Below are 143759 nucleotides of genomic sequence, written 5' to 3'. Positions count from 1 at the left end.
TGAGACTCCACGTTGGGTCAGATGGTGTTTATAAAAACACTGGGGAGGGTGGAGAGAGTACAGAAGGAATGCTGCTCGCAGAGAAGATACATGTTTTAGACTCATTAAGACTCTGAATTGTAAGGCTCTATGAAAAGATCTAATAAACCTACCTAAAGAGCAGATAAAACTGTTGAAAAATGCAAAGTGGAGCGTGCTGGAAAGAAGTAAATTGGAGTCTTTGTAAATGCTGTCACATCCTGTAATGAAATTGTAAGCATTCAACAGAAAGGCCCAGTTATCACAAAACTGGGTGAAGCCAACAGTATGGCATATATGAACAATGGATTAACTCTGCTGCTTTCCTTAGGAGAGAGAAAATGCTGTATTTATCTGTCATCAGGTATATACTAAAAGTTGTGTGTGTCTCTTGCTCAGTGCAAATCATCATTAAAGGAAACAAACTAAAACATTAGTAAGCCAAAGGGTGGAATAGAGTATTTAAGGTATGTTAATGCTATCAAAAAGTCAAGTGGGACAGTGTATCCCTTGTGGTGATCCTAAGACATCTCCAAAAAGATTTAAGCAAAGAATGAAAAATGAAAATTGAAGAATCAAAATACACAATTATAGAAATCATTGGAAGCAGAAGAAGGCTTTGGTAGGGGAATCATCAATAGGGCCACCTCAATTAGTGGAGAGATTAATAAGATATGACATGAACAAATGTAGTGATTAGCACAGAGAAGTCAAACCATGTCCTTTCGTTTATTGCTTCACATTTTAAAGCAACATGTTTTAAAATCAGTACATTAAAAAGCATTTTCTGTGCAATGCATAATTAAGATATGTTGTATAAATATGGTACTGCTGATGCTGAGAAATTGGCCTTGAAAAGGATGTAACTTAAAAAACCCAAACTATACTGGGTGGTAAACTTCTATAGGATCAGATTTTTTCAAATACATTGTGACATAAAGCAATAATTAATAAATGTTTAAAACAAACTTACTATTCAGGCAGGTCCTTTCATAGATATTAATTGCAGGGTTGCTTGATTCTAGGGACAGTTTTTGAGGAGAGGCACTGTTTCACAGGTATGATGTGGTGTTGGTGATGTCCTTCTGGGTCTGCCATATATTAGTATTTTGTAGTGGCCAGTGCTCACTTCACTGCTATTTTGAGCTACAGAAGAAAAGCAGTGCAGTGAATCATTAGATGAAAATTAGTGCTGAAGCAGGGGCACAGATGCAGATAGTATTAAATAAACTTCCTGTATTCATTGGGTTCTTTTTGTCTCGTTGCACTAAAAGTCAACATTTGAACTCTGGTCAAACGGTTAGTGGAAAAGTTTTGGACACGTTATAGGTCAGTATTATCTGCTTGGGCCACCTTACAAAATCAGCCTACCTCGAAATACCGAACAAGAGACTTGGGTTTCTTGTTGCTTAGATGAGAACTGGAGTGCCCCTACCTGACCTTTGACGGAACTTAAGAAACTTTATCATGTACTTTATGGCTTTAGCAGACCTGTTTGTAGTTTGACTAGTGCTCAAAACCTATACTGCAGCACATTAAGTTTAAAACTATTTTCATATTTATGTGCAAAAGTTTGTTAAATTTTAAAAATCATTGGGCTTGCAAGTTGTTCGAAACCCACATCTGTGTTTATGTCTTGCCAACAGGACCTCAGTTTTCCTTGGTTTTGAGATCTGTTTCCTCTTTCTGTTCTTACCTCTCCAAAATCTTGTGTCCCTTCAGTCCTGAACAGCAATTCCTACTCCTCTTGGCTTTTCTCCCTGAAAGGTGACCCAGTGCCCATCTGTATGATCATGGGGCTGACCATCACTTCACGTGTCTTCTGAGAGGCGAAATGTTTAATCCACACATCTCTTTAAGGCAATAAGCGAGCAGAGCATTAAATTAGCGCTAAGATCTTTGCCAGAACTGATTTAAGTAAGAGGAACGTAGTGTATTATGTGTTTGGAATTTAGGCCAAGTGGGCAGGACATGGAGGTTAATGCTGTTTTGCAGCTAACTCTGGTGTAAGTGCGAAGCAGGCAATGTATGCTTGGGAAAGTTACATGCCTGTTTGCCTAGAGCATGCAGCAGCAAAGACTAAACCTACTCCTAACATTTAGTTTGGTGCTCAGTTAGTTTCTTGATATCCTTTTTAGATTTTTTTTTTCTTTTTGGACTTAAACACCAAAATTCAGATCATAATTGAAATTTTAAAATTGGGAGAAATTTTTTCCTGGAGATTTATTGTGCTTTTGTGCTATCTCACACTGGCTCAATTGTAGTGATTCCCAAGGTTTAATACTCATTTTTAAGCATCCTAGATAATAAAATCAGGTAAGAACAGCAGCTTTTTGTTTATAGTCAGTTCCCTGTGCTGGAGCTCTTCTCAAAACTATGAATACTCTTGTATTTGGTTAAATAGTTTGAGCACTTCACAATCTGCCCAACATCTCCTTACATTTAGGCTGCTCTGAACACAGGCTGAGACATGGAGTAGAAGAAACAGGCTGGGGCAGGTGGGAGCAGAAAGCAGCTTTCCTTGGGCTGTGTTGTTATGCCGTGATTCTAGGTATTTACATTATGACTTACATGGAGTTCAGACCTGGGGACCCCTTTCCTTTGCCCTCAGCCCTGTCCCTGAGAATATACTAAGGTGCCATGTTTTCTTTAAGGAGCTCACAACTCGAATAGATTTAACAGAACAAACAAACAAAAAAAGCAAGGAAATATAAATCAGAATTTAAATAACTTGCCCAAGGTCAACTAGCAACTCAGTGGCAAAGCCCCAAATGAAGCCCGGGACCTCTGGCTCAAGCATGGTGCCATGTCCCAATGTCTGTTTCTTTCCATAAAAAGCTGGTTTTCCATTAAATTTTACTGCTGGAAGATGAGTTATGGGTGTTACCCTCTGATTTCCATTTTGATCGTTCTTCGTGTTGCTAACTGTCCTGTACAAGCAAGCTTGAACTGTGAATCAGCTGAAATTACTGAAAACACTGTTAATGTGCCAGTATTTCTTTAAAAGTTGACCTGTAGATATAAACTGTGCCTTGCACATGTCACACTATGCTAGAGATCGTTGGATTTTGCTAAGATACACAGATAGTAAAATGCTGGAAAATTGCTGATCAGTAATAGTGAATAGTTTAAAAAGAGCAGGGCATGAATATCTTCCCATAAAATATTCATTGAAAAAGCTCGAATAATGAAAATAATGCTTAAAAGAAAAGACTGTTAGTAGATAATTAATTAAGAAAAAAGTAAATTGGTCTTAAATTGTTTGCTATGGATAGTTAGCCCATTTAATAAGAATTATCATCTTCCAGGCAAATGGCAGATAACTAGTAAATAGGTTTTTCCTGGGAACTGGCTAGAGGGGAGAGCAGCTCTCCACACATCTAAGTTTTAGTCACTTATCATTTTGAAGTCAGTTCAGAGCTTCTGGCAGTTTATGTAATCTTAAGCCATTCTTCCCACTTTTGTTACAGAATTCTCAATCAGGTGGAGTCCTTTTTAGTTACATCGCTGCTTATTTCATTAAGAAGGAAATAAGATTTTAGTAACAAGGTGTGCCTTTGGCTTTGAGTTATCATCGTGAGAGAGCAGTTAGGTTTTGTCTTCATCACAAAACGTACGCTTTTAAAACACTGCTGTTAAGAATCACCTCAAATAGCATGACGTTGGCCATGACTTTTCAGGCTTTTTTTTCCACATTTTACTGCTGATAATCTCTGTGTAGCTGCCCCACGTGCCCAAGAGAGAAGAGCCCCGGAATGTTTCAAGGGGCAGAGGTGGCACTGGAGCCCCCATTTAGAGCTCTGCTGGGGAAGGACCAAGCCTCTGTCAGTGGATGACTTTTTTCACACTGCAGTGTCTTTTGGCAGAAGTACCTGGCAGACCATACTATGAAACTAAATCCCCCTCTTTGTTTTTCAGTGTTGTTCAATAGCTCAGTGGGAGAAATAAGGTATAGTGTGGAGAAACCTAGGGATTTAGGGAAAGCATATGCTTCATGTCATGCTCTATGGGACCAGATTCTGGTATCCCATTGGCTTTATCCTGGCCTGGTTCCAGCTACTGCTGGGAAGTTAACATTAACTGTACTCTAGTATTTAGTAAAATGTAAATTAGGTTTTCTCTTTAAGCACTGTGTGTGTACCTAGCAAATAGTAAATAGGATTAGAAGACAACAAATTAACCAACAATAATAACACGTTAGCCATCTTCTCCCTTCAGCTATCTTATTTCCTGCTGTCTTTCCTATGGGATTACAGGTATTCATCTGGTCAAATACTGTCCTGGTATGTTCCTACAAGGATTCCCACTGAGTTCAATGTGACTTGCTCATGTCTAGCTCTGAGTGTAGTACAGTGTATTCCCAGGTTAGGAGAGTGCCAAGAAATTATCTACAGGAGGCAAAAGTACAGTAAAGAGGAGGGGAGAAGTGTTTTGTTCATGTTTTCTTTTTTTTTTTTTTTAAATAGGTGAGAAATGACTATGACAAAAATTCTGCTCTAACTCATGAATGCAACCCAACACCTGAATAACTGAAACCAGATTTTGCCCCAATTACTGGAAAGTAATTCTTCTCCTGTCTTTATGACCTGTATTTCTCTTAATAGGAAGCTTCAACTTCATAAAAAGAAATAAAATTCAGCCCTAACTCAAAAGTAAGTTGATAGGGGGAAATGTTTTAACTTTAAAAAATACACACCCCACTCGGTGAACCTTTGAGACCTGCAAATGTTTAAAAAGGAAAAAAAAAAAAACACAGCAGCTGCAATTTGAAAAACAACACTCTGATGCTAAAAATAAGTAATTTTAATCATCAGTACCTCATAGCTTATTTGCAGATAGTTGTACACTCTGAGAAGAAAAAAAAAAAAACCCTGTAATAGGCCTTAGGTCAGCTGCATTGATTTAATGCATTACTTAGGCTGCCAGAGCAGAGGTAGAATCTCCTCGCACTGCATTAGGAGCGCCTCAAGCCTCCGTGACTCCTTTTGATCAAATCTCTGTGAAAGATGAGTGTCATGCCCTCTTCAAGCCAGCTGTGAGGGGACTGCCCTGCGACTGGAGGAGCACGCTGGAGCACACCACTCCGGGGCAGCGAGGTGAGAGCTGGCTGCAGAGGTGAGAGGCAGACACAACTTCGTACTGTAGGTCTGGAGAACACCAAGGGGGAGGATCTTATTTCACTCCCCTGTGCACAGCCTGAGCATACATCAGACCTTGAGGTGCTCAGAGTCAGACAAGAGTAAAGAGGCGTGTGATGGTTCTGCCTTAGTACTTGTACAGGCAGGAGTGTTTCCAGTACTTCTTTGTACAACTCACTGAGGGAATGGGAAACTGTTTTATAGCTCTGGAAACATAAGCACAGTAAGAATGTCTGAGGTAAGGAAAGTTCTTTGCAGTTCTGTATGAATGTGTATTTTCACTGTGCAACTTTTACTTGTGGTTATGGACTGTGGAGATATAAAAAAATTTTGCAATGGTGTTGTTTTGGGTAATGAACAATGGAGATGAGAGCTGTAGGGAGCTGTGCTCTCCATTTCTTAATTACAAAAAGATACTGTGGAAGTAGAAAACTAGTTTATGTAAAAAATCCTGTTTTTCTTTCTGCTGTGCACTGTAAACAACTGTATGACTTTTCTGTTCTACAGTAAGTAATGCAGAATTGCAGTCTGATTATAATAAGCAGAGCCATCACTTGTGTAATTGTTTTCCAATTGAAGTAGTAGCATGTAAATCATAAATACTTGACAATGTTTAATTGTACAAGTCCTCAATATACATTAATAGCAATAAAATCCGTGATTTGTGACTCAGATGTGTTCTGAGTCAAGTGCTTTAAGCAGATACATTATCATTATCATGACGTATAAATGCACTGGAGAGCAGACAACAATGTAATTTCACTACGAAGTTCTTTAGAAATTACCACTAAAGTGGAGTCTAATGTATGCCCTTTGTATACAGTTTATTGTTGACTATTTAGCATCCAGCAAATAAGGCCAGTAATTTTTTTCTTAGGATCAATCTGTTTGTATTTGGGGGGGGGAACCACGGACGGGGGGGATGGACACGACACAATTGAGGGGGGGAATGAGTGAGTGTGTATATGGGGGGTGTCTGGTTTTTTAAATCTGTTGCACTAATTAATAGATTAACTGTATCAGAATACAAAACGCTTATTTAATTTATTTTGATTTTTTTTCTCATCACATAGAAAAATAATAATGATTTAATTGTCAGCTCATACATAATGAGGTTTTGTTAGATGTGTTTAAGATGCAGCATTTTACTTTCTGGTTTATTAATTGGCCAAATACTTCTAGTCCTCTGTGTTACGAATCCTTGGTTTAAAAATGAGGAGAGGGCAGATCGCTAACCCAGGGGAGGACTTCTGGTACACACAGGCAGTGGTTTATCCGTCTGTAAAATCCTGTGGATAAAAAGTGACACCATTTCTCTTTTCCCTCCTCTTTCTTTTTTTTTTTTTTTTTTTTTAGTGTTTTTCAGTTTGAGTAACCTGGGAGCCAGGCAACATTCTGATATTTTGGGGATGTGGGAGAGAAAAAAATGAAATAAAGTGGTTTTGTTTTAATTTAAAACAAACCATTGTTTGAAAGGCATTTAGCAGTCAATTTTCACATCTGATCCGAAGTTGGAGTTTATTGTGCTCGTTTAGTTGAGATTGTTGTTCAAGTGATTTCTATATAAATTTTTGTAATTCATGTAACTACTTGGCTTCTTGAACCTCGGGAGCTGATTGTTTGTCTTATCTTTTGGTGAGCTAACTCTGCGTTATGTTGCAAAACCTTGAGGCATGTTGTGTTTCTTCGTGTTCTTGCAGTCTGCAAGTGAAGTCAGCTTCATTAGTTTCATGATGGCACATCAGTGCATGGCTGGTGTTGCCGCTTCCTTCAAGCTACTCCCGGAGCATGATCTGGGCTGCCTTGGTTTGGATAAGCTTGTAAGGATTTGTCAGCCAGATGTGACAAGATTGTCAAGAGGCAAGTAAAGAAGGAGATCTGATATTAATCAGTGCATAGCTTGGAGCCAAACTTTCTCAAATGCAGTGTAGTAACATGTTCTTCTCATTTACTGCTTCTCTTTGTGGCTATAGAACTGCCACTGTCTGAGTTTGACGGTTAAAAGGGATGCCAGCTAATAGTCTTTAATTGTAAGGATACAATTCTAGGTGGGAAAAGATCATATGATTCTATTTTTAACAGCCTTTTGGAAAATACAGTCCTGTTTACTGCAGTTTGCTGAAAAATATGCAAGCTGTGTTAGACAAGAGTCTCTATTTCTGTACTTTGGTTTTAAAATACTGAAACTGTGGCTCAGCTCTCAGTGCTGGAGGAGTGGGAGGTGGGGAGCCTCACTCCACTACAGGTCATGGTGCAAAGTAGGACTAGCATTATTTTTAACTACTAACAACAGTGCGTGTAGGTTTTCTTTTGTTCTAGTGATTAGAAAAATATACACTAAAGAATACATTTCTAAGTGCTTCTTCTACAGAAAAGGGAAGAAATACGGACTTTCAAAGAACGTATCATGTATATTCCATCAGATCTATTTACCATTATGTATATAATGCTAGGAAGTTTTCTTTATAATCAGTATAATTGTGCATTTCTGTTTGAATTAAACTCTAGAGTTTTTAGTAGTTTGCAGCTTAATCAGACTTTAACAATAGGTGAACATATAAAAAGTAACCTTATGTTATGAAAAATACATTTTTGTTATACTTAATATATGGATTTTTGTTTGCTAGTTTTTTAAAAAGTAATTGTTCTGTTTATTCTTTGAACTATTGTACCATATACAACATATTCAGAACCCTAAAAATAATGGTATCTGCAAACATATTCAAACCTGCAGGAGATCTCAATCTTCACAGAAACAGGAAAAATTATTACAAATGTTGGGCCACTTCATGGGCTTTACTGCAGCTGAGATGAAACTCTGCATACTTAGGCTGCAGCAAGGTTTGGCGTTTTGATACCAAATTACTTGACTTCCAGCTTCTGTGCCTGTTCATTGATGTTGTTAAAAAATCTGTTCATACAGCATTGAGCATGTCATTCCATTTCCAATCAAACAAGGCAGTGATTTATTCTGATTTCAGTAATAAAGTCTGCATTGTGATAATATTAAATACACCTCTGATAAGAACAAAAGTAATCTAATTTTATTTTAGAGTTTTTCTACCTATACATGTGTTAAAAGTACTTTTTGTGTGATTTGGCATTTAGTAAACATTTTACATACGGATTTGAGCTAAAATTTAGGTATGGATCTCGAATTCATTATTCCAGCAAATCATCCACCAAATGCAGGGAAGAAAAACTATTGTTTTGGCCCTTTGGGTCATCTCTTGCCCTTCCTGGCTTCAGTGGTGCAGGAACACTCACAGTTCCTATGTGCTGGGCAGCCAGCAGTTTTTGTCCTAGCAGATGCTACAGCTTAAGTTTTACAGCAAGTGTAATCACCTTTCTGCTTTTTAGTTTTTATTTCATAGCATTGTGTTGCTAATCACTATCTAAAAAATCTTCTTAGGGACTGAAATTTCAATATTCAGACTCAAAAAAAAAAAATTGTTGAAGGAATGAGGAAAACTGACAATTTCTAAAAGACTTCAGTCATTTTAGAATAAAGAACAATGACATTTTCATTCCACGCTTTAAAACCATGGTAGGATTGTTTATTTAAACACGGAGGAAAAAAAAAAAGGCAAAATGGAAACTTTTGACTTCAAATTTCAAATATAGGTGATTATCAGTGAGAAGTTGGTATTTTTTCATTTGAAAGTAGCTGATGTCTGAAAGTCAATTAAAAATTTACTCATCTGTGTTCAATAAAAAGGAATACTAAGTTTTAAATTGTGAAATTACCAATGGAGCTACGCTGTTGCATAAAATATTGCGTAAGTGTAGCACCATAGATAGTATCATGCGTATATGTACCAATGCTGTTTGGGTTTAAAATTTATGAAATTGCATTAAATGAAATTGTGTAACGCTAAATATTTCAGAGAGCTGTTATTTTTCTTTTATTCTTTAATCTGTGTCTTTGCTCTGTAATAGGAAAAAAGGAAAAAATTTAAGCATGCATATTTTATGGCTTTAAGAGTTAAGCAGCGGTGTGAGGAGCTGAAAAAGTTAGAATTGTCTTTGAAACATTAACTCACCCACATTGCACGTATAACATTTTGTAAACTAGGTAAAGAGTTAAAAACATATTTTAAAGGGCTTGCAGTTGATTTATGCTAATATTCTGCGTTTCTCTTATACTTGGTGCATTTGTGTTTATAACAGTTTCTTGCTAATGTAGAGCTTGGACTTAAATATTTAATTAAACTTCAATTCATGGATAGGTCTGTAGTTTCAGAATTTAACGTGGTGTGCATAGCATGTCAATACGGATAAATAGTTATGTGCACACTTTATTTGCTAGATTAAATAGCGTCTAGTGCTTTACCATGAGAAATTTCACACCATTTCTATCCAGTGACTTATCTTTACCCCTAAAGCCTGAGCAGTTTTTGTCATCAGTATGCAGCAATCTGTTACTCATTTTTGAAAAGCACTAATAAGAACGATTTTTCCTGTAAATTTATTAAAAAGGGAAGCTACTTCAATGTCTTGTGATAGACACTGCTTAATACTCAGCAAAATGTTTCTGACCTACGCACGCTGGGGCAGGTATACCCCAGGAACTGTAGCATTGTAGTCTGTTTCAGAATCAGAAGTAAATAACAACTAAAAGATAATGATAATGTGACATGTTTCATTCCTCAATTTGTATTTCTTGTTTTCTTTTCCAAACCAAACGGCAGAAGAGGATCTAAATACATTCCAGAGTTTGACCAAGCTGTCTGTCAGCACACACCTGTTGTTAACAAGTGAGATTAATTGCGGCGTAAGCCAGTGTATCTACAAGCACGTTGCTGAACAACAAAATTAAGTTTTACTGTCCAGTGCTTTTTGTTTAAAGAGTAGCAGTCTGAGTGTGTGTGCTCACACACACACACCACGCACATTCTTTTCTCTTTATAATTATTTTGACAGTGCCATTAACAAGAGTTGCCCTAAGGGGCCCTTTAGGGTAAGTGACATGCATGAGGAGTGATTTTCATCCCACAAGTTATGCTGTGATTAAAGTTTGGCATTGTAGCGTTTTGCCTTTCTCAGAAAGAGCTCCCTTCTGCTTCCTCGCCCAGCTGCATTGCCCGAGACTGCCCAGTGCTCCTGGCTGCCCAGAGCTGCCGCTGAGCCTGAACTGGCTCTAGGGTTGTGAGTCTGTAGTTTGTTTAGTCTTTTATCTCAGCTTCTCACTCTCAGGACCGTTCTCAGTTAGAAAAACTTTTTAACCAAGCGGCGGCATGGTCCATAATTCAGTAGCCAGCTAAAACTGTCTTTTAAATCCACAAGCATGGTTCATTTGACAGGGTGGTGCCATCGTGTGAAGGTATTATCTAATTTCAATTCCATCTTAACCGAGCTTTTTCACTCCCCCCTCACTTTTTTTCTGTTTTTGAGGATGTTTTAGTCAATTATTACAAGGACAATTAAACATTTTCATTTCAAGGTGCTCAACTGCACCCACAAGAGAGAGATTTTATCAAATTCTAGGGCAAAATTGTCTCTGTTCAGCCCCACTGAGGGAGAGGGTAATGGGGTAATGCAACTTACTGCAGGATCTGGGTTGTAAATACTCTGTTTACATGTATTTTCAGGCTGTGGCTGTTTAAAAGGAGGTCAGGTTTTGGTATCTGACCCCAAATAAACAATATGAATATATACATAAGGATCCAGATAATTAATGGGATGTATTCTGTGGTCTTATCTAGAAAATGTATTCAACTTGTGGCCTTTGTGTTCTTTTAGGAGTAAAAATCATAACATGATTTCCCCACAGAGAAGGGATAAGTAGGAGTTGAGTGGTATCAGCACCAGCCAAAATTTTCAGCACAGTAGTTGTTGATTTAACTCCTAAATCCATGTTTTGGCCTCTGAAACAAAAGCTTTTTGTCTGGGTTTTCCAAAGCGTCTTGCACCTCCTGAGCTTCGTAGGAGCATACATGGTTGGTGTGTATGAAAACCAGCCCAGTTTTTGAGGAGCCGTCAGGGATTTAGGAACTGAGTTGTGAGTGTAACTTCATGTCCAGTGGCACTGTAAAAGGCAAGTTGTGGCCCATCTCCATCTTTCCCATCTCTCTCCTAGTTGGTTTCTTAAGCAGGAGACAAGAATTTTGCTAAATTATTTTACTAATAAGCAGTTTGTCAAATGAATCATCTAAATCATCATCATTTAAACATGTCTGTTAATGGAGAAGGTTGGAGCTATTTGGCCAGTGCTGTTTACTCTGTCACATCCCTGTGCAACTTTTCTCTACTTAATTAAAAGCTGAAAATGAGGAAGATACCAGACTGTTTTTTGGATACAACAGACTGTAAGGCTTGTTTGCTTCTCATGAAATATGTTTGTTTCTACTTACTGTGTTTATTAAATAACTGTATTAATGACAGCTGTTACAAAAAAGGTTTCTTACAAAGTAAGGTAAGACTGTGGAACTAGTGTGTGCAGCATTCAGTCTGATATAATTAGAAATCTCATAAGGACCTCTTCCTTGTTTTAATAATTTTAAGTAATTATTTATTTTAGTCCTAAGTATTTTTAAACTTCAGTATAGAAACAGCAGAACTTGCCACAACCAAATGTACTTGAGTAGGCATAAATGTACATGAATGGAAATCTCTTTGTTTCAAGGGCTGAGGTTGTTAAGGCAGGCAGTGTACCTATACTGTTGGTGGTGCGTAACAGTACAGCTTTGACTTCAGCCGTACCTGAGAACCTTAAACAGCTGACAGAAGATAACACAATACTGAGCTGAACATGTGCAAGTTGTAGCTTGGGCCAAGTCTACTTTGTGCAGAGAAACTCCCAAACAGGCCTTGCCATCGGACCTGTGCACATGTAAGTGCGTTTCGGTGCACTGTTGCTTGGTGTCTCCCTTTACCCTGTTCCCTGTGTGTCCTCCCAGCTCTACTTACAGGGAGTGAAGGGTTTCCATATTCTGTCCATCCTCCAGGCATCCTGTTTCCTCTTTGAAGTGAGCATGTCAGGAAGAAGAAAATGGCCCAGAGCCTTTCCTTGAAGATGCTGCAGGGGCCCTCCTAATTTTCTCTACAGGCAGATGGAATTCATAGCCTTACTAAACTTGGAATACATTGAAACTTCCAAGGAACAATAGAGATATAAGATGCCTAATCTAAACTCTAACAGATATAATACCTGCATGCAGTTTAGACTTGATTGTTGGGCTATGTCTTCAGCAAGTACTCACACCATTTGGAGTAGCCCAACGCCTTTTGTGATTGTACTTGGAATATACTGGAATATATTTTAGTTCCAGTAAACTGCAGGGAGCTCAACAGGGTATCAAAAACTGAAGTCTGTGTTTAGGAAGAACATGTACAAGGGCTAAATATGTACTATAAAGTGGTCAGGGTGGATACAGATGTATGTGGGACAGATGAAAAAAACAAATATTATTAGTGTGATACAGATAGGCACATTTGGGTTGTGGTACACTGCAAGTAAGGTGGGCAAAATGTAAATTGAGAACTTGTTTTAAATCATGATAAAACTGACAGACAGTGTTATTTATATAAGTGGAATATATCCCTAGAGGAAGTGTCAAAAGTTGCCTGACAAAAAAATGGACAAAGCAAAGCTTTGCTTATTGTATGATGTGGAAAAGTACAGCATTGGCAGAGATGCTTAAGATAAGGGTTTTTTAATTTGTCTCTGCTTTCAGTGGCTGTTCAAATGATTCAAATGCAGAAGTAATCAAATATAACTAGGTGATGAAAAAGGAAGCCTTATTTAAGCTTTGCAACGGCAAGAAACCCCACGGATAACAGTAAAAACAGGAAAGAACACAAATTTAACAGGAAGGCAACTTCTCACTCATATAATTACTGTTTCATTTACTGAAAGATGCACATAGATTTGGATTTGGCCTTTGATTTAGCTGTGGACTGTACTTTTAAGAGATGGTAAATGTATCCATCCCTTTACTTCCCTAGCAAAACTTTTCCAAGGTTCAAGCAAGAAAATATTTCCTAATAATCAGACATATGTCCCATGTTTAGTTTTATTTCTACAAACCAAAAAGAGACCTTAATTTCCGTGGATTATTCTTAATATGTGAGAAAATTGTTACCTGTACTCTAGGAAGTAAAAAGGCTTTCATGTTTTAGCTGATTGACAGCGAAAAAAAATAATCCTAATGCTTTACAAATTGATCTTCTTCTCCCGTTATAAATCTTGTCTGTTCTTCTGCAAGTGTTCTTACCGTGGAGCCACTGCAAATCTATTCTGCAGAAATGGGACATATCCCAGTTCTTTCCTATAGGATATGTGCTCACCAGAGCACGTGTCTTAGAGGGTTTCGTATATTCAGTGGGATTACTTTTTCTGGGAAATGAAGGTGAGATGGCCATAGGAGATACGGCTTGCTGCTAGAAGCCCTCAATAAAGGACATGAAAAGTGGTATATGTTATATCTCATCTAATGAAAGTTTCTCTCACGCATTTCTTTCATGTAACTCCTATTTCTTCTTCAAACTTGCATTTTAAACTGATAGGAATTTCTAATCCCTGCTTGGAAAAGATGTTCCTGTAACATGGCATTGGTGACACCATTTTGTCAGTAATCCTTATAGCAGAGCAGCAAAGCTCTCATGCTCTTCATGTGATGGCAGTAGCTTAAAAAAAAAAAAAAAGGCAGATTCTAAAGTGAGGGGTAGCTTTGTGCAAAGAAGACAAGGGGGTTTTTTTGTATGCCAGAAACAACTGAGGGTGCTGACCCGTGCATTACTGACATTAAATGCTACCAGGGTAAACTGGGATTTGCTCTTCCATTTTCCCGGTGTCTGTACTTGCAGCTCCCACTGCATGCAGAGATCCAGCCCGGCTTTCTAGCATGAGCAGAGATCTCTAATTCGGTCCTGACAGGGTCTTCAATATTTACTTACTTTTTAATTTATTTCCGAAGCCAAAGTGCTGTCAGACCAGAATCCACTTAACACTGAATGAGCTTTGATAGAGTTACACCACTCTTCTCTTGCTGCATGTTTTTAAACCTGCTGTTAGTATGTTGCAAGTGAGCATAGGTCCCCAAAGGCTTTAGGAGAGCATAGATGATCTCAAACTGGCTTTATGAAATGAAGCCTGATCGTATACCCAGAATCAGAATGAACCTGTCCCATTAGCTTAGGCTTTTGTTTAGCTGTGAAGGCTGTGTTTGGGTTGCAAAGGAAACGTTCAGTAACTTTTGAAGCATAATCAAAGTCACATTGATATCTGGCAGAAAAGATGTCAGCGGTCATGACTTTCAGGCAAAAGTTTTTTTCAGTCATTAGTTGTTGGATATTTTTCAGTGGACAGTTTAATGGTTAATCTGTCGCTCTTGTAATGAGGAATCATTTGTATTATAAAACCAGTGTTCACATTTCCACAGTCATGCTGGGAAAACCACAGAAAATTTTGATCAGAATTTTCAACTCTATTTTTGAAAAAATGAAGAAAGTGCTACTGATAATGCATTTGGAAAGATCCATTTGTGATGGAGAGAGTGACTGGAAAGCAATAACAAAATCCTTGATGATAGCATAAGATTTATTTTTTTAAACATCTGCCTTATGTTTCTGGAAAATGAAACTAAATAATATACCTAAAAGAAAGAATTGCACTTAAAAAAATTTCCACTTTAATTTCCATCTACATTTCCAATACTTTAATTAAAATTTTGAAGCTTTACATTTATGCAATGTAGAAAGTTATTGTTCTGTAGAATGAAATTGTGTGTACATTCCACTTGTTGGGAAAATAAAACTCATTAAAAGACTTACAGTACCTTAGAATAGGCGTATTAAGGATAGTAGGATTAACAGCCAACAGACAAGCATATTAATCTTGTGAAATTTTGCTAAGTTTCTCTTCATTAAACTCTGATGTAAATTAATTTGAGAGATAATAAACGTGCATCTTTGACAAGTGCCTTTTTAAGCTAAACAATGAATGAAGATTTAGAATTGTGACTCACTGATTATTTTAAAAGTTACTTTTGCCATGTTATATATTCTCTGTGACTATTAATGCCAACGTTGCTAGACAAAATTTAAGAGGCACAGACTCTAACAAGCACAAATGAAGGCAAATGCTATCAACCTGAAAATCACACTTGTTTCTTCTCAGGGGTTCTTGCAACTAATTTTTTAAGTCAGCGGCAGATCCCTGATTTGAGGGCATACCTTTGATATGTTAGCAGGATGCAAGCTAACTACATCTAAGACTGGTGTCCAGAAGCAGTAATGTATTGACTTGAGAGGGGGATCAATTCCATATTTAGAATAGAAAGGAAACTCTACTCCCTTTCTAATAGCCATTTTCATATATGTAAAACAAAATGCCCTCCTTTTACTTTCTGATTTTTTGCATGAGCAATCTTCTACACATACAGAAAGACAAAATAAATACATGTTCCATATAGAAGAAAGATCTTGCACTAAGCTATGAAATGCAAAATCTTGTGCGGTGTATCTTTCTTGTCTTAAGTACACAAATTAAGAAGAAAAAATAATTTTAAAGGTCAGTGGTTTGTGGAACATATCCAAAGGAAAAGGAATGAAAAAAATTTTGAAATCTCAATTAACTTATCATCATGACAGCTTTTTTCATTGTGCATATTTCTGTTACTTCTTGCAGAAAAAGGAAGTGCTCTTTTGTAATTTTGTCTGCAAGGACTGCAGAAGATGCATTCATGGAATGCACTATAGTTTACCAAACCTAGCAGGGTCACCTGTGGAAGGGGCTCAGTCTGTGCAAGTCACAGAATATTGTTTATGTACATAGGTAGAAGACTTGAATTATTGCTTGATATCTGTGAGAGAAGTTAATCAGCAGCCAACTACACCTTTTTTCCCAACCTTTCCGTAAGAAATTTATGGCTTTTTATTGTTATATGAAAGTATTTTAGCATCTAGGTGAAAATATATCCTCCATTAAAGTGAAACAATTCACACTGTGTAGGGTATCGATGTGTATTTTATGACTTTATGGAGAGCACAGAGCTTTTCTCAAAAATTCTGTATTTTGCAATAGCTCCTTTAAAAGATTAAAGCCAAAGTGATTCAGAGATTTCAATAGCCTTGTTGCCACTTGTTCCAATCCTTCAAATACAGATGAATCTCAGCATCAAGTCACTGCAGTTTGAAGATGTGCATGTAAGGTAACTCCTTGATAAACCAGCTACTGAGATTTTAAAATCCTGGTCCAAGTCCTGTCATGTGAAGCACTAGGCATCCAAATGTCCTGCACGTGCTTGTTTGTAGTAAACTGTTGGATGTAGTGTCCTCTTCTGCCCTGAGTGAGTCATATTCTTCAAGCCTAAAGAAGTGCCTATTGCAAACCCCAGTGAAACTACCTTCTCTCATTTCCTTTTCATTTTGAACATCTCCTGTGTCCATCTTTCTTAGTCTGATTGTCCAAAAAAACTTGCTGCTTTGTATGTTTTCCAAAAGTGCCAATGTGGGGATGTCTGCATTGAAAAGACAATACTTTTTTCATCAAGTCTTGTCTTGCTTTTCTATGGGTATTAATACAAAAGTGGAAGTCCCATTTTTGCACAAGACCCTAGGAGCAGGAGTAGCAGCCAGCAGTGACCTCATAACTTTGCCTTATTTCATATTTGCCTCTCTGTACTTTAAAACATTTTGTTTTAAAACCAGAAAAATGCAGACATGCTACAATTGCGTAATCAAACTTTTTTTTTTAATATTCCAGTGCAGACTTTCTGCACATTAATTTCTTCACTTTTCCTCCCTTAATAAATATTCCATTTATGCAAGAACTATTCTCAGTATGAGGTCTAAGCAATGCAGAATCCTGCAAATGCTTTGTTCTATAGCAATCCCTATGGAGCTTTAACTAGGATCTCAAAGTTGTCTGTCTGCCTTCTGCAGTAGATGGGCACATACAGAAGTAAGCATATATTCCAGGAAGCAAGTTTGTATTGCCCTGTTGAGTAGGAATACTAATTTGATTTGCATTGTAGATTACCTTGGTGAGAGTGAAGTGATGCACAAATTGAACTGTGCAACTGGTTACTAGCTGTTTGTGTGCTCTATTTTGCCTGCTATCTTTCAAGTTTTTCCCTTACAAAATGTGACCACAATTTTCTTTGAAGAGTTGGAGTACTTTTTGGTGAGCTTTGTAACTGAGAAGTGTTGGTGAACTCTTGTATCTTTGACAGGATACATATGTTCTGTGTGGATACTGCTGTATGTAAGGGATGGCATCTATGCAGAGCTAATGCATTGCTCGCTAGAACTTCCTATATCGCAGTATGGAGTTCCAGCAAAACTTGAGGAGACTGGGATTTTCATCTGTATGTCTCTTTTTTTTTTTTTTTTTTTTTTTTTTTCCCAAACCTTCCTGAAAAAAGTGATCTTACATGAAGATCATAGCTTAGGTGAATGCGCAACAACACTTTATTATTGTTATAAAGATACTTCAGCCTAAATAAATCCATGGAAGTGTTGCTACATAAGTCATTAAATATTTTGCTTTCATAACATTCTAGTGTCCTAGCTGGTGACTGATCCTCTTTAAAGCAGAGGTAGTCTTGCTTAACTCAGGTTTTCCCTGGATTACTTACACTGCACATTGATAGGTATGTGCTGGTATGTTAACTCTGTCTTCATATGGATTTTATGGGTGTCATGTATATGTATTATCTGCACACTCTAGATAGTGCTTATATATTACCTATCATCCTTTATATTGATTTCCAGGCTATCCGATGCACTCTTGTGAACTGTAGTTGTCAGTGTTTCAAACCTGGGAAAATAAATCAACGACAATGTGACCAATGCCGGCATGGATGGGTAGCACATGGTAATATTTTTTCTTTCAATCTATATAAAACCTTTTAGGATCTTCCTCATTATAGCATGCTTTTTGTGTCACCCCTCACCCCCCCACACACCCAGATGTTAGTTAAATTCAATTTTACCTATCTCTTGTGACTCAAGTTTATTTCTATTTTGTGATTTTTATTTTCAGCCCTGAGCAAATTAAGGATTCCCAACCTCTACCCATCAAGCCAGGTAGAAATAGTTCAGTCCAATGTTGTCTTTGACATTAGTAGCCTCATGTTGTATGGAACCCAAGCCATTCCTGTGCGCCTTAAAATTCTGCTAGATCGGCTTTTCAGTGTTCTGAAGCAGGAAGAGGTGATACAGATTCTCCATGCTCTGGATTGGACACTACAGGATTATATACGTGGATATGTGCTACAGGTATTTAGAGGGGCTTTTTTAATATAAATACGATAACTAAGTAATATTTCATAATGTTGTCTAGCTTAATCTTATCAGTGGTCCACAATGCATTAGCAGTGACCTGAAAGGCAGACTTTGCAAGCTTAGTGGCAGAAAAGAAAGGGTGGATTTTTTGGTCATTGCTCTCTTTAGTCAGATGTAACTGAAATCTTGCTACTTTGCTCAAATCAATCAACAAAGGTAAGCCAAGATAAAAAGAAAAAGTTGCTGGGAATGTATCAAAGTAAAGGCTTCAGGATTTGCTCCGGCATTATTTAAACAGTGAGTTTACTTTTATGCAGCAGAATAATATCTTGGCAAATAAACTTGCCATCATTTTAAACACCAGGGACAATATTCATCTCTGGTGTAGTGCTACTGACCTTACTGGAGCTACATCAAGGATAAATTTGGCCCTATGTGCTTACACTGATGTTACTCCTTGCTACTGTGGAAGTTACCTTTTATGTAGAGTAACATTATGATCTTACATTATGACATGAATCAATATTTAATGGTCTTGATAATCTTGCTTTTTAGTGTTAGGATTAAAAATATGGAATCAATTACCTTGAACTTCTACCACATGAAAAATTTATAATGTTACGTTCTTCATCATCTTAGAAACTCTTACATGCACTGTGAAAAATCTCAGTAGGCCATCAAATACATGTTCTGTGATAAAATATTTATTGTAGTTATTGGGAAAAGTTAGGCATAGCTAGAGTTTGAAAGAACTCCAACACTCTAGTGTAATTACAGCTGTGCTCTGTGAACACTGGCAATAGATCAATACAGGTTCATTTGTTCTCTGATCTTACTTGCTTGGAAGATTATTAAACTTGCAATGAAAGAATACTTGACTTAAATGAGGAGCTAAATCTTGGTCTGATTGCTCCATCTCTGCTGTCTGTACTGACATGATGCTAACTGTTGTTCAAATGACGTGACTTAATTTTTGTGGAAAAATATAGTTTAAAATACTACTGTCAGTTCAGAAAGAAATAATATCACCAATGTAGTAAAATTTGGAAGAAACTACCACAGAATTGGTATTAATCTCTCATTAAATAGAATGATTTTATCATTTTGCTAGAGAAGAATTTTTAGTCCCTGAAAAAATGAGATCTGGGGAGAGAGGTTTTTTGTTTGCCTTAACTAATGTCTGACTCATTTAAATATTTTTGGCTTTAGGATGCTTCAGGAAAGGTGCTGGATCACTGGAGCATAATGACCACTGAGGAAGAACTGGCTACTTTGCAGCAGTTTCTTCGTTTCGGAGAAACTAAGTCCATTGTAGAGTTGATGGCAATTCAAGAAAAAGAAGGGCAATCAATTATAATACCACCACCAACTGCCAATTTGGATATTAGGGCATTCATTGAGAGCTGCAATCAACACAGTCCTAATTTTTCTGCTTCCTTGGACAAAATGAGTCCCACCAACATTCATCCCTTTGAGAATATTGTAAATAACATGGCTTTCATGCTGCCGTTCCAGTTTTTCAGTCCAGTGCCTCCACCTTTGATAGGTTCACCACCAGAAAGACATTTGATTGACCAAGGTCAAGACCATAGCAATGAAACTAAACAAGATGTTCAGATACCATTTTCTGAGAGCAGCTTCTTAACTTCTAGTTCTGCACCATTTCAAGTTGAAAATGAGAGCATAAATGGTCCAGATGTCACCACTAAAACAGAAGATGATGCCCTTTTAAGTGATTCCAGTTCACATAATACAGCAGCAAAGCTTGAAATGACAGCACTATCTCCAGAAAACAAAATGAAATCTGTTGAAAAAAATGGCGCTGGGCCAAGGAAAGGGCGTGTTTTCTGCACTGCATGTGAAAAGACGTTTTATGACAAAGGTACTTTGAAAATACATTACAATGCCGTTCATCTGAAGATAAAGCACAAATGCACAATTGAGGGCTGCAATATGGTGTTTAGCTCTTTGCGTAGTCGAAATCGTCACAGTGCAAATCCTAACCCCAGACTCCATATGCCAATGAATAGAAATAACAGGGATAAAGATCTAAGAAATGGTTTGACCCTTGCTGGATCTGGAGATAGTAAAAGGACAGAATTTACAATTTTAACTCCGGATAGCAGAACTATTACCAGCTATGCCAGCTCTTGTACAGATTCAAAGGGTCAGGCTGGATTTCCCAGTATTGGACAGAATGGTGTCCTCTTTCCAAACCTGAAGACAGTGCAGCCTGTTCTTCCTTTTTATCGTAGTCCAGTCACACCAGCTGAGCTTGCTAATACTCCAGGTACTCTTCCTTCTCTGCCTCTTGTTTCTTCCTCGATACCAGAGCAGCTTGTTTCAAATGAATTGCCATTTGACATGCTACCCAAGAAGAAATCACGTAAATCAAGTATGCCTATTAAGATAGAGAAAGAAGCTGTTGAGACACGTAATGAAAGTAGTGATGTTGCCAGTTCAGAAGATGATACACGTCTGCAAGTGGTAAGCGATGGAGAGCTTGAGACCTGTGAGCGTAAGATAGAGAAGCGGGTGACCGACAGGGTGGAAAAGCACCCCCATTCAGGTAATTCATGGAAATCTGTCTCTGGGGTAGAGGGCCCAAAGTATTTTGAATCTGTCTTTGCGCCAAATAACAAATACATCAAGGATATCTCTGAGAATGAATTGCATCACTGTGAGAAAGAGGTTAAACCAGAAGAAAACCAACCATTAAAAATAGTTTCCCATGAGATTATGTATGAAGATCCAGAACACCACCACAATGATGTTATAAAACCAATGACTGAACCCCCCATGTATATTAAAGAGCAGTCAAAGCGCAGGATTCCTAAAAATGACTGCCCTGAATTGCAACACCACTTGCTGACCGGGGGCTTTTTCAGCACTTTGTCAAACAGGGGTGCTGCCATTCCTTGTTTTGAAGACTCTAAAGATATGGATCATGTCAGTCAACATGCACTAGGGATTCAGAAGGAAGAAAGCCGCTTTCATTGTGACATCTGTAAGAAGACTTTTAAAAACCCTTACAGTGTAAAAATGCATTTTAAAAATGTACATCTCAAAGAAATGCATATTTGCACAGTTGAGGGCTGTAATGCTGCTTTCCCTTCTCGTAGAAGTCGAGACAGGTAAGAAAATTATAAACAAAATTGTATTTATTTTACCATCACAATGGAGCCTAATTTGAAATTAAAATGAGTGTTTGAGGAATGGAGCCTGCAAAGATTTTCTGTGTATCCTCGTATAACAGGTACGATAACTTATCAGAACATTCATGAAATGAAAATCCATTGAAAGAAACATTTCCTTTCCACTAGACTACGAGGTATTAAATAAAGCCATGAAAATTTCATAACTGATAAAGACTGCAATAGTTGAAAGAATACTTTAGAACATAAAGGGAAAGCCACAAGGGTATGAATTCAGCAGTTTTCCAGTAGATGCATGTGTGGACTTATATGTTTAATATGTACTTTCATGTGTGTTTTAATGTATACAGTGTTCTTTAATGAAAAAGCAATGAGATCAATTCAGGAAATCTTCGCTTGCCCTTGTCCTTGCTTTACTCAAGGACTTTGAACAGACTGGTGAGAAAAAGCCTGTAAGAAAAGCAAGATTACTCTATGTCAGTACAAAACTAACATTACACAGTGCTAGTTGAACTAACACTTATCTGGTGTGTATCCACATTGGTAGTGCTTTTATGTGAGATTACTTACTAATTCCTAAACTACATCATGAGCTTGATTCGGTGTACTGTTAGCTGCAGTATTGTGTTGCTGTAAATCATTTTATTTCAACCTATTATGCACATAGGCTGAGAAACAAGAACTGAAGCTTTATTGTTGACCATCAGTTATGTATCTGAATTGATAAGTGATGGATAACAAACCTGTTAAAGTGCGACTAAGCGTTGTAAGTTTTCTAACTCTCTTGTAACGGTGTTACAACAGCTTTTGGCTGCAAGAAGCATGTCTGGATAGTGGTTCAGAGTGACACAAGGTTTAGATTGTCTGTAATCTGCTAGGAGTACTGGAGCCAGCTGATGCAGTCCAGAGAGAGGATGAGCCAGTCTCCGAGGACTGGTCGCTGCATCTGAGATGCACAGATTCATCTGCTGCTGGCAGGGCTTCATACCCTGATCTGCTGCCTGCATCTTCCCAGATGTGAATTCCTCTCCACTGTAATTATGATATGGGCCACAGGAAAGAAGGCCAGCAGTAAGATCTGCATTCACATGCCACAAATTCCTTCCCACACCAATATATTCAGTTAAGTTTTAACATAGGTGCTTTTGGAAGATGGTTTATTTAAAAAAAAAAAAAAAAGCAGCCAACTCACAAGAAAGTTCACCAGCTTTGTGCAAAACCCTAGTTATTTGAAACAACTTTGCAGAAGTTTCTAGACTTTAACATAGAGTGCTGTGACTGCAACTGCAAAATATTTCTGTGCCCTTTTGAACAGTTCATGGTTTGGCTTAAACCATGATGGCAAGGGGAAAAATGAATTTTTTCCCTATCTTCCAGGCTCTGGCTAGAAGGTTCAGTTTATTGGAAGTGCCCAGTGAACTGATTGGTAGTATTCAATGAGAAGCAGTGATTTCGTATGTTTTGGTGGTTTTAAACTGAATCCAGAGATGCCCATTCGAAAACTGCAAGTTGCGTAAAATGCAATATTCCTTTCTTCAAGGAAATGCTGTCAAGGAAAAGCTCTGTACTGATGTGTACAGCTGCATCTTGGCACCTGGTTACAGTTACTTGAGAACATCAATGTTTTTTGCAGACTCAGGTGTCACTCCTTTCCTGCTTTGTCCGTTGGTAAAGAATCTTGTTTCTTCCCCCCTCAGTCCATTCTCTGATCTCAGTTCAGTATACAGGTTTCTTTTTAGTCTGTCTCCCAACTCTTTTAGGCCCAGCACTAGATCTAGTGGAGAGAATCTGAAACATTGATTTCTGTAGAGTTATTTCTTACATATGCCAACGCGAGCAAGTTCAAATATGTAGTCACATGTGTAAATCATCTGTGTGCACTCCCAGTGTGGCAGTTGGTCAAATTAGAATTATACCGTTCATGCATGCTACTAAATATTGATTTTTTTTTCTTTGTTAATTTTCATTATGAAACAGCTGTTAAGTGAGGCGAAACACTTTCTTGCTAAGCTTGTCTTTGTTCTTCTAGACATAGTTCAAACCTAAATCTTCATCATAAGCTTCTGACTAAAGATACACTGGAATTCAACAACCATTTCAATGCAACATACCTCTTGAAAGACATGGCTAAGGAGTTTTGTCAAGATGTCTCTTTAAAACAACATGTTGGACATACTTCTGTAATCTTCAAAGGAATGAACAGAACAGGCAGCTTGGTTTTTCCAATGAGCAAAATTAGAGAACCCTGTTCTGAGAATTATGGATATGATCCATTGAATGATGGAGCTGTTCTGGATCTAAGCACTACTTCCAGCATTAAATCTGAGAGCAGTGCTCATTCTTCTTGGGATTCTGACGGAGGAAGTGAAATATGCACCATGCCCTTGGATGATAGTGATGAAAGCTGTGAAGGACCCAGCCTAATGCCCGGTGATGAACTCTACCAAGACTGTACTTTAATTGAGAAAGCTAATCAAAACTTTACAAATTTACCTTCCAGTTTGCCAATAACTTGTCATATATGTCAAAAAACTTACAGTAATAAAGGAACTTTCAGGGCTCATTACAAAACTGTTCATCTCCGCCAGCTCCACAAATGCAAAGTCCCAGGTTGCAATACAATGTTTTCGTCTGTTCGCAGTCGGAACAGGCACAGCCAAAACCCTAATCTGCACAAAAGTCTGACTGGGTCACCAACTCACCTACAGTAAGATCATGCTGATCTTAACTTATTTCTGCTAAGAATTAATCATTTCAATTAAGGAATGTGTTAACATTAGTTTTATTTAAACTCATTTGGCTTCTAGCCCATTCAACAACCACGGTCAAATTCTTTTCTCCTGTGTGTGCTCTTCGGCAGTTTCATTTAGCAAAGCTTGGTGCTATAGTTTTTGTGCAATTATTTGGTTTGATGTTAAATAGCTAAAGCTTCTGTAAAGAAAAGAAAGCATCTTAGAAATGGGGGAAATATGCAGACAGTAACTAAAGTATTTCTGATACCTGTGAAGTATTACTTGCCAACAGTAGGAGCTTCAAATGAGAACCATCATCCCTTGTGTTTACATGTTAAATAAGTTGTTGTGTCGTTTAAGAAATGAGTAATGATTGGGTTGAGAGTTTTGGGGCTACCATTTTGTTCCTGAGACCATAGTCTGAAGCAGACTTGCAGTGTTAGTTAAACGTGGTATTTGCAGTTTACTATATATATCCCAAAATCCAAAAGATAAAATACAAATTTGGGAAGGCTTTGTATACAGTCCAAATTTTCTGAAAATCCTCCAGTCCGTGCTTTTAAGTTGTCATTTCACTTGAATAAAGACTGCAGTATTTTGGCTTTCTTAGAATTTAATACCATTTGCTTTGCAAAAGAAGGGGCTACCTAACTTGGCAGGGTTGCCTGAATAAATCTGAGACATTCTGATAAATTGTAATGATAGAAAGAATGAATAGATAAAGCTACAATTCTAAGCCACAGCAAATGCATCCATAAAATAGGGAGAAAAAGTAAACCCTTCAATTTAAAATGCACTTTTTGAGTTCCACTTTCAGGAAGAGAAAAGGTTTTGTTAAAAATGGGGAAGGGGGGGGGGGGGGGAAAGGAAAAAAGCCCCCAGCCAAATATCCAAACTGCTTTAAGAGTTTGAAGGTACAATTCGGAGCCTTTGAGAGACGGAGATAAAATGGATGCAGTAGATATCTTTCATGATTCAGCAGTTATTCTCTCAGTGGTGGGGGAAAAAACCATGTTGATCTTTGTAACAATAGAAGAATGCTTATTCACACCTTTTTTTTTTTTTTTGAGAACATTGTTCAATATCTGTTAAAATGTTTAATATCTTTGTACTTGTCCCTGTAATTAACAGTATTCTGCATTATGTTCTATGCACTTAAGAAGACTGGTCTTGCATTGTATTTAAAAAACACTTTAATATTTAATTTGTAGTCACACCATACAAATGCTCTGTGTGTACTTGTGGTGCATTTTCTTTGACTGAATCATTTCCAAAAAGAAAAGGAAAAAAGCAAGTCTTACAGTACCTTTTTTTTTGTTACTTTAATTCACCAGTTGAAATCTGTTGATCAGTTCTAGTATGCAAGCATGATATTGACAGCACAATCTGTACATATTATACCAAAGCGCTTACAGTATTGTGGTTTCTAGAACTAGTCTAGTATTCCAGTATAACTGGATCTTAGTCTTCATTCATTTTTGTGACTGAATAAAAATAGACTGAATTTCTGGATTTCATATGTATGTAGAAAGAATAGTACAATGCTATTGCCATATGTCTTGATGTTTAACTTATTCTAAAAAATACTATGGTATTGTAACCATTTCATATTGTATAAAAGAAACAAAAGTGGACTGAATATTTCACAAATTCTTTCGAAAACTGGCTTGTGTGTGAGTATGGGTTATGCAAGGAAAAAACATGACACAGTTGTAAATGTTTGTGCTTACTAGAAATGGTTTCCATGCATTGTGTAAAGTAATCTTCTATTTTTTTAATTTACAGTAGGTTTATGTGATATTTAAAATAATCCATTTGTGCTTGAAGCTGTCAGGAAAAATTATTAGCCTGGGGAAAGTTGTGCCATTGCTTTGAGTTTTTCGGTTGGGGGGAGGTTGGTGTTCTGGGTTTTCTGGGGGGAGTTGGGTGGTGTTTGGTTTTTTGGTTTTTTTAAATGGGAACTCATATCAGTGGAGATCATGGTTTGAAAGCTAAGGGCACAATCATAGGAGACACCATTGCTCCCAGCCTTTTGGTAGATAAATCAATGATTTGTTATCCAGCTATTTCAAGCTCTTTTTTTTTTTTTTTAATATATATATATATATAAACCTATTTGTTTAATCCTAAATGGTGTTTTTTTGAAACAAAGTGTGATGTAAACTAATGCTGTAATGCCCATTAATTTAGCTTTCACTGTGTCCAAAAAGGAAACACATTTGTATACCCTAATAATTTTGTATGTGTTAATAAAAACAAATAATAATGCCTCTGGTTGATTCAGAAAAGTAGGCTTTTGTGATCAAAAATACCACTATTCTTGATTTTTATTTAAAAAAAAATAGATTCCATCTGTGGAGAGCACTGTTTTGACAGTGGTACTAACTTACTCCATAATAAGGAAGTGTCATTATTTTAACGAGCCATTAGAAATAATGTAATAAATGTTGCCAGATATTTTATTGATTTTTTTTTTTTTTTTCTTTGTGCAGTTGGCAAGGGTAGAGATTAGTTTAAATGTTATCAGCTAAACAGAAAGTAAATATCTCATCATTGAGAATTCAGCTGAAAGATGTTTTGGACCCAGTTGATACTTTATGTTTGGAAAGATTTTTTGGTTATTTCTCCAAACTCTGGACCGAATGGGAGATTTGTCAGAATAGGCTAAGCCCTTAGTACCCCTAGTGCAGCATATGTATCTCATGAAGCATTTGTGTAGCTCCCTCCTCCTAATGACCACAATGTGGCTGGACCAAGCCTTAACATCTCCTGTTAGTTTTAAATACGTGTGATGCTTATAGCAGCCTGTATCACATATTCAGCACAGATGTTGAAGGAAGTAACCTCACTTCAGAATAGTAGTACCATTATTTTTTGAGCTTTTCAGAGTCAGTCTGGAAAGCTGAAGCAGCTTCCGCTGACTGAGGCTCAGTTCCAGAGATGTTTACATCTGCGATGCTACAAGTATGTACAGTTGGAGGCTCAAATCTTTACATGAGATTTGAACTGGGCCTGGATGTGCCCACCCTTGCTACCCAAGTATGTTGCTCCATTTTTTTTATTTGTATCTTTTTTTTTTTTCCTTAGAAAACAAGAGCCTCAAAAACTAGATCCTGTCATCTTTCTGTGACTCCAAAGGAGAAGGCACAGATGCACACTGCGGGGTAGCCACTCTGTACGTTTGAACATCCGATTTCTCAGAATACAGGTATTTTGAATAGTTCTTAGTAGCAAGCCTATATTGCTCTGCAGCAATGAGTGTCCTAGTGCTTACAGGAGTATTTGCAGAAATCCATTTTGGATGGAGTGTAAGGGATCTGTTTTTATAGCTCCAGTTTTCTCAGTACTTTGAAAAGAACTGTGGCAAAACCAGAGGCTATTGTTTCTGATGAATCTTTAGTGAAGTTATGCACTGTAAAACCCAGCAAAGTGGAGAAACAAGTTCTGAAAATACCTGTCTGATGCCCTGCATTGAATAGCGATGCCTAAAAAACGGCTAAACTACTTGGACTTAGTCCAGAGATTTTTAAAGAGGATGCCAGGTCCTCCTTGAAAAGGGTTCACAAGCAGCTTCTGATTAATCAGCAAGCACAGGTTTAAGAAATGCAGCTAAACTAAAAACACCTTTAGAGTTTGAGATACAGCCCATAAGGATTCCATTCAGCCTGCAAGTGAGCATTAATTTCCAAACTGAAATGAGAGTTTGACTCTGAATTGGGAAGGAGACAACAGTGCAATAAGAGAAGGAAGGTTGGATCAAAGAGGTTTTGGAGAGAAAGCTAGGCTACAGGCTTTGTTCAGAGCAGCATTTACTGCCAGTCCCCCCCATCTGAGGGGAGGGCAAGACAGTATAGAAAAGGTAAGGGTTGAAGTTGGATTAAGCATGCATAGCATGATCCAGACAGTTTTGAATTACTTGGAACGGTTTTGGAAAACTTTTGAACAGTTTGGCTAGTGAGATGTCCACGTAACCTCAGCAAGCATGTTTCTGAAGGTACCCTGGCTTTTAATTTCCCCTTGCCTTCACCCCCGGCTCTCCATGCCTTTTGGCACTCCTTGGATTAAGTGAAGTTGCTAACTTGCAAATGTACTGTTGAAACATCACCCTGTTAAGTTCTAGCCCTGTCAGCTCCGTTCACTGTGAGCACCCTTCAGCTTTCATGTGTGTTCTGTAAGTGGGTAAAGGAAAAGTAACACTGTGAAGTGACAGTCCCTCTCTGGTGAGCACTACATCTGATTCTGCACCGGTTTAGAGCTTTGCAGAAGCACCTGTAGCCCTTTGTATTGTGTCTCTCTAGCTCCTGTCCTAAACTGGTAAAACTGACTGTGAATTACTGCCATTGTTGCCTGCAGAGGCATGTGTTTAATAAAAGCAGAGAAGTTGCTTTTAAACTCCTGAGTGCAGTACTAAGAGTTTGTCAAACTTGTGCTTGCCAAAGTCTCTAGCAAAACTCTTCATTAGTTTGAACTAGGACTGCCATGTATCAGCATCCTTCTACAATTTTTTGAAACTTTTTTTTTTTTCTTTTCAATAAATTAAGGCCAATCCAAACATGTCTTAAGTGTGAGCTGATTCTTTGCTTCAGTCTTTTAAATCTTTGGTCACTAACCTTCCCGTTCTGTAATTTCCGCTCATTCAGTGCAGCGATTTCCATAATGTGTCCCCTTATTATAGTTATCATTAGTTCCCACCTCTACCACTCTTTAGAAACTTACATATTTAAATAGAGGCAATCATTGAAGACTCTACGCTTAGCAGGTAGTTGCAAGTCTGAGCAACTGTCAGGATTGGATTGTGAAAATGAGTTACCACTTTCTGGGAAAACATGTTGATCTGCTGCTTGAAAAGAGGTCCTAGAAGCACTAGAAGAAGCTCAAGCCTTGCCTGTTATATGATGATACAAGTGAGAGCAGTCTGTACTTTTGAAGCTTCCCTGTTGACTTTTTGAGGTTTGAGTCAGACTTGAAGTTTCTTAACATGTGTAACACATTTCCTACTCATCCCCTGTCTGCATATCTCCTACCACAGATGAGCATTTCTCAACTCTAGAAGCCCAGCCTGCCCTTCTCATTGAAGCCTAAAGCCACAAACCCAGCTATCAGTGAGGTGACTGTCAACAATGCACTGAACCATCCTGGATTTTTTTCACCTCTTCTTTGCATCCATTCAAGTTCAGAAACAGCTAGTCCTAACATTTGTTCAGTCACAATTAATAAACTGCAGTGGCTTCCTCATTTTTAAAAAAAGAGTTGCAAGTAACACATTAAGGTCTGTACTGAGTAACACACTGCAGTAGATCTGAGCAGACAAAAAGATTTCAATCTCTCATCCAACTTCTCATTTTAATTCCAAAATATTTTTTTAATTATAGTCATTATACAAGCCATTTTCTAAAAAATATTTATCTTATCTGAATCTGCTGATTTATAAGAATGACAGTATATATTTGCACACCATGCATAGGTAATTTATGCACACATATATCAATACATAGTATAATTGCATATGCATATGGCTGCATATTCATGTTAAACCTAATTCCACTCTCATTTATGGTAATGTAAGTTGGGAGTAATTTCAATTAATTCAGTAGAACAGGGCATATAATACTGGAGTCATGTCTCAACAAGGACTGTCAGTTACATGTGTGAGTATCTAGGCTTGTGTTGGCTGCTTGTACTGCTTTGTAATTGCTGGTTTACTGAAGCAGGTCAAAATATAATAATTTGAAAGAACAAATATGTTTTACTAATTTCTATGACCCCATCTCCACTATAAATGACGAGTTTGCAGTCATATTTCTACATGACCAGTGTAACAATTGTGCTATGAAAAGTGCCATCTCTGCTGGTAAGATGGCACGAGACAGATCCTGTGAAGATACAAAACACTAACTCTGAATGAGCTCTGCCAGTTTAGGCAAGTTCAAAATCTGTACAGATATACCTTACGATATTCAGACAGTCTCCAGCCAAAAAAAAATCTCAGAAAGAACAAAATGTGTGAGTGTATGGCGTATAGAGATGTGGAAGAACCGGGAGCAGCCAGAGTGACTTCAGAGGAGACGCTAGGAAAACAACATAACTTACTGGAGAGGAGACACGTTATTGCTGCTCTGGGAAGCCGACATCTGCACCTCTGTGTGGGATGATATAAACCTTACGTTGGATTCCTGAGCACAGAGAGGCCATGTGCAAGTGAGGGGTATACAGAGGCTTCTCAGGCTACAAACAGCTTGAATAGAGCGTGCTCCAAACTAACAACTTGCCTAATACTATCATATGCACGATAATGCAGGGCTTATTAATAATAATCTACAGAAATGAGAGCTTAACTTTTCAGAAAGTCAGTGTGCAGAGCTTCCAGCCTTCACTGATATCCTGTAGACTGTGAGTCTCTCTGCCTTCACTCATTTGAGTGAAATCATCTATGTAGCTTGCTTTCCCAGCACTCTGCCTCCCCCTGCTTTAGCAAAAAATCGTGTCTTTACCCTCAGTATACAAAGGATGGAGTAGTTAGAGCTTCTGCTGCGCCCATCCTTACCCTTCATCTATTCTTCATCTCCTTTGTTTTCGGGGGGGGTGGGTGGGGAGGGGGGCATCTGAGCTTCTTTCACTGCTGTGGAGTTGGACAAAAATCTCCAGGCTCCTTTTGCTTTTTCTCAGCTTTGTCTTGCACAAAGAAGAATGAAGAGCAGTAGCTGGGAATCAAACTGGGGGGCTGTAATTTAGAAAGCCACCACAGGGTGGTTCCAAAGGGTGAAGGAGTGCCTGGAGCACATAGTTACTAATGCAAGTGAGATTTGTGTACTTTTGTGTGTTACCACCATTCACAGAGAACGAATCTTTTATGAGGGGTTCCTTCTTTTTTATTTTTTAATGGCAGAATTATTTATGGCAGAAAGGCAAAGTCTTACTTTATTGAAAAAAACAGTAGGAACTGAATGGAGGAGAACCCATTTTTGAAGCTATGTGTGCATGAACATCCACTGCTAGTGAGTGGGTGATGATGTTGTGGGAGATGAAGCAGGAATGAAGAAAGATCTGCATGTTAAAGATGAAAGGAAAAATTTCTGTATTCTCTAATTCACTTTCTCTGTTCCTACTTTTTTTCCTTTTGCATTTGATAAAGGTACTCTCCCTTTTCTTTCCTGTATTCTGTCACGATAGAAGAAAAAACTTTTAAGGGGCAGTTGGGAAGGAGTCTCAATTTCTCACCCATATCTTTGCATCACTCTTTATGGTAAAGAATGGGGGTTTTCCCCTCACTAGGACCATGCAGTTCAGCTGTAAAAAATAATAATTAAAAAAAAAAAAGCAGTGCCTTCTCTCACCTTGAGCTGCCAACGCTGCATTACACACTCTTTGCTCTCTTGCTAGTGCCCTTGAGCAGATGTAATGTGAGTCTGGTACGTGCTCTGAGGATGCATTCTTCACGTGGAGGAGGGGAAGGGCTATCTACAGGTAACTGAGCTGGTTTGGAGCTCAGGAGACCTGCATGGAAACTCCAGCCATAACTCTTTAACTTTCTGTTTAATTTTAAGCAGAGCTCTGCAAAGGTATTTTACGCCTCGGTCAGAATAGTAGTGTCTGACCTTATAAGAAAAGTGTGAGAGTAACTGTGCTAATAAAGGCTTGGATGTATGCTGTGATACTGCAGAATATGTAAGAATATGGTTCTATAAAATCCTTATTGTGTCCCTGTGGAAGGTAGTTTTTGGATATTATACTCCCCCACCCTTTATTTTTAAAAAATCTTCAGTATTCATAAACAGTCGCTTCCTCCATCACCAGTCTTTTTGTTTATAGCAAAAGGGCAATAAAAAGTAAATTACTGTGTTTTCAGACCTAAAAGAGCCCCAGCCACTGTTTGATGTCAACTCCCATCCCCTCTCTATTACCCTTCTGTGTGACTGAAAGAAATCAATTTGTTGTTAAACTGGCATTTATTTTGTTTTACATGTCAGGCTATTATTTTGCAGGGAATGGGTGACGGGGGGGGGGGGGGGGGGGGGGGATATTTTGTGAGTCTGGCCTGTGAGGACCTGTTCAGCATGGGTATATACTGCTGCACTCTTCTGGATGGAATTAGAACTGGCCAGACCAGCCGTTTCATTGCTAACAACGGGAGGTGATTCTGGTTCCGCCACATGGTAGATGCCTGTGTAAAATCCACACAGGCGTGCTTTAGAAAAATAAGATCTAAGTTTTCTTTTCTCTTGTTTCAAGAGGTTCCTAGCAGTAATATCCCAGGCAATGCCTAACTTGACGTAGATTCCTTATAACACGCTGTATTTTGTCTTATGAAGCCTGTTGGTCATTGTAACAGACCAAGATCATGATGTGTGCAGCATAAACCAACTGTTACTGCTTCAAACTTTGAGATAATAAATACACATGATCCCGTTAAGTAATGGAAATATATCAAGTGTTGCACATCTGGTTTCAGGGATGCATATAACCTAGACAAAAACAATAGTCAAACAGGGAAAGTAGAATAATTTCCAGGTCAGTAATAATAACTGTTCACACAACACTCAGGGGAAATCAAGCATGCGTATTTGCATTTGGATACGTACTGCAAACTCAAGAAGTCTGCATACTCTTCTATAAAAGCATGCCAAAGTTTCTTTGAAAAGTTGTGTTTTTCATCACATTAATTACATGTTGGATATGGGTAGAAGACCACCATTGTGACATTACATCAACAGCTTTTGCACTAATATAAATACCACAAGGAATCCTGCAAACTAAAGTGAGCACACTCTACCCCAGAAATCTCTGCAGAACATGATTTAGCAGAGCAGACCAGAAATATCACCCTACTTGGCACCCTGCTCCTGAAATTTAGAATACCTCATGGAGAGTGAAGCTTTTTTAGAAAGAGAAAGGATATCTCTCTGATTTCCAAGTTTGCCTTTTGTCGTTATAATTTCTATCTTTATATTAAATCACAGTTCTTTCTTAGATGTATTTCTCCTGTGCTTTAACATGGATGTAAGTGGAAAACTAATACAGTCCCTTTGAAAATCCCAAAATTACACAAATTCTGTGAACAGCAAAGAGTGTGCCCCTTTCCTAACTTAACATCAAAGGAGAGTCTCAGGGCCTTTCAAATGAAGATAAAAATGTTTAATTCTGTGTATAGAAAATACTTTCAAGTGAAACGTACATTGGAAAGAGAAAGCTCCCTCCCCAGTGCTTTGGCCTTGCAGCCTCTAAAGTCCCAGGACTGAGTCACAAGTCAAATTTGAACGCTTTGTTTGTTGTTGTTCTTCTCTAAAATAATTATATGCTGCCACGTTAGTGGAAGCAGGTTACTGCATGGAAGAAATAGCTTGGGGTAGTTGGACATTCGAGACAGTTGTGTATGCTTTATAGAAGCTATGTCTAAGCTGGAGGATAGTCCAAGTTCCTGGATCTGGGTGCATGACTCTGTGTCCATCCTGGTGCGAGAGTCAACTCACAGCCTCCTCATGTCTTAAGAACTAGTGCCCTGAGGCATACAAGGGCATGCACCTAGGGTTATTTTCATTGCAAACTGCATAGCTTAAAATGTGTCAGAATACTGTAGTTGGGTTGGGTGTGCTTTGAGGGTTTTTCTGCATAAAGCGGTGATTGACTTCTTCATCCCACTTTTTCAATCAAGGGTCCTGGCACCAAGTGTTGCACTCTGCATAGTAGCTATATGGCTTCATTGCACCAATGCAAAACTTCAGAAATATAATTTGATTAAATGAAGGGAATAAACAAATGTACTTTCATTCTCAGTCCTGAGAATTCTTACAGAATCTAAAGCTAAGTGGGAATTAGAAATGTGAGAAAAGCGACCCAAGCATAGAGAAATCAGTGCCATTGGCATGTTGCAGTAGATGTGGTTTGGGAACGCTCAGATATTCAGCATTGTATTCCTCCATCCAGCCCAAACTGTAATACATTATAGTTCCAAGTGTTAATATTCTGTTTTTATCTGTTGTTTACTGTGTGAAAACCAAGCCCAGTGTTGCATCCTTACTCAAGGACTATGTTATGAGATCTTTCTTATGTGGACTGTGATATAAGGAAAGATTATTCACATGATCAAAACATGGCCTTCCTACATATTTCCTTGGGTCTTTTGCCCTGAGACAGTGACTCTCATTTTTAAAGTGCCAATTTTGAGTAGCAGTACACAGCAGAAGTATGTTATTTTTTAATTTTTAAAAATGAATACTGTCCGCACAACTTTATCATGCATGTAATTGACAGTGGCTGTTGGAATTACAGTATTTAATATGTTGAAAATCTTGAATTCACACCTACAGGTAACTGAATAGCACTCAGGTTTGTAAAACAGCCAAATAATGGCAGTATTATGCCAAGTATTTGACCGGTGGAATACGTACGAGTTCTCTTCTGCAAGTATTGAAATATTGCTGAGATCTTAATGTTCGTGGCTTTAAAAAATGAGAGTAAAGAATTGTAATCTCATGACTTGCGCCTTTCTCTGCATTGTTCAGCAATGTTTTTTCTGTTGTTGAACACTTTTTCTGTTGTTTGTTGTGCTGTGTTACAAGCTGGACCGCATTCCAAGTTTAAAAGTGAGGATCCTGTATAATTTCTACTTCTGTCTTCTGTTATTCCTAGATTCTGCTCTCACATAATAAATGTATATTTCTGCTGAAGTCAATATGTAGGAGGAATTTATTTTTTTTTTCAAGCCAGGGGTAAGCTTTCTCCATAGAAGGACACCTTTAAATGCCATAGCAGGTGTAAAGCAGAAGGATAGATGGGGGAAAATGTGTGGTAAGATGGCTCTGAACCTCTCTGCTAGAATTTTTCTACAGAGAGCACATGCCAAGAAAAAAAGACCCACAAACCTTCTTTCCTGGTTGGACTATTCATCACCTTCTGCTGGGCTCATGGTCCATTCTTGCTCTATTTTCATAGAAAACTGAAAGGCCTTGAAATTTGGAGTGGTAAGAAAGGAGGGCCCTAACTCATTTAGAGACCTAAACAACAACAGAAAGTTCCTCAGTCTCTCAGCTTCTTTCATGTGAAGTGACCATAAGGCCACTTTTGGACACAAAACAGGGCCATTGCGTCTTCTCTCTTCTTTTTCTATTGCTCATCTTTTCTTCATACTTTTCTTCTGCATTCTGGTCCCTCATATGGATCAAAATCCAGTTAATAGTCGAGCTCAAGGCAGACCTTTAATCTGCGTTACTCTAGTGAGCTATAAATCAGATAGACTCATTTGTGACTTTCTTCAGGTGCAAAACATGGTAAATGTGCTGTTGAACTTGTAGCCTTGCCATTCATCTCATTTCTTCCTAATGTAAGCTTTTTGAATGGGCTTGGTCTGAAGATCTTGGCTCATGGAAACATTTTGAGACAGTATAGAATGCTTATGGAAAACTAAGAGAAAAGCAGTAAGGAGGAGGGATATGGTCGATTAAACTTACTGTTCCAGACCACAGTGATACTTGTGTGGTAGCTGCAGAGCTTCAGAGGTGTGAATGAAACACTCTTTGTCATTCTTGGGATAAAGGAGAACATTGCTGTCCTTGGCTTTTGAGACAGGGAAGGATAGTCTCCTCAGATGTAGTCTTTGATATTGTTATGACTTTCAGGTAATTTTCAGAGGTTCTGAACATCCATAGCTCCAAATTAAATCTTTGTGTTGTTCCCAGACAATCCTGCCTCCCATTGTAGCTTAATGCAGGGTCTTTTGGTTATAAGATTATCCAACAGGGTAGAAGGAGGAGGGAGTTTTATCTACAATGTCATCCAGATTTGCAGCAGCTATGTGGGAGGAAAGCATCTAACTTCAAAGTATTAGAACTGGAATTGTACCCTGATACCCAGAAGTTAAGCAGGTCTGCCTCTCATCTCCCTGTTATCATAATCACAATACATTTTTTCAGCTAAATGCAAGGTAGCAGGATAGGTCAGATTATGGTGAGTTCCCCAAAAAGTCAACATACCATCTTAAATCAGAGACAATACTGACAAAATAAGGATCAGCTTTAGCTGGAATGCAAGTATTTGCCGGGAAGAAGGGAGTGAAGCATGAATCAAATTCTACCCAGAGTTTGCAAATCAAAGAACTACTGAGTTGCAAGTGAGTTTTTTCAAAGGATTGCAAGAATATCTACTAGAGTACCAAGGGACTTCTGTCTTACGGTGATTTATAAGCAGAAGACAGGTGCAGGCATTGATTTGACTAAAACATTCAGTTTGAGACACAGTGGAACTTTTTGCTGTTTGATTAAAATTCCTTGTGCTAAACCACAAGCAGTTCTTTGTCCCAAAGGCCTTGCTGTAGCAGGGGACACTGAGCAAGTGAGCACGTTATCACTCTGTTCATTCAACACATACACCTTCTGCTGGCTGTGCATGGATAGGAGGGATCGAGTCAAAGCTGAACAAAGAATTATGGTGCTGCTGGAATTCGGCCTGCAATCACATCCATATAGTGCCACCTTAACTCCAGTATGATTGTGCGCCGGAATAAATTGTGCTCCTGTGCTAAGGTAAGGTGTAGGTCTTGTGCTGTATGCTGCAAAGAGCGTAATACCTGTTCTCATTTTGCAATTGTTTGTGGTGTTTTAAGGCTGAATTTGTTTTCAGTATTGTTCTCATTACTGTACATGCAGCTTCCAGTACTGCCTCAATGCCCCAACTTGCAATATTTTGTGGAAATGAAGTGAGAGCATGTATGTAGAGTTTACCGTCTAATAATGCTAGATTTTATGACATGAGTAAGAGCTATTAAGAAATTGGTTTGTGATTCTTCATTCTCCACAAAACCTACTGCTGTGAGTCACCCCACTGAGATTGGTAGGATCAGACCTTGCATATGCTCCAGTGGTATGTGCCCAGTGGTCTTCTTTTTACAGAAGCTGGTCGTGGTGACACAGATGTGCTGGACTGGTCACTGGCCTTGTTTCAATTTCAAATATGGACCTGTGATTTCTGGAAAGATGGAGATGAAGACAATGGGCACCTTTCACATCCCAGTTGAAAGACTATGTCAGGGTATGTTTATCAAGAAGCTTTCAGGGTGGACAGCCATTAGCAATATTTTGTTGCTGTACCACAGTTTTTGTAATGTTTACACACAAGAAGGTGTTGCAATTGTACTGTGAGCGGGGGAAATCATGGTGATTCTGCTGAAAGACTCTCACGTCACACTGTTCTCTGCCATAACAAAATGTACACACCAGCAAATGGCTTGGCACAGAGGAGACTAAAGTTCTTTCCTGAGGTGAGGGAAGGGAACTTGCCCCACCCTGATTGATATTGTTTGAGCTTCAAAAGAGCCTCTGTTTGAGACTTCTTGAAGTTTCTTGGTAAATTGAGATGCTGCACAGAGCAATTAGAGACCAGACCTAAAAGTAGAAATGTTTAATCCTTACTTTTAGCAACCTGCATTTTATGAGTGCATCCCACTCAGTGAAGTAGATTAGTAAATAAAATTAAAGACAGGGAAATGTAGGCATAAAAATAAATCATTTTCTCATAAGCAGACGGTATGCTTGTATTAGAGCCAGATGAGAAGCAAAGAGATTATAGCCTGAAAGCTAAATGTCTCTTGAAGCAGTTTCCCTTGACCGTAGTCAGATCTCTATTTTGGGGTAAGAGTACACTCTGAAAAGAAAGAAGTTTCGTTTCTTTACTTGAAATGACCTTGTCTGTTTTGCATCCAGAAGTGTGATATTTACAGTTTAAAAATTTTCTGATGGATTTAACAACGAGGGGCTCTTAATTCTTAATTTTTTAAAAACATGTCAGTTTTGGTAGATAGGCTACATGTGCTTTGCAAACCTCAACAATTATTTAAAATAACTTACATAAAGAAACCTTTCCTGAGAATCGCTGTGTGTATGTAATAGATGGGCTTTACCTGCCCTGTGATGATGATTTCTCAGGCACTCAGATTCATGAAGTCCTAGCTTTGTTTCTTAATCCTGTGAAGGAACAAAGCCTAATGATTTTTGAACCCTGCGTGTATAAGCAGTACAGCCAAACTTTAATTATTAGTAGGCAGAGACCTCTGCTGGAAATTGTTCAGTACTTCAGGGAAATACAGATTTCTATTCACACTTAGAACAAAGCTTGGAAAACCCTCCTGGTGAGAAACGTCAGAGGCTGGGGAAGGACTACATTAATGGCAGCATAGATATTCTTTATGTGGCTCTTCTCTCTGTCTTTTCTGTGAGAGCTGAATGGGTCTCTTTAAAGAAAATAATTGATCTAACTTGGATCTGTACACGAGTACAACAATGGTAACACTTTTGGACTGCCTCTGGGAAGAAACAGTCCGTTTGGCCCAGCAGTGGCTTGGCAGACAGCAGTATGTCTGTGGGACTGGCAACAGCCATGTGGGGAATGCACCTTGGGCTAATGCAGGGGACCCCAGGGAGGAGAGAAAGCCCAGCTGGATGAGTCCTGGCAAGTACACCATGGTAGTAGCACAAGCATGTAGCTTCAGAGAGAGCCATTTACTGCATCAAAAATGATCAGCAAAATGCTCAAGCCACGATCCCTGTGCTAGTCTGTCCTGCAGAAGCTTCCTCACTGATAGTTTCTTTTATTAATAGTTGCAGTGCTTTTGTACATGATGCTCCAGTATGCTGCCAGTTTCTAATCTCAGAGAAGGTTGTGTAAAGCTAAAGCAGGAATTGACCCAATAATTGTTCTCAGTAGGCTGCAAAACTTGGTAGCTGTCAGGAGCATTGGCTTCCCATGCCTGTAAAGGAAACTGGGTTTGCTCTGGGACAGCACCAGAAACAGCAAGCTGCCAAAGCTCCTGAGATTCAACGAGTGTCTGCCAGGCAAATTTTGAAGAGTCCCAAGTTTCTGTCCTGACAATAGGATTCAATCTCAAAAATAAAAGAACGCTTCTCATGGAAATCGCAACTCGTAAGCATGTGCTGTTATTTTCTCCCCAAATCCATAAAAAGTCACAACAAAATGTCTAGAAGTATCTGGATTCTCTGGAGTTGATCAATCAGTTTGTTGGTCTAGCATGGTAGGTACAAACAGTACAATCAATGCAATTTGGAGTAAATGATGCTATAAAATTGCCCTCATGCAAAGTTTACTAGTTAATGGAAAGATTCCTAGTGACTACAAGTTTTTGATTGTGCTCAGACAGAACATCTCCACCAGCTACATAATACACATATGTAGTAGATGGCATTTTAACAGTTTCCCTAGCCATTTAGCCAACTGCAGCTTTCCCTGCTTTAAAATAAGCAGAGTGTAGCTGGTGGCCATGTGTACAAGGAATGGTAGTGAAGTGTTCAGTGTGAGTGACAGTCTGACAGGCCTCTTGGAGGGGTTGGGATATTAACTTTTAAACTAAAGCTTCCCAGTGGACTTTGCATTTTTCTTAGAAAAAAATGACAGAACTTTCTTGGTTCATCCTCAGACCAAACCCCAGTTTAGAAATCCTAGCTTTGTACTATTTTATGGTTCTGTCTGCTAATGTTTCTTTCACTTAATTTTCATACAAACACCCTCCTGCTCCTATTGACCCAAACAGCCAATACTGAATACTTGTGGACGAGTTCGGTTCACACGCATCTCTTTATTTGAAAGGATATCCAGAGTCACAGATTTTTTGGTTAAAGAAGAAATCAGATAATCTTGGTTTAAAGTTCTTTCATCCAGCACCTCGCCCCAAAGTCCAGGCTCTATACAGAACCACTCTTACAAGTTCCTTCTCAGTGAGTGTTCACGTTCTGCCTCTTATTTGGTCCTGTCTCTTTTCCTTTGACAAACCACTTGTCACACCAATCCTAGATATATCTTAGGAATTCCTGGGCTGCTAGGCTTTTGATTTTTAGAAGAAACCATGTGTCTTACAACATTTGTCTTACACAAAGAGCCCACTGACCTACCCATTTCAGTGATGTTTAAGAGGCAGAGGATTCTCTGATACCTCCTTCCTAACACATTGTTTGACTCTTCTTTGATCTATGCTAACAACATAATTTTTCTGTGGTAAATAGAGTATGTAGCTTTGGAATATTTAAAATATACAGAATATATTGCCTTAAATACAGAGCTGCATTCATACAGATTAGCTTCCCTGACACGCCAGAACAAATCACTCAAATATATTTTACATTATTTACTACCGATCATAAATAAAATTCACATTGTGATAACCCCTGCTATGATATTGGGCCTGCATGTTGTTCATTTCTCCAGGTGTTGGCAGTTTTCATAACCTGTCTATCTAGTTTTTGTGACAAACATTTGTCACAGACGTAGGCTCTACTGGGCTAGGTAGCAGACATGTGCAGAGCAAAGAGAAAGTTTTTTCTATCCACTCCACCATAACATTTCCAAACACTGTGCCTGAACTTAGGTTTTTTTGTTGCTTATCCCTGTGAGCGTGCCAATCTGTGTTGACATTTTAGGTTACTTAAGCACTCTGGTGTCCATTTTAGCGTGGAAGGAGAAAAATTAATAAGGTGTTCCGAGTGCTGGGCTTCCATGTCATCCTTGAAAATACTCAAAAAGGTCTGGTAATCCAAACTGAAAATAATTTGAACAGTTTTTGATAGAAATTGGCAGTACAAACAATGTTCATAAAGAAACAGATGGACAGCTGAGGATAGTCAGTACAAAGCTGCAAACTGACTCCATTATTTCACAGAGGATCAAACATTAGGCAAGAGTTTACCTACATTATTGTGCTCAACTCTGATGAAATAACTGAGATTGTAGCTGGAAGGAACTGTAAGCCATCGAATCCTTTAAAATGCCTGTTGTTTTTATTAGTATTTTTACCTGTTAGTCACATCATTAGCATTGTAAGGAAAGCAAGAATCGTAGTACATGTATTTCTGAAAGCCAGCTAATTTTAGAGAAAGCCAACGTTATCTTCTTTTTACACTACAAATAAGATAATTAGAAATACAACAGAAAGCAAGAGTGTTTAGAAAGTCTGCTTTGGAAGCCACTTTAAAAGAATTTGTGTGTTATAAATGATCACAGAAATTAATATGAAAAAATGCATAGATGAATTTTGAAATTGTAGAGGTTTTGGCAAGCGAGAAGCCCTTTTCTTAGAGTGTCATCTGTTTTTACTTTTACACTAAAACAGCCCTGCAGTATCCTTTTAGATAGTGCAGGAGCCCCCAGCAGGGCCTCCCTGACTTCTAGTGGAAAACCTACCAAAATGTAGAAAAAAAGCTTTCCTTCTAACTAGCAAGAGCCATGTGTCAAAGAGTGCATGTGTGTATGCTATAATATAGAATCGAGTTGTGTGATTTGTATAGATTTCACAGATTAGAAGTGAAACCAGTTTTGTCACCATATTGATACCTTCTCGTAGATGGAGAATTCAGACCAACCAGAAAACAAAAGCCCAGCATTGGGACTAATCAGCCTTAAAGATGGAATAAATTAACATTCTAAAAGCAAATCCATCCCCAGCAGATTTGTTAACCAAGAAAAGGAAGGCTCCACTGAATCCAGTAGAGATTCAGCTGTTGACATTGCACAGGCATATTCTGATGCATGGTGACACAATGTTAAGAGAAAACATCTTCAGTCTTTTGAAGTAAGAATCTTTAGTTTGTCTCTGTAGGGTTTTTCATATGGAAGTGTCTCTACCACAACATTCATTCTCCTCATTCATTTATTCTTGGAGTTTTTTGTGGGACATCTGAGTGATTCAGTCAGTCTATGGGTAGACAGTAACAATAAAGCTCCAGGCCTTAGGAGCATCACAACATAACGCAGATTCCCATCGATTGCAGTAATGACAACTGTACATGTTCTGACTTGGCTTCTGCTCATTACTGTAGCAGCATCTCTGAATGCTACTGCCCATTCAGTGGAAGACTGGAGCCCAGCATGCTGCATGGGGGGGCAGCAGCCTTTGACATGTCTGGCAATGAACTACATGCCATGAATCTGGAGACAAGCATTTAGGTGCTCAAAGCCCTAGTTTTGAAGTGTTTGAAGCACAAGCTTCAAATAAAGGAGCTTCACTATGAAAAACGAGAGAAATGGAGAATTTATCCTTAATCCAAACCAGAGTGGTTACTGACAGAAGAAGGACACTGAGAGGATCAAAGCTGTCACCTAAAAGAATGTGGTAGTTAAAAAAGAGTGTGCAGCAGTATCCTCATTCCTACAGATGCTTCCCTCTCTGCAAAATGCTGAGAGACACTGCACGTAAACATTTTTATTATCATGTCACATGATGGTGCTGCACTGACGGTGATAGATTTCCTGGCAAATGTTTGTGTAGAAAGGCAAACATATGGCAGAGTGATCTACTATGAGACGGCACTTTGGACCTCCGCCCAGCCCGTCAGGGATTCTCAGGATCAGTAAGAACCAGTAGGTTCATTATAGTCTGTGTGTCTGTGTGTCTGTGTGTGTGTGAGAGACAACGAGTTCCTATTCAATGAAATAAAGGAATGTGTATATAACATTCCTGATGTCTGAAGGTTTACATCAGCTTCGTGTGTGTATACTTCACTGAATATAATTTTATGGGATATGTGTATGCAGTTTAACATTTAGTATAAATTTAATCTTCCAGTTTTTCATTAGTCTGTAGGTGTGTAGAACTATATAGTATTTTGAAGACTGAAATTCTGTCTGGAAAACTCAAATGCAGAATCTTGCTGGTCGTGCAAGTGGGCAGTCAGAATTAATGGGAGTTTTACACTCAGCTGGCTTGCATGAGTCTGCTTCCTTTCATTGCTTTGTGCAGCAGAGGACTGGGTACACCAGGTACATATTGGCCAAATTATTCCTTGTATTGGTGTCAGTAAAGTTGCACCAAGCGCATTTGGCCTCCTGACCTTTGTTACAAGTATTGTAGGCTACATATTTGCTGAGAAATTAATTCATCCCTTGAATTTGTATACCTGTTGTCGCTTTATTAACTTTGGGAAATGAACACAAAATGGAAGGATCTTTTGCCGGTTCATTTAAAGTCCCATTGCTGAAACAAAAAGACAAACAAATTGCACAGTCTATATAATGGCCAGTACCACATGTAAAACAGCTTATGGTTTTCAGTTATGGAATAACCTGCTGTTACTGGTTTATATTACTGCTCTGAATCGCGATTGTTCATATCCCTCGTTAACAATGTTAATTCTGCATTATGTGGATATTTCTGATATCCGAGTAAATAGTTTATACTGGTTTGAATCCTTCTATATTGGATGCTGAAGTCTACATGCTATAGTTCCCTCAGCTACTACTGTAAAGTAAAAACTACCCTGGAAGGCAGAGGAGGACACTGCATGGGAAAGCAAACTGCAGTTCATTTCAGTGTCATGCCATTGCTGTCTGAGACTTGTCCTTCATACAGATGTATGGAAAAGTGGATCTTTTCCTGTTGGCAGGGTCCAAAATGACACATGGGTCCAAAGCTAGGCTTGCGGGGCAGCACAATTTAACTCAAGGTCTGTGGTGCCTAACCAGACATACCAATTCGTGCCTTTCTGCTACTCTGATAGCCGTGCTCCAGAAATTCAGTGTTGATCACCGGAGGACAACAAGCAGCTGGGAATGTTTCTCCTCTTTGGGCACCATGAGCCACATGGCAACAAAGACTGAGTTTCATCTTCATAGGGCCAGTATCTGCCCAGTACAGCAAGCTGCCAGACCCCATGAAGTTGCAGAGAGAGGATGCAATACAAGCAGTTAATACAGGCATTACATGAATGGACAAAAGATCCAGCTATCACTTTCGGTCCCAAAGTTCCTGCTCGTCTCTAGAGAGGCAATATGCCCTTTGAAAGTTTCAGTGGGAGGTTTGCCTGAGTAAGACAGGGGCATCATGTCCAGTGGGAGTAAGAGTCTATAAATACCTGTCTATTGTAAGACTATCATTGCCAATTCTGTTTGGCTGCTTCATCTCATAATATTCTCTTTGACTTTCTTAATACTAACCAGCCTAAATATTTTATGTTTGTCTTCCAGCAATATACTAAGCCCCTTGCTGCTACTCAGTGAAGACAGGTATCATTTTTCTGTTTATTCTGAAACACTGTAGTTCTCTGAACTACAGTGGCAAGGTTTGAACTAGTGTTTAAATAAGATGGCATCCACTTAAACATAAGTGACAGCTAAAGAAAAAAATAAACAAGTGGCCAGAAACAAGCCATTGCCTTACCAAGTCACTATGTTCTAATTAAACAGTATTGTTGTCACTTCTCTAGAAATATGTATGTTTTTCTGGCTTATGATAATTTCTCTGCAATGTGTATTATTTTGTAATATTTATATTGTTGTTGTATCTTACTGAGATTTTACATTTTAGCAACTTCGTTTCTCAGTGATAGGAATCAGGAACAACTTGACTGTATCCCAAGTAGATAATGTGGCATAAACAGTAGCAGAAACAGATCCTTTGACTTCTAAGAGACCTAGTGCATATTGGCTGTTTGCTAGCAAGTGCAGTGGCCCTGATTTTTTATTATTCTATTTATTATTTATAAACATATAACTTTCCAAACTCAGAAGAAGAAAAGCATGCCTTCTTTGAAGAGGGCAGTGTTGAGGAAAACAAAGTCCGACTATAGGGAAAAGGATACATTATACAACAAAGGGATCACTGAAACGCAAGGCAAGGTAATGTTAATTACAAGTTATAATCTTAATTGTTACTAAACATGCTAACTTCCTTTCCTCCTCCACATCCTACTCATGACCTTTTCTTCTCATCCTATATACCACTTTAATTCCAGGCTGTTTATATTCCTATGCTAACCCTTGCTCATTAGAGATGTGGTAGACCTAATCAACTGTCCTGGGTGTCTGGAAGGGATGGAGTTTTGAGGAAGGAATTCAAAAGAAAGGAGGCTGTGATTCTTGAGAAGCAGGATATGAAGGACATGTCACAAGCAGGGAGTATAGGCTGGAGATCTCTGAGAGACAAATAGGTGAGCAGGATATTAAGTTTGGCATGGTTAATGGGGAAACAATCGACATGTGGCTGCCACATGACAAGATGTAAGTAGGAAGGGGCAGTCTTGCAGGCCATCACAAGAAACATGATCTGGAGGTAGTGGGTATGTGGAATGTGTGAAGAAATGTGCTTTTAAGAAGTTCTCACGGGAGCCAGCTGGAACCAGTTCTTACGTTGCACAGGGTGGTGTGCTGATCTTTCAGAGTACACCAGAAGGCTTAAGTGATAGCATTTCGGACCAAGTGTGGTGGTGGTGGATTTGGCAGCTTCAGTCCCTCCCTTCCAGCTTCCCTTTACTCCCTGGAGAGGAAAGGAACAACTGCCCAGAGAGCTGGGTCCTTCTTTGTTGGGAATAAGGGAGAGAAAATAACTTGCCTCATTTTCTGTCTGGCCAGTGATGACTTACTTCTCCTGCAGCCCATCAGGCACAGAATCATCCATATCCATTTCCACAAGCACTATCCTCATGCCCATTTTCATTCTGGCACCCATCATGGTCATCACCCTCAGCATCGCCACAGCCACACAGCCTGAGAACTCTCCTCAGTGCCTTCAACCCCAGTAATATCTCAGTCCTTGCCCCCACATCCCCTTGAGCACTAGTATCATCCAGGAGTCAGGGGGATGAGGCAGCAGGTCTGGGCAGGATGAGGGTGGGAAGGTGAGAAAAAATGCACTGGTTTTGGCTGGGTTAGAGTTCATTTTCTTCACAGTAGCTTATATGGTGCTATGTTTTGGATTTGTGCCCAAACAGTGTTGATAACACAGGGATGTTTTTGATATTGCTGAATGGTGCTCCTGCAGTATCAGGGTCTTTTCTGTTTCTCATGCTGCCCTGCTCGCGAGGAGGCTGGGGTGCACAAGAACCTGGGAGGGGACACAGCTGGGACAGCTGACCTCAACTGACCGAAGGAATATTCCATACCATATGGCATCATGCTCAGCAATAAAAACTGATGGAAGAAGGAGGAAGGGGGGACATGTGAGTTATGGCATTTGTTTTCCCAAGTAACCACTATGGTGATGAAGCCCTGCTTTCCTGGAGATGGCTAAACATCTGCCTGCCGATGGGAAGTGGTGAATGGGTTTGTTATTTTGCTTTGCTTCACACGCAGCTTTTGCTTTTCCCATTAAACTGTCTTTATCTCAACCCACAAGTTTTCACTTTTACCCTTACAATTCTCTTCTCCATCCCACTGCGGGGGAAGAGTGAGCCGGTGGCTGTGTGGGACTTCACCGCCGCCTACTGGGATTAACGCACAGCAAAGAAGTAGCAGGATGCTCAGGCCAGTGAAGCCAATGTGTAAAGCACAGGTATGGCAGGAAGGAGATGTTTCCAAGTGACTCTTGAGCAAAGCAAAGTGATTATAAAGAATTGCCATGTCCTCAAAGGCACTGCTTCACATAGACTGGAGAAAGAGCGTATGTGGATGGGAGAGGGCAAGAAAGATGTGTACTGGTCATTTCACAGAGAAGAAAAATGCCTATGGAAAAAGAAGGATAGGAAGATCTGGATATGACCTAGGTAGAAGAGGTGGAGGGAGATGAGGATAAGACTCATTTTGTAGATTTGAGTCACTGAGAGTTTGGTGATGTTGGCCATGGGAATAGGGAAAGACGATCTGAAGAAAGCTTCAGAGGTGACATCATGGGAAAAATGCTGAGTTTTTCTACTGATTTCAGCAGAGTTGGTATGACATTCCAGTCATTTAGTTTGGATTCTGTTAAACTCTTGTTGATGCCAAGCTATCCAGGAAGAAACTCACAACTGAATTATTAATTCCTTGTTTTTCTTGTGTCAACACCTATGCATCCCACTGCCTTAACAACAGATGAGATTCAGAGCTTGGGTTCTGGAGCTGTGAATTCTACAGCAATAGGTACATCCCAGAATCAAACTGCTGCTCCCAAGAGGGGGTTTATGGTACAAAACAGCCACAATCCCAAGAAGTTGCGTGCTAGCCACATTATTTCTTTCTGTTCCCCAGCTTCTGTCACTGTCATTCAGGTGACACAAAAGTAAAGTTACAAAGCTCCTTAAATAAAGATGCTGTGTTGTCCATGTTGGGATGTAATTATTCATTAAGTCACATTCCAAAAGGCACTTTGATGGATGTACCAGAGGGCATGTGAGAGAAATCCTTTTCTCCAGTATTTATGAGGGGAAACTACGACGGGGTAAGTGCCATGATTCTGGCATTGAATTTATTGTTCCTGTCAACTCTCAACATATTTCTCACCCAATAAATCTCTGAGGCTTTAGATGACACATTTAAAATATTTCTCCAGAGCAGAAACGTCTGTTGCAGGTTTTCTTTCCTAGGTATTATGGCTTTATAGCTTTAGAGACGGAGTTTCTCACCTGGCCATTTGAAGAGGCATTTTATAGATTAGTAAATCAAATGGAGATGAGAAGTCATTAGTTTCATCGTAATGACGTCTCTACCAAACACTTAAAATTATGGGAACAGCAAAGTAGACTGTGCAACTTATGACCAACAAGATAATCTTTATATCACATGTAATGTTTACTGCATATTAATGGAAATACTAGATTTTGATGCGTGTTTCTCAACCAATGGCTGCTAAAGCATCTCACATGCCACAAGGGAAAATTCGAAGAACAGTGAAGTTGCAAAGTCAGGTAGTCAAATGTTGGGAAATACTTGGGCTCATGTTGCTGGTACAACTTTGTTTCTTCTTGGGCAGTTTGTGATGCAATCTTCAATAATCTCTTTCTGGGTTGGTTGGTTTGTTTTTCCCCCATAGAAAATCTCAGGCTGGTTACCACTTAGGGACCCTAGAAGGTCATAGAGTCCAATACCTTTGAATGCAGTGTCAAGATTTCCACATAAAATGATGAGTTAACTGGCAACATAGTTATGGATTATTTGTCTTTGTATGGAGAAGTTACCGGCAGAGAATGACACATACTGGGCAACAGAGTTTTCTTAGATAATGTGTGGGTTTTCTTGATGTATTCTAAGATACTCTGAAATCTCTGTCTTCTTACACTCGTGGCTGCTTTTACCTCCGTCTCCTAATCCCTTTCTGCTTTTCTCACATCCTTCCCGGGCTTTAGCCCCTGCTGCCCTTCCAGCTTTTCCCAGTTCTCTCTCTGCGTGCAGGTCTGGTCACTGCACCCTGTCTACTGTCTAGGTACTCGTAGGGAGACAGCCATTTTTTTCTCTCATAAGCTTTGCTTCCACAGTCCTCTCCAGTCATGAGCTGAATCACATTCACTTTAGCCTAGAGCATGTTTGGTCCAGACAGAACATCTGAGACTTGTTTATCAACCCCTGTTGAGCACGTATGAATGCTTTTCAGTCTCTTGCAACTTGGCTACGTTTATATGGTACCTGGCGATTTGGTAATTTTACAATTATTTCTTCTGCTGTTATTGTCAGAAGAGTTTTGGTATTTATCCACAAAATTATCATGGAAAATTTCAATTCTGATGGTTAAATTATGAAAAATATACAAGCAACAGAAAACAAAGGTTCGAATTGGAAATTGTGAAGCAGCATTGACTGTAGGCATCTTTTGTCTGCTGTAGCTTTAGCTGAAATGCCTGTAGAGAACAAGGAATGGCAGCAATGCATACTTGCTAATAACATTTCCATCCCATACAAACCTTTCCAGCTAACAGTGGAGAGCTCCCAAGCAGAGAGGAAGTTAATTTTAACTGAAGTGCTCCGATCTTTTATGCCTCTAGGATACACATTCACACCTCTGCAACATGTAAAGCGATCACCTTAAAGATTGTCTTATTTAATATGATTAGGAGATTGCTCCAGTGTACAACATAAGAAGATTCATGAAACTGAGTATAGATAACTTGCTCTGGTTATGATACACACCCTTCTCCCTTCTAAGCTTATTACAGAGAAGGCTCGAGATTCCCTGGTGAGCTTCTTATCTTCAGTAATTAAGAATATCCTAATGGGCATAGTAAGTGCCTTTCTGTGCATGTTGGGATGGACATATAACATCATGGCCTCTTTCTGTCTGACATGAAGTAGCTCTGTGATTTCAGACAGTACTCTCAGACATGTCTTGCACAGGGGAATGGCTCAGTTGTGACTCAGAACAATTTCCTATTAAAATATTTAACAGACAAGCACTAGCTTACTGTGGACATAGGCAAAATACTAATCATCATAATCATTGCTGACACATTTTTACATACAGGAAAAGGAAATGCAGCAGAAAAGAAAATTATATCAGCTATAGATAGATAAGTAAAAAGAAGTAATTTTATTTCAGTATCTTACTGTAAAGTTGATTATACAAGTGGCCATGCTGCAGAGTATTTATAGTTTTATCTCAGAAGGGATTTGAGTGGGGAAAGCAAAAATTGTAAGGTGGCCAGGGACAGAATTTCAGAGGCAAATACAATAATCACTGTGGGTTCGACAGACACAGTATAGGCAGCATCTCACAAAATGACAAGTGCAAGACAGCAGCATGAGTAGGGTCATGCAAACAAGACAGCACACAAACGTCCCAATATATGTGTACAAAACCATGATCACAGAGTATTTCATGCAAAACTTCTCTAAGTTTAAAAATTTATTCATTACTTTGGAGCATGCTTTTGAAATTAGGCCTTTTGTGTCCACATGCTCTTTTCTTAAAGATTGATCCACACTTTTGAATTAATGGAATTCTTCCTCTATGAAAATTCTCAACCAGGAATGTAGCTGGTTTTCTCCTTATATGACTGGGGGAGGGAAATTATCAGGACTGGCTTAAAGCTTCTCAGTAGTTTAAGAACAATTTTTCCTGGGAATTATTTGGAAAGAAAAATTCAGTGGTGTTGTAGTAGCTTCAAAACAGTGACCTCAGACACTATCTGTCCTGGGTGACTCACAGTTTCACTACAGACCACACTCCTGGCCCTGCCACCTCACTGCACGGTCCTGCTGGGCCTCTGCCTTTATGCCCTTCCCCTGCTCATACCTGTAGATACCACCCTGCTCTGGAAATATAACACCTGTCTGGCAGCATGAGAAGTGAGAAGGAACTTGGTCTTAATCATTTGGGAGAGCTTGGGGGGAAGGAGAGCCATCCCTGCTGTATGTCTCCCTTGCTCAGTAAGGATATGGTGTTGCTGCCTCTGTGATCTGCTGTCTTTGTGCCCAGAGCAGACTCAGCTGTTGACTTCTGTGGACTTAGGACCTGGCCTATGTACATGTAGCACGTATATTACCAAGCTTCTGCACCCCTCCATTCACAGTTATGAGCTGAAACTGCTCTTGAAGTGTTTGGAAGAAACTCTCTTCACTCTTCTTTCCCACTTCTGTGTAGAAGGGGTAGATGAACTTCCCTTTGTAACAGAAGGAACAGAATACAGGTGACAGCAGGAGATCTCAGGCTTTGTATGCTGTGATGAGTGGCTGACTGGGTTATATACACTAAGGAAATCCTTTGCTGTTTGTGCTGAGGTGGTTTTCTGTGCTGTAGACGTGTGGAACATGTGATTTGGTTTTTCATTTATCACCAGGGAAATTTGCTTTTTTTCTTCCCCATCCTCTCCCAGCATCTTAACCATGGCTTAATGGAAGAACTGTCTGCAAAGTGTGTTTAAGGGTTTTCAGCTGGCCAAACCTGAGTGGAGTTCTTACCTTGGCAACTCATTTATCCTTTGTGGCCTACACACGAGAGAAAAAGAGCTGCATCCTTGCATGTCCACAGGATGAGTTTTCTTTGGTGTGTGATTATCTTCGCTGCAGACTATAAACATTATTCATTCATTGCATTCTCCGCAGACACCCATGCTGGGACAAAAGCAAGTAAGAAAGTGGACATTTCAATGAGATGTTTCAGTTCAGTATCTAGTCACTTTGAATTTTGCTACTTTGACATTAGGAATGCATTGTTGCATGGATGTGTATATAATGTGTACAGTTTCCTTTTGGAATAAATTAGCATACATCCTGCTTCTTTCTGATTTAAGGTAACTAAATAAGTTTCTAGAAAGAGCTATTCATATCTGAGATGAAAAGCAAGTAATGTGGGGGAAAAAAAAAAAAAAAAGCAGCTCCACCTCTTAGTAAGTATTCTGGAGATAAGGCTGGTTTGGGGAGATAATAGAGGTATAGGAGGTAAGGCACAGCACAAGCGATTATTCTGGACAGACTCAAACCAGAGTCCACAGCTCCGATATTCAGAGCTTTTATATTACATTTTCTTGAAGGGAATTTAAACTAAAATGAGGTATCAATTTAAAAGGATGCAAAATCCTATCTGATGTGAAAGTGAAAGTGAGCTGTTTGGCCACATGTCTATACTGAAGGTGGCTGTGTTGGCAACCCTGTCACTGATCTCTGTACTTCAGGAACAGATGACAGCATTGAGCACAGTGCAGGCTAATCATCTAAATGTTTATCCAGCTTCTTGGATTTTTTTTTTTTCATTGTTAGTCTGCTACTGATACCTGAGCTAATGATTTTACAGCAGTGCTCCCCCAGCAGAGAAGTGCTTATCCTATTTTATGATCCAGAGTGACAAACTTCATTGACTCATGTACTATCAACAGCAGCATTTGGGTACCAGAACCACATCTGGGGACACCATAAACAGTAAGAGTTTTCTTGGTCCCGTTCCAGCCCAGGAACAGGTGCTAGAAGCAGCGTTTCCTTCTCTGCCATTACCAGCCTTTACAGACTGGTAGTGCTCTCCCCAAAATGTGACCCTGCAGTCTTTGGCCACCTATTTCCTCATTCATCACTGGGAACTGCCTGTGGCCAGGTGCTTTCCTTGGGACTCAGAGATGCGCCCAGCCAGAGCCATCTCCCTAAACCCAGAGGGGTAGTTGCCATCTTGCATGTGGGAATGGTTGGGGAACCCACTGATACAGTCTCAGCCAAACCTGCAGAAAAACCTTTCCTGAACTTTTCCATCTGTGGCCCAGCTTGCAGGTGCCTTCCTAGTTTTGCTCCTCTAGACAATACTTCAGTATAATAAATGTCAAGAATAATTGATTTCTGACCATTACAACGTAACTGGTAACATTACAGTAAAATCAGCAATATCTGGGCTTTGGATTTGTGAGTTCTCAGTGCCTCCCCTCCACGGAGGTGCACGTTTGTAAAAACTGGCCTCATCTGGCAAGAGCCAGGTCCCAAACACCCTCTGAAAGGAAGCCCCTGTTGTGAATTTAAGCAGCTCCCAGGTCCAGGTCTTTGTGCCTCGGGGTGGGAGGCTTGAGAGGGAAGGCGGAGGTTGGCAGCAGGGAAGAGCCCGGGTACAAAAATCAGGAAAACCCTGTGCCGAGGGGTCAGGCCTTTGGCCAGGGCCCTGCTTGGGGCCGGCGTTTGGCTGCCCGGGGAGGGCCGGGGTGAAGGCGGGGGTCTGCGGGCAGCCTGGCGCAGCGCAGGCCTGGTGACAGGCTGTGTGTGCACCCGCGGCGCGGGGGGGCCGAGGCGCCCCGAGGAGCCGACCCGTGCTGGGGCCTGTGGGCCTCCACGGCAAGGGGGGACAGGCCACCCCCCCCAGGCCCCTGGGCTGCGAGCCTCTGGCCGGGGGAACGGGGGGCCCCGCTGCAAAAATCAGCCGAGCTCGGCCGGCTTCTCCTCGTCGCCCAGCCTCCATGTCGGGCGCGCATAAAGAACCATGTCATGCTTCAGCTGGGAAGGACGGGCCGGGAGGGACTGGAGCCGCTCTCTGCTCTCCTATTTTCATAGAAACCGATCTGTGTACCTAGAAAATAACAGGAAGGGAAAGCGCGGGGGGGAGGCGCGGGCGGGGGGGGGGATAAGAAGATCCTGTTTTCGGTCGCTGCCCGAGGAGTAATTCGGAGGAGACGGCTCCATATTCCCGGGGCCGCGGCGGCTGCGGCGGGGATGGAGCGGGCGGCGCGGGCGGCGTAGCCAGCTCGCACGGGGGGGCCGCGGGCAGCGCCGCGCCCGCCCGCCGCCGCGGGGTGAGGGCTCCCCGGCCGCCCCCGCCCGGCCAGGCGCCCCGCCGCCAGCCGGCTCCCTGGCACCGGGGGCTGCTGGGGTTGTGTCCAAGGCCTCCCCCTCCCCCGCGTACACACTCACACAGACACACACACTCACACTCACTCACACACACACACACACACACACACACACACCCCATCTCCTCCTGCCGCCGCCGCCGCCGCCGCCGCCGGAGAGATCGGGGATTGCCCGCGGCCCGGCCCCGCTCCCGGCTGCGCCCCGTGCCCGGGCGCATCGCACCCCGCGGGGGCTCGCCCGGCTGCCCCCGGGGCGGCGTGTGCGGGGCGAGGGGTGTGGGAGGGCGGGGGGACACACGGCGGCTCCCGCGGCGGCTCCCGATGGCTCGTCCGCGGCCCCGAGAATACAAGGCTGGAGACCTGGTGTTCGCCAAAATGAAGGGGTACCCGCACTGGCCGGCCCGGGTGAGTACCGCGGCGGGGGCGCCCGGCCCCGGCCCCGCGCCGCCGCCCCCCTCGCCCCTCCAGCCGGGCGGGCAGCGGCCGGGCCGCGGCCAACCTCCGCCGGAGGCCCCGGCCCCGGGCCCGCCGGCCGGGGGGCCGCGGTGCGCGCCCACCCCGTTATTATTGTGCATCTTTTCTTTGATCTGCAGATTTCTCCCCGGCCCCCCGGGAGGAGGAGGAGGAGGAGGAGGAGGAGGAGGGAGGGGGGCGAGCGCGGGCTGTACCTGGGTTGTTATCGCGGGGAGGAGGCTTGGGGAGCCGGCAGCCCTGCCTGCGTGACAACGATGCTGTTTATTATACGCCCTCCCTCGCCCCGGCCCCCCGGCTCCCCCGCGGGGCAGAGGGGCCCCCACCTCCCCCCCGGCCGGCGCCCGGGGCAGGGCAGGGCAGGGCAGCGCGGGGCGGCCGCCTCCCCCGGGCCCAGCGCGGCCCAGGGCCCGGGCAGGGGGACAAGGCTTCGGGCCGGGCCTGGGGCACCCGCGTGGGGAAGGGGCACGGCCTGGGCATGTGGGGAGGGGGCGAGGCCCGGCGGCCCGCAGGGGGAAGGGGCCGAGGCCCGGAGCGAGGCTGCGGTTGTCCCCCGGGTGGCGGGGGCCGGGAGACCCGGCGGCTCGGGCGCCGGTGGCAGCGGGCGGCGCGGCTGGGTGCGGAGAGGTTGGGTGAGGTGAGCGGGGCCCGGCCTCCAGGTGCGGCGGGGTCTGTGCGGGGTGCTGGCATCCCTGCTGCTCGGCGGCCACCCCTCCCGACGCGGGCGGTTCGGGCGCTGGGCCTCCCGCTTTATTTTGGCATACTGGGTTGACTTTCTTTCCATAGTCCTTTTGTCATTTTTTGTTTTATGCTGCCATGATAGAACTGAGGTGGAAAGGCATGGTGGGCATTTGGCACTCAGATAAGCGCCCCGTTGTATTTAAACATCCATTTTTGGTGCCGCTACAATAAGGTGGATCAGAGCTTTCCCTGGGGCATCTGGCACCATGGCACACCGACAAGGCCTGTCCCTTCCCTCCTTTTTGCCCACTGTTGTCTAAACTCACTGTGGAACACGTGTTGCGTGAACTCACTGGCAGGCATCAAATACCGAGAGTCTGCCTTTACTTGTCTTCTCCAACCTTACCGGGACGATTGGGTCGTGCTTCATGCTGTCATTTTCTAGTCAAGGAAAGTTGCTGGTCTTTATAGACGGTAAAGAGCATGAAGATAATGAAGTGGTGGATGTGACATGCAGGAAAACAGAGATGGGCAGGATAAAGATGGACTGACATTTAGCATTACCCTTGACAGGAGAGCCCTGGAAGAGTGCAAGTGGTGGAAAGGCGTCCTGAGTATAACTGAGGAAGCAGAAGTGGTGTTGAACAGCAGACACTATACAAGGAGGGAAGGCCAACACCACAGGCTTAAGCAAAGGTTGCTGAAGAAAGATTAGTGAGAGGGTGCTAAATATCTAGAAGCATGTAAATAAGGTGGTTCATTCAGTTATTTTGCTAGAGCAGGCTGAAATTAGCATGCAAAAGGCCAAACTTAATCAACACTGGGTTGCGGTTTTATTATTCTATCATTATACAGGTTGGTGGATATACTACCTAAAAAATGGCAATTTATGTCAGCAGAACAGCATGAGCCACTGAAAATTGACTTCTTTCCTACCTCTGTCATGGTTTAATTTAGTGTGAAAATTTTAATGTGAACAGTTGAGACCATTACCACGTTGAAGCATGTTAATCCCTTTCCTTTGTAAAACTCCCATTTGTTTACCCAGAAACAGAACTAGGCCTTTTGTTTTAATGGCACTTTCTTTGCTTTAAAAAATCATTATATGCTATGCAGCTGGTCATAGCCTTTGACTGGGTGTATAAATAGGTATCTGAATGGCAATAATCTCCAACAGAGTACATCTTCACTAGGAAAAAATAGGTGTGCTGTTAACATGACTTATTTCCTTTGTGCAGACTAACAGGATGTAAAGTTCACGTGAAGCCAAAGTAGTCTCTAGTTTTAACATGATTTAGCAAGCAGAGTTGGAAACTGTTAGAGAGCCCAGCGTCTACCGTTGGGTAGGAAGAGAGCAGTCGGGCTAGGGGAGCATTAGTACTGGGTTTTAGTTCACCTGGGAGTCAGGATGCACAGAATGTGCTCCTGTAACATGTGAGGCAGTTACATACAACTTCAAGTTCGGTCAAGCTGATGTCTGCCTAAACCTAGCGTATTACTCATGAAAAATACAGTTCATGCCATCTTCACTAGGGCTTGTCTTCATCTTGGTTGCCAAGTTTTGCCTGATGCACATTTCCTTAAGTGAAGTAAAAACCTAGTGAGGACACTAGTCTTTCTTTTGTTTTCCAGAAAACTTTATTATGTACAAATAAGAAAAGGAAATATTTCAGTTGATAATGCAACTCAGATACTCTGATTAACTGAATGCCTTTTATCCAAAGGATTCTCTTGTTTCCAGATCCTTGAGTGTTTGCTACCTACTTCTTTATTCATTATGCAATTAATGTATTTGGTCTTTCTATTCTTATGTAAAAACTTATATATTTCATGCTAATATACTAGCTTAATAATAGGAGTAACGATACATTTAAATGGCAGTGTTATTACCCCTACCAAATGGTGTTTTGCATCTCTGAGACCTTTGGCATGAATTTCCTGCCTAGGGACAAACTTCTTAAACTGTGTTTAACAAACCTGAGAAGTGTTAAAGCAGGACAGAAGGACTCTGCCTACCCTTTAATGAAACACACAGACATAACCGACCTGGCTCAGAGTCAACCATATATTTTTGTGTGCATGGGTAGTGTGATAAAGAAAATCTAACTCGGATCCCAGAAGCAGTCCAGCTGCAGTAGTGCAGATCTGCATCTAGCTCAATTACTCCTGCCTCTCCTTAGGTGTAATGCTTGTGGGCTCAGCCAGCTCCCTGTGGCACAGCACTGCAGACGTACCCAGTGTAGGCAGCAGTCTCTGGTCCTAGACCAGTAGCTTTACACCCCCCTCTCTTTGAAGACATGTTGATCTAGAGATCAGCGAGGATAACACTGGCAAGCCTGGCTTAACATCACTGTGAGTAAAGAGAGAGAAAATGTGAAGAAAGTGGCCAGGTAGAAATGGTACACCCGGGGACCATTGAAAAATTCTGTCTAATAATTGATGGTGTGTTATAGCAGTCAAACTGCATTTAAAATTTCTTTGTGGATTGGTCTAGAATTAATTTGGAAAGGACCAAACTTGCCACACGTAGCCAAAATGGTAATGACCAGTAAATTTGATCTTTACATACCCTGTTAAAATAGAATTGGTGAATAAAACCACTCTCTTCAAAAGTTGCTTCTGGATACTTGATGTCTGAAAGATGGCACTTAGGTCTTATTATCTGGAAAGGCCGCTTTGCATTTTTGTATCACATTTTCTTGGGCAAAGTCAAAATTTCCTTTAGCTTAACTGGAGGATGATGAATAGATTTAGGGTTTAGGCCCCAGGAATTGTACTGGAGCTTAGTAATAACAGTAGATAAAATACTGGCAGCAGTTTGGTTTAACATGGTTTTTATGTTAGCCTGTGATGTCTTTTGTCTTCAGATGCTCATCAAAAATGCACAATAAAATGAACTGGTCAGGTCATCAGTCGCTGTGATCCAACAAATAAGTAATTGTGTATCCAGGGTGCATGCAAAAATTAGAGGGAAGATGCTGTTGTGGTTAAAATCTAGGAAATAAGGATTCAATTCATTCTACATTTCATGAGTGGGCTTTGCCTTTGAAGCACTAAATCCTGCTGTGTCTTAGTTCCCTGTTTGTAAGAGACAATTAACAACACTTTTCCCTTTTAAAAGGGGTTGTGGAGACAAAATCACTAACATTTACGAGTCGCTTGGCTACTGCCATGATAGGCGCTGTATTAGCACACATAGACAGAAAAATCTCTTTCTTCAGAGACCCTAGTTTATCTGGATAGATGTCCTGGTTTATTGAGAAACTGCCCCTTGAATAGTCACTCAGATGAGATAAAAGGGAAAAACTAGTGGTAGATTCAGAAAGATCAATAATGGTGTTTGTTTTATGAGTGACCCTGAAGAAACAATAAGCACTTAGTTGCTGAAATTAGCTGCTGATTTAAAAATAGGAAGGAAGCTGTTAATGCAACTGTAGAGAGCGGAGGAAAAAGTCTGGAATGACCTCAATAAAATAAGAGCGTGCCCAAGTAAATGTCTGATGCCATTACTGAACAGAAATCTAGGATCATACAGCTGGGGAGACAAGAAGTATATTTGGGTAAACACAAGTAGTTTGTGTAGGGATGTTAAATTTGATTTGGGACAATACAGAAGAGATCCAAGCAGGTAGGACAATGTGTTGTAGTGTAAAACACATGGATGTTTAGAGCTGCTTAGAACATTTTGTGTTGAGAGAACACAGCCTTTGAAGTGAGGGTGCTACACTATTACAAAGGTGTTATTGACTGTTTTGTGAAGGTGAATTTCCTGTTTTCTGGACTCGTGTTTGTCTTGTCCAGTTTCTTTATTGCTGCTCTGAACACCTACTTGAACACCAAATTTGCTAGTTAGCAGATAATCCTCATATGTGAATATCACTATTAAAAAGCAACTGCCAATAGCAATGGCAAAAGAGTATTTGGGGCACTTTAATGTATTAGAGTTGTAAATGGGTATGAATTTTCAGTATATTGCTTAGAGTAATACATAGTAAATGCTGTCATTTTAATGGGAACTAGTGTCTGTGGCGGGCTGAGCACCATAAATGTGATGATTGCATGATAGTTTTTAGCTGAGAGCATTTTTTCAGTATTGTTGACTGTGTTCCCCATCCAGCAAGGCGTGAATGTAAGGCATCTTAAAGTATGAACTAAAATAATCCAAGGGAAGGGCTTAAAGGTAAGCTTATTCTTAAAGACTTTGTTAAACTAGAGCCTAAAAAGACGAGGCTAATAATACTATACTATTGTAGTGTAATGTAATATTAGAGACTATATAAAAAAAATTGCTACTGCAGAGTGACAGAATTACAGAAGACTTTCAGTATCGGTTAAAAAAAAAAATTAAAATGTATTTTGGAATGTATTTTGGACACCTCTACACAGACATTTTAGTAAATAAACTTCTCTCTTCCAGTTCAGTGAGGTATGGCTGGAGCTAGTAGGTTGATTGTGGTGAAGCTCTCAGTGTAGGACCAAGGCCTATGTTCTGACATAGTTTGGTAAAATACAAGACACTTAACCAGGAACAACTTTGTTCAGTTATAATTGCAAATATGACAGCTTGGAAATATCAAACTCTCAAACACATCATAGAAGAATGATTCTACATTTTAAGTGTTTGATATTTAAAACAGACCATTTGTTTTCTTATTAGTGTAAGGATAAGGGAAGGTAGGTTTTCCCTGGCAGGGTTTATCTTTTTTGGCAAAGAATGACAGACAAAAATCAGATTAGATCCAGAAAACTTCAAAGGGTCCATCAGAAATAGACAACAGATCTTTCTCTGTGTTTTTCTGCCAAAACCCAGCCTAAAGTGTTTTGAGCTTTTCTCCTTGGCCATTTGGGACCTGTCCAGTCCTTCACCATGTGCTCTTCTCCTTTTCCCCCTTTTGGTTGCTCTGGTTTATGACCTCACTTCTGCCGTGTTACTAAATATGAGTCTCCTGTGACTTCTCCAACTCAGAGCTTCTTCTGTCTCTCTCTCTCTCTCTTTAATTATGTACCTCGCTCATACATCACTCCTCAGAGATCTGCAGGCAGCTTTTCATGGCAGGTCTCTGTTTGTTCCTTTCTGAGATGAGACATGATTTGCTGATCACTGCAAAGATCTGTCTTAACCGAGGCACTAATGGTGAAGTCACGGCTTCTTCAGGCAGCACTCCCATGACTTCTGCTGGGATGCATCTAACAAGAGCACATGTAAGGCAGTGAATCCTTTATGGAATTGGTTTTTGCTTTCCATCCCTTCTGCACCAGGTTGACATATGTTGCTTAGATAGCATTTAAACTTTTATTTGCAGATATCTGGTCATATTTAGAGTAGGTGTGAGTGCCTTTTCAGTGACTTCATCAGCTCATTGAGTACTGTTTCCTTCATTTCCTAAAACAAAAATAACAAGGAGTGAAGTGTGAATTCTCCTAGTGTTTGGAAAGTGGGGAACCTCAGCAGCTGATGGTCTTTATCCATGCTCCTGCATTTTGCTTTAAGTGTGACTTAAAACCAGATTTCATCTGAGGATTGTAGCATAAAATGGAGTAGATTTTACACATAAAGTTGAACCATAGCTTAGGGTAAAACCTTTCCAGTTGCTCTTGTTTAGCAAACAAATCATTTTGGGGCCAAGATGTTCTATGTTGGTAGCATGGCAGCAATATTTGGGAGAACTTCTGTAAAATTCAGTTCTTTAAATCTCTCTGGTGTTTTGTTTTTTTTTTTTTTCTTTAATTAGTTTAAATAACTAGCCCCAAATGTGCAAGTCTGATCTTTTTGTGTAAATGACAATAGATGAATACATTTTCTCCTGCAGTGTCATGATTTTAAGTCCAAATGAAGCTAACCCAGAATGAAGACAGTTGTCTCAGAAGTTTTGAAGCAAAAAACAGTTGAAGATTTTCGTACCCGTACTGTACAGGCTTTTTGTTAGATACCTTTCCTCGGCATTTTGAAGCCACTGAATAATTTTCATCAACAAATCTCATGGAAGTCATTGAATATCTGTTTTGTTTGGAAGAAGGGTGCTCCTTTCAGTGAAATCTATAGCCTGTCGAGTCCATCTGTATGTTCTTACTGCAAAAAGTTATAAGAAATGTTTTACATTAATTGACAGAGCTCTTCTTTTTATTACTGTGTAAAGAACCTTTTAGGACCCCCAACTGGAATTAATTTTTTGTAAGCGTAGACAGCTTACAAAACGAAGGCTGCGTTTTCAGTTTTAACTCTTCATTTCCTGATTTCCCATTCATAATAATGCATTAACGAGTCTTCCTGCAGTTAGGATAATAAAAATCTTGTAAGCAAGTGATTGCTGACAGTAAGTATATACAATTGTCATTTGAGGGTAGATGAAAGGATTTCTTAATAATACTGGAAAAGTGATGACAATGTAGAGAGCTTGGACATTTTAGAAATGGTGATGTCTGAGCAGTAAAGACCTTTCCACTGTGTGCTTGAGAGGCATAAGGGAGAATGAGTCTGCCTGAGGCCTCTCAGTAATACTGTAATTTGAGTGATAAATATAGCAACAAACACGGGAAGGTAGCCTGTATGGAGCAGGCAGGAAGAGGTTATGGAGCCAGATTTTTAAAGGTGTTAGGAATTAGCTGAACATCAGTACTTCTCTGTATCTTTAGGTGTCTTGGTACTATTCAGGTCTTCCCCTGCATCATCCGTATCTCTGATCTCTACATACCGTATGTATACACATACCTATTCTGTGCATAGGTATACATACTCCCATAGAAAAGATAGATCCCTAAAACTAGGTGTAGCACATTGCCATGGTAGCACATCACTTGACTCTGGACTCCAGTAGAGGCAACATCAACAGAGAAGGGCCCAGCAGTTTGGCTGAAGCACAATAGGAGCAACTAGAATGAACAGTTACTTGAAAGATGCCAAGAAATATTTGGCAAACAAGTATCGTGAAGTAAAGCTTCTAACACTTAAAGAAGGAAACAGATCCTTGCTTCCTCCTCTTGGGAAGGTCTCTGCATTACTGACTTTGCACATCTGAGGTTGTTTCGTTCATTTGTGTAACAGCCAGATAGAGAAATTGGAAATAAACTGCAGATTCATTTCCAGTTTTCCTTTCTTCTACTCAGACTGTTTGGCATGGCAGTCTTGAAAATACTTACTTTTACCTGAAGGGTATATGAGGCCTGGCTTTGGGATTGGTTTTGTTTGGTTTTTTTGTTTATATTAGTTTTTAGTTCTAGAAAGCAACAGGAAGGTAAGAAATCTGAGGAAATACATACAGCATCTTAAGCCAATCTTAATGAACTTCCCATGTTACGATGTGGTTCCTATTGCCCCGTTCTGAAGTTCCCCATCCTTTAGATGGTCTCAGGTCAACCTAAATATTATCCTTGGCATCACTGCTGCTCCAGAAAGGCACATAATGTTCTTGAATTTCGGAGGGATTCAATCTCTGGCTCCTGGCCTTTTGTAAGGCCCTGCTAAAATCTGAAAATGCCGTCAGAGTCAACATAAAGAGAGGAAGATGACTGTGCTCTGGGTAGCACAAAGCCCATTGTTAGAAAGGACAGGTGTCCATAGACTTTGGTCTCTGTCTTCGAAAAGTACATTTAAATATCTTTCAGTTTTCCATTAGCAGACTGAAAGGATAATTAGCATACATCTGTAGCCCCGAAAATGCAAACTGGAAACAACTGTTTATTTTGCCTTGCAGCAATGTGTAAAAAACCTAGAGAGAGGCTGTTTGCCAGCTCTAGTTTGGCTGCTTGAATATAAGACATCATGTAACAAAAGAGGAAAAACAGGGCAAGGAGTATCATACACCAAAGAATTTCTTTAAGACCATCAGTTAACAAAGCATCCTAAACACAGCAGAGTCAGTAGGGCCAGGGAGGAAGGAAAAATTTCAGACTGTAGGGACCCTACAGGTATCACTGTGGTGTCACCGATGTCAACTAGGAAACAGTGTGTCAGCCTTTAAAGTCAGTAACTTTGTACTCCTTGGGCTTGGAAAGCCACCTACCTGTGGAGCCACTTACAACACAGAAAGTAAAACCACACTGAGGCCAGGAGTAGAAGAAACTTTAAGTCTGGGAGAGCTCGAGACACAATTGCACAATAATGCAAGCCATTTCTGGGAATCAATCCTGTATCAGACTGGATTACTAAATGTGCTAAATATAAGTACATACTGAAATTTCATAATAATGTAGGGAGTGACCTTACAGAGATATGTAGCATCAGTCTGGGGATGGAATCCAGGTGGAAGAAGCAGGAAAGTTCAGATAGAGGATCAAATGCTGTAGATGCAAAGAACAATTCCGGAGTTGCTGTCCTTTCCTGGATATGTTTAAGCATTTTACATAGCAAGTCATTGGATACAAGCAGCTCTTTTGATAGTTTTTCTTTGCTCCACAAATCTTAGATTTTACAGAGCCTCCATGAAAGGGATACTGTGAACCCCTTCTTTTAATTCCTGGAGGACGGAATCCATCTTTCTCATCTGGAATCTACTCCACATGAAGAAAGCAAGAATCCAGGTCTCTCTTCCTGGCTGCTTACCCTAGTCCCTAGCCTATTGCTTGGTAACTAGGAGGCAGTTCCTCCAGCTCCTCCTTCACATATCCTTTGGGAAAACTTTAGATGTAGGGTACTTAGAGGTCACCTTTTCTATGGCACATATCAGTATCTTCCCGTTGCAGTAGCTGTGGGGTAGGGGAGAAGGGAGGAAGGCACTGATGGAGTGACGTTTAGACTAGCATGTCCTGTGGGTTGGCTGTCCTCACAAAGCAATGTGATGATGCCAAAAAGCAGAGCACTGCTTCAAAAGGACGTTTGTGTCCTTCTTTCTCTCGAGTTTTGCCTTTCTCTTTCCTATTGCTTCTGCAGAGACCACCCAAGCACAATGACTGAGGGGGGCTCCAGCAGGCATGGGGAGGGGTGTGATTTGCACCCCATAGCAGAAGCGAGGCCGTCCATGCATGGCTTGCCTTCCTTCTTTGGGATAGAATTTATTATTCATCACCGTATGTAGATCAATCCCTCTGGCCCCACTGATTGCTTTTCGGTGTGTGCATTGACATAAACACCTGTGTATTTTTCTTTAGCTTCCTTCAACTTGTTACCAGCCTGTACGGCGATGTCCCTGCACGGGGCCAAAATAATTTTCCTGGGCGCGGTCGTGCCACGTGAGGGTTGTCTGCCAGCTCTCTGGCAGGGTGTGTGTTTGCATGTGGGGATTTCTGCATATTGCCTTGACCTTTGCAGCACATTGGTTGTTCAAACGTAACTTGTGGTCCACTTTTGGCTTCCTGTAGTATTGCTGCTTCCAGCTTTCTCTCTCTTACGTTGCCAATCCTTTTTCCCAGATGTGTTAGCTTTTTCCTTTTGCAAACTAAATTTCAGTTTCCTTGCAGCTCGTATTTCTCACAGACCCAGGACTCAGTCAGTGTGAGTCAGTTGTCATATTGGTTTTACCATCACTGGGTGTAGTGAAGTGACTGCATCTTTATACATACATACATACATATAAGCATAAGAGACTATCTTTGTCTTAATATTTGCAAAGGTTCCCAGCTTGCCATCCCAGATGCCTCTTCCAGAACATGGAAGAAGGTGTTAAGCGAGGGAGATCCTGGCAAGGAATACACCTAGGCAAGGCATCTTATCCCAGGCACTATGCCCTACTGTAGTGGCATCTTTTGTCATCTTTTTCTTAAACTAATTGGTTGCTAGTTGGTTTTCAGCCCAGATGTCACTGTTTCCATCTGAGCCAGTGTAAATTTGTATTTCTGTGAGGATTTCTTCAGACACTATTATCTGGAATCCAATTAGGTAGCGTTCATTCAGGATTAATCACATGTGGAAGTGTTTGCAGAATCGAGGTTCCTGTGTTCTTAGCAGCGTACTATTGCCACTGTTTCATTCTCCTCCAACAGGCACAGGCTTGGGCGTTTCCATGTGTTCTGGGAGTAGCCCTGCACAGATCCGCTGCAGGGCTGGAGGCTTGCTGTCCTGGTTGTTATGGAATAGAGGAAGGAAGATGATACCTATCCCATTAGTTTGCAGTTTGCTCTCTAAAGACCGTGCCCCAAAGGCAGCAAATGAGTTTGACTGCATAAAGTTCCCTTGATTCAATAAAACTGCTTACATGTGTGCTGCCGTGCCTGAAGAAACATAAAGTAGGACCACAGCCTAAGGGAGAAGGCAGACATTCATCTTAAAAAAGAAAAAAATAAAAGATGACATTCCTTACTGCAGTGCCTCTCCAAATACCAGGGCTTTTGAAAGATATTAGTGGTGCAGCAAACTCAACAGATAATTCTTTTCGTATGGTGTCTGGACCAGGTGACTCGCATATGTTCACATATTCAGGTACCCCTTTTGCTGCTTTTTATCAGGAGTTCTTTGTCAAAACCTTCCTCTTGTGCAAACTTTGTTTTTCTTTGTCACAGTGTTTCTATCACAGCTTTTAGGAGAAGGTAGCATAAAGTTATGAAGCCTTGTGGTTATAATTTTAATGTCTGCAAAGACAGTAATAAACTTGTTCTATCTGTTAATATTTTTTCTTTGCATTTATTTGAGAGACTCTGCTTTGGAGCTTTTTATTGTTGTTAAGGGAGTGGGTCAGTTTTCTGAGCAGGTTTTTTTTGATTTGGTACTTCTGGTAAAATTACAAGAATTCCTTGTTAAAAGATGAAAACAGATTAGAGAAGACACATTTGTCAGACGTGGCTCTTCAGCATTAAAATGCTGTGAATGTTTTCTCCTTATCTTTTGGAAGATGTTTTATGCCATCTCCTGCCTTACAAATGAATGGATTCACCTGCGTATATAATTGCCATGTTATTGTGCTGGATGGAATCTGATCATACAAAGACAATGGCTTTGTTTATGCTGCCAAACTGTATGCCCAGCTGTGCTTGCAGGATCAGCCTCTGGCTGTTAAGTTTCTAGAAGCCCATAATAGTAAAGATTTTAGTGGCAATATGTTAAGAAGAAACACTAGCTTCTCTAGCAAATTGGGTGCAAGGGGAACAAATTTTTAATGAGAAGCTTATACTTTTGCTGAAGCATTTGCTGCCAGGAGAAGGTATTAGTTTACTTGTTTATCAAATGTCAGCAATACAGTTGACCTGGTATAAAAGAAGGGGTGTCAGGGTTGGCCCAAGGCAGGTTTATGGAAAAGGACACCATCATGAGTGCTACATGTGAGACTGAATTGGGGACCTTGACAATTAAACGCAGAGTGAGCTGAAACTCTTTGGTTGTGGAGCTTGGTTTGGACACATCACGTGTCATCACCGGTATGCTAAAAAGTAAAAGCAAGTGCTACTCGGAATTAAAATTTTGAATACTGACTGAAAGGCTTTTGGTTGGATTTTGTTGACTCACAGGAAGTGTATATAAACACTGTATCTGTCATATGAAGTGTATATAAACACTGTATCTGGATCTCAGGATGAATTTGTGCAGTGTTCCCTAATGCCCCTCCTAGTTCCAGATACGTGTCTCACTAACCAAGTTCTCTTTTATGTGTAATTGTCTTTTCCCAGTTATTTGCACAATATGAGTCAGAATAATATGCTGTTTCTGTACAGCTGCTTTTTAAAACAAAATAGTAACCTGCTTTAAAAACTGTTTTTTTACTGAGCTGCCAAGGGAGAATGCTAAGCTCCCATGCTTAGTATGGATGCCATTCCTGATTCAGAGGTAAAGAGTGGTTTTAAAATTTAATATTAATGTATGCGGGAAAACAGCTATTACAGTTCCACACGTCTAATTTGTCCCTTGACAGCCTGTATCCTTTTAAAATCATCATTCCTTCAAAATTAATCTTCCAATTACCTCTCCAAGTCTGGTATAGAAATGAGAGAGAGTGATGTCCAAAAGCTCTTGGTCTCTTTTAGAGAAGGAAAGTTGGAGGAAATTAGAGACTTTTGGGAGAAAGCAGATTCTCAGGTGAACTTTGTGACTTTTGTAACATAACATACCTGCAGCAGAGGCACTAGGTTTTGTAGATAACTGGTGTTCATGGAAACACCGTATTCTGAAGGGTTACTCGAACGTACCACAGAATACACATACCTCATACACATGTTCAAGTTAACTCACCAGACAGAAAGGAAGGATATTCTAAAGTAACTCTTAATAATACAAGTAGATATATACATGTGAGTGTGCATGTATAGACAACTTCAAGTCCATGTTAATCCATGTACATTAAGAGAGTACTCACGTGCTTAAAACTCATATTTAGTGTTTCTGATGTAAAATATATTTTTTAGAATAATGGGCATGCAACCGTAGCAAGTCTGGTCACTACCATATTGATATATTCATCTTGTCTCTGACATTAATGCCACTTACATCTCTCAAAATACATCTTTTTGTCATTCATGTTTTTATTATTTCATTTGAGTAATTTTTTTCTAACATGATTTAAGTTCGTAGGTCTGCATGTACATAAGGGGTTGCTTCGTATATTTGTATATAGTTTTATTCTTGTAAAGTGCTGCTGGAGATTTTATTTTATTGAGGAAAATGTTCATTTTCATAAATCAGGTTGTTAATCTTTTAGGGACTATCTAAGTAAATTTCAGCAACATTACATTTTTGGTCAAAACTAAATTAAAACTCTCATTCTGAGGTTTTGGAAGCAGAAAACCAGGCAGGTGGGGAGGAGTATGACTTGGCTTGGGAAAACTCGTTCCTGAGTCTCTTTAGGCAGACAGATTAAAATTCCTAAGAGTTTAACCTAGATTGAGGGACTTTGCAAAGAAGGTATTTGACACCGTAATGACAGCTCCTGGAAATCTGAGTAGAGATTGAAAGCAAACCCAGTAAAAATACAAAGTTGGATCCAAGTGCTGCACAGAGGCCACTGTGACTCCACAAATCTCTTTTCATTCCATGGTTTTTGCAACCCAGTCAAGACAGGCAAAAGTTCCATTTTAGCAAAATAGTCTGCTGGTTTAATTGGTTGTTTTGTACCATAGATGGTGGCTAAGGCTGCGGGAGTAATGGAAACAATTATTTACAGACAGTTGTTGGGTTTATCGCGACCCTAGGCTTTCTACAGATGCTGAGCTCTTCTGCAGGTACAAATTCGCAGTTTGTCAGCAGAGTAAACAGGAAAACCTGCCTTTGAAAAATTGTTGCACGTCACTCCATTTCATTGGCTTTGCAGTTAGGTTTCACTGCTTCTCACTCCCCCCAGATTGTGTACACGGTGTTGTTGTATGTGTTATTTTGCATCACAACAAAATAATTGGCCTGTGTGGCAGTGATGCTTGGTGATTATACTTACCCCACAGACCCAGAAGCTGGACTAAGGGCTCTCCTCTGCTGGAAAGTCCCAGTCCACTGTCTTCACGTGAGCCCCCCGAGTGCTGTGACTTGGTGCTCAGAGCGAGCCTGTGCTTCCTCAGTCCTCACGCCAGCACGTAGGGTCTGTTCAGGGACCTCCACCGTACTCACTGCCTGCAGAAGATCCCTGCTCATCTGGCTTCTGTGCTGTGTGCGCAGCTCAGCTGGTGCAGCCTGCCTGTGCCCGCAAGAAGGTGGGTAGGAAATAGGTAAATTAGTTTATGATACTGTGAAACAGTTTATGTTTTGAAAAAGTTGCTTAAATCCTGCAAATAGGTCTTCTCGTGTGAGCACATACACTCAGGTGTTTAAGAGCATGAGTCTTTGTGGTCCGTTGGGTCCACAGAGAGCAACATAATGAAGACAAATCCATGCTTAGCTGTGTCTCCATTCCCTCTGGAGGACTAGTCAGGAAACTCATGTAGTCTCATCTCCACTGCTACACCCAAACCTCAGAGGGTTGCAGGACACTAAAAATGTCGTGTGCTTCTAAGGGACAAAGATGATGTGTTCTTTTCCCATGTAACAGTAAGCATTTTTTCTATGCAGGCACTTGTTTTGTGAAAAGGAGTGCTTCACTCCCCTGATACTATACTCCTTAGCTGCAACTGATGGTAACAAAACAGGTCACAGAGGAGACAAGCAGGAAGGTTTTCTGTACCCAAAGGCCCAGATGATAGTTGCAACCTCCAGAGAGGGTCAAGCTTGAATCCTCCCTAGCAGGAGCCTGCGGGCTGCAGCAAGGGAAGCAGATTGTTCCCTTCTTTGTCTCCAAGATGTTTGTGTCCACCCTTATGCAAACTGGAGGTTTGCATTCTGGGACCTGCAGTCTCCATTGATCACATTTCTTTACTCAAAACAATTTTAGCCACAAGCTGTAACGCCAGCAGCGTTTAGTGTACTTTCTGGGAAGCTGGACCAAAAATTGCACAAGGATGCTCAATATTCTTCAGCCTGGAAATATTATGCCAATCCATTTTTTTAACTGACTTTTTGGGGAAGTAAATTACATTGGAAAAGAAATAGTAAATTAATCCAGCCAAGTCTAGGAGACTGCAATCTTCCAGAAGGTTGCTTACCTTTTGGCTTTAAGTGTGCCAACATGAGTGTAAGGACTAGCAATACTTATTTTAATAAAAGCTTGAACAGTGGAATATGGAGCTTTGGATATGTGGAACAGATGAGCCTCGAGTATAAAATTTGGTGGTGTGTATTTGACCAAATGTCAACGCTCTAGGCAGGCTGCATCTGATTGAAAAGGTTTTGATAAAGTTGACTGGCCAAAAAATTCTATCTCATGAATATTACATTTTTCCTTAAAAACAAACCAAATCAATGAAATAGTAAAATTCTAGTGTAAATATTAGAAGGCCAAAGAATATTCCTCGGTCTAATGAATTCTCCCACATCTGATCAGGACATGACAACCATTCATCCACTCTTCCTAGCAGATGCGATATGGAAGGTGGCAGGGTTTACCTGAGCACTTGGGGGGGGGCAGATGATATGACTTTTCAAGTCCCTTTGGCTTCAGAGAAGAGAGTGACAGGAGAGAAATATGGTGTTTGTGAATGTGCAGTCCCTAAAAATTCTCATCTGTTGATGTCTTGACTGGTTAATTAGTTTTCATTTGCCATATATCTTCCAAACACATTTTTGTATGTGCATTTCTTGCAGACTTTTACGTTTCAAGACAAAAATATTTGTAGTAAGATGATAAAGATTTTGTCATCAGAAACTGCTTTCATTTGGTGTTAGTGGGCTCGCTGTGGTTTGCTCAGGTGGATGTACATTGCAAACAGTATTTTGATCTCTGAAGAATAATTCAGACAAAGGAGAATCAAGCTCCACTGTGCTTAAAGGGAAGAAGAGTAAATACAGAATGCCTCAGAGCTGGAAATAGTTGTTGAAAATGAACAACCTCTCCCCACCCATCCACAAATAAAAAGTAATTTTCTGAGCCATGAAACTTAAGAAGTTTATTTTTCTCTGTCTTGCCTTTATGTGAATTCCCCACTGCCTGATGTTTTGGTTGAGCCTGCACTGCAAGCTGTCTGTCAGCATATGGACTACTTGCCTGTCCATCTTTTGATGGACAACCTATTTATCACAAAACATGGGGAAACAGTATTTCTTTGGCCTTTCTCCTTTTCTCTGGTTTGGCAAAATTGTCTGATGTGTCCCCGAGTTATTGCAGGTAAGAGTCAGACTGAAAACAGTGCGACCACATCCTTTCTTTAGGGTACAGACTGGGGAAAAAAAATCCTAGTGGTAGCACCATTGCTTCACTCACAGTGGCAGGGAAACCCTTGATTTTAAGAAAATGGAGCATTTTTTCAGCAGTCTAACTTTGGGGCGTGCTCCCTGGGAGGATTATAGTTTGGTAACCTGAAATCCTCCTCTGACAGAGCTGGAAGTATTTGTTGTTGGTAATACCTGGCATTATAGCCGTGGACCTCAAGTGCTTCGTAAGGAGAACAGTACCACAGTCCCCACTTGCAAAAGTGAAGCTGGAGGAGATACAGTGATGTGGCCAAGGTCATCCCAGAGGCCAGCGGCAGAGGTAGGGCTGGTCTTTGTGTCCCCAGTGTCTCCTCCTCTGACAGTCTTCTGTCCACCAGCCACGAAAGCTCACAGAGGACTTGAATCACATGAACAGATCTGTTATCTACAAAGTCATGCATATAGATACCAGTCACGCAGAACTAAGCTTTGGCCCCATTTTCATACTGAAGATTAAAGCAGCTCTGCAGAAAGTGTATTTCAACTTTCTGTCTTAAAAATATGCTGCTAATTAGGGATGTAAAGGGGCTGAACTCAGCTGCAAGACTGCTGATCTTTCCTAGCGAGACATTGCCTGCCAGCATTGTTTGGACTCCAACTAACCCTTCATTGTCTTCTATCTCGTTGAGGTCCTGAGCATGCACAGAAAAAAAGGAGGATTGATGTCTTTATATTGTCATTTCTGCCTGTCTGCAGGATACCCTTCAGCCATTTTCAGCAGTGCTCAAAAGTATGCTCTGCTGTTTTTAATCTTGTTTTGCTTTTTGTTTTTGCTGGTGGCACTCTTCCATGCCCAGAGATTTTTTTAATTTTTACTTTTGTAGCCGTGCAATTCCACCTTATTAAGTTGGATTCTGCTTCCAGTCTCACCCTTCACAGGGTTATCTTTTTTAATGGGTGAAAAAGTGCATATGCCAGCATTCCACACTAGGAGTTCTAGTATGTGATGTACATCAGGGAAGGAGTTGTGCTCTGCTTCAAATACCATATAGTCCTCATAAATGAGAGAAAAATTCAGCCGTCTCCAATCAGCTTTAGTTGGATTGCCGTTCAATTTAAGTACTATAGAATTTGAGTCACAGTTTTTAGCTTGAAGGAGGCTGGATTTTTTTTTTTTCCCCACATTTTAGGATCCTCTGGGAAAAAAAAAAATTAATATTTTACATTTTACAGAACAGTATTTTAAATAATGGTTTAGAAAAGATACTGCCATGCTGCTAACTCCCAGTAGCATTAGCTATTAAAAAGCATATTAAATCCATTTTGAATAAAAATGTTGTAGAGAAGCAAAATATCCTACTTTAATAATGGATTTTGAAGAGCATTGCTTTTATCCATCTAGAGTTTTGCTAATAAGCTAACTGCAAAAGATCAAGCTGCTTGCATGTGTTGGGCAATAATAAGCAACTTGAACCACTTTCCAGCAAAAATACTATAGGCCTTTGCTCGACTGCTGTGCAGTGACTCCAGGGATTTCAGTGGGAGATACTGATCTCTGCAATGCTTCTGTGTGCTTTTGCCAATCAAAGGCATTTACAGTATGTCAAAACAATCAGTGATCACTGCTCTGCAGTTTTAATTCCCTCTTTCTGCAAAATAAAGGGACTTGTTCTTGTGGTTTCAATGCTCGCATAAGCATCTCTGCATGCTGAAGTAAAGCTTTCTTGACTGTACACGTGAACCTGATAGGTATTTTCGCATAATACCTTTTTTTTGCAGTGTAAAATTCTGTTGGAACATAATGGAACAACAGGGTCTGGTCGGAAAGCCACCCTGACAGCCTGGAATTCCTGCTTCTGAGCAGCAGCTTATGCACAGCACAGAGATTTTGCGATAGCCCTACAACCTGCCACCTGCTGTCCCTCCAAGTGGAAGAAGACACATCTGGGATGCCCTTCCGCCTTGATGGGCAGAACTGCCCCTTTCTTGACTGCTGCAGTAACGTAAACCTCCACAGAAAGCTGCTTTACATAGACGAGCAGAGAGACAAAGCGTGCCGTTTTCTCTGCGGCTCCGAGAGACATGTTTCCCATTTTGCAGGGAATGTAGAGCTCTGCGGAGCAGAACACGCAGGAGGGGGTGCAGCTTCCCCCCGGTTCTGCACCAGCCCTCCCAGGGAGCTCCTCCGCCTGTCTGGAATATGCCACGTTATCCCACAGGCAGGCACGGGGATGATTTGTGCTTCTGGGAGCCGCTGTTGTTCTCAGAGGGCAGCTCTGTGCTGTGCTCCTCACAGGGCTTGGGCTCCGCGGCTCCCTCCAACCCACCCAGCCAGTGCCTCTCTCCCCAGGGTCCCTAGCCTCATGGCAACTGGGAAGAAAGTGTTGCAGGATGAGTACTGCCGAACCCAGCCTGGGAGAACCTGTGGGAAATACTACCTGAGAAGTCAGCAATTACTGAGCACCTCTGAGAGCAAAATATTTGGGCTGCATATACATCCTAGCCTGTAAACTACAATGTAAGGAGACAGATTTCTTGCTTGCTCATTGGTAGTCCCTAGCAACACCATTTGATAAAGCCCTGCTCTGGTTTGAGAGGTCCAGACTGAATTTTCTGTTCAGTGTTCCTGACCCTAGAAGCCTGGCATTTGTTTACTGAAAAAAAAAAAAAAGCAAAGCACAGTTACGTCTTTAAAGCTCTGCTGCTTGGTTGGCAAACAAATGCTGGGAAGTGCAGCTCTGCTGAGGTTGTGCAAAAAGAAAGCAATTGTTATTCATTAAGCAGATGACAGCAACGGGAGCAAAGGGGATAAAACTCGAAATCTGAAACCACCTGCTTTAATTTTAGCCATAATTGAAGCGGCAGCCCATGATGTTGCTGATGCACGGATCAGATTTGCATGCCATGCACCGCTCTCGCTGATTTCGGTGGCAGCAAGCTCCAGCCCACTGTCTGCTCTGGTTCAGGAGGGGATGGATCTCCTCTTTGATTGCAGGTTATAACGGGTCCTTTAGAAATCTGTTTGTTTCCTTCCAGGGGCAAAATGCAATCGCAGTCTGGCTCTCTGATAGACAGATGCTTCAGTCATTAGTGAGGTTTCTGTAACTACAACACTGTGTCCTAGTATGGGTGCACTTATCTCTTTTGTTCCCGGTTCGAAGCAGTGATGCTTTTCTTGCTCTTGTGCTCACACGCTCGCTCTCTTTCTCTCCCTCCCTCTCTCTGTGTCTTTGATCTTGCTGATATGGGGGAAAATATCAGATCCAAATCTTCAGCATATTTAACCAAAACATCTTGTAGGACGGGAATAAATTGTGACTGAGTGCAGCAGCAGGGGGCTGCAGTATGGTTGCTTGTACTGCTTGCTTTCTGTTACTACAAAACAGCAGCAATCGTTAAGCAGTGCTGGGGTTGTTCTGCAGCTAAATAAGCACTTAGGGGCTCAGCATTCACAGAGGGCTAAGGTGGTTTTGCTGAGAACGTGTGGACTCTGCAAAAGCTCTCCTCTCACAGTCTCTAATGCAGGGATTTGCATGAAACAGGTAAAAAGAGAAGAGCTCTTTCCTAATGGCAGAGAGGGTCTCATCCCTCACTAAATTCCCTGGAGTTTTTGCCACAGAGTTAAATGGCCGTAAGACAGCACTGTCACTTCATATTCAACCTCATTACAGTACTAGCGACACAAGCCTGAGAGCTGGGGAGCTCACAGCAAAATCAGTGAAGGCAGGGAAAGTCTTGACCTCAGCTGCACAGTGAAACGTTAGTGTGGGAGCATTAACGGTCTATCCTTGAGCTGTTTAGTGCAGATTTTATACTGCATGTGTTCATATCTGTATGCCAACTTTTAAAATCTATGAAAAGCTTTTTTATATTTTCCTGTGATGATGCTGATACATAGTCAGAGGGGATGCTCAGATGAATAAAGAAATATGCCACGAAATGGGGAGCAGGTGAGCTGTGTGACAGATGTGTGTGCTGTCCTTTGTCGATTTGGTGCTGCTCCTTAGCTAACAGTATAAAGTGCTGGGAATACGACACGAAGCTTAACTCTACTTGGGATGTTGCTCTGGCGAAGATCCTCACTGCTTTGGAGCATAGCACGTTGTGTGATGTAAGATCCCCGTTCCCTTCTGATCAGCGTTCCCTACTAAGCATGTCTTCATTCCTCCGCTTTACTGATCATTTACAGCTGTTTGCTTTATTTCATGAGAAATTCTTAAAGGACTGAGACAGTAACTGGACTGTGTGCAGTTCTGTAATGCAGCCCAGAGCTGGCGCCGTGTTTCAAGCAGCCAAATGAGAGTCTCACTCAAGTCCCAGCAGACATTGTTCGTCTCAGTCGTGGGAGTCCACATTTTTCTGGGGTCTGGTATCTCTCTGGACATCTTTGTTGTAACAAAGAGGAAGATGGCTATGGCATCCAGACAGCTGAGGTGTATTACCCCCATACTTGGTAAGCTGCCAGCGCAGCCTTTGCTCTGACGCGTAGATACTTCCATCTTTAAGGAGACATAAAATGTGTTGCAGAGTGGGACATACTACCTCCCTGACTTGCTATCAGTTTGTAAAGTGAGTTGCAGTGTTTTTCCCCTACAGTCTTTTTATCGCTGTTATAGTCTAATACCTGTATTTAAATCATGAATTAGTGAGCAAATGACCACATTATGAGCACTTACTTAGAAACAAATAGTTGATGTCAGAAAATAATGAGTTCTAAAAAAAATATCTTTGGCAGTCTTTCCTCTATGTATTCCTGATGATGAAGAGGACACTGAACAGCCTGTCATGTCGTTTCAGTTCCTTCTTACACACAGCTGAGCTAAAAGGGAATGCATGCTTCCATCTTCTACCAGGGTGTATCTTCCTTTATGTGCATTTAAATAATAGATTCTCCTTTTATTTATCAATTAATTAGCTTTGTTAAATAAAAGAAGCTGGATAATTGCTGTGCCCACAAGGCGTGTGACACCTCTGACCATCATAGATTGTCTCCTGCAGACTGTTCTGGGCAGTGAGTGCACCGTGACACATGGCCCAGAGTGCCAGAGCCCCACCATCCACACCCCGGAGTCATGCCACAGAAAAGAGACAGGGAATGGTTTGGAAGTGCTCTTATATCCCCTGATTTTGGCATAGCTTCAGAGAATGCTCCACTTAGACCTAAAAGATAGGCGTCCATTTCTTTTGCAGAAAGGAGTCCTGTGACGTTACAGCTCCACATGTGGCTCTGGTTTCTCTGTCCCCAACGGGTGTCCTTGCAAAAAGACCAAAAGGACTTGAATTCTTAGAAAAGCTCATACTCCTTTGAGAGCTATGTAGCCAGCAGATGCTTTACAGTGAAAGAGAACATCCTTTGAAAACAATCTGGTGTTTATTAATCAACAAGAATTCAGTGTTTGGGGTCCTTCGGCAGGAAAAGAGAAGGAAAGCACATGTGGGCCTGGCCTCCTGAGTGAAAACATGCAGGTTCCATCCCCATGCTCTGCTGAGGAGCAGATTTCATATAGCATTGGTATGTCAGCACTTTGCTCTCCATTCCAGTGACATTTGGCAGGACCCAGTATGCTTATGTTGAGGCTGAGTTGCTCAAGACCCAGGCAGCAAGTCATTCACCTGCTCTCTGGTGTTGAGATTCATTAGGCTTCCTCTCAGCCAGAGAGTTCTCTGGACACTTAATTCTAGACACCCACATATGCTCAAAAGTGCCATTTCTGGGAAGGCAGGCACTTAGATCTTATTTAAAGCTGTGCTGTGTTTCTGGTTTATGTGGGTAGGCACGTAGACACTCATTTCTGTTGAAGAAAACTGAAAAATTAGATACGGACAAGACTAAGTCATGAGCCGAACCTCCTGCCTTGCAACCAGTGCTCTCACTGAGACATTGGAGGGTGGAATCGAGGCACTGCTCAGCCTGAGGGGTTTGTCCCAATCCCAGCTATATCTCAGGAGAACACCCTCATCATCCCTCCCTTAGCTGCTCTGCAGCTGTATCTTGAGAAACAGGAGGCCAGGATAAAATGTGAAAGAAGAGATATGGAGTACAGAGGGGAGTGGTGACCAAAACCTGATATTAGGGTGGTGCAGGGGAAGGAGAGTCCCAGACCCTCCTCCCTGGTGTGTGTTATGCCTTTTACACTTTCACCACCATCACCACCAGGAAGCACCGATGGGAGTTTGTCTGGTTTTCCGGCTATGGAGTCTCAGAGATACCATCTGTTCCCCATTTGTTGCAGAAGTTATTTAGGTGGCTGTGTGAGACAGACAGGATTACCCTCTGGGCTTCGGTGCCTTTGATGAGGCAGCATCTGAAGTTAACACTTAAATTAAGCAGACTTGATTTTATTGCCTTTGTGTATTATGCCTGTGAAATCATTAAAACTTTTTGTCTGCTCCTTGGTCTTCTGTCATCTCCCTGTAGTGTTCCTGTCATATGCTGACTTTGTATGACCTGCCTGCCTGAAAAATCAGCAGCTGTCTTCCCTTCCCCACCCCAGCAGACAGTGGGACCTCCCAGGGCTGTGGGATACCTGCACTAGCACTTCCATGGCTTGGTTGGCATTCTTGGACGAGGGACACCACATTTGGGAATAATCCTTTTTCCATTTCTGTCTCACAGATTGATGAACTCCCCGAAGGAGCTGTGAAGCCTCCAGCAAATAAATACCCCATCTTCTTTTTCGGGACTCATGAAACGTAAGTGAATGAACATGATCTTTACCTTTGAAAATGTCTTCTTCCACTGCAGCTAACATCACCTCCACTGATTTTATTGGAACAAATCCTGATGGAAGCCACTGGGAGCCTAGAGATAGGTCTTATGAGCCCAACTCATTTATATTAAGACACGCAAGCAAAATCTGAAAGTAGGTGGGAATGCTGCTGCGTGGATGGTATCCCCTGGTGGCATAACCAGTGCCTGTTTCCTGTAAAGAAAAGCGTTGGCATACATTTATTAAAAGGATCATCTGAACTCAGATATAGGGGCAAAAATTTTTTACTTGGATGTGCATGATAGCAGAGATCAGGCTGCTGTACTCGGACATGTTTGGGTTCGTGTCCTGTGTAAGAACTCACTTGGTAATTTGTAAAATGAAAGGAAGCAGACCTCAGAGTCTCGTGCAGTCCTCACATAGCTTTAAAATATATGCATTCCTGTGAGATTTGTGCTGGAGATACTGTAGGATGGAGCTCTCAGAAGTGATAGAAGAACTATGCTGGCTGAGCTCAGGGAAAGAAAGGAATCAGAACAGTAAGGGTAAGTTAGGACTTATAGTAATTGCTGCAGAGTTCCAAATTTTAATGTACATGTCACTATTTTAAACAACGTCTGAGGCAGTTAAAAGAATAAATCACAGTTTCCATTTTTGCATGAAATGTTTACATTTTAAAACTTTTCCTTCCCAACTTTAAGGCAACATGTTTTCTAGAATTCCTTAAAAAATGGAAAAATTAAATTCTGATGACATTTTAAATTCAATTTTAGAGGTTTGAAGCTTTATTAAAAATTTACTGTTTATTTTTTCATTTTAACATTATTCCAGAACATAATAAACCCCATAGCTCATACGTCACATTTTAATTTAGAAATCTTTAAAGACAGTTTCTGCTTAATAAAAATCAACATAGACTCTCTTTAGTTAAAACACTTCTTCCTATTGCTGTAATGAAACAACCTGATATTTTGATATATTGGGATCTACTACTACTGTCACAAAATAACTGAAAAAGAATGAAGTTGAAATAAGCTTATGAGGCTTTAAAATCAGAAACTAAATGTGGGTGGGGTTTTAATGGAAGCATTTTTCTTGAGAAACATTTTGAGATAAAAACCCTGACTACTTTTATTCTGAAATGAATGAATCCCAAACTGCTAATCTCTTTTGGTTTGGATTTTGTTAGCTGATTGACCTGACTGTAACACCTGAAACAGGAAAACAGTTTGTAGTTACTACCTTAATAATTTATAAAGCATCATAACTGTTAAAAATGAACTGTAGATTGCAGCTCCTTAGTTTTATAGCAGAGCAGTGGAAACTATTATACTCTCCCAGTGGCAATGAACATATTTCAAACAAAGATGTAGACAATTTTTCAGTGTTTACTATACATAAAAGGCAGTAGAAACACTTCCATTTACTGTTGAGCTAAATTAAGGTAGCTCACTGTAAGTTTCATACAGTTTTCCTTTGTTATTTGTGTTATAACTGGTTTTATGTATTTTTGGCAACAAGGAGACATCTCCTAGTATTAGCAAAAGCATAGATAAAATAATTTATTCAGATCCCTTGCTCTATTGTAGGCTTTAATATTAACAAGACATCTGTTAGTTTGGAAATCACTGTTTGGCTTTCAGGTAGAAATGCATTCTTGGCTTTGTAATTGTGTAATTGAGATATTTTTCAATGAAACAACTGAGTGTTGGTCCCGTTCTGTGTCCTGGGTAGTTAAAAGGAAGCTCTTGTCATCTGATGCCTTTAGCCACTAGTTGGCTCTGTACTGGCAAACTTCTTGGCCAGTGGGCTGATTTAAGTGAATGAAACTCTGCACATTCATAAATGCTGGGAAGAGTCAGGGCATAAATCAGGCATTAATCTGAAATAATGTGTACAGCAAGGAAGAAATATGATCCTGTGATAAAGGTATCAGACCGCAACTGAAGAGAGTTGGGTTTCCCTCTGTATTCTGCTATCAGTTTGAGTTTGACCTTGGGCAGATCTCTGTGCCTCAGAAGCCCATCTGCAAAAAAGGGCAACTTCCCAACCTCGCGGTGATGTTACAGGAATACATCTGTTGGAAATGGTGGAGCTCCATGGTCCTGTGATCATGGAGACCACAGAGTTAACATTAATTGCAAAGATCATCAGGAAAGTAGGACAGTGATTATAGGGAAGGACACTGTGACTTGCTCAGCTCCGGTCATTGATGACATAGAATCTTCCATGTGAGAACGAAGGGGTTTTTTTGCCTTCACTGTTTTTAATTTAACTTATGACTATCCATCCCAGCACCATGATACAGAGCAAAGACAAGACACTGGATGTAGATGCCCAATGAAAAAGAAATGATGCTTTCTTCAGTTTTATATAAGAAGTTAAGAGTTTTACTGTAAAGTATGTGGAGAAAGCAGGATAAATCACCACTCTTCTTTTTTTTGGTAATTATTTTTCCCTGCATTGTGCTGCCTGTGCCTGAATCAGTTGGCCCAGTGCATAGCTGACTTAACGCAGCAGCAGAGCACAAAATCCCTCCTTTGCTGTGCTGTCTAAAAAAACAATTTGGCCACAAGCACCCTGTGTGTCTCATTGTTTCCTTGTATTAGTCATCTGCCTATATTCACCCATTGTTTCTTGTCTTATATGAAATTATAAGATTTTTGGGAAAGAGAGTATTTTTATTGTGTTTGCACAGAATCTAGCATGTGGGGGGCTTATTCCAAGAAAGAAACTTCCAGGCTTACTGGCAGCATAGATAATAATAAATGCCACTGCTTTTCCTGTCCTGTAGTACAAGGGATAAGTTTTGGCTCGTGGGTTCTAGGCACTCCTTACATGCTCTAATTTTCATATGGTATTTTTAGGCCTTTCTGGATTTGTAACACACAGGATTGGAAGTTTGGTCCCTTGCTATCGCAGGCAATTACGTCATATAATCCCTTTCATAAACTGTTCAAGAGCCAGTTCCCAGCAGTAGTTATTATAATAAATTAGTCTCGTTTTAGTTGTTTCTAGAGAGACCCAGCATGATTTTGTAACATCAAACATCAGGATGGTGAGCCAACCATTAAATCGGACTCGCAGCAGTAACTCAAAGCCAACGTGTTAAATAAATAAATAAATAAACAAACAAATAAATCAAACTGAAAAAGAAATGAGATGGGATGAGCAGAAGAGTAGGGAAAACATTTGCGCTGTTAATGTGGGGTTTTTTGAAGAGGAGGAATTTAAGTCCTTTTTTTCAATGTTACCTTTGTTAAAATGCAGCGCATTCCTGGGGCCCAAAGACCTTTTCCCATATAAAGAGTATAAAGATAAGTTTGGGAAGTCGAACAAGCGAAAAGGATTTAATGAAGGCCTGTGGGAAATAGAAAACAACCCCGGAGTAAAGTTTACTGGATATCAGGTAAATTGACTTTCGGTTCTATTCCTCCTTATCTGTTTTGTTTTATTTTTTGAAGACTTCTTGTCAATGTAAACACTGTATGAGTGATGTGGAGGGTCCTGGGTTTGGTGGAGCTAGAAAGTTTCACAGCTTTTGTAATTGTGTAATGTAAAGACAGCTGTGGTCTTGCACTCTGTGACAAATTGAACTTTAATCATACTGCAGAGCCCTTTGGTTTCTGTGATATTCTGGGGTGGTGAAGTGGAAAATTCTGCAGCAGATTTACTTGAATTAAAAATGGAAGGTTTTATTTGCTCCAGTATAAACATGAATAATTTCTGACTTCTTTCTGTTGTTTATTTTTATATCAGGTTCAGTGTATTTTACACAGACCTTAAGGTCACTGCACTTTTGATTTTTACATTGGTAATGTATAACACGTAGGACACCACTGCCAGAGTTGTGAGGGGTGAGAAGGTGGAGGTTTAAGCTGCTGTTACAAGATAGTAGCTGCTGTACAACAGCTCTCCCTGTTGGATGTCCGGAGCAAAAAGTCAGTGGAGCTGGAAGGGCGGAAGAGTAGCTGGTGGGCTGTATATATCCAAAGAACTTTTCTCATTAAAAAAATGTGGTCCTTTGAAGGCAGAAATCACCTCCAAAAGGAGGCAAACACCTATTACATTATTAGCACAAAACCTTACAAACCAGAGATGCGGACCACCTGCAGACAAGCTGCTGCCCCTCTCAGTTCCTGTTTCATATTTTCAGCCCTACAGATGTTTTGCATACACTTGGTGATTTAAAAAAAATCTAGTGAATAGTCTGTGGGAGATGGGCTGTCAAAGAGCTCTCAGCCTTCTGGTCAGTGTTTGCTTTTTCCTAACACAGAGATCTTGCCCTTTGCAGGGGTTTGTAACAGCCATCTTCTCTCCTGAAGAAGTTATCTCCTATTGCAGCCAAAGGGTAGAAATTTCCATAGTTTTGCCCAAAGTAGAACGTGCCAAGGTCTGTCCACTGAGCAACCCTTAGTTCTCTGGCAAACACATTTTTGTTATCGGATCTTCTGTTTCTGTGTAAACCCTTCAGAACATGCTATCCCAGAATCTGCATCTGATATCTGTTTTCAAGTGGTGACTGAGAAAATTGCCTTCGCAGCCCTTTTTCTTGATAATTGCAGGAATAACCTGAGCTCTTCCTGGCTATAGCAATTAAAATGTAAGCTGTCTGTTACCAGTATTTCTATCTTCAATAGAGAACAAAAATTAAATAATATATTTTAGTGATATTTTTGTTGTTTATGTTATTATTGTTATTGTTATTTAAAGGCAATTCAGCAACAGAGCTCATCAGAAACTGAAGGAGAAGGAGGAAATACAGCAGATGCCAGCAGTGAGGAGGAAGGTGATCGGGTAGAAGAGGATGGAAAAGGAAAAAGAAAGAATGAAAAAGCAGGCTCAAAACGGAAAAAATCCTATACTTCAAAGGTTGTCTTCCGAGTTTTTCCATCGTTAACCCATGTGCATTTGTAATTAGAATGCTGCCCACCTCACGGCAATCTGTTTGTTCTTCCTTCTTTAGCATTTTGATTGTAGTACCATAACAATGGTGTTCAAACAGGCAAAGGGCAGTGCCCTTGCTTTTGTAGACAGCGTTGGTGAGACAGCGGTTGAAATACTGTGCCCTGTTCTAGTGCCCACACTTTGAGAAGGAGGTGAAAGTATGGGAAGGAGTTCAGAAGGGCTGGGAAGAAAATTCATGCGAAGATGGATTGATAGGTTTGATCATCTTAGAGAAGTATTTCCCCATGAAGAGCAAAAAAAAAAAAGCTGTAGGAGTGTGCCTCCTGGGCGTTGTGAGCTCAGGTTCGGTTCCTGTCCAGGAGAATTGAAGCTTCCCTCTCCCGTCTCCAGTGTGAATGCCCCAGGTGCCACGCTAAAAGATAGGTAGGGTCAGATGTGCTCAGCTGCTCCTGTTGTAAAAGACTTCAGTACAGGATATGGAGGAAGAACTAATTCATTAAGGAGGGAGCAGGACACTCAATTTGTAAATAAAAGACCTGCATTGTAGTATCTACCTGCCCTGTTAATACCTAAGTAGCAGTGTAGATGAGGAGGGTAAGTGTAATGTGTGTTGGACTGCCTCATAATGGCTGGTGAACATAATCACCCGCGTAGTGACAACTTTGGGTTCAAGTAGGCTTCTCACTTGTCACCTGGGTGAAAGGGAGCAACGTTATAGTCACTTCCTCCAGTTCTGTGTGTACCTCCAGGTCTGTGCTTTGCTTAAAAAATGGTGGAAGGTGCGGCAGAGTCACGATCATTCACATTCACGTTATTCTTTTCTGAAAGTGAAAACTAGATGAAATGAGAAGAAGCAAGCAAACAATCTGATCCAGGCTCAGTTTGGAGGAGAGCAAGAATTTTCGTGGTTCATCCCCTGAACAAAATGTATTAAGTAATTTCACCCCCTTTGTGTGTTTTACATTAGAAATTCAGGTCTGGTCTACCATCTTCTTTCCAGAAGACTCTGGGCAAACAGAGGATTAGGAAAATGGTGGCTTAATGCCACAATTTATCCTTTTGTACTGTAGAATTGCATAACATAAAGGGAGCAGAAAAGATATATTGGTTCCACATGGCTTTAATGTTAATATATTAAAGCTGACAGCACTAAAAAAAGTATGGAAAGCAGCTCTGCTAATGTTATTCTCATTTTACATCTCTGTGTTTAATCAAAACTTTTGTCAAGCTGGCACCATCTGTTTCATTAACTAACAAAACCTACAGGTGACCCAACACTAATACCCATCTCCTATTACTGTGTCTGTCTTACAGTCAGTTGTGCTGCCAACTTGTGTACAACACAGAATTTCTCCTTTTGCTTCACTGATGGCAGTAGCTCCCAACTACTTCACCTGAAAAATGTTCTCACCCCACATATCATCCCCAATATTCACCTTGAACGGGGAGCCGCATGATCAGACAGCATTCAGCATATATTTCAAAAGTGTCTTTCTATGACTGAAGCTCAGTTTTTACTTTTTAACTTTGTTGTTGATCATTTTAGAAATCCTCCAAGCAGTCAAGGAAATCTCCTGGAGATGAAGATGATAAGGACTGCAAAGAGGAAGAAAATAAGAGCAGCTCTGATGCTGGGGACGCAGGCAATGACACAAGAAACACTTCTTCAGATTTGCAGAAAACCAGTGAAGGGGTAAATTGCTAATATCATTCACTTCCCGTGCAGTTTGCTACCGGGGGGCTTTGGAGATCTAGGGGTGACAGGCATGGCATTGCAGTGACCTGTGTGTACCACATGCCATCTCTTTACGTTGCATTTCAGCGCTCAGAACGTGTCTAGAACAGAAACATGGGACTGGTCCCTCCACTGGTACAAATTTTGCTCTAGAGAAACAACTGAATGAGAAAGGATACTATAAGGGTTATTTTTGTTCCAACACTTGCATGGGTGTCAGCTGAGAGGAACTACTGAAAACCATGGGCTGGACTGATGTAAAATTGATGTGAGAGCAGAATCAGACTGTTTGCGTAATGTATTTTGGCTCGCTAAGCAGTGGGAGCCTGCTCATCCTTTCACACTTGGGTAAAGTTTGCGCAGTCCCACTGACTTCTCTGGAGTTCAGCAGGGTTCGTGTGCACGTGACAGACCTGCATACTGCAGGTTTCAGGGCAGATCCTGCCTTGGGATATGACCTTCCAAGGAGGGTTATACAGTCTGCTCCAGGGCAGCTTCATACAATCTCCTTGTATGTTTGTGTCAGTTGTGTGTTCGTATCAATACTGCTTTGTTGTGAGCAGGGCAGTTAGCAGGGGCGCTGGGTAATCATCGGTCACCTTTAACAACCACTAATATTTCTGAGCCTTCGGAGCAGCGCAGGCCTCCCTGCTCCAGCACTTACTGCTCCGGCTCAGAAGCAGTCCTTGTGCAGTTCCCATGCCAAGGCTCTGCCACGTGGCCAGCAGCCGGGCTGGGCTGTCACAGGAGCTGCTGAGTGACACGAATCTCCAGGTGTGAGAGGAAGCCAGCCAGCACAGGCTCTCGTCTGACAGTGCCGCGGTGCCTTCGCACCCAGCTGCGTGCTCAGCCTCAACCCTCCCTCACAAAACACAACCTCTGGGGAGCTGCTGTCATCTCCCGCTTAAACAGTCCTCCCAGAGCTTCCTTTCCTCTTGTCTCTCTGCGGTATGTCTGTCTGTGCAGTGTGTCTGCTTTGTGGCTCTTCACCTCATAAAGACTTTGATATGTGGCTCGTGGGATCAGGAAGATAATGTGCCCCGAGCATCTCCCATTCACTCTGAACAAGCCGCTGGCTTGAGCCGGAGACTGACACAAGGAAACACTTGCCCGGCTGTGCCTTCCCAGCACCTCTCCCACAGAATTTGAGAGTCTGGGGCCGATGAGTGTGCCAAGTGCATAGTGCATGTGTTGCCCACGTTCTGGCTTGTGAACCCTGTGACACTTTCATGTCTTCAAATATGTATTTGAGTGAGAAAGCTGGCCATAAGGTCCGTCTGAGGTGGCAGGAGGTTCAGGAAGGCCTGCTTTGTTTCCTGTGTTTGTAGCAGTGACGGGGTATGGCTGTGAACTTCAGGCATGTTCTCCGTGTAAGTACCAAGTGCTTACTGAGTTAGGCAGTTGCAGACTAAGTGGCTAAAAAGTCACAGAGGATGTTGGCTTTGTGGCTGGTGACATTCATACAGCTCTTCCTTCTGTGTGTGACATGCTTGTAACCACTGGGAGATAAGAGTCCAGCAGGCTAGAACAGCATTGTGCTCTTCAGGATTGCAAATATTTCAGCCTCTGTGCTGAAATATCACCAACAGTCTGTGTGCTCCCCGCCAGCACCAGCTCCACAGAAATACTCACAGTCATCGCTGTCGTACCCCTGTGAGGAGTTGGCTCTGATCTGACTTCTGCAACCCCAACACTCGGGCTTGTCCTCACACTTGAATGACCAGTCTTTAACTAGATCTTGGATGCTTTTAACATGATGGGAAAGGTGGTTTTAGTAGCATGTACTGAAGAGAAATGGAGAGATGGTTTTAAGGGCAGCTTGAGATAAAAGCACTGACATTCGCATCCTGATCCAGACGTTTCACTTTGGGCGTTTCTGCCGCAGAATCAGCATTTCGCATGTAAATCCTTTTCAGCGTTTCTTTGGAGTTTTGTCAGTAGTGCAGTTCTGTTTTAGGACCAGGAGGGGACACTCCATCTCCTGGCGTCCTCAAAGCCAGACCAGGTGTCTTTTTTGAAGGTATGCCTTCCTCAGACACACAGCACTCAGGGAAAGAGTAATCAGAATGTTTATTCAGCTGATCTCAGAGCGTGTGTCTGGATTGACTTGCTGGGGTACACGCCTGGCACATCCAGGCTGGGAGTCTGCCAGAGGGCGTTGAGCTCCTTCAGCCCCACGCACTTGGACTTCACTTCTATAGAAAGGAAGGTCAAAAAAGACCAAACACATGCTTTCAGAGTTGGGATACAGTCCTCTTGTTCACGCATGTGAATTCAGAAGCATTTCTAGGTCTGCTAAAAGACACCATCATAGATGAGATTTTGGTCTCTTTAAAATCATTCAGCTTGTGAGAAGAGCATTGGACCCACAACACACAGTCTGGAGAAGATGGGCTCCCTCCTCCCCAGCGTGCAGCACAGAAGCTGCACCCCCAGCACTGCACCTTCCTGCACGTTTCTCTGGCCACGAAATGCCTCCAGGAGCATCCCAACATGGGTACAGCACTGGGTGCAAACCTGCTCCCCACCCCCCCTCCACACGTGGGGTGCTGGGGGCTGCGTGACACACACCAGAGGAGAGTTTGTTTCAAAATAACTTGTAGAAAGGTACTATGAAGGCAAAGAGACAAGAAAAACAAGACTTCAGAGCCCTGATCTCGAGGATAGACATGTTTCATTGCCCTGGTTTTGTCACCGTGACCAGCTGCTTAGCCAACGCTGGGAGGGCTGCGGGAGGCTGCGGGCTCAGCCCCCCTCCTCTGCTCTGCACCTCCCAGGGCTCTCACCATGCAAGAGTGGCCTAAAGGACACAGGCAGCTTTTCTCTTAATAATGCTAATAATAATGAGGTAGTGTTTAGCTTTATAATGTTTGGGCTGTAGGCTGAAGATGCATCTCCCCTCTTCAGATCAGAGGGAACCTTGCCTTTTAATCACAGCCTTACCCTCAGCATTATGGGGATCTTCTCGAAGGGTTAACAGCTAAAGTCAAATGATTGCAGGAGCATCTTCACCTATATTTTTTAATGAAATTTCTAACCTCCAGGTGGTGGAGGATGAAAATGTAAGTGATGGCTTCCTAAAGACTCAAACCCAGAGCAAATAAAAGTACTTCCAAAGCTATGATATTTTTTTCAGCCAATTTCATACTGTTCAAGGGCTCAACTTGTGATTTATTTTTTTTTTTATCCCTGGGGTTGACAAAGCTGCTTTCTTTTCTTATCTCCATCCCTTAGTTTCTCAGCTGTTCTTGAGGCACTCTCAACAGAAGAGGCATTAGCTTCCTCAGACTCGGCCACAGTTCATAGCTGCGTCCTGCCACCACCTGTTTCTCAGGCTCTTGCCCTCACTGGTGTTCTCTGCCGATTCCTTCCGAGAAAGATGCGAAGCCTGAACCTCAGGGGTTTATTGTCCAAATTAAATAATGACATATTAGCTAAGACAGCCCATCCCAGAGTTTTCTCAAGTCAAGAGTCACAGAACCCCCTCATGCCAGTCCTCTGCTGTTAAATACTAAATTGTTTTGACTTTCCCAAAATACCACATAAACAGAATATTCCAGTGGAAAGGTATTCATGGCTCTGTGTTGTTTACTTTCTGTGGTACAAAATTAGCTCCTAAATTAGTGAATTCATGGCAGCAGTTTTACATTCCACAGTTAAATATCCAGTGACTTGTGTGTTCTTGGCTGGCATAACTTTAAATCTTTATAACTGAACACCTAAGTTGCTTTTTACCTTCACTCTCTGGACACCCACACAGTGACACTTGAAAAAGCTGGCTGTAGTCCCTGCCCGATTAGAGAGTATTTGAATGTTAAGGTCAGCACTCAGGGTTGTGGCAAGTTTTTCTTTCAGTATTCATTATTTTAGTTCCAGTCCAGAATTGTGTTGGCAAATGAGGCATTCTCTCTGTGTACAGATGTATGTGCTTGCCTTTCAGGAGGTGAATGATTTTACTGAGTCTTTGAAAAATAATAGATTTGTTGGAAGTGCAATACATTTTTTTTGCTCCTGGTACAGCCTGAATATTAAAGTGGGGTAAAGGACTGTGATCTTTTTACTCACACTGACAATCAGTTACTAACATGGGAGTCAGTGGATCTATTTGTGGAGGCAACTGCTTGCCAGCATGAATAAGGGGATCAAAATCTGGTCCAAAATTACTGCCATCTGATACTATTGCAATTGGGAGAACATATTTAAAACAGCCTGTGTCCAGGACATATTTTTTGTTATGATGTTCTTGTGGGGTAGCAACAATTCAGTTACTGCTGTGAAAAACAAGTGGTGTGGTCAAACTGGCCAGAGAAACACAGGTTCACCGTGTCCTTCTGATGCGGTTTTGAGACGTTTGGTTGCTTCACTCTTCCTTTTTTATTTCTCAAGAATAACACTGGTTAGGTTGCGTAACAATTTGGGGTTTTATCAACATTAAAAGCACAGCATTTAGGGCTCTATTCGATGTAAAAGCATTTATGTGGGCATTTTTTCCAGAAAATGAAAATAGAGTATGTATTCCTGTTTGATTTTTTTTTTTCTGCAATTTGAGATAAGTTAAAATCCACCTCTCCAAAAAGATAACATTTGTAAAAATGTGTTTAGCTATTGTGCAGTAAAAATTTCTATGAAAAAATGGAATAGTGGCATACTCTCTGGTGTAAAGAGTTGTGTTGTCTGCTGCCTTCCTATAGCTCAGGATAACAGCACTGCTAAGTAAGGCAACAGGACACAACTCAGGAGAAGCAGAAATGCCTGAGTGTAAGTTTGAGGCTAAAGCAGCCAGTATAGACGAAATCTACTAGTTGCATCTCTGTGTACATTGAATGCTGTAACTATTTTGACCTCAAACCAACATGGAATAACAATGATCATACAGAGCAAGTAAATAATTATCCTTCTGCCCATCCAGCAAGAGCTTTTAAAGTACAGGATGGCTGAGTCAGTTGCCAGACACTGTTGAGGAAAGAATTTGCAGTGCCAGAAAAAACAAGGCAATTTTGTGGGTTTAGTTTTATTCCCTGCTTTCTGTGTTCTGTCCTTCAGTTTTTATTGATGACTGAAATTTTTCACTTGAAGCGGTCAGATTCTGTGCTGCTTCTTTTGTGTGCTGGTCAGCGCGGCACATGTTGTACCGTATCTCACAGTAAAGCGGAGAGACTTGTTCAAACAAAGATGATGAGAGTTGATCTGTTTCTGGAGAGACGTGAAACCATGGAGACCGTGGAAACTGCTCAGCTCTGCCGCATCCTCGCTCGGCGGCGGGAGCCTGGCAGCACGTGCTGCCTGGGCAGGGCAAGGAGCCGAGGGCCCTGTGCAGCCCCGGGGCTGCTGCACCTGGGGAAAGGAGAACTGCTGACTGCTGGGGCACCCGGGGGCACCCCGAGGAGACACAGCGTGTGTCAGGCTGGCAAATGGCACTGGAAACTGAAAATGCTGGGAGGTGATTTGCATACCTGGCTCTTGGTTGTCCCTCCTGTGCCACACTGTGGCCCAACGGACATATCTGTGAGACAGTGGGAGTGGAACTATTAATATTCCCAGGGCCCTACCTAAAAATGGTGCCTGCCCAGTCTTCTGGCCTTAGCCCAGGGGGGAACTGTTGTTAATAAGTGCAGAGGTTTCATATTCCAAAAGGACAGCTTTCCTTACTGGACTGAGGGTGATTCCATAGGGACCGACTGTTTCACCACCCATCCTGCCTACCAGTGCTGGGTAGCAGCTGTCCTTGAGAAGAACTTCAGCAGAAGGCACGGTTTGATTGCCTCATCATTTGTTTAATGGGTGCCTGCATTTCCCTCAGACGGGAAAGAAACAGCCGTGAACCCCTCCAAGGCACATCTCCAAAGCATCTGTAAATATAACCTCATTGACTCTTGAAGAGGTGAGAGGTGGAGGAAGCGCGGTGCTCTGGAGGAGCAGCACGTAGTTACACGTTTTGGGGGGCGGCAGGGCTCAGGCAGTTCCTGTAAGCCATCATGACATGCGTGAGCATCTTATAATAATCCCTTATCATGTGTCGTTAGTCAGGATGTACCAGGACCTCCCACACGGAAGGTGCAGGTTCCCATTACTTAGTGTTTGCAAACCCCTTGTCGCAGGAGAGGAGAACCACACTGACCAAACACAGCCCTTGGTTCGGAGGTGCAGCAACCAGACTGGGATCCCAGCCTGCTCCGTGGGCACTCGTATGCTCTTACCTCTTGGGTAGAAGCACAGTCCACTATAGCCCAGGCACCACACACAGCAGGGATGATGGGCCAGAGCAGGAAAGAGTTTAGGAGCAAACTGCTAGTGCAGGGATGTCAAAATATCTTTTTTTCATACTCCAATCCTGTGTAAAATGAAAATACCACCATCCCCAGTGGATTTAACCTGTACCCCTCCACTTCCTTCCTGATGATGATTTTTTTCCTTGGATGATCACACCAAATACAGTACTAATTCCTTCGTACTGCTTGTGTCTTTCCGTCTGTCAGGGTGTGGGTGCACAAGCATTCACACTCGGAATTCTTTACAAAGGAGGAGGGATGTCATGTTCAGGGTTAGGTAGTCACTCAGCGTTGCATGTCCTCACGTTGCTGGACAAAAGTGGTGTGTCCCCATGCCTGTAGGTGAGTTTTGCTGTCACTGTTTCATGTGAAGAATTGCCATGATCCATGAGGATGGTCTGATCTTGTTCCCACTAATGTCAGGGGAAGCAAGAGCTGCCCTTGACTCAGTCACGAAGTGGGAGTTCCTTCCTTTTCTGTCATCACCTTACAGTGAACTCCAAGCCAAACTATTTCGTTTTCAGAAGCAACATTCAGATACATTAGCTAGGAAAACTGTTTATGTTTCTTCATGCTTGCTAAGTGTTCATTTGTTTGAACGACGGGGTGCTCCCATCGCGAGGCGCTCAGGAATACAGCACTGCCGGAGCTCTTCCATGAAGTGTAGCAGTGATTTAGTGCAGTGGAAAAATGCAAAATGTGGTTGTGTGTGAAGTATACTGTAAGATTCACAATTAAGTGATTGGGGAAAACAAAAAAACCCCCCACATACAGGATTGGAGCTGCTTATTTGGATAAAGCCCTGAATGTTTACATTTAAACTGCATCCTTTAATATTTTGTAGTGGTATGTTTAGTTGATGTAACGTAAGCAGTTTTTCTCTAGAAAAAAATTCCTGTTCAAACAGACCGGGTGGTTACTTGTACCTGTGACTTCAAAGTGTGGGAATAAGGCATTAATTATATCAAGTTTGTTGCAGCTTGCTTATTCTTACATTAAATGCGATTTCTTTTTCTCTCTTTCTCTTTCAGACTTAACCAACATAATGACTGCTGAATATTAAGGGAAAACACAAGAAGGTTACATGTTTGGTTGTCTAATATTCTTGGATTTGATATGAGTCACCACATCTGTTCATTAGTATCATCAAGAGCATCCCAGTTTGTATGCACATTATTCACATTCCTATCTGTTGTGTTTGCAGAAATGGCATTTTTACCCTTTTTTCTAAGGGTTACTTTTTGATTTTCATATTATTTGGTTGCATGAAGTTGCCCTTTACCAGTGGCTGAGGTTTATGAAGATATCGCATACTTGAACATGTTTTAGATTCCTTTTCTAGATAGAAAAGGTGTAACTCCAAATTATAGCATTCTAAATCAGTGGGTTTTTTAAAAACAAGTAAATCTTAGAAATGAGTCCCCTCCATACAATACTACAATATCTTCCACGTACAAACATAATTTTAAATTACCCTATATCCATACTTTCTTGATTTTTGATCAGTTTACACCATAAAAGAAAAAATCTTCAGTTGAGATCACCGCCAAGTTCAATAATGTAATAAAATACCTTTCCTTATTAGAATTACCTAGCTAGTTATACTCTTAATACTTCTCAAAATCATGATGTAATGTACACTATCTGACTTAGTTCCTATATGTGGAGTTAGTGAAAGTCTTTTTGTGTTTCTTTAGATTAATACAAGGATTTTTTCCAATGCCAACACAATTTGAAATCATTCATTTGAATGCTTTCCATTTTTAAGCTTACTGTGATATAGAACCCTATGGGAAACCAAAAGAAAACATCAATTTTAAATAATGAAAGGCTTAAAAAAGGATGCTGTCATTCTGGCTTTTTTTTTCCTTTTGGAAATAGAACTAGACTAGTAAGTAAGCATTCCAAATCCATTATTCTGTGTACATTATTGTTGCTATTGTGATAATAGAGATTTTTATTTATTTTTATGCCAGCTCTTATTGTGAAAACATATTTAGTCTGGTTTTATCAATCCTTGTTATGCTTGTCCTTGGAACATCTTTTGCGTATTCAAGGTTTGTAGTTGATGAGTTTACTGTAAAAAACTAAGAAAAACCACAACAAAAAAACAAAAAACAAAACAAAAAAGAAAACAAAAAAATGTATTGTTTTTACAGAATAAATTTATTGGAATGTGTATTGGGAGTAAGGTTTGAGGTTGTAAGCAACTAAGTTAGCGTCATATTTGGCTTCATACGTGTAATAATGTGAGGTATTAATGTAAGTAAGTCAAGTATTAAAGCAAAACATTCTGTTAACATGAGTTGACCATAATAGATACAAGTGCAGGTGAGATCTTTATTTTTTCTGTACTTTGCCTTTTCTGGATAACAGGAGGTTATTAAATTCACCTTGAATGTATTCAAAGTTTCTTTAAAAAAAACCTTAGAAGTAACATCGGAGGCTCAAATACCTGTTTGTGAGCCAGCATGTCCTGCCGCAGCCCCACAGCTCGGGGCTGGTGTTCTCGGGAGGAGGTGCTGGGGTGGGGCTGTCCCCAGTTCTAGCCTACGTGGAAGGAGCCCACACCAGGGAGGCTGGGAGCTGCAGGGAATTACTGCCGAGTTCCTTTTTGCCAAGGAGCATTGACTGAGATGCACTGTGGTTAGTTTGGACCTGCCCCTTTGGCTGGAGGTATAAAACCGAGGGCTCTCTCTTCGGAACTGCACCTCAGTGCTCGGGGGAGAGTGTTAGAGCCTGAAGTTCTTGCTGCTCTGAAAGTCCCCTTAGGCATCAGCAGGAGCTGTTGCTTTCTTGTTCCCAATTAAGTTTAAAAAGAAAACTAAAATTCTCTAAGTCAAAACACCCAGAAGTCACCATCCCAAAATAAAGTGTTTCCAGTTAAAATGTCTTTCATCTGTGAGTAAGGCACCGAGTGTACTGCTTTTAGTATAAATACACCTAAAAGGCATAGAAATAGTTGTCACTGCAAACAGAAACATCAGCCACGCAAACCAAGGTGGCTGTATTTGCTGCTCCTTGTTTCTGACCTAACAGCATTAGCAAAACCACGGCCACAAACCTCTCCTCTCTGAAAACGGATGCTACGGTGTAAGGCCTGACTGCCCAAGGTAATGAGCCCTCCGTGCCCACCTCAGAAGTGCTGGTAAGCACGTGCCTAACTTCAAGCTGATGAGCAGTCCTTGCAGAAGTGAATCCTTAAAAGAATTAACAAAAACTACATGATTTGCTTATCATATATGGAGTCTTACCATAAGAGTTGTTTGCTTCTTAAAAGATTTCTTGGGATTTTTAACAAGGCTGACCCACAGGACATACTTTTTGACAAATAAAACATGTGCATGTGACAGAGTTATGTATGTTAATTTTTCACACTTCAAAATACTGACCTTCACATTCTACAGTAGCTCTGTATAGGGATTGCTAGCACTGATACTCTTCAGTGTGTGGAGGCTAAACACTGACATCATTATTATTATTTAACTTCATGCAGTATTTCTAAAACTGTCAAAGCAGCTTAATTAAAAATAGCTATGTGAACTGGCAACTCCACTGCAGCGCAAAGTCAAAATGTTGAGAAGTGGTACTGAAGGCAGTCATCTTTATTTTCCCTTTTTGAGTAGGATAAACAAAACAGACCGTGCAACTTTACACAACTGTGCAATTTTACACATCTTACACGCTTCTTTTGGGTTCTATCTGAGCAGTTCAATGACATCCCAACCCAATTATATACATAACCAAAAGGAGAAGCTGAAAACAGTTGTGCTATTCTGTTTTTTCTTCTTGTTTTGTTTTCATAAAAAACTCTGGCTTGTTGACACACCTGTAAGCCAACAGCTGGGGAAGAATCCCATACATTATGTTCAATATCAGGAAAAACTGTTTTGCTTCTTCAGGGACTCTGTAGATGTAAGGAGTTCGAGCATGAAGAGAAGCACCAATATGGGAAAATTGAGCCTGTGGTGTGTATATAACGTATATATTAAAAAAGGTAAAGTTGATGTATATTTTGGTAAGACAGCATAATCTGCATGCAAGTACGCATCTCCAGTGACATTTTCCAAGCCAGCCCTTATATTCCAGAATTATCTATCATACTTTTGCATAGTGGTATAAAAATACAGCCTAAACTAAGTTCATTAGTATCTTGGTATGAGAGGCATAAAAGGAACCGTCAGCGGCATGGTAGGAGACGTATTTTATGCACACGGTGGCACTGATCTTTACATCAGCTATAGGATTTGACCCTTGGCTTAGAGGTGATTATTCATGCAGCAGCATCCATGATCCTTCCCCTTGCCAGTGGCTGCCGAAGGGTGCATCACCGCAGAGATCTGCACTCCTGAGCCCCAGCCCAGGAGTGGGGGTAGGACTCGCACCCACCTACCAGGGAATGTTGTGTTTGGCATCAACGGGAAGCAGACAGACACTCACTCAGCCGGAATAAAGTTAGAAAGTAAAATCTTGGAAGCTTTGTTAGTTCTGTTTGGGTTTTTTTTGGGTTTTTTTGTTTTTTTTTTTTTTAAATATTAAACCCAGTCTTCAAGATTCTGATCCCTCGTGATTTCAGAAAACATCTGCAATATTTGGCTTCTGGGCTGGGGGCTGTTTTGAAGTATAGGTTATCAGTGAAGGTTATATGCAAAGACAAGCTAGCTGGGCTGAAGCATATTTTTAGCATAAACAAACATTTAAAGATAGAAGTGTCAGGGTAGTCGCTGTCTTTTGTCTCCATCTGTTACCTGCTATTTCAAGCCACAGCTCATTCACATTAACTATTGTGTGTCCAATTGTTTTTTGTAGTTAGTTAGTTAGCAGTGGAGGAGATCTGGGAAGATAAATATCTATTTGATCTTAAGCCGAGCAGGAGAAAGGGACACCAGGATTTTAGTAACACAGAGGAGTACGCTGTGACCAAATCGCATCCTCTGTCCTGGGTTCAGCAGGAGTTACTTTGGACCCACAAAGAACACAGTTAGCAAAGTGGAAAGTGAAATACGGTGCAGGTGGTTTAATACACACTGCTCTAGCAAAAGGTTAGGCTGAGACCATACAGCAAAAGAGAAAAGGAAATCAGTTTTCAGGTGATTCTAGTCACCTCCACTCAATGGGAAGAGCTGATCTAGCAAACCTGAGTCAAGAAACGGGTGTAATCAAAGAAATCAAACACAAACACACTTCAGCAGAGTGCCACTTAGCATGTTTCTGTAAATAGCTATTACACAGTAAGCAGATGTTCAGGAGCACGCTATCAGCAGCCTTTTTCTACCAGCTTCAGAATTCAGTCTGCCTCTTGCAGCCCGTCTGTTCTCACCTGTTTCAGGCAGGAACTGCCTTTAGCACCTGGGTGGTCTTGCTCAGATCCTGCTACCTTCCTCGCCCCGGGAGCCATCCGGGCCCAGGCAGCCTGAGCATTAGTGCTCAGCAGCAAAGCCCTCTTACTAATGTGGGGTAGCAGTTTCCCAAGGAGACAGCCAGCCACCACTGGGCTTCAGGTAGGAGGTTTGGGTCTGTCTGATGTTTACCTAGACACTAACAGCCTCCTGGTAGTATTTTAGAGCCTCTTCTGGGGTGAACAAGATGCTAAGCTACATACTTCTCTGTGGAGGATTGCAAGGCTTGTCTGTCTCCAAGAGTGGCCAGCTGTGCATCATAATAAGTTGATAGTAAATTCATAAGTTCATAGTAAGCCTTGTCAGAAAGAGCTGTAAGGGATGCTTCTGAGAGACCCAGAGCTCCCACAGCTTCCTGGATGCCTTAGACAATCTAAGCCTTATTGTGTGGTCTTGTCTCTCACAAGAGTTGTGGCACATTAGTCAGCTTTAGGCATTAGAAAAAGCAGAAACATTTTGCTCTATTTGTAGCCCATGAAGATTTTTACTAGCTTAATGATGCACCACATAATGAAGTTATTGTTTATTAGACTTGTTTTTCAATATAACACATTGCTTTTTCCTTTCATTATCAGGGAGGATATTTAGGTCTGTTAAAGTCACTTTTTTTTTAATTTGATTTGCCCCTGTGGAAATTGTGTTATGTCTTTAATCTCATGTGTTTCCTTTCCATGACTGTACTGTGCTTCTGCTTTTTTTTTTTTTACTGTTTTTTTTCTCCCTTGAGGCAGGGGGTGTGTCTTAAAAGCAGATCTCTTGCTCCCCAGTAGCCCAGTCCTGCTCTTCTTTCAAATACCAGGCAGACTTGCACCAAATCCATAATTTTAAGCAGTAAGACAAGAGCTGTTAGTTACTGCAGATATCTGTGCCTGTTCTGCAACAGGCTGGCATTGTGATAAGTGAGATCAACCCTGAGTCTTGCCATGATCAGGTCTTCTCACTGAATAAGCCATTCCTTGGTGCTTTCTGTTACTGAACCCTTTCTAAGTGGAGAATTTTGAGGATCAAGCCCCTGAACTTTGGCTGAGAAATCAACCAAATGAGATGCTGCAGGTAAATTTCTAAGGTAGCCTTATCCATTTAACATACAGCCTTTGTTAACCTGGAAGCCTTGGTCAGTCTGATGATCAGGCTGTTCCACAGCAGTTGGAAGGTGCCTGGTGCTGGACATGGCACTGCCCAGCCTGACAGCTGCAATTTGCCTATGCCTGCTACTCAGTAAGTTTCTTGTCTGTATGAAATGGTTTGGAATTTTTTTTACAATAGTTTTTGCCTGTAGCCTAATCATAGCAAATACTTTGAATATTTCTTACCCTGCAGTCAAAAAAACAGAGAAGGGCCTGGAAAAAGGTTAAGAGTCCTCCTTCACTCTGTGCCTTCTTTCACAAACTGGCTAAAATCAGGCAAAGAATAACTTACTTTGGAGAGGTTTGGACCATTCTTATGAGCCTAAGGAAAGCCATCAAATAGAGCTGAGGAGAGAGTAACCTAGAAAAGTATGTTCCTTGGGTTTATGTTCTCTTGTAGACAAGAGGCACAGCAGAAACTAACCACCAAAATTGCAGGATTAAGGAAAACACTTCCAACAGGGGAGTAGAAAAGCTTTCTATATGTGAGAGAACAGGGAAGAGGGCTATGGATAGTTGGTGAGACAGAATGGTTTTGGATAGCTGGGCTATGGCTCTTCCTACCTTTTCATGTGGCTCACTTGCATTGGGAAATAGCCATTTAATCAAGTTCAGAGGCTATTCCAACCCCTTTTGCATAATCAAAGCTCCTGGTACTTTAGTCATATGACATTTAAAGAGCTCTTCCTGAAGCTTCAGAAAGTCTAATAAGGGTCACAATCTGGTTTTGGAGTCTGAAAGTTAATAATGGAATAATTCAAGCTGAGAGCTATATGTAATTCTGAAAAACTGTAAATATTTTTGTGTGTGTGAAAGGCTAGGCACTTTCAGAGGTTCTTAGTTTAGATGAATCACATGGTATTTTGAGACTTGCTTTTGTAAAAAGTACATACTTCATAATGCTAGAAATAAAAAATAATTAAAATCTCCACATTCCCCATCTGTAGGAGCAGTGTTCATTCCCAGGGAGAAATGCCCACTATTTCCATCATTAGATATTTGCCATTATTGGACCTTTGTGAGTCATAGAAAGCAAAATGTGTTTCAGTAACTACGTGTGTTTTAATTATCAATTACAAAGTTTTAACTTGAGAAAATAGTAGACAAACCTGGAAGTGTTTGTGCCTCAAAATGACCAAAACAGAAATATAGAAAATACAGAAGTCCTCAATTCACTGTCACACACATTTTTCATCCCAGGTTGCTCACAGTTCACCAAGTCAATTAAATTATGTTCAGCTGTGGTATGACTGAAGTTCATTCTGCAGTGCATTAAAATAAAAACTACAAAACCCCTCCCAAACTCAAAGAAATGTTTTTTGAATCAGGATAAAATGTAGGGAGGGTGCAGCAGCACACTCTTCAAGTTCTCTCAATCAGTTAGGTCAGCCCACAGATTTTGCTTGTGCCTAGGACAAGCTTTAAAGAGTTAAATGGGAAATTTTGAGTGTTAGTTTTTGAGTTATCAGCAGCTTTTCTTCTCTTTGTCTAATGTGTAAATCAGCATTATCCTGAAGCCAGACCACAAGGGACAACAGAGGGGTTTTAGACTTCAGCAACAAACTGTTGCATGTATTCATCATACAGCTAAAAGGTACAAAGTGCCGTTGAAAAAAAGAAAAGTGTTTGTTATGGGAAACATTTAAAAGAAAGAAAGGAAAAAAAAAAAAAAACCACCACAACAAACCAAAACCAAACCAACCAGACAAAAATTGCCTCTAATCTGGGAGGCTGAGCTTCTTTGGCAAGTTTGCAAGATTGTGACACTCAGCACACTCTGAGTTCTGGTTTACTTTTCCTTGTGCTAAATAATCTTTGAAGGAGTGGTTTCTTTCCCATCTGTCTGGGGAATTCATGAAACCTGAGTAATCTGTCAGTAGTGAGAGGTTCCTGGCACTGCCTTGCCTACTTTAGCCAGCTTGTGCTTTTCCTAGATTAGGTTTGGGCCAAACACAGTTGTATAATACTTATGATACCTTTTGAGCATCTAAACCTTCTCGTTAATATGTTTGCCAGATTCTGTTTGGATATAATTTGGTAATTCAAGTTTCTCTATAAACTGTTTAGGGAAAAAAGTCATATCCTCTGTGATAATTTCTCACAAATAGAAAGTAAAATGTCACTGCCCCCATCTTTGCTGAGCAGTTAAGCTGGACTGTAGTTTGTATCCATGATTGTTACCTCAGGCCTGAGGAACAAAGTGTTGGTCTGTGTTTGTCTAATAGTGGTACGTGAATTACAATTTTTGTTGTGTCCCTACGTTCCCATTAGTGTTGCAGGATTATGTGCATATTTTCTGCATTGTCTGGATGCTCAGAGTGTATTTCATTTCAGTACAAATCAATTTTGTCACTGTCTCAACTGTTTAATGGCCATCTATATGTCATGAGAAGTCATTTACTAGTTCCTGTTGATTTTTTTTTTTTTTCCTGTTTTGGTCAGTCTTCTCATAACCATCAGCACCATGTAGCGATTAACTACAGTTGTTTATTGAAGAGAATCAGAAAAGAATAAGTTAAGAAAGTACGATCATTGGTCTGCCTTTGGCAACACAAGCAAGTCTTAGTGTTACGGTGGTTTGTGGCCAAGGAAGTTCCCGGTATTATATCAACATCATCAACTGGTATTGTCCATTTTGTGTGACTAGTAGATTATTTTTTATGTTTACATTTTTCAAACTACCTAGTTGGCCAACACATATTATGGAAACAATGTATTGTACTGTTCCGTTGTATTTGGAGTTTTTTTACACAGTCGACTGTTACAGCTTTAAGACTGGCTTCCTACATGGTCTCAGCTAAAGAGTGCATGGGGCTCAGTAAGGTTTAATGAGCCCAATAAAAAGATTCTGCAGAAGGAGAGAAGTCTACTAAATCAAGAATGCGGTCATTAAACACATGTAATGGGTTTGATTCTCCAGTCCCTTGTATTAGATTTTATAGATACAAAAGGTGATCTGAGTTACAATGGCATAAAACCTGCACGGGAAGATCAAGCCCTGGGCCCCTTATTTATTCCATAAGTCTCTACTTACTACTGTGTAATTCAAGAGTGAACATTTTACAAAGAAATACCTGAGCTAGTCCTCCAGCATGTATAAGGGTTAAATCGGGCATCCAGGAACAACCAGGCACCAGTAGGCCATACAGAGCAATCACATGGTATGGCACAGAGTAGAACATGTATGCCAGCATCTGCATTTTTAAACAGAAATATTAGTTGCTTTGTAGTTTGAGGGAGATGCATTTAAAGATCAGCCAGCTGCTGACTGAGGAGACTATTCAAAACTACACTCCTGGCAGCATTGCTTCCCAGGCCTTCTTGCAGCTATAACTTCTTTGAGAAAAGAGTTTCACACCTGGATGCTGTTGACTGGATCCAGCTACCCCAAGGCCACTACTAATAGTGATGGCTCTTATCTCTTTGCCCCATCCAAATCCACTTCCTCCCAGGACTTGTCTTCCTGCCCCTTGCCATCTTGCCAATAAGCATGGCTTGACCTAACTCAGTGTCCAACACAACATGGGTGTCCATTTCTCAAGCTCCGTTGCACTTTCAGCTGGGAGGTGTGAAATAACCCAAGGCACCCCTTTCCCTGGAAGAACAGCAGAGATATGTGGTTTCTGCTCATCATCTGACTTGTGAATCCTCTTACTGCTTCAGGCCCTGCCCCCATGCAGCAGCCAGGGTTGCAAAAGAAAGGCAACCTTGCAAATGCCGCAAAACTAAAGTACAACATTCCGTCCTCTGCAATGCTTGTGTAAATAGGGCTTGTAAAAACTGTCATGTTTCAAGGAGTGTGTCGCTGGTGACAGAAGCATAACATGAGCTTAAGGAACCTAGTTCTACTACACCCCTTTTTGCTCCATTATTCCAGACTGGAAGTCTACTTTGCCCTCCTAAGGAAGGGGAATGATCATAAAAAGCATGTAGATCTGTTTCATGGACTGTATTACAAGAAGCCTGAGTAATTAGTTTGTAACTGATTTGAATCTGAGTTAAGCTTATCACAATGAAGACTTGGTACCCTCTAATGACTATAGTAGAAAGTACAAAATACCTTTAACTTGCCATGAACAAATACTTTCCTTATTGATCTTGTCATCTGTGAAACCCATGGCTTCATCTTTGCACCAGTTAACAAATCACTTAACACTCTATGCTCCACAGTCAATGCTTTACCTGAAGCTTAGGATAGGCAGCAGGGTCTTTTATATAAGGCTCGTGAAGTTGAATATATAGCCGGCAGAGTTCAGCAGGGCAATCCAGAGCAATCTAAGAAGAATTTTTAAAACTTCCCGTGAACAAAGAATTTGTTCTAAAATAAGCTAACCTGACACCTGTTACCAGCCCTAAAGATTCACTAGCTGTCCGCAGCACTGCTACCCTGGAGGCTTGCTCAGATTCTATTGCAAAGGTGATCCATTTGATCACCAGTTAAAAACCCAAAATGCAGTCTCCTCTTAGCTCCTGCTCTGAGGGTTTGCAAGGAAATGCTGACAGGCTGCTTTAAAGATTTTGACTGGAAAAGAATTCAGTCAGGTGGCTGGCTATGCTGTAGTAAAAGTATCATTGCTACTGATTTGCTCTGATAAACAGACTTTAATCCCAGCAAATGAAATTTCCAATAGAAAATTGCTCAAACAGTGGAAACTTCAGGTTAAGCCCTCAATTTTAGGATAGCAAGCTATGAGTGTAGTCCAAGAAAAGAGTTGCATTGTGGCAAGGTAGAAATGAAGAGCAATGCAGAGAGACAGGTGTTACTTAATAAGTTTAAAAGAGAGTAGCAGAGGAGAGATTACTGGACTTTACAGTCCTACAGAAAGAAAAAAGTTCCTGATAAACATGAAGAGAGAGCCAGTTGCAAAAGTTTCTTTTCATAGTAGCCCTTAAACTACTACAACAAATACTATTCTAAAATAAGTTAGCAATCTGTGTCAACAGCTGTCACCAAGTGGTTTATGGCAAGGCATTGTTAATGTCAAAGTTACAGGACTGAACAACTAAATTTCATGTGTATTTGTTGTGTGACTTTGAGGGGGAAATGGAAAGATTCACAAACAGTGGATAGTCCTCCCTGTTCTTTTCCAACATGGGCAGGTCCACTTAGGTCTGAGTGGATTATAATGGATTATGTTTTATTAGCTTTTTCACAAAATCATGGTTACTGCATCTTACACAGAGATGTTCAGTTGATCTCTCTATGTATAAGTACAGTAAGCAGTTTCTGTTTGGTAAAGGAAATATGTAAGGAAATGACCTCATTCTCAAAGTCAACAAAAAAATTCCTCTGAGAAATTGCAGAACCAAGTTAAATGTTAGAGCATGAGATTAATACTTCCCACAGTGAAATTACAGGTAAACCAGCTGATTAACCTGCATCAGCGGTGTTCTCAAGTAGCACGATCTACAAGAAATAAAGCAGTCTGTGACAAGTTGGAAGAAAGAAAATATTTTTGAGAGGCAAGTTTTCAGAGAAACAGCAGAAGGTGACAGAGTAATGTGAGCAGCAGAACTACAAAAAGACAATCTGCACTAGGTAAATAAAATGTTGCTTGGGTACTTATTGTCACCTCTTACTTGAATTATTCTAGACAGGATCAGATCTACAAATCAAGCAAGCAGGCAGTTGTCTGAGACATTTGAGTTCTGTTCACTGAATGATACATAACTTCCCTTCTGCTTCAGGCAGAAAATGTTTTAGAGCTGACAAAAGACTGGATATACCTACTACTGGATTTATTTACTTCAAGCATTTTTTGTACTGATTCCCTCAGAAATTTTAATTCAATCAACTATGCTTAAAAGGCAAACTTTTTTTTTTTTTTTTAAATCTCTTGGTAAGTAGAAATGACATGTGTTGTTTAGGTAATATAGATAAATCTTTTTTTTTTTTTTCCAGATGGAAATGCTCTCCTCTATCTCATGCAGTGTAAATTAACTTGGTTTCCTATATAATTTTAACTATGCATCTCTGTTTAGAAAAACATGAATACTGACTTAATTTAGTTGGTCTGTCTCCATGTTCTTGGCTGTAAATGTAACACCAGACCAATGAAAACAGTTTTAGGTCATGCTGATCTGCACTTGGGATGCTATTTACTCTGGTGATTGTGCACCTCCTTTTGAAAAACATACTTTAAAAAGGGAGAAGCAAGGCACTGCTAATTATCATAAATTGTCCTTTTTATATCAAAGGCCTATTCCAACCCTGAAAGTCACAGGATTTCCCTTGACCAAAACGTACACACTTTCTCACAGACACAATTATTTCCAATGTAAAAGTCTAACTGAAAATTAGAGGCCAGAATATTAAAATATCTTCAACTTACCATGCCCCTAAATATGCAAAACCCCGTTGCTAGAATGAGGTATGCAGCTAACATTAAATCTATTGGTCGTCTTAAGAGTCCTTTCTTCTGGACTTCCTGAACCACCTGCAACACAGAATGTGTTTAGTGAGTACATTCCAGTTCCACATGACATGTATTTAACTCCAGATGAGTCGCTACAAGAAGGGTGAAGCAGTGAAACATTGATAGACACAGTTAGCTCTCAGTTATCTTACCATATTTATCCACCGATTTCAGAGACAGAAAGATTTCCACATCTAAAAAAGTTAACTTCAGACTTTATAGGATGCCGCGGGGAAAATTAATCTGAAACTCCAGAAATGGATGGATCAAGCTAAAGCCATTTCAGTACAGAACAGTTTACTTTCAAAGCAACCTAAATCAAATGAACTCTGCAATCACGTAAGGCTTTAAAGCAGGATAACTAACTTCTTCAAAGTTACGTCTTTTGTTAATTGGAATTAATTCATCTTCCTGAATATCCCTATGTAGAAAAGCTTTGGAAATGGAGGTTTGTCTCAAACTGTTGAAGTTGAATCTAACACACTTTGTAAAACTACTCTTTGGATGGACAGCAAAATGAGGGTCCATCTCATTATTGACAGTGAATGCTGGATCTGAGCAGCCTGTGACACTATTGAAATTAATGGAATACCCCTGGCATAAAATAGAAGCTTTTCTGTGGCCAGCTGAGTTCTCTGCTGAGTTCAGTGAGCAAATGATACATCTTAATATGTAACGCAGAAATAGAGACTGAAATGTGTTTGTGTGTGTATGGGCACGTGGCAAATCCTCCATTCTTCTGTTACTGTACATTGTGATTCCTCCGACGGGCACTGAGGCACTTCTCGGCGTCTGGATCTGATCTGTTCTGTACCTCCTTTCCTCAGCCTCGGAACAGGAATCCCCCCTGCTGCATCACATGGGCAGATGTGAGGGGTTCACACTCTACAGTAGCAAAGGACGTATCGATCTCTAATGTGGAAGATGGCTTGGAGGAACTAAAGTCATCTCTTTGCCTACATTAAAACTTTCAAGACCCATGGAAATAATTCAAAGTACGCTTTCAGCGCTGTGTAGTCACAGATAAAATTATAAGCATGTCAGAGTATCTTTCTGTAGTTCAGAGGGAAAACTTCTCCATTTATATGTTACTCATTTCCTTTTCCTTTTTATTAACTGTGCATTGGCATGCAGACAGCAAAAGAAAAACCCGATTTCCTTCCTGTTATACACTTGTGGAGTTGTCTCCAAAGCACAAAACAATAATTAGGATGTAGAGGCATAATTAAAAGTACTCAGGATCAAGATACTCACAATAAAGTTATTGAAACAGGAGAACTGATCTTGCAAGCACAATTCCTGAGTGAGAACTACAAGATCTGAATTGTAGTTTAAGAAAAATATGGCTATTTTAAACACATAGGCCACCCCTTTCATAAAACTATTTCTTTATTCTTTTAAAGGATCTTTTTCAGGAAAAAAAAAGTGACCCCTTTGTTTTTCAAACACAAATTACAGGTCTGTTTTGGCAGTATGGTGTCACTTCACAGTATTTAAAGTACTAGCGTAGGAATGTTTATAATACGACCTCAAAAGAATGTCTATATTCTAATATTTGTTCCTATGAAAGACAAAGGCTGCCCATGGCTGCTGAGTTGCAAGTCATTTTCAGATGTAGACTACCTAAGGATAATGGAAAGCTTGAGGGCTGATAAATTTTCTTTCCAATATAAGTTATATAAGTTGAAGCTTATCACCCCTCCTTTCAAAAAGTATAATAAAGGAATGCATGTATTTACTGTGATCAGAAAGCTACAATACAACTTTGTACTTAGAGGTTTTGGAGACAAAGTCAGTATTAGTGGAAACAACTTTTGGTGCAGTATGAGTTTGTGAAATTGCCAGGGTGCAGAAAACTCACACCTTTCTCTGTGCATACATTTATGCAAACAAAATGAAAATGCAAAGCTTAAAAAAAAGCAGAAGCAAGAATTTGAAAGACAGCATGGGCTTTCCTGACAGACCTCAGCTACACGGTGATTTTGTCTTACCCTTCTTTTACACAGCAAAGTCACATCAGTACGCTAAAACGAATTACGTGCTAAGTACACCGGGCAAGTAGAGATGACCTGCCACAGGTTTCCTATTTATTGCAAACAGCACTGAACTCTGCACAGATCTCACCACCCTGCTGTTTCTTTTGTGTAGCAAGGAAGTGTGTAGGCAGGCCTTGCATTTTCTCTCTCTCCCCTAACTTCTGAGAGAGTCCTGACGTGATCAGTTTTAAGGAATCAAAATAATCTTATGTGCTGTCCATCGAAGTCAGTCCCTTCAGAATTCATGTGCAAATCTGAATTTATGTGTATTAATCCTGTTAATAAATTTTAAGTTATATTAAATTTTTCTGGGCTGCTATACTTGTAGATAAATCTGCTGGGCTTTGTAAATACTGCAGCACAGCTTAGTTTGATTCTAAATGAGGGCATAACTCCAGTCCTCTCCCATGCACCCACCTCTATCAGAAAACATCCAAAACTTGATTACCTCTTTTCTGTCCCCGCAGTGATTTTTTTTTTTAGCGAACTAGTTTATAATGATATTATAGCAAAGAACACCTTGACCACTAGAATATACCTTGCTTCTGTTGCTTTCATGTATTTTCCTATATACTCGCGCTATCATGTTTAAAAGCATTATTACATTTTCTTCCTAAATCTTTTAATATCAACTCTGAATACTGACAGCTAAAAAAAAAGTTCAATTCTACAGTTAATTGCAAATGATCTATTGAAAGAGAACTAAATATTTTCAGGACTTACAATGATTAGCTAACTGGTTAGTAGCATTACACATAATTATTATCTGGAAACCATTTAATTTAAGACTGAGAGAGTTGTATAAAAAAATAAGAAAAATTTGAGTAGTCATGTTAAGATTTAAAGGCATTTTAAGGCATACAGTTATTGAATCCAGGTATTTATGCTTGGATATGGAGCATAAATTAGCTGTGAAGACAAACTAAGACTTTTAAAAAAGAAACAACCTAGAAAGGATAGGAGACCCCAGTGAAAGGAATCAAGGCTTTTTCTATGACTTTTTGAGCAAGGACGGTTAGGTCTACAAGAAAGGATTCGCTAAGAAGGGCAATGTGAAATTTTCAGATCACCAGCTTTTATGCACTCTCTTTTTGAAATAGAATTTTTAAAACTAAGTTTCTCTGCAATATATATATACCAAAGTAAAATATCAAACCTAGGTAAGCAGTTTAGCTCCTGGTAAGCATAGGAGACATGGCTATATTTCAGCAAATACGCAGTCCATCACATATTTTCTATAATAGCAGTTTCTGTGGTGTTCTCAGTACTAGGAGAACAAACTGAAACCCTCATCCATCCTCCATGTGAAGGACGTCCTCATTAATATATATGGCAAAAATCACCATCACTACCTTTAACTACACTTAACTTCTCTAACCTGATGACTCTAAAGAATGTGTTTCTGGCCACAGTTAGTGACACCTTTAAGTAAATCAGCTCAAATTGCTTTGGGATGGGACATGTGGCTTCCTATAACCCTATGCAAGAGGGTAGAGGAGGGTTTTGCACCTGAAGTCTCCCCCAGTTTGCCTTTCATAAAGATTTGCCCTAAAAGTGGTGATTCTGTAGCAGTTCTTTAAACTTCAGGAGATACAAACATCTATCTACACCCCTCTTTCCTACTGAAGAATCATGGATGGATGGCTGATTGTTAGCTTTCATCCATTCCTGGAAAAATCTGCTGTTATTCTATGCCACAGGCTGTGCCCCTTGCATACTGACTGCCTGTTAGCTACAGAATAGGAACTAACTCCTTCATCTGCGTCTGTGTTTTCAGTTACAGAATGAACCTGAGTCTCTCTCAGGAGCTCTTGTGATGCAAAAATATTAATTGACTGTATTACTTACAAATGATACGGCGTGCTGTGGCAATAAACTGGCTTACTTATAGCAACAAAGAGTTAAAGATCTGTTCTGTGCTTTGTACTGCAGGGATCCTTTTTTAACATTTTTTTTTTATAAAACATGCCTAAACTATTATTTCATTTTTTGATAGCTGAGTTAATCTTATTACAGCCCAACTATTAAATTCAAAGGCAAAGGTCTAAGGAGTTTTAAGTCAACATTATATTTACAGATTTTTTTTAAATAAGTAAGCAGTGTATAAATAATCTTCATATCAATGTATGTTTTACCCATAAAATCTAATATTGCAGAATGCACTTACGAAAAATTGTTAAATTACATTAAAACTAAGTCATCTGCAGAAGAATACTTTCCTGCAGAGGTTCTATGAGGATTTTGTGGTGCTTTATAAAGCTGGTATATGTCAGTATTTTCATCAGGGAAGAAAATGAAACAGTTAGAAACTGGATAGAGGGTAGTAACACAATTACACCTAGATATGAGTTCTTTACTCTGAACATGAGATTCTTTTGCTTTTTCTTTATCCCACCATAATGAAATGGTCCTGCAGTATAGATATTTTTACAGTGTCTACACAGCCTGGCAGCAATTGTCATAACAGTGAACAGTTACAGTACATTCCATGCTCACCGAGGGACCTATAAAACCCAGTAGAAACAGCAAGCATATTTCAGTTTTCCTAACAGTAGCCAACACTTACATACAATAATATTACCTTGACTGGAGTGTCGTGAGTCACTGAAGGTTGGTTATAAATCCGGAACCCAGCCCATATGGGAAGGCAAATATATGGTACACTTAAGAAAAAAGCAGGAAACACTTTTGTTCCATATTTGCCTGTTAAACAATAATTATAAGATGTATGAGAATTTGTAACCTGTGTTGCAGAACAGTTAAAAAATACCCTATGTGATATCATACCTAAAGCAGCTGTGGTAATGTAAACATAAAACATTAGAAATCACTATTATAGGCAACACACATCTTGAAAATCATGTTCTCAATAGTGGTAGAGTCACAGGTGACAAAGAACCTATCCGACAGGAAGTTATTTTGGAAATTAGGGTGGTTTTTTTCCAGGGGACAGGAAACGACCTCTGTCACTCTGCAGTAAGTCATCCTATAGGATGGGACAGCTTTGAAATCTCTTAACGGAACCTGCTTCAAATAGAGACATTATTCTTTAAAAAATGGAAAAAAGGAATGTATCCATTTGTTAAGATCTGAGATAGTGTTTGTTTTCCAAAGTCCTGATTTTGTCTACAGGCCTGTACTAATATTTGAGGACAAAACATAAATTCGGAGAGCTATCCTCAACCCAGGTAAATCAGGAAAAACTGTCTTTTACATTGGCTACTCTCTGTGTCAGAAAGGAAGGCAGAAGGCATGCTCTTGAGAACAAGTTTCCTGGCCTTCCCTAGAGGAAAGGGGAAAAGAGATGGTCACGTTAAATTTGCTGACTGTTTTTTCTGTGGTGCGTGTATATCTACAAAGGATAGAACTGGACTGGCCCCAGGCTGCACCATGAATATTCCTCCTCTGCCATAAAAAATGGGGCTATAGTGAGCTATTCTGAAGCTGTCTACAGGATTTGGACACACAAACATTTTTCTCAGTGGAACACTAGTCAACTTTGCATCAATTTAAGCTTTGTTAAATAGGAACTCTTTAGTTGAGGGGGGTGGCACTCTCAGAGGATCACCTGCCAGTAATAATGATGTAAAATTTTGTATTACAATTCTGTACCTCTAGCAGCACGGCAATGCACTGATTTATGTTAGAAATCCAGGAATGTTACATTACTTTGAAAACAGAATAACTTCCAGATTTCACTTTTAAAGGTGATTTGGATGCTTCCTGTAAGCTGCTTGAAAGTCAGCCTACTAAGTAAATTGTAAATTTGATGCAAATATTATTATTTATATTTTCATGACACTGAGATAGTTATTGTCTCATTGCTTAAATTAAACCTAGTTTGGATGAAAGCTTTATGGGTATAACAAAATACAATACTTTAGGGTTTTTTTTCCCTCGGGAACAATGTAAATGGAAAGGGTTTTTTTTCCTGATCTCCATCTTCCCCTCCTCATATTTAAGTTTTGAAATATCTTGCATCTCTTTACTGATATTCCTAAAATTCCTCTTTCATATTATTACAGAAAGGAACCAATACTGCAGCGAAATACAGATAGCCTAATGCTGAACTTAGAAAATGTTTCACAGGAAAAAGTCATATAAATTATGTCCTTACCCACAATGTTTCCAGGCATAAAGACAATGATGCTCATAATAATGGAACCTAGCCAGTAGAGGCCAATGGTTCTATAGCTTTGTCTGTTTAAAAAAGAAAACAAGTCATAATTATTGCACCATCCCTAAAAACCCACTACCCCAAATCACCCTCAAGTATTATACGGATTGCCATGGTTGTATTTTAGTAAGTAAAGGTTTTAAAATCTGCACCACAAGTCAACAGTGGATTCTAGCCTCTGAGAGGGGGATGTGGAGAAATCCTACATTCACCTGTGAGAAGGTTATCACATGAACAGTACAGGATTTGTGCATACTCAGTTATCTGACATTATGTTTTACTCATGTGAAGGCTGACTGCATGATTTTGCGCATCACAGGTTGTAAAAGACTACCAAAAAAATTAATCATTTATTTCGTTCTGGTAGTGCTTCTATTACCAGTGGGTACATTAGCCTCTGGAATTTAAGTAGTCATTTTCATCAAACTCTTTATTCAACAGCAATAAACATAAGAATGCCTAGAAATAACCATTTTTCCTCTAAACTGCATGATACTCTCTAAAATGGATGTGAGAACATCATATGTTATTTTTAAAAAAGTTTTACATGCATGATTTTAATGTGCATTCGCTTTAAGCTTTCCTTTTAACTAACAAAGTGTTCAGAGGGGCTATGCTCTCTGCTGCAAAGTGAAGAAGAGAGGCTACAACTCGGTGGATTTGCCAGTCTTATTCAGCTGAGAGAAAGGGTAACGTGGTGGTGTTTCAATTCCTGAAAGTAACAAAATTCTAATAGCGTTACTTTGGCCTAAGACATGAAATTGTCCTGAATGAAAAATCTAAATACTGCATAGAAAAGAAAGCCCTTTGTAGGTTATATGAGAATGCAAGCAAAGTAAATAGTATACAAATCAAAATTACTTACTCCCATGCAATAGCTGCCACCATCACCAGATACATCAGATAATGAACGGAGCCATCCCAATAGCAGATCACATGGCCATACGCAGTGTTCAGATATGGTTCACCCTAGGGAACATTTATTTTTAAAAAGATACAGTGATTAGAGGAAGAATAACAAATAATCAATTAATAAAGAACAGCAGGAAATCAGTTCAGAAAAGTAACTGATATTTTTTCAATCCGGGGGCACAGTTTCTGACTGACAATACACATTTCCAACCACAGATTTGGTTTAGGTAGGATCAGGTATAATTAAAACAGTTATATAGTTGCAAAACAAGGTGAAAGATGGAAGGAAAAACTCCTGTGTATCACTGTCAGTGTTGTTCTGCTAGGTTATGGAAATACTACTTTTCCATATTTTAGTGACAAAAGCTAGAAAGTAAAGGTCCATTTAACATGGAACAAATAAAGATATATTTAGCAACCTAGAGATCTACAACAGTGTTGAATATATTGATGACAAGGTATAACCTTGTAAGGTCCAACTCATTTCACGTTCATGGAATCTTTTCAATGACTTCAGTGACTTTCATATCAAGCTCTTACTGAGCTATTTTGGGGGGATGTTGATATTCAGCAGCCAACAGATTCTGCTGACTAGGTATCTGGCATCATCATTTTCTAACTCTACTTTAATTCCTTTCAGTAAAGTGATTAGGCAAAAATAAAGGAGCAATTTTGTTTCCTTCTTGGTAACACATTTAGGTACTGCAGTACTCATCCACTTCCAAGTGCTGAGAATCTGTGGCTTTCTGCAAACATGTACAGTCTATTCAATTCCCACAGAAGTTAATACAGAACAGCGTTACTTCAACTAAATGAAATAACATCAGAGCTTGAAAGGTATGCTATTTTTTCCAAATTGAATCGGTGATATCAAGTCAATGAAGGTTTTGTCCACAACAATAATGAAACAGGTCAATGACCAAATTCAAGATGACCCTTTTCAATGCGTTAGCGGATGTTTTTTCTGTGGCAAATACTATTAAAACCTATTTATAGTAAATATTTTGTTTACATTTGTAAGCCAAACAATTGTTTACCTCTCTCAAGTAATGAGTCATGAACCCATCAATAATTCCATCCTGTTCCAGTCCAATTATTAGATTCACTACACTGGTAAAGGCAAATACAGCATAAACTGTAATAAGATAAAGGGGAAAAAAAAAAATCAATTAAAAACTTGAAACCACACAGTCACTTCACAGTCCAATAAATTCAGGCACATCTAGATGCATCTACTTTGAGGTCACAGATATTTAGTATGCAACATGACTTTCTTGCATAGCTTAATATTTTTTTAATTAGTGGTTGGTCAGCAAAGTTCTTCAGAAGCTTTTCTTAGAAATGTGGAATTCTGTAGAGCTGTAGGCACAGTCTACATGGAGAATCAGTGTCTGCAGAAAGGACTACGTAGCCTTTCAAAAATCTTGGTCACACAAAGTATGCAGTACGTTGACTGTAGTCATCTCTTGGAAAGGAGAAAGGACAACAAAAAGGAGGTGAAGAGGGAAATGTAACATGCCATTTTTAGAGGTGAGCAAGGCAAACTGCGTTAGCCACAGCAGTCCATAGGAGACCTATCTGGCAAGTTAGTGAGTCACTCCTTTGAGAGAGGAAATTTATTTGCGGTAGGTTTATGTTATTTATTTCCTTTGACTTCAATGTGAACGGAGAGTTCCCTGCCTCACGCAGGACACTGGGGACAGACGCCTACAAGTTGCAATGACGGAGGGCAAATATAGGTGGTTTGTGCGCTGCTTTTGCCTATGGGCCCATCTTGTAAAATTTAAGAAAAACAGCTGTGTTTTTTCTTCTAGATTTCTGCAATAAGGTAATCTAGATCTAAGGTTTCCTTTTAAAAGGTATTATCTCCATTCTTTTATGGCAAAGTACCAATATAGAAATGTTTGCCCGAGCCTGCAGACAGGCTAAGCCAGGAGTTGGGGTGGTTTGAACTGTCTTATATATTACAAACGTGAGTTAACACAGAAGCCTCATAAAAATGGGAGAATTAAGGAATTCAATCATAGGAAGAACTAAGCCACGGAGGCCACTGATCCAAAAGATCCCAAAATCCCAAATGAGTCCACACAGGATGAGATATATGTGAAAGGTCTACTGTGGTGCCTAAGTCCTGCTACAAGGAGGATCTTAACAGAGCAGGTATGACAGTATTTTGAACACTTTCACAACCCAACTCGAGTGTTATTCTTTCCATATAGGAGGTCTGCTTGTCCCCAAGATGGATCTCCTATTTGAGAATAAAAAGGTTCAAAAGAAGCATTATTTCTCTTCCTTTTTCCCCAGTCTTTCCTTCTTCCCTGGCTCCTTAGCACCTCACCAGACTGCGTTCTGAAGACATGCCTTAAATGTTCAATCTGAAATAACTATCATATTATCATTTATATAAATTAGCACTTTCTGAATTTAGCTTCATTGTTACCAACGCATACCATAAAACAGCGGGTCTTTTGGTGGTTTTCTTTTGACAAGAACACGAGCCAACAGAGCAATAAAAACCAGAACCAGCAATCCAACTGCAACGATTGCCCAGGAACTGTAACAGTATTAAAAAGAAAAAGAATTTAAAAGAAAGAAAGAGAATGAGACAGAATTTTGTTTCTTCAGCTTTTCTTACCAGCTATCCTTAAATGCACATACTCTTAAACTAACTTCTAATACTTTAAAAGGCTGGTTTTATAGTCCATCACATAGTCTGTCACAGTATTCATTTTACAGTTTTGCAGAATTTATGTGCCTTTCTTTTCACATGTGATCATCTAAAAAAAGAAAATACTAAAATAGCTAGATAAACAGTGTAACCAGGAGTCTAGATTTGCCCAACTAAAATCAGTTTTCATACTGGTATCTGCAAAAATAAACAAAAATGATGGAAAATTTAAAGGCCAATGAGAGGTGAAAGTCACAAGCTCAGAGATTTCAAGGCTGAAAAGGATCATTAGGGACATTTAGTCTAACCTCAGCAATAAAGTATCTACTCAGAATATTACATATTCACAGATAAAACACATCAGTCCCATGGAATAGGAGTATCAATGTGGACTGCCTATGATGGATCTAGGTTTAATTTCCAGTTTTGAAGTGCTACCAAAAGTCTCTCCGGCCCTACAAGGCAAGATCCCTTGGGGGGGTTCAGTAATCGAGGAGGGTGGGCTTGTCAGAAAAGACCTTTTCTCAAGACGGGACTATAATTATAGTGCACGTAAAGTGGTAGTGGAGGAAAACACAAAAATCTTTGGCACAAAGCAGATTTGCCTCCTTCCCCATGAAAACGCAAGTTAAGAAAATCAGTTTGAAATTGGTTTATAGTTCTAAGTGCGTAAACTGTATTTAGTTCTCTTGAAGACAGACTCTACTTCTCAGTCTTCATTTTTGTGCTTGCTTATGGGGAAAAAAAAGGATGGGAAAGCTAGGTAAAGTCCAGAAACGCAAGCTAAAAATATTTTGTACATGATTTAATACATAGTACCGCTCTGTGTGTCAAGAAACCAAACTGTGTACAAACAAATAATAAAATGATAATTTCTGCCTCAGTGAAAGTTCACTTAAAATTACTGCAAAAAATTTGCAAGATCAAATATTTCAGAATATATACACACATACTTTCTGGGTCAGGATGAGCAGTACTAGCTTGGTGATTTAATATATGATTTGAATCTTCTGCTAATCTGTTTTCCCAGTGATGAATTTCTTCATACCATTACAGCTGTTAATATTGCAGTGACTTTTCACCTGCAGTCTATCAGTTTGAAATAAATATTGGCAATGAATCAAGTAAGTCAGCATGTGTTATTCGGCATTTCTCTAGTAATGAAAAACAAAAAAATTAAGTTATCGGCCAGAAGGAGGAAAATGAGGAAGGAACACAGGTAGCAAAGCCTTGAAAACACAAAGCAAATATTTTTTGTGCAGTGAAGTTGCAAAACGTCCCCGGGGCCGTGGGATCACAAAATACCACACGGACCTTTAAGTACATTGGTTTTCCTCATGAGGAAAGACCTTTCCTTTCCAGACCTGCGGTTTATCCTGGGATCCTATTTTTCTGGCAGAGCGAGGGCGTATGGATGGACATTTTCAGTTAAAACTCGCAGGTCTTACGGGACGCCTGAAGCGTGCGGCTCGGGAGCTTTCTGAGGCTCTTCCGTTCTTTCCGAGTTCCTCCATTCGTTTTTAAATAGAATTGGATTTTGTTTGCGAATGCCTCCGCAGGGAGCGGGCGGGAGGCCGCAGCGCCCCGGGACAGCCCCCGGCGGCCGCGGCCCCGGGGCTCAGGGCGCGGTGCGGGCGCAGCTCCTGCGGGGCCGGGCGGTCCCTTCCGCGCCGGTTTGTCCTTTCGGCGTCACCAGCCGGCCCCGGCGGCGAGCCGCATGCGGGAGCGGCGGTGACCCGAGCTCCGGGGACACCGGGACACGCTTCAGGTGATGCGAAACCGGCAGTTCGGAGGGTCCGGGGGGGGAGCGGCCAGGCTGGGCTCCCGAGCCAGGACCCCCCGCTCACGTCCCCCCCGGTTGGATCGCGGCGCGGCTCCCGTTACAGGGTGCGGGCAGGACCCGGGAGCGGGTCTCCGTCTCCCCCCCGCCGGCGCCCGGCTGCCCGCTCATCCGCCGCTAAAAATACCCGCCGGGCTCCGCCGGCCGCCCGCACCTCCCTCCCTCACCCCCGCCGCCCCCTCCCCTCCCCGGCGGGCAGGGCGGGAGCCGCCCGGCCTCGCCCGCCTCACCTGCCGCCGGCCGCCAGGGCGTTGAAGAGGTACGTGACGGGGATGGCGGTGAGGGAGAGGACGAAGACGCCGGTGGCCGCCGAGGCGCTCATCCCCGCGGCGGGAGGAGGAGGAGGAGGAGGAGAAGGAGGCGGCAGCCGCCCTCTGCGCCCCGAGGCGAGCGCCGCGCCTTGCCCGAGGCACCGCCTCGCCTCAGCCCTTCCCGCCCCGCGGAGGGGCGGCCGCCGCCCGCCGCCCTCTGCCCGCCGCCCGCCCCACCGCCGCCGCGCGCCCCGCGCGGGAACGGCTCGAGCCGCCTCACAAACCGGGGCCGCCCCTGGCCCCTCCGGCGGCTCGGGGAGGGCGGCGGAGCCTCCCGCCTGCCCCGGGGGGGCGAGTGTGTGTGGCCAGCGGGGAAGGGTCCTGCGGTAACCAGCGGCGGCGGGGAAGGGTCAGGGGGGCCGTGAAGGGCCAAGGGAGGCTGTGAAGGGCCAAGGGGGGCTGTGGAGGGCCAAGGGGGGCTGTGGAGGGCCAAGGGGAGCTGTGGAGGGCCAAGGGGGGCTGTGGAGGGCCAAGGGGGGCTGTGAAGGGCCAAGGGGGGCTGTGGAGGGCCAAGGGGGGCTGTGGAGGGCCAAGGGGGGGCCGTGAAGGGCCAAGGGGGGGCCGTGAAGGGCCAAGGGGGGGCCGCGAAGGGCCAAGGGGGGCTGTGAAGGGCCAAAGGGGTCTGTGCGAGCCGAACTAAGCGCTGTGAAAGAGGCTTCGCAGGTTAATTATTGTCTCGTGGCGCTGCAGCCCTGTGCGCGGAGTGGTCCGTGTTCATGAGGGGTGGTAGGTAGAAAAGAGGTTCCCTTGATCTGATTAGTGCAGGAGTCTCTCTAAGAAACCCGTGCAAAAACAAAAAAAAAGTACGCATCTCTTTTTGCATCAGAATTTAGGTGGGTTATTAAGAACAAGGTTTGAATTTATCCATCAGCATTTTTTTCTGGCTTCAAACTTTGTTTACGCATGAGTATCAACACTAAACAGTCAGTGTGCAAACAAAGGTGGAATGAGTCTTGTGTGCCAAGCAAACAGAAATGAAAACCACTATTCCTAGAAGTGACTGAGCATTTAAATTCAGGACATTGGCAAGAGACAATGATCATCCTCTGTCGCTTAGGGAAAAACAGCAAATGCATTTCTAGCATGCCCCACAAGCTCTCATTCTGGTAGAGATCAGGAAATATTAACACCACTGTAAAAGCACACATTTGCAGTTAATGGGCACGATTCTGACTCGTGTTGAAACGATACAAAGGAGCACTGCGCTAAGGTGGCTGAGGAAACAGGCACCTGTCCATCAGCGAGAGGCTGGAGAGCTTGGCATAGAGTCCTCTCCATAAATACTTGAGGAGTTAACACCAGGGAGAGGAAAGAACTCTTTAATTTGAAGGACAAAGCTGTGAAGAAACTTTCACTAGTTTCTGGAAACAGATTTTTAGCTATGAGCAGTAAAGGGTCTTCCAAGTCTTTTTACAATAAGACATGAATTTTCTTAAAAGTCCAGTTTTAAGATGTTATTTGATAAGTTTAAGCAATAGACTAATTCGTATGATTGCCTCTGACAGAAAGGAACTTGGTGACCCAGAACATATCTATGCCCTATATATTATATACAAACAAATTCTGGCATAGTTATGTCAAGTGAGAAAGGTCTAGAATCTGGCCATAGGTATACGCATGGGTTAAACCATGCTCAATCAAACTATCTGGTAAAAACATGATGCAACTCCTAAAAGTAATTTAGTCCACCCAAGTGTCAAAATTGCCATTGGATGAGTCAGGGCTAAATTTATCACCTCCAAATGCCTACCTTTCAATGCACAGCCGGTTTACTTCTCAAGCTTTCAAATGTATAGGCTGCTTATTTGTATGCAGCTGCCACAGTGCAGTCTCAAGATTCATGTCTCAAGCTTCACTTCTTAGTTCCCATGGCCGTAAAGTCAAATGCTCTATAGGAAACTTCTTCCTTACTGCTCTGGGAGCGTATTCCAGCATTGATTTGCACCAGGGCTTGTTAAGTCCTGTTTCAGCTTCTGAGTAGACCGTGTCAGGGGCACATCCTGTGGTAGGCACATAGCAACTCACCTCTACGGGGTGCATTGCTTGAGTCTGTTGTGTTGAGATTTACCAACTTTTGAATAAAAAAATAGTTATGAGCATCAGGTAGCAGAAAAGACTCCCGAAATGGGATGTTTAAAGTGTTTGTTCAAAGGGGCATGATTTTCTCCTTTCCTTTTCGTCTCTCACCCTGTGAAAGAAGCACTAGTGAGCCGTCCAGCTCCATCGTTCCCTTCCATCTCTTGACCAGAGGAGGTCCCCAAGTCCACCCATGGTAGTGTTGAACACGGGGATTCTGGTATGCCACACTTTCCATATCAGAAATCTTTATTTCTAGTAGCTACAGATCCTTCTAATTCCAACCTTCCTTCTCTGTGCCAGAATATCCTGGCTTCTATTTCAGGCTTTATGGAGAAAATAACATCCCCAGCATTCTTGTTGACTGTATTTGTATAGCAGACACCAATTCTAGAGAAAAAGGAAAAACTCACTCAGTGCAGCCCAAAACTAGTGACTGACTTTCCCAATGGCAAATAGTTTAAAACTTGGCTTTGCCAGAAATTAAGTCAAACAGCAAACTCTTACTGATGGAACAACACCCTCATTTTAAAAGCAGGAGCCCTCAAGAACTAACACATGCATTTCTTGAAAGCTCTAAGTGTTCTTGTGGGGGAGGAAGGGGAAAGAACTTCGACTTCAACTGTATGTAACACCACCCTCTGTTTACATGTACCAGAAGAGCAATATAAAAATGAAGGTAGGAATAGGGTGTCTTTAACAACATAATTACTAATCAAAGTGTTACATGAAAGCGGTGTTGATAAGCTGCTGTCACCAGAATAAGTGTAACATCTCCACTTCCTGTCACATACTCAATTATATTCATTTCTTGATGTTGCAAAATCATTCTTTCTTTCTTTTTCCTGAATTTTATAAATGGTAATGTCATCATGAGGCATGTGGATGCCATCACTTGTAGAAAATCATACGACTATTTAACTGTTTAGCAATATTAGCTGTCAGAATAAGACTGGAAAACATGTATATCCTACATAAACTGCAGTGAAGTTTAGGAAAGCAAAACGGAGTAATGAAAACCAGAGAATTAAAGACTCCCGTCCATGCAGAAATCGTCAGAGGATCATATTTATTGACGACATAAGATTCCTAGAGTTCTGATCTTATGTGTTATCTGAAAGAGTCCCTTCAGCAGCACGGTGTCAGAAACAATGATCCTTCACCACACTGTAACATTCCTGTGTCAGAAACTACAAGATTTAATATATATTATATATTAAATTATATTTATTATAGATAGCTTTCTCTTAGATCACAAATATCAGCCTTATGCCACATGGCAAACTCCTCACTGGGAATCCCGACTGCAGCCACAAACCAGATCCACGTGTGTGGCCCCTTGGCTGTCAGTACTCAACACCCAAGAGATATGCTTGGGCTGGTGTTTGTCAGCTGCTCGATTAGACCATTACTGGATCAAAAATCAGTATTTATAATATGGAAGAAGTTTCTCTTCAGTCTCTCTACTAAATGGCAGCAAATCAGTCTTGATGTCAGGACTGAGAAGGCATTTGTAAGTGTGCCAGCAGAAGAATACTGTGGAGGACATAAAAATGCTTATTTATTAATGGTCAGCTTCAAAGTAGGAGACTAACTGGCCATTAGGTCTTTGTGTCTACTTTTAGTCTGGGAAACAGCTCTTATCTTTAATAACCGCCTGTTAAATCATGACAAATTGTAGGGTTTAACATTATGTTGAGACATAGCTGATTTTATTTTAAATCAAAGAAATGACATTAATCTATACAAATATAGGTAGGTGAACCTTAAGCAAGCACATGAAGATCAATGCAAGGATTAAGAGACGCTATTTAAAGCTCATGGAAGCATTGCTCATGTGTTCACATATGGCTCTGCCAAGCAGCGAGCCTTCATTGCATTATGATGCCAGCTACAAAATACCATCCTGGTACAAAACAACTCGTGTCATTCAGTTTTTATTGAAGTAAGCTGATACAGTCTTGAGAGTGTACTTCCTGTATTTGCAAGTGAGTATTTAAGGGAAGAGAAGTCAGTAAGCAACAGTCCAGATAAAGATGGATTAAAAACTGAATTAAAAGATGAATGAAAAGCTTCATGTTTGGGACTTGTGTTGATTTGTTAATTTGCTGAAGGAGCAGCTTAGAGCAGACATAACTGCAGTCCTCTAACAGCTTTAAAGCCAACCTATTCTATTTCTGAATTTCTTCTTAGTTGAGGGTGTAACACCTGACAAATGGTGCTGTATTGTAAAGCACAGACTGCACGGAGCACCAGGGGCAATATACGATATGCACTGGGGGTCAGGAGGCTGCGGGCTAATGATCTGCTGAGGATTTGGGGGTATTCGCCAGCAATCACAGCACCGAAGAAGGATGCAAAAGAGGAATTCGTGATTATAGTCTCCATTCCACATACAAAATTGAGTATCGGTACCTCAAAAATGGAGCTGCTTTTTGTGCTACAGCCTGTCTGTTCACCAACGAATAAGCTTAAAGAGGGAAACAGACATAACGGAGTAAAATTAATAGGCATTACAGTAGAAGGGAGTATGTCAGTTGTACTATTTGACTTAAACCGTAAATGGCAAGAGTGTGGCTTGTCAGTAAGAATCTTGTTAATCGTGTGGAAATTGAACTGCTAGCTGAATGCCCTGGTAGAAATGGAGGCAATGTGTGCACTGGCTGAAATGCTGCCGTGCCTCAATACATTTAGCAGGGATTGAAAAGTAAATAGCTCACAAAATAGTCACTGCTCAATCATAAAGATATGCTGGTAATACCTAATAAAAGAATTTCCCCTCCTTTGCTTCTCCAGCTATACAGTAATAGAACATTTTTAACAATTTAAAAAATATGGCAAACTGTAAGATTTTTCAGAGCCAGGCATGTCAGTATTTGAAATCATACATAAAATAGGTGTGTGGTGAGTAGAATCTTCTAAGGCTTAATTAGTTGGTTTTGTTTTGTAATTACTTTCAGATAAAAGATGTGAAGAATGTTGCTGTTGCCATTTGCTGTATATTTTTGAAATAGATAAAATTTGCAGAATGAAAAATGAAAGAGCTGCCTCCACAGTTGGAGTGATTAAAAATTTCCATGTGATGCTTGTATCAGTTGTATGCATCTCTAAGTTAGGATTATGAAAATTTTCACAGAAATATTTTGATTAGCGGGAATGTTTATGGCCACAGTGTACTGCAAGCAATAATTACAAAATGTTAATATAGAAATTATTATCACTAAAAATCAGAAAAGTGTATCAATATAATTGAGGGCACAAGATACTTAACAACCTTAATACTCCAGGACAACTAACCAGCACAGCTGAAAACATACAACATACAAGAATTACTTGTACAAAATGATAGCACAACCAATGATGAATTTAAAAAACTCTGAGAAAGTTGCATACTTATTATGGTCAGTTCAGATTACGGCTGAATTTATAGCGGAGAAAAAATACCAAATGCTCTTACGTTGGCTTTTTCATCAACATTATACAGGCACTTTACAAGACATAAGAAAAAACCATAATCCCTGCCCTTCAAGTGTCCCTCACCTCTAAGACTCTGAACTTGCAGACCCCACATGGCGACAGTACAGGTTAATGCAAACCAGAGAGAAGATAACAATAATAATCACAATAAAAAGTCCAAGGAGATAATTGTTATTCTTGCTGTTGTACTATTATTATTTGAAATCATTGTTATTAAAAATGTATATATTTGAGTAACTTAAACGCTACTAGTAATTCAGTCACGGGAATGGTAATATGCATGGATCAGATGTAGGGGATTTTAAGACTCTAATTGAGGATGGAAAGGAAAAGATGTCATCAAATGGCCTCAACCAGGAAGTTTAATCAGAAACAAATCTGTGATTTCGTCTGAATTATTCTCTTCCCTCCTGGAGCAGAGAAAGGATGCTAACTGCTTACAAGAACAATTGCTAATCACTGTAAAAATATGTGCCAGCTCAAAAACTCTGATCATAACAACAAACAGCTCCCTAGAACGTACACAAAGCTGAGTTCATGTGGGGAAAAGAAGGAAAGGGAGGAGAATTTAAATAATTTCAGGAACAAATGATTGAAAACAATATGCTTTGTAACCCAAACCCTTTTGATGGCTCTCACAGAACTGGCCCCGTTTCGCTGGCAGGGAAGGCCAGGGCCGCTGGGCAGGCATTCCTGTGTCTCTGGGACATCCCTGGCATCACAAGTATCTCAGAAATGCCTGCAGTTTGATCAGGACACTCTCTGGTTCCTCTTCAGTATATGTAAACCCACTTTGTCCTCTTTCTCCCTGCTGACAGGTAAAGGAACCTCAAAACTTGGAGAGTACTTCCTTCATGAATTTCCACAGGAAAAAAAAAAAGGCACCAGGTCACCATGGGCTTGCTCAGGCCATTATGTAGACCTTGAAAATGAGTTGCTCAAAAGTGTAGACACTCCCTGACCTTCTATTTCGCTGGCTAGCAATCAGGACAACCTTCACAGCCATATAATATAATACTGTTGAACTTTTGTCTGCAGCCCTTGATTTGTAACCATTCTGTTACATGAGATCAAACAAAAAGTTCTTCTTGGGCCAGTCTGCACTGCTTGTGTTATATAAGTATTTTTCTCTATATTAATTTCTGCTATATTTCCTAGGCAAAAACTGAGCATGCTAAGAAAGCAAACAACAGGACGGCATTTTAGTGAGTTTCATGCGTAGCTCCTTTTGGGAAACGCATTGTGTATTATTTCTGATCTGGACTCGTGAGCACAATCCCATGACATCACATTTTAAAATGGCTATGATGCACCTACTGACAATGCCAAAGAAAAGGTGGCTGATTTTTTTTAAGAAGGAAGCTGGCACGAAGATTACAAGGTCTGAAGCTCATTGTCTACATGCAGAAAAGCCCAATTTCAAAAGGAAATCCGTTATTTAATATTTTCTTAGGTCTCATTTTCAAAAGTGTTTAAATTAGTGCATTTGGCTTTTAGCTGATCAGATCTCATGGGCATCCATGTTGCATTTCTCCTTTCCTTTGTCTCCTTTTCTGTTTTTCTTTTTCTTTAGACTTTTGATTTCTTTCATATTATTTTTATGTTTCTTTACCCTCATTTTCTCTCTCAGCTTTCTTTCTCACCCCACCTCATGGGTACCTCCCATTTTTTCTATCTTGCATAGCTGCTTCTTCTTATGATTGATTTCTCATCCCTGAAGCTATCTTACAGACTCTGTCTGTGGCAGCCACCCCCCTTTTAGTTCTTTGGCATACCTTTCCCTCTTTTTTCCTCAACCCTCTTCCATCCTTGTTAACTTCCTCTAATGTGTTACTAACAATATGTTCACTCTTTACAAACAGGGTTGTCTCTAAGCAGAGCAGTCACGGCTGTTGGCTCTCAGCTGACAGACTAACCTGTGAGCAAATGCAGAAAGGTACGAGCAGAAAGACAGCAATGATGGAAACTCTCACGAATACCCAGATCACTCCATGACTGAAAAAAATACGCTCCGAAAACTATTTATTTGTGTCCATGGTGTCACCTTTTCCCTCAAGATTTTTTCCATCTCTGTCCCTAAGCTATCAGAGGGAATCTGGGCTCCTCCCACTTTCCTTTCTTTGCCCACCTTGGGACAAGAAAAGCACAAGTGATAGCTTCATTCTTCTAAGTCAGCAGTATGATTTTATTTTTAAATATAGCCTCTGTGCAAAGCTACTTGCTGCTTTCTGGTCGGTATACTATGTCTTCTTGTGCCCTTTCCCACTGTAGTTTACCCCGCTGAAATTGCTTCCATCTCGCCTAAGGTTCTCTAAAACTTGTTCCACGAAACGGGCCACATTCGCTTGGTCTCCGTTTTGTCCTAATTATAAACCTAAATGCAGAGTGGTGACATATTCTGTTCCTCTTTTAGCCACACGCTTCCATAAATGCTGACAAGTCAGGAGCTATGATGAATAGCCTTCAGCTCCGTAAGTTAAATTGCTGTTGTATTTACAGCAAAACTCCAGTAGATGGCAAAACGATCCACCGTATTTTTCAGCGGACAGCGTCTGGTTTGACAGCACCGTGAAAACGCAAACATACTTTTTTTTAAAAAATTTCCCCTTTCTTTCCCAAAAGCCACCAAGACAGTACATTAAAAATGACCCTACTGTGCTTGTCGGGATCTGCCAAATTAACTCAACACCTTACATTCCCAGGTGCAAGGACGTTAAATTTGATAGCTACTGCGTTTTCCTCCTCAGTTGTTAAAAACACAAAATGTCGAGATAGATTGTAAATGCATTTTTTTATATATATAAGAAAAAAGTAAGGTATACGTGCTAAGTCAATGTTTCGACATGATTTCAGAAACAGTTAAAATAGGTGATCAATCCTTGCTTTGCCCGTTATGAAGAAGCTGGTATTGTAAAAAAATAATCTTGCATTTCACGTGCCTAAACAGAATAGCTGCAAGATTTCCTCATTCCCACACGTAACGATGTAAATCTCCGTGAGCGCTGCGGTGCTTTGCGTGTCTTGTTTTTACCCTCCCCGCGGCCCTGGACGCGCACTCCCAGCGCAGGCGCGGCCATCGGGCGCCTTTCTGACACCGACAAGTGACACAGATTCAAATCGCGGCCCAGGGGACGCGGCCGCTCCCGCGTGTCCCCGGCCCGCCGCCTCCCGCCCGCGCGGCCCCTCAGCGCCGCTGGGCCGCGGGCGCCCGGCGCATGCGCGGCGCAGGGGCGGCGAGCGGCTGACGTCGGGGCCTCGCGTGCCGCCGGCGGACAGAGCGGCCCGGCCCGGCCCGGCCCGGCCCCTCAGGGCGGCGATGGCGGCCGCCGGCGGCGGATCGGCTGCTCCCGTGGAGACGCCCGCCGCCACCGCCGCTGTTGCCGCCGCCGCGGAGGCCGGCGCGGTGCTGCAGCGGGAGCCGCTGTACAACTGGCAGGCCACCAAGGGCTCGCTGCGGGAGCGCTTCGCCTTCCTCTTCTCCAACGAGCTCCTCAGCGACGTGCACTTCGTGGTGGGCAAGGGCAGCCCCCGCGGCGGCGGCGGCGGCGGCGGCGGCGGCGGCGGGGGGGGCCCCCCCGGGCCTGGCCAGCAGCGCATCCCCGCCCACCGCTTCGTCCTGGCGGCCGGCAGCGCCGTCTTCGACGCGATGTTTAACGGCGGCATGGCCACCACCTCGGCCGAGATCGAGCTGCCCGACGTGGAGCCCGCCGCCTTCCTGGCGCTCCTGAGGTCAGGCCGCGGCGGGGCGGAGGCGGGCGGGCGGCCGGGCACGGTGGGGGCTCCTGGGCCGGGGGCACCGCGCAGCAGCCCAGCGGCATCGCCCGCCGGGCCGGGCCGGGCTGGGGGGGGCCCGCGCGGCCGCTGCTGTAATTCCCTCGCTCGGTGGCCGCTCCTGTCCCCGAAGAGCCCTCCCTGCCCTTCCCCCGGCCGCCGTGTGCGTGTCCGTGGAGGGAGATGCAGAGAAAACGCGTATCCACCTTCTGGGCTGGCACACAAGGTCACACCGCCCAGAGAACACATTTTGGTGCCTTCTTGCTCTTTCCCCTGCATCCTTTTCCCAAGAGAAGTGCCCTGATTTTAGGGTAACTAATTGTCCATTCAGGAAAGTACTTTGATAGTGGTGGGTGTCTGGTTCGGCTCTTTGATTCCAGTTTTGTTAAGCAAGGTGCTGGGACTTAGTGGTTCCTCTGAATGGTGCAACTATCTATCCGCCCTCTGATAATGGTTAAGAAAGGACAGAGACTGTTGTACCAAGCTTTTAACTTCATTTGATACTTACTTTGAACTTCTATTCATCTTACTGTTCACTTTTCTTTTTCAGCAGTGGTAATAAATTGTGTCTTTTTACCAGAGTAATACCCATTGTAATCACTTATTTCAGATACTTTTGGGTGGAGAGTGGACATACAGGAGAAGGCAGTGACTAAATGATTTTTTTACACACAACCCACCCAAGTGGTACCATGAGTGCAGTGATGGCAAAAAGTATGTAAAATGGGTTAGTGGTTCCTAATTCTGGCAGGATAGGATCTGCTACTTCTCATGCTCACAAAACTGATGAGTTTATCTACCATTTCTTTTTACTCAGTGTAGTGGTAAATAAAATATATGGTGTTCATAGAATCAATTACTGGTACTTTCTTTGTGCATCTATGCATCCAGGCGATGGTGTGGTAATATGACCAAACTGCTTAACTTTAAGGTTTTTCTCAAAGAAACTCCTCTGCTAGGCAAAACCTCTATAAAATATGTGGATCAGGTTCCTGTAATGAACATTTGGGAAACAAGTAATATTATTGCCTGGATAATATATTAGTATATATTATATAAATGTATAGTATGTCAAAGAATTCTATAATGGGAAAAGCACCAAAACCTTAGCAACTTTCTCTTCATTTTGGGGCCTGACAGATAAGAACAGGGAGGAGAAGATTTAGTAATCATGGACACAGGTGTTGCAGCAACTGCTTTGGAAAAAGAAAACCAAAAAAACCAACAAACCACCAAGCAGCAGCAATGTCTTTCTGTTAACATTAGCAGATGAACTGTATTTATTTTGTGGATGCTTAGCAAAGAGGGAGTGGCAAGGTGAAGAGTGTGTAGAAGAGTGGGAGATAGTAGGAAGTGTCTTTCAAGCAAAATGGTTTCAAAGGTTAAAAGCAAACAGATGTGTTTCTATATATATGGAAAAAACACTGGACAGTGAAAAGTGAATAGAAGCTTGTCTGGATAAAAATATAAACATGGAAACAGGAGAGTTCTGAGTAAAGATAAGCAGGATGATATTTGAAAACCCTAGAAATGAATGAAGAGATGTTGGAAGCAAACAAAAGCCATCTTGTGTTGGTAGAACTGCTAGCACATAATGGCAAGGGACTTACATGAGGATACTGATTATATGTGTATCTTGTCTAAATATCACTGGACTGATGAACTGTTGAAACATCTCAGGTTTGATGTCTTCTTTTGGTATTAAATACATGGCAGCTTTGTAGGACATTCTTCCAAATTATAAGTGTGTTTTGAGTTTATATTGGAATAAATAGACATTGCAACACCTTGTTAAAAACATACCTAAGGAGAACTTCTATAATACAGACCACTACTGGACTTGTATACATGTTCCATGGTTGTGTTCCATGCTTGTATACACTGTTTTTAAAGTATACCATCTATAAGACAGCCTGTTTTTTTTCGCAGTGTTGGCCAGAAGAGGTGAGAATTATGCCTTGAACTGTTGGCCTCTTTCATCTATCACTAGTAAAACGGTCAGATAATGATGGTTGCCTTTCTTTAATCTTTGCAAAGACCCATTTGAGGTGTACTGGCTAGAAATGAATACACATAGCAAATGAACATCAAGGTAAAAGAAACATTTAAGTGACGCAAAAACTTTTATGGGTAATTTACTAATTATTTAATGTTCCGCTGCTCATTTCCATTTTATTTACTCATCGGGCTTGTTAGGTCCTATCTGTAGTTGATGTGTTTCATAAAGATCTACTGACAAATGCTACTTTTAAATTAACTTCAAAGGGAAAGATTTTTTGGTGAAAATTTTTTGGATGCTCTTAAAAAAAATCACTCCATTTGTATCTGTCCCATAAGGCTGAGTGTAATTTCTCTGTTCTGTGATGTAAACTTTCATCAGTGTTAGTGTTTTGTCACAAAATAGATGGTAGTTCAAGAATTGCGTTTATGGGGAAGCAAAAAGTAGTTAAAAATTGAACAATTTAAACATCTGATAGTCACCAAGTTAATGTGATGTCTGTTTTTTTAATTTTTATTTTGGATGCAGTAGTACAGAATTTAAAATTGGCTACAGTTGTTACTTTTTTCTAACAGGGGACTCTAATAAATTGGTAGAGTATTTACAAATAATGAAATTAAACTTTAATTGATGGTACCACTGTAATTCCAGTAATACATTTCAGGATTTGTTTTTTCCCCTTGAGAAAGTTGGATAGACCTTGTCTGTGGGCTAAAATCTTACCTGTAAAGATGGAGAAGGGGGAGACTTTTAAAATTGGCTGGAAAAGTGGAGAGAACTTTCTTAGAAAACAACTGGCCAAGCTCAAAGGCTTAGAAATGTCTGTGGTGTGTGCTTCAGCTTATCAGCCAGTATTCCTCTTGCCTCCAAAGTTTTCAGACATGAGACAGAGGAGTTTTTTTTAAAAGCAGCTGACTACTTCAGTAGTTTGACAGATAAATCCTTAAGAGTTGAAATAATATCAAGGTCACAGTTTGAATGTCTCCCAATTAAACAGGGTTTTTTTGGTATGTTTCTAACTGTACAAATTGAATAGTGGTGATCAAGAAGATTAAAGTTGTCTCAGCAGGATTCTGCTTTAGGGTTTCATTTTGTTGTTTTTAATACGATTTTTTTAAATTTCATTCATGTTTTACAGTAATTTAACTTGTCCTTTGAAGACAGTATAAAGGAAAGTGACGACATGGAACAAATTTAGCAGTCAGTCTTCCAAATGTCTTTGCAGAGGACTTTGGCAAGCAGTAAATAAAGGGGTAATCATGACTAACTGGGAAAAGATTCCTGTGTGCTTTCAGAATGGTGAAAATATTTCAGCTGATGGGACGATACTAAGGCTAGGGGAGAAGGAAGTGCGAACTGGAGGGTAAAGAAAAGCAGCATAAAATGTATGAGAAGCTTATGTGAAGTGAATGATTGAGTGTTCACTTGGAAAAATTGTTCTGGTTGTCACTGCAAGTGCACTGCACACATATGCACACCCTCCCCGTCCTGGCTGACAGCACCATTAGTTGGTATCTAGAGGGTGGGTTGTTTCTGTAAGGCTCTCAAAGGGAGGAGAGGAGAGAAAAAGGCAAGGGGGGAGGATAAGTGATCTTGAGCCCCACTGAATTAAGTGGAAGAGAAACAGTGGTATCATCGTAAAGGTGTGCTAGTTCAGGCGTGCCCCAAATGGGAGAGTTAACCCAGAGACAGAGCTCTTGGCACGTGAGCAGAGGGATTTTTAGAGAGAAGACACACCTGGAGTTCTTCTTCTATGAGTAGGTGAATGCATCATAATCATCCATCCGTATACTTAGGGGAGATAGGATTAAACGACATCCTAGAGCAGTGTACTTAATTAGCATTTTTCATAGTTTTTGCAGCTACCTTTCAACTCTACAAATTCACTTTTTTTTAGTATTTGCGAAGGACTACAGTTTGGCTTTGAAAATTCCAAAATATCATTGTCAAAAACTTGAAATATTAAACACAAAAAACCTGACCGTGTGACTTTCTTAATGTATTTGGACACTTCTTGTCGTGAGTTTCCTTAATTTCAAAGTATGTAACTTTATCAGATGTTCTGTAACTACAAGTTGTTATGCCCAGCAGTGATCAATGCCTAGAAACAGATGGGGTCAGTAACTCCACGCAGCACACCACCTCTCCTGTCCTGAGTGAATACCATAACAGATGGAGCCCAAAGTCTTAGACCAAATGAACTCAATGAGGATGTGTTCTGATAGTGCAGGACCTGAACATGCCGTAATAAGGGATGGAGAATGTACTGGGTTTGCCCAGGGTAGAGTTAAATTCTTTATAGTAGCTTGTGCTGGATCTGTGCTGACAGCAGAGTTGATAACACACTGATGTTTTAGTTACTGGTTGAGAAGCTGTGCAAATTTTAGTGGTCAGAACTTGAATAAAGTCCCATTAGTTTGTCGTTGACACACCTTCAGTTGGGGAGTGTCTCTTACTGTATATCCAGCCATACAGCAGGGGAGGGATTGGAGCATAGAGCCTCAAGTGTGTCCTTCATGGGATGAAAAAGCATCCTGTAACTCCTAGGTCGCACATGAATGAAAAACCTCCATGTATATGCACTGTTGCCATATTTGAATTCCTGTCATTTGGGCCTGTAGTTAGTTTTTGATCATATGAGGAAAAAGCCTGCAAAATTCCTGGGAGTGCAAGGGTCAGAAAAGTGCAGTCTGAAACTACACCCTGATTCTTAAGAACGTGTCGTAGAAGGTGAACTACAAGCCTGATGGAGCTCCTCTGGTGTGTCAGTTCATTGGCTTCAGATCTGACACACTTAAGGAATAAAATCAAAACCATGTTCCAAAACCAACTTGATGAATTTTTTGGGCTGGTTGGTTTTTTTTAGGGTTAGGTAAAATTTATAATATAGTTTGTGTGGTAATGCTGCTTTTTTTTACAGCCTGTTAACTTTTAATTTTTATGTAATTAGTACTCCAAGCTCCTATAAAGTCATACAAAGAAAGTTAGGGAATTTTAAACAGATTTTTTTAAATCTTAAAACCAAAATCTAAATGCACTAGTCTAGTGCTTTAATGATCTACTTGCTACTTGTCAATTTGGTATACAAAACTTACCTATGAGATCTTAGTTTCTTAAAAATAATTTTGTCAGTGATTGTGACTGGCAAGTCAGCCCATCATTTTCATCAACAGATAATAGTTTATAGCTTTCATAACTCAGTTCTAAATGAAAAGTATGAAACTTCTACTAAAAAAAAAGAAGTAGTATTTAATTAAACTCATTCTTTGTAAAAGATGTTTGATGTAAATCCAAGAATTGAAGAATTAATCTAGAGCATCATTCACATTCCCTAGATGACGTGAAAGCTGGCTGTCTGAATAGATTGGGGTATTGTAATGGTAAATTTGTACCCATTGTTAAATAACAGCAAATGTAGTGCTGAATACCATATGTAGTTGTCTGTTGGCAGTTTCCAAGAATTAGAGTTTTCTTGGAATATAAGAAAGATAAACAGCTAAGAGCTTTAGCTAAAACTTTAATTCTAGGTTTCTATTACTTAGATCTCCCAATGTTGTGGAAAAGTTTCAGTCCATTACTTTCACAAGTTTCTTCTGTTAAATGCAAACTGCTTATTGTTAGATTTAAAAACCCTTCTAAACATGCCTTCTATCTCTGTGCATCGCTTGCTGTTCATCTCCAGAGGTTCTGAACAAAAAATATTAAGAAATGTAGTAAAGACTTGGTCTTCATTATGGAATTCCTGCATTTGCTAATGTGCCCTGGTTTATTATGTTTAATCACCTGTATGTTGAGGATAAATGTATTTTTCTAAATCACAGGCTATTCTTGGTTATTATCTGAAAGACTGATGAAATATTGCTAAGATTATCTTCAAGGTCACCTGTAAGAAAAGTTACAGAACCTTAAAATAAATCTTATCTTGTATGGTCTGAAATTACAACTGCTCAGGAAACAGGTTTTGTTCCTGGTTTTGGTGGAGGCTTCTATCTTTTGTTTCACAGCTTATGCTAAAATCTCAACCAATCATCTAGCCTCAAACAGTGGAGACAAGCCAGAGCATTTTGCTGTGGCAGGAATAGACGAGTCAAGGTCACCTGCTAGAATGTTACTTCCTTTCCTCTCCTCTGAACACTACAGATTGGGAACTTTGACATAAGATATTACCACAGTATAAGTCCTTGACACTGTTTTCTTCATGGTGGGGAAGCGAGGGTGAACTGTCAGTAAATTAAGTTCAGTAATACAGCTATAGAGGGCCATGTATTGATACTTGGTATACAGCTCTTTAGAGTGTACATTCATATATTAAGTAATTCTGCAGCTCAGCTGTTGTTTACAGTTCAGTAGCTATGTATAACTAGTACAGCCAGATCAGTCTTAGGGAGTAATGCATATTTAAAACAAATGTATGCCATTAGGTTAACGTAATCTTCTTTCTTCAACCCTTTAACTAGCTTATTAATTTGTAAAAATGCTAACGGGGTCAACTGTTGCATGTTCACAGTGCAAATCTTTGACCTGTTTTATAAATGCAAAGAGACTGTTGTGTTGTGCTTGACCCCCCCCCCGATATGTTTTTTTGATCTGTATTTCTGTATTGATTTCTAGGTTTCTTTATTCTGATGAAGTTCAAATTGGTCCAGAAACAGTCATGACTACTTTATACACTGCTAAAAAGTATGCAGTCCCAGCCCTGGAAGCACACTGTGTGGATTTTCTAACAAAGCACCTCCGAGCAGATAATGCCTTTATGCTGCTTACTCAAGTAGGTAAATTTAAGCTTAGTTTTGATTCACTAGGAAAATCAGTATTTGGAGGAAAATTACTAAATATTACATCACAGTAGGTTTGGTGTCACATAGTCTAATTAGTGTATGAAAATGTCTTGTTTCTCTGCTAGCATTTTTAAAGACTCAGCTTCTAATTAATGTGGAGGAAAGGCTTTTTTTCCCTTCTTTTTTCTTTTTTTAAATATGCAATGGACTAGGACATTTCAGATGAAGTTAGTTTATCCTACAGTGTATTTGCATGAATCTTTTTTTGTTAAGACTGTGCTTCAGTTCACTATATTGGATTTTATGTGTACTTTTAAAAAATTATCTTGCATTTAGTGAATTCTCATTAATTATGTACTCCATTGAGAATTTAAGTGCTCTTTGAGGTACAGAGTACTTAGAGAAATCAACCTATTTTAATTTGGATCTATACTAGAGTAAAAATACTTGCTTTTTAAGATTAGTGGTTTGTCAACTTTATGCTTAAAGATGTATTTCTCTACAGGCTCGTTTGTTTGATGAACCTCAGCTTGCTAGTCTTTGCCTTGACACAATAGACAAAAGTACTATGGATGCAATAAGTGCAGAAGGCTTTACTGATATTGATATAGGTAAGTAATTTTGTGTGTCCTAAGCATTAAACTTCTGAAGGGAATTGTAGGTCACGAGAAGACTTTGTTGCACTGACTCAGGATAGTTTGCCTCCCACATGTGAGTGGGTAGAGTCCCAGGCACATTGTCTCCTTGTCACAGTAACCTGGAGTAGTTCACTTTCCCCCGCATCTGCACCCACCTTTGCACAGACGCCAACGCACCGGCCAGCTGCGGATCTCAGAATGCGGATGACAGTACCTGCACTACATCAGCGAGTTTGCTAATGAGCAAAAGAGGACATTGCATATGTATGATATGTTAATCAGCACACGTTTTACTGTCCACCCCCTCAGTGCTTCACCCTCAAGCAGGGTTCCACTGCATCGGGTCCCCATTTGATTGGTGTCGGTGTCCCCAGCGGGGCTCCCACCATGGTCACACTTTTGGCTTTCATTAAAGCCAAAGCTTTCACTTGCTCAGTGTTGTGCCTCATCCCTGAGGGATTCAAACCTGCTTTTTGCATGTAACAGGAATTACACTGTTTTGTTGCCACATGGTACTTCTCTATTTAGAGTTGTGCAGATCAGGTACAATTTATGAAATCTATTTAAAAAATAAATACCTAAACTTCTGGTTTCTTTGTTTCATCTTTTATGAAAAGCTAGCAGTTGTAAATTTGCTCACTTAGTTTCACTGCTACTATATGTCTAAGATTTTACTCCAATTCAGCTAGACTGTGTGAAAACTCAGACTGAGGGAAGGTGTTCCAGCTGTTTAAAGAAATTGTTAAGTCATTGTTAACTCATGTTCAGTGGGATTTGTGCCCAGACTGTGAGTGCTTATCTCTGCTCTTGATAAGTCCCAATCTGTTTTGACTTTCCCATATGATATTTTCTATGACTGCAAACATGCCTTGCTTATATTCAGGGCATATAAAAATTCCCAAGGAAGACAGAAGATTCAGAATATGAAAACACATTTGTTTTCAGGCTTGTGTTCTTTGATAAACTGAGATTTTTAGATACCTGTTATTCATAAAATGCCAGAACAAGTAAGAAATACAGGAAAACTTGCTTTTGTAAAACACATGAGAGTACCTAGCCTCACACCCTGTGTTCCACCTTTGAGCTTTGTGGGTGGCAAATACTTCAATGTTTAAGATGACTTTCAGGTATCTTTAAACTGGTTTTGCATGCGCCACTGCTGCTTGTGTCTGTAGTTGATCCAGATTGGCAGGTGGCTATTCGGATGAAAGTATGACAAAGTCATCATGAATAACTTGTTTTTTTAGTAGTGTGCACTCACCACTTGGTCACTTCCAGTTTTAATCCTGCCCTAGCCATGGAAACTCTTTAGGATATTGGTTGTCACTACATACATTATATATAGTCACACTCTTAGGAACCCAGAAGAAAGTTCATATGCTGTCTTCATAACAGGAAAATTACTTTTTTAGTTTGGAGTCTGTACACCACTGGGAGTTTTCTATATACATATATTAAGTTGTCTTTGTTGTCTTATAATGAATGTTCTTAGTGTTAACATGTTAAGCTTACTTAATGTGTAACACTGTTACTGGTGTGGCTGAAAACTGATATAAATCTGTTGATACTTTTTTCTTTAGACACATTATGTGCAGTTCTAGAAAGAGATACCCTTAGTATTCGAGAAAGTAGACTGTTTGGAGCTGTTGTTCGCTGGGCAGAAGCAGAATGTCAAAGACAACAACTGCCTGTGACATTTGGAAACAAACAAAAAGTCCTTGGAAGAGCTCTTTCCTTAATCCGTTTTCCATTAATGACTATTGAAGAGTTTGCAGCAGGTGAGTTTTGGGGTTCTTTGTCTTACTGTTAGACCGTATCTCTGCACTGTTCACCTGTAAGTGTTTAGAGTTTACATTTAACACTCTGTTATTAATATCATGCAATAAAGGTTGTGATACAGAAATGAAAGGAAAACATTCTGCAAAATGTGTTCTGGCTGTTGGAAAATATTATTGCCCTCTTCAGCTTGCAGATATGTGTGGTTCAAATACAACAGTTGGGAGTAGTTCTTCAAATCATCTTGGAAGTTTTTTCTTTTCACAGGCCCTGCTCAGTCTGGAATCTTGTCAGATCGGGAAGTAGTAAATCTCTTTCTGCATTTTACTGTCAATCCTAAACCTAAAGTAGATTATATTGACCGACCAAGATGTTGCCTTAGAGGAAAAGAATGCAGCATTAACAGGTTCCAGCAAGTGGAGAGTCGCTGGGGCTACAGTGGAACAAGTGATCGGATTAGGTATGGCTTTTGAAAGAGTTTGTAGGAGAGACAAAGTGTGGGAAGAAAGGGATGGTATTACTGGTATTACTCAACTTTAACTTTTTGGCATAAGATACAGTAACAAACATGCTGGTTCTGTTTGGGCACGTGTAATCTTTCCCTTTTTAAAAAATAACTTAGACTGCTGCACTCATAAAATACGGAGTAGCAAAGAACAAAGTTCAGGATGTCTGCATGCATTCTGATTGGTTGTTAGCTGCATATGCTTTTTAAAATACCAAGTCTTGATCTGATTTTATTTTGGAGATATTGAAAGGAATCTGGCCATTTTTCATTTAGTGATACTGAGTATCTTGGGGGCTTAGCAAAGCTTTAACCTATGAAGCTGATACCTTACATAGCATTTTTCTTACTACTGAAATCTAAACAGAAAGTGTTATTGAAAAAAAATTCAATTTACTACTCTTCCATGGAAGTCTTTTTCCTGCTTGACTAGGAATAAGGTAACACACCTATCAGAGTTGTTTAAATTCCTTTCTTGGCTTGTGTCTTACTAGGTTCACAGTTAATAGAAGAATTTCCATAGTGGGATTTGGATTATATGGATCTATTCACGGACCCACAGACTATCAAGTTAATATACAGGTACTAGATACTCTCTTTAAATAGGCTTGTGCAGAAACTACACTTGCAGCACTTGCAGAAGGTTTGGTGTATATTTAGGTAGGAGCAATTGATAGGTCAGGAATCTATCTAACCTGTGTTTTGTCCCCAGCAGTGGTCATAAGCAGATGACTAGGGAAAAGTAAGAACAATATGAAACCCTTCTCCCTTTCTGCTGTATTCTCCTGTCTTTCAGTCATTTTCAGTGTAGGTTTTTCCCATGACTGATTTGGTTTCTCTGTTTAGTAGCTCCTGGTGAATCTTCAGGATACTTACCTGGTCTAACCTTGAATTCCTGTAAGCTGTAAGGAATTTCATAGCTTTATCCTCTGTTCAGTTGTGCACAAAGTCTGTCCTTCATTAATAAAGTTTCTAGTAATTCAGTAAAGAGATCTTGGATTTGTCATCAACAGCTCTCTGAAATCAGTGACACGTGTAAGTGACTGCTAAAAAAGCCCACTATGTCATCAGGAAGATACTGAAAACAAGATAAAAGGTGACATTGTGTTGCTGTATGAAAGCCAGGTATACCCACATCTTGAGTATTGTGTGCAGTTCCCAATCCTACACAGTAGAATTAGAAGATAAAGAGGAGGGTAATTGAAACAGTTAAGGGGATAGAGCTGCTGCTTTATGTCAGAGACCAGAAAGGCTAGGATTCTTCAGTCTGTAGGGAGGAAGGCTATGGGGAAGTGCGGGCAATGTTTCTAAAATCATGGGGGCAATGCATAAGGTAAATGCAGAACTGTTTGTTAATCACCAAACCCCAGAATAGTAGAACTAGGAGACTCTGATTGATACTAGCAAAAGATCAAAACAGTAAGAGTATTTTTTCAATGCAGAGGATACTAAGCATACTGCAACATGAAGCAGATATCTTGTTTTGAATTTGGTGGTATTTGAACATGCTCGTTCATCAATAGCAGATCCACTAGAAGATTCCAGAAGAATCAGAAGGGGCATGTGCACCATAGCACCCCTAGTACGACAGTTTTGGATGCTGGGGGAATGGACAGCAGAGCCCAGACCTGTGTGCTAATCCTCAGCAAAATCTTCTCTTGCCACTGTCGCACCGTACTGGACCGTTTGTCTGACCCAACTGGGTATTTATTACGTTCTTAGCTCACCTGGTACATGTATTGGGGCTTAGAGGCTTGTCCTTGCCCAGAGCTTTTTGGAAAGATTGACATCTTATTTGATACTGGGTTCAGTCTCGGGCAGAAGGTTGTATGTTACTGTTACCGTAACTTCTGCCATAAAATTATTCCAATTTTAGGTTTGCTGAAAATGTTGTCCCAGCATAACAATCTCCCTGGTTTCTTCTGCTGGTAAATGATTTATTTGTATTGCTGTTCTCCAGGCTCCTACAAGAAGATCTTACCCTGCTGCTATTTGTTTTATATCTTCATGCTGTTTAGCCCACCAGAAAGTCCGTAGGGCTTTTTGCTACTGCTGTGATGAAAGAATGATTTAACATTGGTTTTGATACTTTCAGATAGCTGTTCCTAAACCTTCTTTTGGCCTGCTTAACTGTATTTTTTTACTTTTAATCTGTCAGTTTGAACCTTTCTATTTTAATCTGGATACAACTTCATGTTTCTCTATGATGCCCTTTTTTGTTTATTTCCAGTAATAGCCTTTTGCTGATCAGCCATGCCAGGTTTTTTCCTCTTTTCTCAAGCCTTTCCTAATAGGTGATACGCACCAATACTGTACTTGGGCACGTGATGTCATTCAGTAGTCTGAATGCTTCTTATAAGGGTTTGATTTTAATTGCTCCTTTTAGCTTCTTTTGAACGAGCTTCCTCATTTTTTCTCCTTTTTAAATTTAGCACAGCTGTGGTGGATTTGCTTTTGTTGTTCACATGGGAGTGTTGACTCTTAAGGATATTATGGACACTGTTACATAGTGTTTCCATTATGAAGTTTTGAATCTGATCCTGCTCATCACTCAGTACCAAATCAAGGGTTGCGTTTCTTCCAACTGAGCAATTGGTTAGCAAGCTCACGAAATGGTCAGTGATAGCGTCTAAAAATGTCACCCCTGCTTCATGTCCTGATATGACACTTGCCCATTCTGAGCAGGTAATTGAAGACACCACTAAAATTGTATTTCCAGCTCTTCTAGCCTGTTTGATCTCTCTCAGCGTGTCGTGGTAAGGATTGTCTTCTACTAATATTGATCCAGTACTATATTTTTTCCTTCTTAAGTATGGAATTTCAGTCCATTTGAATTCTCTTTCTTATGATAATAGTTTTGGTTTGATTTTAACCTTTCTAACAAGGTATTGGCATTCCATGTCTGGCACGGTTTGACTCTGTGCTATGTATGTCGTAACCTGGTACTATCGCATCACACTGATTTATTAAGTATGTGGGAAATTTTGTGAAAGAAACCGTCTGTGACGTCATGTGGGGACAGGAATTCCATTGTCCTTATCTTATTTTGTAGACTTCTGGCATGTGCTGGGACTGCTGTTTTGGTTCATTTCTGGGCATCCTATTTAAACATCAGTTTATTTGTTTTCTGTTTCCTATTTGATGATTACTGTTCTCTGACCATCCTGTACTTAAGGATAGGAATTTTGTGTCTGTCTCTTAAGAAAAAAATGTTGTGCCTTTCCTTTTATGATGTTCCAAACAGAATGTAGCTGAAATGAGGTTTTGAAGGAATTTATTGGCTTTTCCACATTCCTCAGTTTAAAAGCTCACTTGCAATTTGATTTGAAGTGCCATCAGTTTGGTTTTCTCAAACAGTACATTTATGTAAATGAGTAACATAATGCACTAGATTGGATCTTTAGAACAAAAGAGTTGGTGCTGAGAACCTAGCAGTTATACCGTACATCTGTGGGGATTTTCACTTTGCATTAACTCGTGTTTGATTCTCTCAGCTGAATTCCAAGATGAAAGCATTTGGTGTGCTTCCTCAGCATGTTTACTGTATTTATTTCATCTGAAAAGAATTTAGTTCTTGCAAGGCAAACCAAAGCATATTAAGTAGGAATGATCAAGAGATTTGCTTGAAAAACATGCTCCCAGTCCAAACTGAAAGGCTAATGTACCTTTATGTTTCAGATGAAGGCCATCCATCTTACACAGGTTCTCTTTATTCTGGAAGTAGCCCCAATTCCTGATGGCTCTGAAACTTTCTTGTCACAATCTTATTAGACAGGTATTTAAGTCCTGTGTCTCTGCCTTTCTTCTTGGACCTGCATCAGTACTAGCAGAGCTCCAGAGAGTTATTTATTTAATTATTTAATACTTGTCCTAAAGTAGTGATAGTATATATTGTAAATCTTTTATGTGAAAGGGGCTTAGGACTTCAGTGTTATAATTGTAAATATTTCTATTGATTGTGGCCGGAAAAAAAAATTTGAGCATGTTTTGCCTAGAATAGGGCTTCATCTCATTTGTGCAATATTAAATATGATATGGGAATTTAATAGTATCAAAATTGATTACTGCACCAACATTCATGTTACTCTAAAGCTCTGATACCCAGCTTCTGCAAGAGGTGTTCAGCAGCATGGATCAGGATATCCAGATGAGAAGTGAGGTATCTGCTATTACTGCATCTTAGCTAGTGATTCCTATTTGCCACTAAAATTGAAGGCAAAAGAATTAATATGTAGTCTAAGTGTAATTTTTATACAGAATCCAGAATAGAAGTAAATTTTACAAAACATAGCAGCACAAGTTCTTGTTTTAAGAATGTTAGCATTGACTGCCTATATTATCTGTAAAAACTTGTTTTCTAAATTAGCCACAGCCAGTGAACATGCTTCCCTCATGTGGGCTGCGTTGGCGTACAGAGATCAGCAAATCTAAGTACAGGATTATGTGTAGTATTTGAAGGTCAGAAGCTGAAGGTCTGAGAGCTATTTATTCTTCACCTCCCAAGCAAAGACTGTAACCTGGTTGGAGCAGTGTTGAATCTAGCCCACAGGTCGGACAGCCTGTGTAAAACTCAGAAGCCATCATTCGGCATGCTGCTGGGTCAGCCCTAGTGGTATCGGGAAATGACACCTACTTTCCAATTGTGCTGTCCTTGCAATTAAACTGGGTGGAGTAGGCAAGTGTTTGGTTGTAATCTTCCAATCTGCAAACAATAAGAATCTTTCTCCAGCTTGTAAACCTAAAAATACTATTTTCATGTTTTTGTACAGATAATTGATTATGAGAAGAATCAAACTCTAGGACAAAACGATACTGGGTTTAGTTGTGATGGAACAGCCAGTACATTCAGAGTTATGTTCAAAGAACCTATAGAGATTTTGCCAACCGTTTGCTACACAGCTTGTGCAACGTTGAAAGTAAGAATGCCTAACAGTCCAGAAGAAAATACTGTTTTGATGCAAGAATTGTTCTTTTATCTGTCTTCTGATGGAAAAGTGTCTTCTAGATCTTGAATTTGTTTTAAGTTTAGTGCTAAAGCAGGATGTAGTTAAACTCCACAGTAACTTGTAAGTCTGCTAAGTAACTGTAAGACTTCTGTGCCACAGCACAGAATTTGTAACTGGATCTTTTGTGCCTCCCCACTTTCTGGCTTGATGTAAGAGTTAGAATGAGTCCTTCTGGAAGTCACTGGTTCTGTGTGGGCAAAAGCACTATCTAGAATATTTAATCTGGAAGCTCTTTATCAAAATGTGTTTGATTTCTTTTATTCTAATGACTAGCTAGAGTCAAGAAAACAGAAAGGTTTTTTTTAATCACTTATTGTATTCTAGTGCTGAAATATAGGAAGGAATTACTGTTCCAGGAAAGTCTTCTCTTAATGTTATGGACAAATTTATTTATTCAGTTTTCTCCAAAATCTTTTAATATTCTTTTAAATATAATTCCCTATACAGAAATGAAAGTTGAGGGGGTTGGATAAAATCAAGCTGTCAGAGAAACTTTTCTTTGTTAGCTAGACATAGTGCACTTGCTTCTGTTGCCTGTGATTTTGTATATAACTTAAATAATGTGGGTACAGAAATTTTATACTATTAAAATAACCTAAGTCAGTAATGTTAGAACTTCGACATTTTATGGGTCTTGCTGCCCACTTCCATTCAGTTGCTAATCCCTTCTGATATTTTTCAGGGTCCTGATTCCCACTATGGAACAAAAGGTTTGAAGAAAGTGATCCATGAATCTCCTACTGCTAGCAAAACATGCTTTGTCTTTTATAGTTCACCAGGTAACAACAACGGTACATCAATAGAAGATGGACAGATACCAGAAATCATATTTTATACTTAATTCCACATGATCATCTCGAATGCCTCTGTGTATCAGTGGACTTCAGCTCACTATTGACAGCAGTTAAAATCCTATGAAACTACATGAATGTATAAAATTTTGAGAACAAAACTAGTTTGAGAGGTACCAGAAAAGCTATTTTCTCTGCATCATTATTGGCAGAATGTAATTTAGCTTTTCCTCTTACCAAATTGTCAAGTGGAATAAATGCTCTGTATATTGAGAAGGTTGTTTTAAATAGTATCTTGTGATTAATTGCCTTGTATTTTCACCCCTTCATTTCTCATGTAGTAAAATTCATTTTCTGAACTGGAAAATCCTTAATCATTATGAACTTCTTGTGTACGTTTTCCCTAACCTGTCCTAAAAAGACAGTAAAGCTGCTGCTGTAGTTCCAGCTTACACGTATTTCCAAAATGACCTTGGAATGACCCTACGGACATGAATTGCTACTATATTTTTTGAAGTACATCCGCAAAGATGGATTCATATTGCTATCATCTTGGCTGTTTGGATGAGCTGTGGAGAATTAACGAACTTAGCCCTGCAGACAGCATCTGCAGCTTCACTGAAGAAACACGTAAGTTAAATTCAGCAACAAACAGATCTTTCCAGAATCTCTCTTAATTCAGAAGGGATGTTTTGGAACATAGAGCTGGTTATGGAAATAGCCACTGTATATACATATGTGCCTATAAGAAAATGTATAGTGTGAAAAGGAGAATACAAGACTTGTAATGATGTTATTTTATCATACTAAAAAATTAGTATGAACTAAGGATTGTGTGCAACTGGTTTTATGGATTGCATACACTACTTCGATGCAATGGATGTATGTATATAATATTCAGTGTCATGCGGAATGTGCTGTGTAGAAGTAGAATGTCTCCATGTACAAAATCCTGTACCCTCCCCAAACTTACACTAAAGTAATAATTTGAGAACACGGGAGGAAAAAAAAAAAAAAAAAGAACTTCTTTTTTCTCTAATTTCTCTTAAACTGCCTGCTCCCCGGACGGTCGGGCAGGTCCTAGGTCTCAAAGCAAGCCGTGCATTCCACATAGCGCTGGGGCTCGGGTGTAATGGGAGCTGTCAGTGTGAGCTTAAGGGTTGGACTGGATGATCTTCAGGCGCTTTCCCAACCCAGGCGGCTCTGTGGTTCTGTATTCCCAGCCACCTGCCCTGACAAGTTTCCGTCAGCGCCCTCCGCGGGTTCTTCTCTCAGCCGAGTCGCGAAGGCGTGGCTGGGACGCGGCGGGGGTGAGCAAGCTGCCGGCAGCCGGGGCTGGGCGAGAGACCGCTGCGCCGGGCCGTGCCGGGAGAAGGCAGCGGGGCCCCGGGCTGCCCCGGCACCGCCACCGGGCTGCCCCGGCACCGCCACCGCCCGCTCGGCCCCGGCCCGGCCCTGGCCGCGCACACGGCGGCGGGGGCGGAGCCCGGCGGCGGGGGCGGGGCCATGCGGCGGGGCGGGGCGGTGTAGCCGGAAGGGCGGTGCCGCGCCATGCCGGGCCTCGCCCGCTTCCGGCGGCCGCTGGCGGCGGCGGCGAGGGGCGGCGGGGCCATGCCCCGCAAGGTGCGGGCGGGGACCCCCGGGGAGCGGGCACCGGGTGGGGACCGCGGTGACCGCGCCTCTTCCTCTGTTTCAGGGAAAAGGAGCCGGGAAGGGGCCCGCGGAGACGGGCGCTGCTGCCGCGGGACCGGTGGTGGCGGCGGCCGACGGCTGCGTGAGGGTGGCGGTCCGCGCCAAGCCCGGCTCCCGGTGCAGCGCCGTCACAGGTGGGGCTGCCGGCGCGGCGGGCCGCCCTGCCCGGCCTTCCCGCGCCTGGGGGGGCGCATCTCCCGCGGGGAGGGGCGCGGAGGAGGCAGGTGCGGCCCCGCGCGGGGGGGCGGGCGTTAAGATGCTCCGGTCGCCGCTTCGGAGGCGGGACGCGAGGCGCCGCCGCTCGGGGAATAACCGCCCGCACCGGGGAGGCTGCTGTGCTCACGGGCCTTTCTGACGAGCGTCTCCCTAGCCACTGAGTTGGAAAAATAAATATTCCGAAAACGGAAGAAAGTAGTCATTTACAGAAAGCCGGTAGCAGCTCTTTCCCGTTCCCCCGCAGGTTCCGCTAGGTGGTGCAATGAGCACGATGTAAATCCCTCTGCATGTTTTTATTTTTGTTGTTGGGTTTTTTTTGAAAGGAGTAACGGCAAACCCCTTTGAGCAGCCCTTCAGTTTGACGTGGGTCACTTTGTGCGTGCTGTTTGCATCCAGAGAGGTTGTGCGGCTGTAGTTGAGCTGCAGAAGTTTGATCTAATAAAATGTGTTCTCCCTCTGCAGATCTGGGCTTGCTTATCTACAAATCAAAAGTGCTTTTTATACAGGCGTGTGTGTATGAGGCTCATGATGTGGACTGTAGTAGGGTATCCAGGCTCAACTGGCAACACGAGGAAATTGTTGATGATGGCATAGCTCTCTGGACAAACTTATTTATCATGTTTTTTTTGGTGAGGTAACCTGATTTGTATTACCCACCACGATGCCAAACTGGATTACGCCTGCATCAGAATGGGCAATATAGAGAGGGGCTTAGAACTGTGCCCCAGTTGTGTAAAAACTGATAATTCATGGCTGCACCCTCAAGGTCTGGCTGTTCTTTCTATCAGAAGATTATCTTTGTACTGGCTAACAGTTTTAACCTAAGGGGATTTGTGAAGTGTAAAAATGTCATTACCTACTGTAAGTCTGTTTGGTTTTACATTAAAATGCTTCTGGAAACGTAAACATTCACTTTTAGGAGACAGTAACTGGATGTTTTGAATATTTTGAGCATAAAATTAATAAATATTTGTTGCAGATGTGACAGCTGAGGCAGTAGGTGTAGCTATTGCTGCCCCTCCATCAGAAGGGGAGGCGAATGCAGAGCTGTGTCGCTACCTCTCTAAGGTGCTAGAAGTGAAGAAGAGTGAAGTTATTTTAGAGAAGGTACTTCCTTTTTTTTTGTTTGTTTTCTTTTCAGTCTTGTTCTACTGCAATTTTGAAACTTATTCCTTGAGTACAGGGAACTACTCTACAAGTTCAGTCCAAAAGACACTTTAAAAGTGTTTAGTTGGGTTAATGAAATAATTCATTGAGAACAAACCAAGTGTAAGAAGAACCACAGCTGATCTTGGGATCTTTAATCAGAATAGTTATCATCGTGATGTATTAATCCAAAATTTGTGTGGTTCCTATTTTGTGTTCTTCAAAGATTCTCCTGTTTTTGTATCCAGTGCAGTTCACAAAATTTGTGCTTTGCAGAGAATCTGCATTTTATTAATAACTTTTCATTTCTGTTTTTTGAAGTATCTTCTGTATTTGAGTGAAAAGTTTCTGACAGCTGTCACACATAAGCAAGAGCATATATAAGCACTCGAATTATAGCTGGACCTCAAGAGTTTCTTTGTATTAGAATTTACATGTCTTGACTTTGGCAAGTGGAAACTCTCTGTTTTATTCATTGCACTGAATAAATAATTTGTTTCATTAATTCATTCTACTTAAAGTCAGTCTTTCCAGCCATGTTCATTTATAGTTTATGAATATAAGAGCACAATGCAAAATTGTGCTTTTTATTTTTGCCTGTTGGTTTCATGTAGCAGTCGAAGCCTGTTAAAGGACAGTGGTAAATGGTGATGTGATCAATGAATTGTGCACTGTGTTGCCGAAATTGTGCACTGTTTTTACTGAATCATGGGCAAACTATCTCATTTGTTTATCAACATTTTACAGATAACATTGTTTTTCTACCTTAAAGGGATGTTCAGGTTTGACTAAATTGTTCTTAGAAGTGCTAAGCAGAGTTGAATATAAAAGGGGCCAGTGTTGTCTGACCTTGACTCAGTTGTTCTAACCTGTGGTGTCCAAATAATTACATGCTAGTGTTTCTTTTTCACAAGCTGCTGTTTGTTCTCAGTGCAGCATTGTGGTGAAGTCTGTATTTTACCTGTGGGTTGGATTTTTCCATCCTGATCTACTAGGTGTAAACAGCAAGTGATTTCTGGTACTGGTTGCTCTCTTAGGTGCTACTTGCTCTATGATAAGTGCTAACATCAACAAAACCAATCCAAATCAGGAAACTGGTGGGAAATGATCCAATATAAAACTGAGATTACTGGATTTTTATGCAAGGGCCTTGATTTTCATCATCAGCTGGCTAGACTGCTTCAAATTTTAAATTTCATGCTATTTTTTTTATAGTAAAGGACTTTTTTTTTTTTTTTTTTTTCCTTCAGAATGTCCCTTGTGGGCATTTCAAAGTTTTTGCCAGGCTGCAGATCAGCAAGCAACTTGTTTCTCATGGTTTACTGAATACTAGCAAAGTTGTGTCTTCAGGCAGTGTGAAATGAGGTTGCAGATGTGCCAGTTCCTATGTAAAATAGCCTTTTTTTTCAGTAATACAAAAACAGGTCAATAATATTTCATGCTGTATGAATCTGAATATCTT

At 40.9% G+C, this 143759-nt stretch overlaps 5 protein-coding genes across 9 annotated transcripts in view; 4 read left to right on the top strand and 1 right to left on the bottom strand.

Moving 5' to 3' along the window:
- Positions 1 to 5248: 5248 nt before the first annotated feature.
- On the top strand, positions 5249 to 24305 carry BNC1 (basonuclin zinc finger protein 1). Its single transcript, XM_074917354.1, has 5 exons — positions 5249 to 5394; positions 17874 to 17976; positions 18145 to 18380; positions 19596 to 21520; positions 23571 to 24305. The coding sequence occupies exons 1-5, from the start codon at positions 5386 to 5388 to the stop codon at positions 24250 to 24252; spliced, it is 2955 nt and encodes a 984-aa protein (XP_074773455.1). The 5' UTR covers positions 5249 to 5385; the 3' UTR covers positions 24253 to 24305.
- A 28813-nt stretch (positions 24306 to 53118) lies between these two features.
- On the top strand, positions 53119 to 91719 carry HDGFL3 (HDGF like 3). The gene is made up of 6 exons (XM_074917737.1): positions 53119 to 53603; positions 76535 to 76611; positions 79899 to 80037; positions 81342 to 81500; positions 83083 to 83229; positions 90572 to 91719. The coding sequence occupies exons 1-6, from the start codon at positions 53520 to 53522 to the stop codon at positions 90575 to 90577; spliced, it is 612 nt and encodes a 203-aa protein (XP_074773838.1). The 5' UTR covers positions 53119 to 53519; the 3' UTR covers positions 90578 to 91719.
- On the bottom strand, positions 91688 to 114501 carry TM6SF1 (transmembrane 6 superfamily member 1). Of its 4 annotated transcripts, XM_074917733.1 has the most exons (10): positions 114346 to 114501; positions 112058 to 112161; positions 110645 to 110742; positions 109561 to 109664; positions 108636 to 108718; positions 107100 to 107221; positions 102399 to 102503; positions 100249 to 100341; positions 99141 to 99260; positions 91688 to 93503 (listed from the first exon to the last, which is right to left on the bottom strand). In XM_074917733.1, exons 1-10 carry the CDS (start codon positions 114435 to 114437, stop codon positions 93312 to 93314), a joined length of 1113 nt encoding a protein of 370 aa, XP_074773834.1. In that variant the 5' UTR covers positions 114438 to 114501; the 3' UTR covers positions 91688 to 93311. The 4 variants fall into 4 exon arrangements, with proteins under 4 accessions (XP_074773834.1, XP_074773835.1, XP_074773837.1 ...); XM_074917734.1 differs by lacking the exon at positions 100249 to 100341; XM_074917736.1 differs by lacking the exon at positions 112058 to 112161 and having other exon boundaries at positions 114346 to 114449.
- Positions 114502 to 123258: 8757 nt separating this feature from the next.
- Positions 123259 to 140236, top strand: BTBD1 (BTB domain containing 1). Its single transcript, XM_074917356.1, has 8 exons — positions 123259 to 123708; positions 130361 to 130517; positions 131033 to 131138; positions 132746 to 132943; positions 133209 to 133401; positions 133941 to 134028; positions 138216 to 138362; positions 139135 to 140236. The coding sequence occupies exons 1-8, from the start codon at positions 123296 to 123298 to the stop codon at positions 139291 to 139293; spliced, it is 1461 nt and encodes a 486-aa protein (XP_074773457.1). The 5' UTR covers positions 123259 to 123295; the 3' UTR covers positions 139294 to 140236.
- Positions 140237 to 140780: 544 nt separating this feature from the next.
- The window catches only part of C13H15orf40 (chromosome 13 C15orf40 homolog), a 4314-nt gene continuing 1335 nt past the window's right edge, over positions 140781 to 143759 (top strand). For both annotated transcript variants that reach the window (XM_074917024.1, XM_074917025.1), the window contains exons 1-3: positions 140781 to 140866; positions 140940 to 141069; positions 142131 to 142258. In XM_074917024.1, the coding sequence (XP_074773125.1) occupies positions 140795 to 140866; positions 140940 to 141069; positions 142131 to 142258 (330 nt within the window). In that variant the 5' untranslated portion in view covers positions 140781 to 140794. The remainder of the gene's footprint in view (positions 140867 to 140939; positions 141070 to 142130; positions 142259 to 143759) is intronic.

The sequence above is a fragment of the Athene noctua genome, chromosome 13 (assembly GCF_965140245.1).
Source record: "Athene noctua chromosome 13, bAthNoc1.hap1.1, whole genome shotgun sequence".
Classification (NCBI taxonomy): domain Eukaryota; kingdom Metazoa; phylum Chordata; class Aves; order Strigiformes; family Strigidae; genus Athene; species Athene noctua.
This window is presented reverse-complemented; position numbering and strand designations above follow the sequence as displayed.

Coding starts and splice junctions, on each gene's coding strand:
- HDGFL3 (XM_074917737.1), top strand. CDS start 53,520: ATGGCTCGTCCGCGGCCCCGAGAATACAAGGCTGGAGACCTGGTGTTC. Junction 53,604..76,534: donor ACCCGCACTGGCCGGCCCGG/GTGAGTACCGCG, acceptor TCTGTCTCACAG/ATTGATGAACTCCCCGAAGG. Junction 81,501..83,082: donor AAAAATCCTATACTTCAAAG/GTTGTCTTCCGA, acceptor TGATCATTTTAG/AAATCCTCCAAGCAGTCAAG.
- TM6SF1 (XM_074917733.1), bottom strand. CDS start 114,437: ATGAGCGCCTCGGCGGCCACCGGCGTCTTCGTCCTCTCCCTCACCGCC. Junction 110,743..112,057: donor AAAAGACCCGCTGTTTTATG/GTATGCGTTGGT, acceptor ATCTTATTACAG/TTTATGCTGTATTTGCCTTT. Junction 109,665..110,644: donor TGACTCATTACTTGAGAGAG/GTAAACAATTGT, acceptor AATGTTCCCTAG/GGTGAACCATATCTGAACAC.
- BNC1 (XM_074917354.1), top strand. Junction 17,977..18,144: donor GCATGGATGGGTAGCACATG/GTAATATTTTTT, acceptor TTTTATTTTCAG/CCCTGAGCAAATTAAGGATT. Junction 21,521..23,570: donor TCTCGTAGAAGTCGAGACAG/GTAAGAAAATTA, acceptor TTGTTCTTCTAG/ACATAGTTCAAACCTAAATC.
- BTBD1 (XM_074917356.1), top strand. CDS start 123,296: ATGGCGGCCGCCGGCGGCGGATCGGCTGCTCCCGTGGAGACGCCCGCC. Junction 123,709..130,360: donor GCCTTCCTGGCGCTCCTGAG/GTCAGGCCGCGG, acceptor ATTGATTTCTAG/GTTTCTTTATTCTGATGAAG. Junction 133,402..133,940: donor GGAACAAGTGATCGGATTAG/GTATGGCTTTTG, acceptor GTGTCTTACTAG/GTTCACAGTTAATAGAAGAA.